The sequence below is a fragment of the Ursus arctos genome, unplaced genomic scaffold (genome assembly GCF_023065955.2).
Source record: "Ursus arctos isolate Adak ecotype North America unplaced genomic scaffold, UrsArc2.0 scaffold_39, whole genome shotgun sequence".
Taxonomy (NCBI): Eukaryota; Metazoa; Chordata; class Mammalia; order Carnivora; family Ursidae; genus Ursus; species Ursus arctos.
The window spans coordinates 903,340-1,047,518 of record NW_026623055.1 but is presented as its reverse complement, the minus strand read 5'-3'; positions in this window follow the sequence as shown (position 1 = coordinate 1,047,518).

Here is a 144,179-nt window from a genome sequence, read left to right as displayed (position 1 = left end):
TTATCTGTAGCATCATTTGCAAATATATTCTCCCATTCCATGGGCTGCCTCTTAGTTTTTTTGATTGTTTCCTTGGCTGTGCAGAAGCTTTTTATCTTGATGAAGTCCCACATGTTCATTTTATCTTTTGTTTCTCTTGCCTTTGGAGATGTGTCATGAAAAAGGTTGCTTTGGCCGATGTCGTAGAGGTTGCTGCCTATGTTCTCCTCTAGGATTTTGATGGATTCTTGTCTCACATCGAGGTCTTTCATCCATTTGGAGTTTATCTTTGTGTATGGTGTGAGATAGTGGTCAAGTTTCATTCTTTTGCATGTAGCTGTCCAATCTTCCCAGCACCATTTATTGAAGAGACTGTCTTTTTCCCACCGGATGTTTTTTCCTGCTTTGTCAAAGATTAGTTGCCCAAAGAGCCAAGGGTCCATGTGGGGTTTTAACTCCCTCCCTCATTGCTGTGGTTCGATGAATGCCTGGTTTCTCTACTAGAAGCAGCCCCTCCAAGGGCTGTTTCCTACGGTGCTTGTCAGATCCGTGATGTGACAAGCTGAGTGAGTGAATGAAAGAGAGACTCCAGGGGAGACTCCACTTAGGGATGGGTGTTGTCCCCCTGGGAACCCAAAGCCACCCCAAAGCCATGGGGGGGTTAGGATCCTCGGCTAGCCCATGAGATCCCCATGGTCCCCACAATGCCCGTGAGGATCCCTGCCCAACTGTGTCTAGTTTCGTTCTGTGTGTGCTTGTTGGCACTAAATGGACAGAAAGCTCCTGACACTCAGCTCTCAGTTTTATTCATGTTTCACAATCATTTCCGTTTACCATATCCTAAATGATGAAAATCTGAAGCAGTATATTTAGGGACCTAGATTTCCCATAAACACTATTAGCATCTTTTTAAAGTCTATAATCCATAAAGGAAAAGAGTTTACGACTGCATACGAATGTTCCTGGCATCGTAGAATTCCTCCCCCCAATTAAGAATAATAGGAGATATCTCAATCTTCATCGAATATATTTCTGAAACATTACTTTGCATTCCTGTTTAACCAAATAAAGTGTTTTATTTTATTTTTTTTAAAGATTTTATTTATTTATTCGACAGAGAGAGAGACAGCCAGTGAGAGAGGGAACACAAGCAGGGGGAGTGGGAGAGGAAGAAGCAGGCTCATAGCGGAGGAGCCTGATGTGGGGCTTGATCCCAGAACGCCGGGATCACGCCCTGAGCTGAAGGCAGACGCTTAACCGCTGTGCCACCCAGGCGCCCCCTAAATAAAGTGTTTTAAAGTAACTTACCTTTCCTTGATTTTACAAGATCTTCTAGAAACCAAAAGGAACGATCAAAATTCTATGCTCTCTACTGTTGTTTTCTTTCATATGATAATGAAATGGTTGCATGCAGGAGACTTTTTAATTTTTAAAAATTTTTTTTGAATTTCTTTTTTTTTTAAGATCTTATTTATTTATTTGAGAGAGAGAGTGAGAGAGAGAGAGCATGCAAGGGGGGTGAGGGGCACAGGGAAGAGCAGACTCCCACTGAACAGGGAGCCTACTTCGGGGCTCAATCCTAGGCCCCTGGGATCATGACCTGAGCTGAAGGCAGATGCTTAACTGACTGAGCCACTCAGGCGCCCACAGGAGACTTTCCCTAAAAAAGGTTTTACTGTGGACATTTTCAAACATATGCACAAGTAGACAGAAGAGTATAATGAGTCCTTCGTAAAATAATCGACAATATTGCTTCATGTCATAAAACGTGCAGTCATGGTCAGTGTGGGAGAAGGTTCTTGACACTGGGCCTCCAGTTTCAGAGTTCCCATGCTCTAGTTCCAAGATCCTGATGGATAGCCATCCTCTCACCAAGCCCCAGCTGTGAACGATTGCTGCAGGATTAGTGGTGAAGTATCGCGAGATGAAAAACGTGATTTTCCTGGCTGCTGATGTTATTTGATCGGGTATATTGGACCAGAAATTAAAAACACATCCTATACTTACAGATACACACCCCCAACTCCAGGCACAATTCCTACACTCGAGTAGGAAAGTGACAAGAGTCTTTACTGATCCCATGTTGATTGTATGCTAGGAATGTGGTCATTTCTTTGTCATCCCCCCCTTTTCCTTTAACAGCTGAATTTAGAAAAGTACATGTTACAGTATCTATAAAAAGTATGTAAAGAAAAGTTTGATTCCTTTGAATCTAATGGATCATGTTTTTATTACACATGCAAATAATCAAGTCATTGCCTGTTCCCCAGAGCTGGCTGGAGCCTGAGAGCCATTTGTTTAGGCCTCATCACCATGCTTTCAGCCCTCAGAGCTCAGCGATGACGGTTTCAACCTAATGCAGTCTGTGTGATTTGATCCTTTTGCATAAAGAAAAGTTACTGCTCTTGCTTACTTTCTCAACTCCGCTAAGAAGGAACCCTTGAGCCTCTGGAAAGACAGTTGCATCTGTCCAAGAACATGAGACCACCCCCGCCCCCCCCAACGTTTAATCTTTCCTGGTGAGTTGGGAGCATGAAAGTCCTGAAAAGTCTTGCAGTGCAAACCTCCCACAGCGTGGCACAGATGAGTCAAGGAGAAATAAGTACCACTTCTTCACTGCGAATTCTCTGCCAGCTCCTTACCTTCTCACCTGCCTGATACTTGGATTTTGTTTGTGTGGACCGTATCACTGATCTCCCCAAGTATTTATTGAGTGCTGATGACATGCCAGGTGTCTCAAGGAGTGAGGGACTCACACACTGGCGAGCTGTGGGTTCTGTTAAGGGTTCTATTCTTTATCCCAAGGACAGCGGAAGTCACTGAGCTGTCAGAGCAGGGCGGCAACAGGCTAAGTTTGATCTCAAAAGAATTAAAATATGTGGAGAACGGATTACAGGGAGGACAAAACCAGAATCAGGTGGCAGTTAGCAGGTAGTGTGCTTTCTCCGGGACAGAGGTGACGGGAGCAGTTTTGCAGAACCGACGGGTGTGTGACTTGACCAGGACTGTGCAGAATGACATGTGCACACAAGTCTTGGGGCTTGGATTTCTTTAGCACAGAAAAGATATTCCCAGAAGAGAAGAAAGAGAACATACAGATGAGGGGATGGGACCTGCTGCTGGTTTCACTTCAATTCCAGAATGCTGCTGGGTGTCCAGGTTAGCACCACCTGGGCCTCATGCTAGTTTTCCAATTAACAGAACACCAACTTGGGTGGCAGCCCACCAGGTAATCAGTATTGATTCCGAGGGTCCCTGGTACACAGGTGGCAGATTTCAAGAAACCTGTACCCGGGGTTCTCGGTGCTTTCCTGTTCGACAGCACCACCTGGCGGCTGGGTCTAGGAATAACCCAACCGTGAGCACAGAACTTCAGCACCTGTCTCACTTTTCAAGTGCCTGCCGGACTGCCAGGCACTACCTACTTTTCCTTCTCAGCAGGACGGTGCATAGTTTCATCTCTTTCCTCCCATGTTTGCTATTTCTCAGGTGTCAGTTAATCAAAGCTCAGAAAATGGCTATTTCAAAAATACAGAGTCTCCGTTATTCATTCCTTCTTCCCCTTCTCTCTTCCTAATATTGTTGTTTCCCTCTTCCCAAATGTCCCCGTACTTCTGCTTACGTTATTGCTGTTAGCTGTTAAATTATTGTGTCCGTTATCAGTTATTGGGTTCTGCTGACTTAACACTGACATTGATAAAAAACAGCGATCCAAAGTGTATTGACATCTTAATTTGTTTTGAAAATTCCATATATTCCCCCTAAACTTGAAAACATTGGTAAAGGTTCATATTTAGAAACTTGAAATTAAGACTCTTGATATTGCTAATGTACACTGCAATTGAAATTTTAACAATAGAGGCTAAAATTGACATTATTCACTATTGAGCAGATATCCCGTGGGCCAGCACATAAAGAGCAGCGTTGTGGGGCACCTGGGTGGCTAGGTCGGTCGAGCAGTGGAGTCTTGGTTTCAGCTCAGGTCATGATCTCAGAATCGTGGGATCAAGCCCCCTACCAGCTCCATGATCAGTGCGGACTCTGCTTAAGATTCTCTCCCTCTGCCCCTTCACCCCCTCTAAGATAAATACATAAATCTTAAAAAAAAAAAAAGTGCAGGGTTGCATGTGGTTAACCACATCAAAAGGCTCTGATGTGCAGAATATTTAAGGAATGACTATAATGCAACAATCGGAAGACAAATAACCTAATTAAAAATGAACAAAGGATTTGAATTTAGACATTTCTCTAAAGAAGACACAAACTATTGCTGTGCCTGGGTGGCTCAGTCGGTTGAGTGTCGGACTCTTGATTTTGGCTCCTGTCATGATCTCAGGGTCGTGAGATAGAGCCCAGCAGCAGGCTCCACACTTAGCCTGGAATCTGTTTGTTCCTCTCCCTCTGCTCCTCCCCCTGCGCACACGCGCTCTCTCTAATAAATTAATAAAATCTTTAAAAAAAAAGACACAAGTTGTCAATTAGCACATGAAGAGATGTTCAACACTGTTAGTCGTTAGGAAAACAATAATCGAAAGCACAGAGAAAACAATTTCACACCCACTAGGATGGCAAAATCTGAAAGACAGACAATAATAAGTTTTGGTGAGATGTGGAAAAACTGGAGCCTGTACCTGTTGCTCGTGGAAATGTAAAACAATTCAGCTGCCTTGGAAACTGTTTTACACTTTGTCAAAAAGTTAGATTTCCCATACGACCCAGCAACTCTGCTCCTAGATATCTACCTAAGAGAAATGAAAACATATGTGTAGACCGTAACTTGTACATGCCAGCATTCTTCATAAGGGCTAACAAGGGAAATAACCCAGATGCCCGTCACCTGAATGAATGAACAAATAATGCGGCACATCGGTGCAGTGGACCATTATCAGGCCATGAAAAGAAATAACGTGTGCATGTTACACATGGAGGAGATCATGCTAAGCAGAAGAAGCTAACAGCAGAGAACACGTATTGTATAATTACATATATGACATGCCCAGAATAGACCATTCCATAAAGACAGAAAATAGACAAGAGTTTGCCAGGGGCTGGGAGGGGGTGGAAAATAGGTAGGGGATTTCTTTCGGGGGGAGGGTGAACGTGTTTTGGAACTAGACAGTGGTGATGACTCCACAACCTTGTGAATAAACAAAAAGCCACCGACTTGTACAATTTTAAAAACAATGAATTTCATGGTATGGGAATTATATTTCAATTAAGAAAGAAAAAGAAAATTATATTTCAAGTAAGAAAAAAAAGATGACAGTCTTTCTGGATTGAAAAGAAAATGCATGGTGGGATGTCCATGTTCTCATTTCTGTTTTGTCAACGGTTATTTCTGATTTATTTTGTGCCAGATTCTTCCAGATTGTATAGAGGCCACAGAAATGAACCAGAATGGACATGGCTCCCATAGACTATAGAATCTGATAACAGATTTAAGCTATGTTTAGAAATATCTATAATATAAGGTAAAGGGTGTTATAAGGGAAGTACATATAACATGAACAGAGACTTCCAACAGAAGGGATCAGGTGGGTTTCAAAGAGGAGGTAACACTTGAGATGGCCTTTAAAATATGGGGAGGATCTAGGTAATATAGGGCGCAGGAAAGGAATTCCAGGGGCAAAGGACAGGGTAAAGCTGAGGAACCAGCAAGCAGAGGGCACGAAGAGGTCCAGTCTGGTGGGTTCACACTGCAGATGAAAGGGGGAAGTGGTTCATGAGAAATGGGGGAGTTTGCACCTTTAGGCTTCCTACTATAAAATAAATAAGTCTTGGGGATGTAATACATAGCATGGTGACCCCAGTTAATAATACCGCATTGTATATTTGGAAGTTGCTAAGAGAGTAGATCTTAAAAGTTCTCATCACAAGAAAAACAATTTTTTGGTAACTACGTGTGGTGACATATGTTAACTAAATTCGTTGCGGTGATCATTTGGCAAAATATACAAATGTTGAATCATCATGTACACCTGAAACTAATCTGTTACAGGTCAATTATGCCTCAAAAAACATTAAAACAATGTAACCTTACAATAAAGTTTGCCATCTTCACTCCGCACTCGTGATCTAACAGCATCATGGCCCATACCAACCACCTGCTGGGGTGCAACAGGAAAGGATGGGCGCCCCCCAGCATTTACTCGTGGTGCTGAGGGTCCTCCTTGCTTGTTACCACTCTGGTCTTCTTCTGACATTCATTTATTTATTAAAGCAGTCATCATGAAAGACACTGGAGACCAAGTAGGAGACAGGAAGGATGAGGTCCCTGGTCCTAGGAGCTTTTTGCTGTCAGACACTAAGCAAACGCATGAATGAAAATATAATTGTGAAATGTGGTCAGTTATGTGAAGAAAAGAGACAGTTACCCTGGGGAAGAATAAAATGGGCAGCCAGGAAGGCCCCTCTGAAGAGGAGGTGATCACTGGGCTCAGATGTGAAGGATAAGATGGAGTTCATACAGGTGAATTGAAAAAAAAAAAAAAAAAGACCAGTTTCCCAGGGGTGGAAACTGCAAGCGTGAAGAGGTACCAAAAAGAGGGACAAAGGGACCGAGAGAGTCAGCTGTAAAGTATTCCTGAAATGGCAGGTACTGGTGGTATTTCACACACACACACACACACACACACACACACACACACACACGGCAGGGGTGGGGAGTGATAAGCAATGTAGTTGGGTCATGAAAAAAATGTCCCATGTCTGTGTGTTAGATGATGCGACGGCCAACGATCTATGAACCTTCTTCGATCCCACAAACATCACATTCTGAATGTCATTCCCATGGTTTTAGAAAAATGGCTTACATGTCTTGTCTGCTTCCAAATACAAGTACAGAGACCAAATACCAAATACCAAATACCAAATATGATACCAGAGGTATTTCCCTCCCAATGGTTCTGACGTTTCTTGGTGAGACTTTATATGCTGAATGGTCCACACACACCAATGTGTTTAAACTCTCAGAACTTTAATGATGCTTATGATTTCTCCCCAGAGAGGAAGCAGTCCTTCATCAGTAGGCTCCCAAGGAAACAATTTGCCTTCAAAATGCATAAGTGTTTTTAGCTCGCGATATTGATTGGTATTATAAAACTCACTGTCTAAGACAGGAATCTAGGAACGTTTTTCTTTCCTTACAGTGATGTAGCAAATATCTATGTTTCTGTTCATTTCATCACCGTGAGGAAATAAAAATATGAAGAAATCGATAGGTCTTTTATCAAAGATTAATGGTGAAACTAAAGTCAGAAATAATTTTAGAAAATATTAAGTGAATTTATCTTAAAAAGCAACTTGGTACGGTGACAGATGGTAACTAGCCTTAGTGTGGTGGTCATTTTATAATGCATATAATGTTGAATCCCTGTCGTACACCTGTGACTAGTAGAGTACTGTATGTTAACTAGAATTCAGTTTTTTTTTTTAAAGCAATCCTGAGGTTTGGGACAAGAATGACACTTAGAAACAATTCTAAACTCTCATTTGAGCTGTTCAGCCCAGACTCGTGGGGCTTCTTTTCCCTGGGTTCTTGAGACTCTGTGATGGCGGGGTCACTGGTAGCGTAGCTGAAATAGCAGCCGGAACATGGTAGAATCGAGACCTGGAAGGGACGGAGCGTGGATGACACTGGCTGCCGGGACACATGCTACTCCCTGCCTCTAACTTATATGAGCTCGAGTTGGAATTCTATCACTTATGATAGAAAGAGTCTGGCTTAAAACAAACCATGTGCAATTTCTCTACACAACTGGCCCAGTGAATGGCTTCTTATCAGGCTTTCTGCCTTTGAGTTTCAGGTTTATAACTTCAATTTGCTGTCCTGGTGTAGAGAGAAGACAGAGGGGCACAGAACATAAAAGGAGTAAAGTGGTAGGGGGTCCAATAAGAAAGTAGTTCACGGTCCCAGGAAGCCCGCCATTACGTAGGAGTCCAGTAAGTGTCCAAAGAGGCAGTTAGTTTGGACACAAAACTCCTCTTCCAATCCCGACCACGCGACAGAGAGTAGTGACATCACCCTTGCCCCCCCCCCCCCCATACCAAAGACCCACTTCGGAGTTTGGTGTTGAATCTTTGGGATCATTAGAACACATTCCAACAAATGGTAATTATCTTCTTTCTGTATTAAACATGTTAAATTTAGGTCTGATGTAGCAAGCCTAATTTATTGTCTCATTATATAATTAGAATCATCCTTGTTGAATTGTAACATATCTATGCTTTTAAAAAATCCTTTTTAAAATTGCAAACATTTATTAACCTTTTACTATGTACGTGCCAGGCAGTACTTTTAAGGGCTTCATAAAAAAAAAAGATTTACAGTGAAATACATAGATCTAAAGTGTATAGTTTGATAAGTTTTTGGCTATCTTGAATAAAGTTGATATAAACATTCTGTACAAATCTTTACGTAAACACATGCTTCATTTCTCTTGGGTAAATTCCTAGGAGCGGTATTATTGAGTCTTAGGATAGGTATATGTTTAACTTCTCAAAAAATTACCGACTAATTCTTTGAAGTAATTGTACAATTTTACTTGTACTGCCAACGAAGAGTGAGATTTTCGGTTCTAGATCAGGGCTCAGTAAACTTCAGTTTGCCACCTGTTTGTCTGTAATCCATGAGCTAAGAAGCGTTTAAATGGTTGTGAAACAAAATCAAAAGAAAAATAATATTTCATGACACTTAAAAACTCTATGAAATTCAAATTAAGTGTTTATAAACAAAGCTTTATTGGAACACAATCACATTCACGTGTTTCTGTGTGGTCCGTGGCTCCTTTCTTGGTACCATGTAGGCTGAGTAACTGCCACAGAGATCCTATGGCCTGCAAAACAGTCTATTTACCACCTACCCTTTAGAGAGAACATTTGCGGAACCCTGTTCTGCATCCTGGTCAACATTTGGTATTTGCTAGATTTTAAGCCATTCTAGTGGGTGTGAATTGCTCCCTGTGATCTCAATTTGCGTTTCCTTGATGAGCAGTGATGTTGGCAGCTTACTGGCTCTTCATAGCTCCTCTTTTGTGAAATGTCTGCTTCTAGTCTTTTGCCCATTTTAATTGGCCATCTTTTTATGTCAGTCTGTAGGATTCCTTTTTATGTTCTGGAAATAAGCACTTTGCACCTGTGCTCTGAGGACATTTCCTTCCAGCACTCAGCCTCCGCCCTGCACAGGGGTCTCTTCGAGGCTGGCCACAGTGCATGCATTTTCCAGGAATTCCCATGAGGTCTGCTGGCCTCCGCCTTCTGCACAGCTTGCTTCTGGTCTGCCTGCAGCCTGCTCTCCAAACCCCAGCACCTTAGCAATTCCAGACCACACTCAGCTCCCTTGCCCCACTGCACCACCAAGCTCCACCTCCCTGCATACGGTGGAAGAAATCCTGCCGGGTACCATGACCCTATTTTACAGATAAGAAATTAACTCGATTTTCTTTGCTTAAAGGGAATAAGAACGCTTCCTGGCTGTTCTTGTCTAAGCCCTGGTTGTTCTGAAGGCACGTTGCCTTTACATCCTTCAGTAGGCAAATGGGTAAACAATACGTCCAAACAATGGCACGGTCTTCAGTGATAAAAAGCAATGAGCTATCAAGCCATGAAAGGGCACGGAGGAACCTTAAATGAACGTCGCTAAGTGAAAGACGCCCATCTGAAAAGAGTGCCTACTGTAGGATTCTGACTATGTGACATTCTGGAAAAGGCAAACCTCTGCTGTATTAGTCCGCTAGGGCTGCTGTAAGAAATGACCACTGGTGGAAGGTTCTCTTTCAGAAAAATTTCAATCTCAGCTCGCAAATTCACAAGAAAACTTGACCACTGCTAAGCCACCTACCTGCCGTGCGTGATTTCTCAGTGGTTCGGTTCTCCTCGGGCTCTAAGAATAAGCCTAACATGCAAAGTAGTACTATTTGTACTGGGAGGCTCCTACAGGCTCCCAGAGGCCTTGGATTCTGGCCTCCACACGCATCCAACCACCTGAGGCCCTTTCTTCTTAATAGTGGCCCTGGTGTCTCAGCTTAAACTGTGAGGAGACTTTTATCCAGCAATCACACAATTCAGATACAACAGCCTGGCGTATTTGGTTACAGAGCTCTGTGTCGAGAGTTAGAAGTACATAGTATACACAGGAGACACTCAATAAATTGTAGCCTCCCCCCTCCCCCAGCGATAACACTCCTCCTGGAGTCCTCCCCTTCTCTCCCACCCGCATCCAATTCATCAGCAAACTGTTCATCTGGCTTCAAAATCTAGCTAGAAACTGACCACTTCTGCTCACTCCATTGCTACCACCCTGTCCCAAGCTTCCACTGGCTATTTGATTTATTACGAATAGCAGCCAGAGAAAAACCCAGGGTCTTTTTTGTGCCTTATATGTTCCTAAGTGGTTGGCCAACAGCCAGGCTTATTCCTTGAACGCACTAGGTTCGTGCAAACCTCAGGGCCTTTGCACTTGCCTCTCCCTATCCTGAGATGCTGTTCTCCATGTAGTTACCTGGTCCCGTCTTTTATCCCCTTCAGGCCTTGGTACAAATATCCATCTTCTCAACGCAAGCTTCCTGACCAAGTTATTTAAAATTGCAACCCCAAGCCCATTCAGCAGTCCCTGTGCTCATTAGTTGTCCATTAGCTGGAAGCAATGACAGAGTGCAGCAGAGGCGCCTCATAGGCGGGTCTCCGGACAGAGAAGTGGTTATGGAAACGAGGGGTGGAACTAAAATCCTAGCATCAACTTCCTTTTGTGGTTCTGTTTAGCTGCTGGCACTGGAGGTGCCCTTAGAAAATCCCATGATTCTGAGCTGTTTCTTTAGATCAAACTTGGGCTTTGTCCCCTGTAAGGTGTAGATATTCCGGGGAAAGGGAACACATCAGACCCTGCCCTTACAGTGTGAACTGAGGGAGATGGGAAGGTGGGGGCAGGAAAGTGAGGTCACCACACTCTGCTCTGTGTCCTGGTGCGTCACCTCAATTTTCATAAGGATCCTTCTGGAATGTATTCTCATCTTCATGTTATACTGAAGGAAAGGGAGCTCAGAAATGCTAAGTAACCTTCCAGGGGAGAGAGGGCCAGAATTCCGGACAGGTCCGGGCCCTGGGGGGCCAGCGGGGGGACTCCCTGCTAGCTCACACAGCTGCTTTCTCTATGGGTACAAGCAGAAGACAAAATAAGAAAGGACAATGGCTCCTCCATATGTAAAGATCAAACTCTGACCCACAGCCTGCAGCACCCAGCCCAGGAGGCCAACCCGCGCTCTGTAGTAACCAGCCCAGGAAGTGCAACCGTTATCCCAATCCTACCTGCCCAGGAAGGCAAACAATAACCCTGTAACAACTGGCCCCAAATGGCCAGGACCTGATTAATAACTGACTGCTTCCTTAATTCCGCCCCCCCCTCCCAATTCAGGACCAACTGGAGGAAGACAAGTATGTAGTCTTAACCAATCAGGATGCCCTATTTCTAGTGAGCCCGCCTACAGCTTGCCCTCACTCCCAGCCTCTGTTTCTCTTTTTCCACGAAAAAGCCTCCTGGTTCCGCTGCCTGCCTTTGAGCCCGTCAGGACAAGTTCCGGTGCCTGACCGTGCTGCTGTCACAAGCCCTGAGCGAACAGCCCCTGCTCGCTCTGCTTTGGGTGCTCTTCATTTCCTCGCAGTGTGCTCGCAGAAGCCGCTGAGTGCTGGTGCGCACGGCTTGTGGATGCTTTGGGTTGATGGAATCATTCCTGGTTAGTGCGAAGGACCATCAGCGTCTCACAGCGTTTTGCGAGAAGCGGTGTTCTGTCAGGGTTCCACGGTGCCCACGGCTGGGAACTTCAGAGAGGATGCTCCCAGCACCCTGGGATGGGGGTCCTTCGCTCTCCTCTCTGTCGCCCCTGCCCGGGGAGGGGGCGCAGGGAACAGACTACTCAGTGGACAACACAGGGAGTGGGGTCTCTAAGAGGCGGCTAGTTCAGACTAGTGTGGAAAAGTCTGTTCACCCCCGCAGCTGCGCTCCTTTGGAGCCTGACCCGGTGCTGTTGCGTCCTCCCTTCCCTTAAGAGGGAGCACTGGGGAGCAGAGCCCACGCTGGCTGCGGAGGGCCCAGGGAGGGAGACCAGACATTTCCAGTCAGACTGGAAACTCTCCAGAAAAAATGACAAATGTTCTGGTACCATCCTTTGGCCCCCATTGAATGACAAGTCTCTCATAATAAAATGTTGCTTTTGGTAATGGACGTAATCTTTACCTCATTTTATTAAGTGATAGGAATGACTGAAATGCCCCACTTAAGGGCAAGGTGCTGTAAGGAGAAACTGAAAGAAAAGACTGATATCAAGAAAGAGGAGGAGAGGGGCGCCTGGGTGGCGTAGTCGTTAAGAGTCTGCCTTCGGCTCAGGGTGTGATCCCGGCGTTATGGGATCGAGCCCCACATCAGGCTCCTCCGCTGGGAGCCTGCTTCTTCCTCTCCCACTCCCCCTGCTTGTGTTCCCTCTCTCGCTGGCTGTCTCTCTGTCACATAAATAAATAAAATCTTTTTTTAAAAAAAAAAAGCAAGAGGAGGAGAGACAGAAACACGGGAGTGGAGCCCAAAGACCCCACCGCAGGCCACCTGGCAGGTTCTCGGGCTGGGGGAGGGCACAAGTACGCGGGCTAGGCAGCTGGGGCCGGCCCTCAGCATCTTGGACTAGCCAGAGCAGAGGCACATTCACGTGGCGTAACCTGTCCTCGCCAGTCGATCACTGGCCGTCCCTGGCCCATTCCTCACTGCTCCTACCCTCTGTCCTAAGTCCCTGGGCCCAAAGTAGGTCCTGGGCTCCTACTGAGGGTCAGGGCACAGAGGGCCATGCCGAGAGTTCCTGTGGAAAGCCAGTGTCTTCCACCATGCTGTCTGACGAGTTCTCTTTAGCACATTGAACTTCTTTGTACAGAGAAAACCTATATATAGTAAAAAAAAAAAAAAAAAAAAAAAAAAAAAAGAGTAGCTCCCGATATACTGTGTGCTCCAGGCTGTGACCCACGGTGGGACCAATTGCAATCCACGGTGTTTAGGCTCTTTTGAAGAATGGCTATGCTGCTTTTCCCTTTTTTTCCATTTTGGCTTGAGTAACAGGACTTTTAAAACCCACCATCTATTTTCCTAAGTGAACCTTCAGCTACACTTGATTTAAATCAGGGACTACTTGCGCTTAGGAATTTTAGGTCCCGGGAGAGGCTGAGGCAGAAACAAAAGGCCTTCCTTGGGCCGCAGCAGCGTCTGAGGAAGCATGCCTCTCCGGGTCACTTGGGAGGCTGGCTGACACCAGATCACCCCTCTCCCTCCATCCACAGGTGACCGCAGAACTCCGGCGTCTGTACCCGAGCGAGACCATTGGCCCTGACCCCCTGCGTCCTCTTACGAGCTGATCATTGCACCCAAACCCAAATGGCAGAGGTTGCTTCTGAGAAAATGCCATTAGATCAGAAGAGGGCAGTGGATCTGAATATTAAATAAACATTGGCCATTAGGCACAGCAGAGTGCGTCAGACCTCCTGCCTCTCTGCCTGCTTCTTGGTTCCACGCGGCACTGAGAAACAGTTATGTTCAGCACGCTACAACATTAAAACATCATTCTACGATAAAGTGCCCGTTAAAAGAACTTCAGAGATAAAGAATTATGTAACTGTCCCTTATTGGTCCAGAAAGGAAAGTGATTCAGTAGCTGGCCCACCCCACCCCCACCCCACGGCGTCTGATTGGCTTCCTTTAGCACTTTGAACTTCTTTGTACGACAAAAACCTATAATAACCAAAGAACGAGGACACTCCCTCATGTTCCAAGAAGGTCACATAAGTCGATTACATCGTATCAGAACTGGACTTCGAAATCCGCGGCGGAAGCAGAGTTTTAATGCAACCATGGAAAATGTGCTGTTTTTGGCTTTTCATTTGTTCTGAGAGGAACCTTAATGTTCTGTATTCCAACAAACCACTCAAAATGGAAAAAAAAAAAAAAAAACCCCAACCCCTTAACTTTATAAACAGAAATATATTCAACAGGGGCGCCTGGGTGGCACAGCGGTTAAGCGTCTGCCTTCGGCTCAGGGCGTGATCCCAGCGTTATGGGATCGAGCCCCACATCAGGCTCCTCTGCTAGGAGCCTGCTTCTTCCTCTCCGACTCCCCCTGCTTGTGTTCCCTCTCTCGTTGGCTGTCTCTATCTCTGTTGAATAAATAAAAAAATCTTAAAAAAAAAAAAGAAATATATTCAACAAGTGTATTTTCACTCCTTGATGAGAAAGTGGTCTGGAAGTGGGACTTGGGGACCTCCCCCTGGCAGCTCCGTTGTGCCGCCTTGTCCCTCCATCCTCAGTGCCCCCTGGTTCCGGGCTGTGCTGTGTCGTATGGGTGCTTAATGTCCTTGTCTCCTGCACGAGGCCATGAGCTCCTGAGGACAATCTCGTGTGCTGACCCCCAGAAGAACATGGCATGGCACAGGGGCCATTAACTGCGATAGATTTAGTGAGCGAAGAGCCCACAGTACAGCACTGACATCTTCTGGAACATACTACTTGCTCCACCGTCAAACAGCCGATCGATCTGCAGCCTACACTCCTCTGGGACAAGCCGGCTTTTGTCTTGTCCTAGGTTTCCTTCTCGGGGAGCTGTGGGCTTACAGTTTGTCTACACTGGCCTCTGAGGCTGACCAGCCCTTGCGGGCTCAGGTAGGGTGAGGCCCAAGCACTGCCGGGGATCAGCAACCCCCTTCTCATTCTGTCTTGCTCCATCCTATGGGCCCTAATCCGCTCTCTGTGTCTTGCTCTGCTCATCCAGAATGGTGATCTGTGCTGCAGGGCCGCCGATTTCGGTAGCTGGCCTACCTCTGATTAATTGTCTTTCCCCTAAAGAAGAAATACAATGTGGGGCTAAGTTCATCTGATGATTCTGACTCAACCTGAGGCCTCTTACCGAGAAGCCACTCATGGGGAAGGAAGAATCAGAAATTCAGGGCTTGGCCTCCCAGCTGGAACGTGCACGGAGTTGCAAAATTGTACTCTCTCGATGCTCCTAGAAGCTCCGGCAAAACACAGTCGCTTCTCTGCAGTTAAGTTAAAGGCTCCACACTGTGGCTTGGCATTTATTCTTACAACCATGCTCTTTCAAACTATTAAACAACAGTTCATCAGAATTATACCATCAAAAATTCCTCGCCCATACTGGGCAGGGAAGAGTTGCTGATGCCTGGACCCTGGGTAAGCTTTTCCTCTCACCCCGACCTGTTTTAAAACCACTCTGATGAAAACTTAAAACAAAATCTGATGCTGTCCTTACGACACTAGTAAATAAACAGAGTGCCCCTTGCTTTAATGTGGACAGGTTTTGAGCGTCACATGACAGCTCCTGCATTTGACGATGAATATAATCCATAAAAAAACGAGATAAACTTTTGTTTTCTTCATGTCTCTTCACAGTCAGTCTCCCCTGATGGCGTAATTCATAAAAGGCAGCTTCTAGTATTGATTTCCGAGGCACTCTGATGGCCGGAGGTAAAAGGAGCACTGTCCTTCCCATTCCACACGGCTGTATCCTGCCACTCAAACTTCCTTCATGCTCTCAAACCGTCAGTGCTATTTGGTCAGCACCCCAGGTCTCTGTGACATCCTGGGAGCTGTGTGTACTTCTGGGTTCTTTCTGTAGCTCTATGATTAATAGGAAAATCAGGCTGCCAGGCGCGAGCTCCCGGCAGGTTTCGGCAGGTTTCAGGATGCTTCTGCTGGGGTGTGCATGCAGGATGGAGAGAAGCATTACGCACTTACGTGCAAACTCCAACATTGCCCTAAGCCACTGAGTTCCTACCTTCCTTGTGCTCGCCTGTGAATAACACACCCGAAGGAAGGAGGGTACCTATCATATTGTTAGCCTTCTACGTAACCCTAATGATGGTATTATTAACCCGTGCTGTGTCCATTCACCACACAGCACGTGCACGCTCACACTGCTGTTTCTTTTGTGGCCTTCTGTCCTTTTCCTTTGACCACGCTGTGGATTTCTCCTGGGCTGAGACTGTGTTCTCTACCCCTTGGAATCTCCGTATTACCCAGAGAAGCCCCTGCCACATAGTAGGCTCTCAAAGAAATGTTGATGGTTGCTGAGCAGTAGAAACGATGCAATGAATAAAGCAACATTTTCCCTTGTAACTCAAGTTATGGATAGAATCGCTCCTTGTTTTCCTCTTACGCCAAGTATCCTTCTCCTGAGTTTTTCCTGGAAGACTCTTAGGTCGTGTTTCACTTCCTGGGAGAGAAAACTCGCTTCTCAGCTGCAGAAAAAATATGCTTAGTGAATGCCAGTCCAAGGCATAGGGATGCAGGCCTTCCCTAGGTCTCTTCCGTTAGGGTTAAAGAGGAGTTGACCCGGTGGGATGTTTTCACACGTCCGTGTCCTCTATCAGCCAGCAGCTGTACCTGTAGCCTACACTGGCCTTCTGACGGCTTGCATCTTCTCTGCCCTGAACACGGCAAGTGAAGCGTTGATGGGGGGTCAGGGGGAGCAGATAACATCCTGTTTCTCTTCAGTGGCATCAAGTATGGCCCCTTTTGACAGGAGCAGCGTAACGATGCTGTGACTGCTTCTGACCAAGACGCAGAGATCAGGCAGCCTTACAGAGCAGATGGAAGGGCAGCCTGGAGGGACAGGGCACGGCGTGCGGCTCCCCAGCACTGGGGAGGGGCTGAATTGTGGTGTGAGTGTAAAATCCTTCTTGGGAGGGAAAAATTTACCCCTGGTGCTGCAGATGGAAATGTCTTCAAGTGGTGCTTCTTTATTCATAAACCACAGCTTTCAATAACAGGACACGATCTTTCCTACTTTGGTCAACTTTTTGGACTTTTTAAGAGAAGGGTCTGATGCTCATGGCCCTGAGCTCTTCCTCTTGGGATCCTAATTCAAGGATAAGAATCTTTCTATTTCTCTACTAAGGGAATTAAAAAAAAAGTACTTTTTTATTTTTTAATTTTTATTTATTTCTTTTAAAAGATTTTATTTATTTATTTGTCAGAGAGAGAGAGAGAGCACAAGCAGAGGGAGCAGGAGAGGAAGAAACAGGTTATCTGCTGAGCAGGGAGCCCGATGCAGGATTCGATCTCAGGACCCTGGGATCATGACCTGAGCTGAAGGCAAATGCTTAACCAGCTAAGCCCCCCAGGCCTCCCAAGATTTAATTTTTTAGAGCAGTTTTCGAATCACAGCAGAGGTGGCTGGGGAGTACAGAGATTTCCCATGTACCCCCTGCCTTCCTGCAGCCTACCCCTCTACCAACATCCCGCACTCCGTATCAACAGAGCTATACATTTGTTACAGTGGATGACCCATCAATGATGCATCTTTAGGGGCGCCTGGGTGGCGCAGTCGTTAAGAGTCTGCCTTCGGCTCAGGGCGTGATCCCGGCGTTATGGGATCGAGCCCCATCGTCAGGCTCCTCCGCTGGGAGCCTGCTTCTTCCTCTCCCACTCCCCCTGCCTGTGCTCCCTCTCTTGCTGGCTGTCTCTCTATGTCAAATTAATAAATAAAATCTTAAAAAAAATGATGCATCTTTATCCCCCGATGTCCGTAGTTTATCTTAGGGCTTTCCCTTGGTGATGTGTAGTCCATGGGTTTGGACAAATGGATAAGGGTGTGTACCCACCATTACAGTATCATACAGATAGTTTAACTGCCTTAACATTCCTCTGTGCTCTGCCTGTTCATACTTAGCGAGGGAATTTTTAAACTCTAGGGGGCAGTTTTCACCAGATCCCTAAACACAATTAGCGTCACTTCTTCAGCTGACAGTCTGATTCTCCTCTCTTTTTCAGTTAAAGAGTTTGTTTTGGTTTGAAACCAACTAGACAAAATAACTAAGTATTAATACATTTAGACATGAAGTACATTATTCTGGGTGCTGTGGGGGTAAGGAACAATCATTCAGGGTTGTTCGTTTATTCTGGTTGCCTTATTTATGTCCCGGGGTTTTGACAGTCTCCTGGTTATCTTTCAAGATCATGAGCGGATTTTAGGTCTTAGTAGTTTGGTCTTACTTTTGAAAATGCTTATGCTTGGAAACTTTTCATAGGCTTAATTAGCTAGAGAATTTGCTAGATCTCTTGGTTTCAACTCAACTGAACAATCTGCTTGGTGCTGAAGAATTTCAGGCTAAACTGCAAATGTGTCTGACAGTGTCAAGAGGACAGTGATGGGTGGTAGAGGGAGGGAGGCTGGCCCACATACCTGAATGCCAGACGGCAGACTCGTGGCCAACGCCAAGCCAGCCAGGGCTCACTCATGAACCTTTGTGAGTGGAAAGATCTGATAATTCTTCTCCTGTCCTCTCTCTCTTCACCTGCAGGTGGCAACCACCTGTAAACTTTCTGTGGTTTCATCTGGATCCTTCCGAACTGTTTCCTTAAGGCCAGCTTTGAAAGCTGTGGTCACCACTCTTGTGCACACAGCCTCCCCCCGCCCGCCCCCTGCCGAATGGGCTCTGGGACGGCTTCACCATTCCCACGTCCAGAGGTCTTCAGCCTCCTGTACCACCTTTGCATAAAGGGCAAACCTAGTGGATTTCTTTTCAGTCTTTATTCTTGAACTTCCAGCTGAAACTCCTGGCTACTCCCTTCTTCCCGAACCTCTGTCTTTCTTGGCTTCTCCCAGCGGTCTTTGTTATTCTTTATACCTTTCCTTCTGCAGCACTCTTCTGAAAGATGGGAGCTCTGTGTTCTGTCTTGGGCTCTCTTCTCTTCTTACTGTGCACATTGTCCCGGGGTGGCCTGTCCCTGCCCCCCGGGCCCGTCGCCAGTGGGTTACTCCTTAATGTCTGTCTCCAGCTCAGGAGGCCCCATGGGGTCCAGACCCTCCGTGAATGCCTGTCTGCTTCCCCGACGATGCCCACTGGCCTCTCATGGGGGCTCACCTTCAACACATCCAAAGTGGAGCTCATTGTTCTCCTTCCTCTCCACCTGCCCCTTCCTCTTAAATCCTTTATGGTGGGGCATGTCATTGCCATTTTGCCTAAGAGAGAAAACTAAGAGTTCAGAGACTCCTCTCCACTTCTACTTTCCGTCATCTCCTCAGTCACCAGATTCAGTGGGTTCCATTTTGCCTCCGTCCCAATCCTTTCTGGCCCTTCTTCTTTGTCGTTACTATGTCAGCTTGTGTTCACCTCTTCACATCTCTTGACTGGATCATTGCAATGGTCTCAAGCTGGCTCTTTGCCAGTTTGGTGCAGTGAAGCCAGACCGCCTGGGTTTGAGTCCTGGCTCCATCCCAGAGTAACTGGGTGAGCCTGGAATGGGGTTAACTGTTTTAGGTTGTGTGATCTCATGTGACCATTTAGTTTATAATTTAGAGTGTGGGTATCACAGAGAGAAGTGGTTGAGCTCCATATAGAATTCAGAGACTGTGCCAACTTATGGAGCGTTCACCGTGTGCTAAGCTCTATGCCAAGCACGTTTACGTACAACTTTCTCAGCTAATTTCACTGAATCCTCTCAGTTACCGTGTGGCATCAGGATTATGATTGATATGGAAACCGAAGTCCTAAGCTAAGGTCACAAAGCTGGAAAATGGGCACGCTGCAATTTCAGACAAAGTCTGTCTGACACCAATGCCTTGCTCTTAACCACCCTGCATCTCTTTGTGGATCATAAGTATATCCTCAAGTTTTGAGAGTATTCATAAAAATAGTTATAGATTCCACTGACACCCTTAACCACAGTAGAGGACATTCACTTTGAGTCCTTTTCAGGGCCAGTACTAATCATCTGTTTTAACAGGAATGGGCTTGCAAGTTGTTATGGACTGAACTGTGTCCCCTCAAAAGCGAATATCGAAGCCATGATCCCCAGTGTGACTATTGGAGATAGGTAATTAAGGTTAAATAAGGCCATAAAGGAGGAGCCCTAATCCAATAGGGTTTGTGACCTGGTAAGGAGAGGAAGGGAGACTGTGCCCTGTTCTGCTGTGAAAGGACCCACAAGAAGCTGGCCACTGTAAGCCAGGAAGAGAGCCTTCAACTGACACCGAACCCTCCTGGACCTCGATCCTGGCCTTTCCAGCCTCTGTAAAGTGTGAGGAAATCAATTTCTGTGGCTCGAGCCACCCCGTCTGTGGTATTATCACAGCCAAAGCTGACTAAGACCCAAGTCAAAGAGAGCAGCTTTGAAGGAGTGCTCTGACCTTCCGGTGCTGGGACACCGGTCAAAGAACAGCTTGAATTCTGGGGATGGAATCTGGCTTCACATAAACAATGGCCGCATCGAGCCTACACTATTGTAGTGAATAGATTGTACAATAAAATGATACAGAAGTTGTGCCTAAAATGCCACAATGGCACAGGATCCCCTTCCAAGGCGGTAAGGAAGTGTGACGCTTTTGTGTCTTCAGGAGAGTGAAGGCATAGCCAGAGTAGCTGGGATTTCCACTGACTTTAAAAGCCCCGGTGCTATAGGGGGCTGGGGCAAAAGGAGAGCAGCGACCGGATGAGGATGTGGCACAGGTGTCCATGCAGCTTGAGTGCACCGCACAACCCAAAAGCTGCTGTCTTGGCCACTGTACGCGTTATCGCAGATGAAGAAAAAAACAACGGTGACATTTATTTGAAAAACAAGTGATCAACACCCCACAGCGGAGAATATTCCATGCTTTTGTCACCGCACCAAGCACTTCCTCTTGCCGCAGCTACAGACACAGACGGAGGGCGTTCTGGTTTATACTAATAGCCAAATGCAGAGGAAAAGCAGCACATGTCCCAAAGCGACTGCTCTTGAGGGATGTTTTCCTGGCAGGGAAATAGCAATCACGCAAAAATGTGACAGGAGGTAGTTGAATAAAGAACATGAAGAACTGGTGGCCTGTGGATGCATCGGGCACATAGAGTGTGTTTTATTAATTTGAGCCGACGCTTAAAAATAAGTAGTATCCGATGAAAATGGGCATTTCCATCTTTTTCTGGAAATTTAGAAGACCTGGCAACACTGGGCTTGCATTCTCACAGAGCAACAATGCGTTGAAGCTAGGACTGTCCCTTTTAGACGGGGCACGTTTTCTTTCTCTGAAACCTCCTTCTGAATTGTGTCCCCCCACCCCCATTCATAAGTTGAAGCCCCTAACCCCCAAAGTGACTGTACTTGGAGACGGGTCCTCTAAGGGGCTATCAAGGTTAAATGAGATCCTAAGTGTGGGTTCCTAGTCTGATTTTTCCCTCTTCCCTTGTGCACAGGCATACAAAGGAAAGGCTGTGTGAGGACACGGCAAGAACGTGGCCATCGGCAAGCCAGGAAAAGAGGTCTAAGGGAAACCAGTTCTGCTGGACCTCAAACTTGGACTTCCAGCCTCCGGAACCATAGGGAAAAAATGGCTGTTTTTTCCACCGCTCAGTCTGTGGCACCTTGTGATAGCAGTTCAAGCCTACTAATATACAGCTCACGCTCTGGAGAAGAGAGTTCTCTGAGAATTCCTCCCTGTGGCCCACTCTACACGCCTATCATCTGACCACCTCTCGAGACCATTCCCTCCCCATTCCTACTATACTGCTCTAGCTCTGACTCCAGGATCCCTTCAGGTGGCCTTTTAACTGGAACTTCCATCTTGTCTGCACCCCACCCCTGTTTCCCCTTAAAATCTAGCCACCCCATGCCTGAAAGAATGCTCCATCTAAGAGTTAAAACAGAACCACATCAGTCTTGCTGTTAAGCCCTCATGGTCACAGTGGCTCCCAGACTCCTGTGTTCCTAGCACCACGTGGGGTACTAAGTCCTGTGCAGGAAACAAAGCTCAGGTCATCGGGATGGACCCATGTGTGTGTTGGCATGCATCAAAGCACCCATGAAGCGTGTGGGCTATAACAAAGTGCCAAACAAGAGGTGCAAAGAGAATTCAATATGGGCATGAGGGAGTTACACATTTATTCCCACTGGAGGACTCTGGGCGTGTCTCCTGGAGGAGATGTCATCATGGAAGACGGGACAGCCTCCGACTAGCGAGCATGGAGTAAGGAAGGGCCCTAAAGTGCATGCGTCCTTTCTGAGCCTGTGAGTTCTCCAATGCACATTCCAGAATAAGTGAATGGGGTCAGTGAGCAAGATGAATGCCTACTTAACTTAACGGCAGCAGAAGCAAACATTTGAGGACATAAATGGTCAGTAAATCGTACTTTTGATTCAAAGATTTCCAGCTAAATCCACTATCAATCCTAACAAAACCAAGAACCTTTCTCAGTTTAATTAAAATCTATACAAAATCCAATTAACAATGTCATCCTGGGGCACCTGGGTGGCACAGTCGTTGGGCGTCTGCCTTCCGCTCAGGGCGTGATCCCCGCGTTATGGGATCGAGCCCCACATCAGGCTCCTCCGCTATGAGCCTGCTTCTTTCTCTCCCACTCCCCCTGCTTGTGTTCCCTCTCTCGCTGGCTGTCTCTATCTCTTCAAATAAATAAAAATAAAATCTTAAAAAAAAAAACAACAATGTCATCCTGACACAACAGTATGTGTTTTCCTGTTGACATTATCAGATGGAAGATACAATATACTTTAAGTCATTCAACATATGTACCAGAAGTTGGCTCTTTGGAGCCCACCATTCCCTTCTGTAGATATTCTCTCCCAGTTCCTTTTCATAGAATCATAAACTTATTAATTTTTACATATATGAAGCATGTTCTGCCTCACATATCCTTTTATTTAAAAAAATTTCTGTTCAACTGCACAATCACATGAAAACTACATTACATCGCCCCAACTCTAGACCTTATTTATTTTATTCTTCTTTCATTTCTTGAGACCACAATCCTCTCCTTTTTGAGTTATTTTAATATGAGGCACTTAAACTTTTTGGCTTGAGTAATTGCAAATTAGTTTCTTTCCAGAAAAATAAGTGGGTAGGAGCCTACTTTGAGCACTTGCATTTCTGAAGATCTTAGAAACAAGTAATGGTTTAATGAGGTATGAAATTCTAAGATTACATCTCGGTATTCTCAGACCTCTGGAAACATTGTTCCGTCATAGCGTAGAAGTTAGTACTGTAGATGAAAACTGTTTCTGATCTGGTCCTCTTCCCTTTTCAGGTAAAATGCTTGCTTATTTATTTATTTTTCTTCTCTCCCCCCCACCCCCCACCTCCCCGCCCTCGGCAAATTTTCCTTTACCTTAGAATTCAGCAGCTAGGTTTGTGTTGTTTTAATTATTCATTCTTGCACTAAGTGAGCTCTTTCAGACTAAAAACTTATTTGGTTCTCTAAATGTTAAATAAAAGCCCCTTCATTTATAACCAGGGATCTTACTCAAGTCATGGAATGGGTTCCTTTCCTATGCATAGCAGAATACAGAGGTAAACAGTTATTTTTTCCTTATATCTCACAAAATTGGGGTCAAAGCCCACATGTTAAATTTTCGTTGTTGTTTTTTGCCTTAACATTTAAAAGGCAACAAGCAGCCTCAGAAATTCATGATTTTTTTTTTTTTTTGATTCTACAGTAGAGTGCATAGAAAATGCTTTCTGGTGTTAACTTGGAGAAGCACTGCTATGCTTGCTACAGCTAAAGCTCTGAGAAAACCCTAGCAAACCGTGTAGTAGTTTGTTCCCTTGAAAACGCTGCTGATTCGGTGCCCACTTTCTTGCAGGCCGTCAGCACCATGCGCAGCTCCTGGGGAGCCTGCCGCGCTACTCTGCTTCTGGTTCTGAAAGAGAAGCATATGTTCTGGGAGCACTGGGGTTGAAATTACTCAATGAAATAAAAGTGCCATATCTTCAGCTGTTGAAGTTACTTCTCCAAAGGGAACGAGCCACACCTACCGACAACTCTGCCCTAATTCTGTGATTGGAATGAAAGCTTTGCGGTCACGCTAAAAGGTCTTACAGTCTCCTGCCATTTGCGTTCTTAAAACAAAGTGCAGAATGACTGCACCGTTGCAGGAAATGAGATGCTAGCGTTAGCCATCCCTGCGGATTACAGACTGGGGAAGTAAATCAATTGAGGGGGGCGGGGTGGAAATTCCCAGAGAAGCTCATTAATTAGTAATAAATGGGCAATTGGCCAAAATCACCCGGCAACGTGTTCTCGGCCGAATCACGAAAGTAAATATTGTCGGTGTAAAAATCAATGTAGCGACGATTTTAGCCTGCCCCAGCTCCCCGCACACTTCTGCGACCGTAGCCCACCCGGCGCGGAACGAGAGGGGCCCTGCGCCCGGGGCGGGGCGCGCGCCGACGACACCTACCCAGCAGCAGGAGCCGGTGCGTCTGCTGCAGGTCGCGCTTCTGCTCGCGGAGCATGCGGTCGATGCTTCTGCTGACCTTCCTCGCCTCCCGCTCTGCCTCGCGCTCCTCAGCCCGCGGCTGCTCAGGACGCCGCCGCCACTCCTTCTTCGGGGCGGCTTTGGGCCGCGCGCACGCCAGACTCCCGCCGGCGCCCGGAGGGAGAGGGGCCGGGGCCGCGCCGCCCCCCACCGCCGCCCGGGGCAGGGCGGGGGTCGGGGCCGGGACCGGGGCCGGGCCGGGCCGCGCGTCCTCTGCAGGCGCTTCCGAGGAGGCGCGGGGGACGTCCTCCGGATCCCCGAAGAGCAACGGCCGCAGACTGTAGCACAGACCCATGTGGACGCGGGGGTGCCGGGTGCGGGGGGCTCAGGCCGGGGCCCCGGCGGAGGGGCGGGAGGGGGCTGCACCCGGACCCGGCGCGACGCTGCCGTGCGGACTGGGGGTGTGGCCGGCCCGGGCCGGGGGCCACGGCCCCTCACTGTCCCAGAGGGCCATTTTGCATTTTCCGCTGGGTGCAGGGGGTGGCGGCCGCCTGGACTGGAGATCACCTGATAACGCGGCGAGCGGGCCGAGCCTACAGGCCTCCGCGAGCCCGGCCCCCGTTACCGTAAATACCGCCTCCCGGGCCGTCCCTCGTTACCGTAAAAACCGCCGCCAGAACCGGCCCCCTTTTACCGTAAATACCGCCGCTAGGGCCGGCCCTCGTTACCGTAAATACTGAAGCTTTGGTGCTTCCGTTGTTGTACATACCACCGCCGGGTCCACTCTGGTTACGGTAAATACAGCCGCCTGCCCCGGCCCCCGAGACGGTAGGCACCGCCTCGCGTTCTGGTCTTCGGTACCGTAAATACGGTTGCCCGAGCCTAGCGTGCAGCTGCGGACAGTGCCGCAGTGGCGGTGGTGGTGCTGTCACCACCCGGAGCTGCCATTGCAGCACTTAAAAAACCACCGAAGCTTCGATCCGGGACAGTGGTAAATAAGAACGGGAAGAGATGGGGATGCTAGCTTTCAGATCTTGAACTGCCGGATGTATTACCTGGCAGAGATCACCGCACCTTGCCTCTCCTTTTTCACTTACATCGTACACACAAGCAGACATGTCTGCACGCTTTTGATCCTTACCTTAATTCTGTTATGCCTTTGATCTCGACAAAATCTCCAGGTCAGGAGGTCCATGACATCATTTTTAACAATTACACTTATTAAAACATTGAAAAGGAGAACATGTAATTGTCATACACTATTTTTGTTAAAGCGAATATATGTAATTGCACTTTCTATCCTATTTTTTAATCCACAGTACAGGGGAGAGAGAAGCGAGAGGCATATTCAGACCGGGTGCCGTTTCTCCAGGCCTCTTACGGATACAGCCCCACCAGACATCCCCATTGTCTATTATTTCCCACTTAATATCCATCATCCTATCGAACAACTGTTGAAAATTTCGATAACTTTTAAGAACTCTGCTATAACACGTGTTCTTTAATTTCTACCAAATGACATGAAATACTATAACTGGTAAATATATCTAATGTAAATTCCATTAATAGCAGCAGATTGGTCTCTTTAATACAACGCCCCACTCACAAAGATACATTGCACCAATTGGCACTCGGTGTAAATATTACATTTGATTTTTTATTATTTTTTTATATTTTGAAAGAGAACTTTTTATTACTTTTATGTACAGAAAATTCAACAGTATCCACTCATTCCAGTTTGGTGCCCAGTTCTTTAGCCTTTGTCTTTTCCAGCTTGGCGATGTGAGCCACTGACTTTGGACCCAGGACGTGGCCTCCCCAGTGACGGTGGATCTCCTCGTATCTGCTATTGTAATTGGTCCTGATGGCTTCCACCAGCTTAGCCAGAGCTCGTCTTCCTGGGTGAAGGCCACATTGGTACAGATCTTCCTGTGGACCAGACACCCCAGCCTGGCCTTCCCCTTGATAATGCAGTAGGGAAACCCCATCCTATAACACAGAACAGGCGGGAAGACAGCCAGCTCAATGGGACCCACATCGTGTGCAATCGCTACCAGCTGAGCCTTCTTGTTTCCCACTGAGGTGGTGACAGTATTAACCCCAGCTCGAAGGACAGGCGGCGTCTTAGTGAGCACATCCCCTTTGCCGGCAGCTTTCTTCATGGCCCAGGCCAACAATCTCTGCTTCTTCTCTTGCTCTGTCTCTGGTCTATATCTGTGGGCCAGCTTAAGCAGTTGCTGTTTGGCGGTCCCAGGCCTGGACGAACTGGTTAATCACAGGAGGCACTTTCAGACGTTTATAGAGAATAGCCCTTTGCCCCTGCAGCCGGATGTAACAGGGCCATTCCACAAAGCGAGTGAGGTTCCTTTTGGGCTGGGTGTCCCGTCCATTGCCAAAATTATTGGGCCTTTTTCAAACAGGGGATTGACCACGTTCTTGGCCTCCTGTTTCTTCACAACAGCAGGAGACGGGGCCCCCTTCTTCGCCTTAGCGTCCTCTCTGATGGCTGGAGGAGAGAGCTACATTTTGATGACATTTTAAAAGAAGGAAATTAGAGATCTAGATTCACATTTATTTTAGGGCCCTGTTAATAACAAATGTATATACCATGTAATGTTTTGGACCTAATATTATCCCCCAAATCTGCCAAAATTAGCTGCACTTTTAGGTTTTTGAAGAGTAGAAGGAGGACTATAGAAAATCTAACTTGAGAAAACAGAAACCGCTATTATCAGCATGATTTTCACTATTCATTCACCTGCCCATCCACCGTTTCCCATTCATTTATTTAGTATTTATCAAGCGCCAACAATATCCTAGGCATTCTGGCTGGTATCAGGTGAAGCAAAAGACACTGATCTTTGTGGTGTTTATACACTAATGGGGTAGAAATACGTTCAATCATATACACACAAGTTAATAAACTTATTATATATTTCAAATTATACAAATGCTGTGAAGGGAAGGAAGAGCGTTCTCCAAGAAGTAATAAGGGAAGGCCCAATTTAAATTTGGAAGGGAGGCAAAGAAAAGGAAAACACTGATTCAAAGGGATACATGCATCCCTATGGTTATAGCAGTATTATTTACAACAGACAAGATATGGAAGCAACCCAAGTGTCCATCGATAGAAATGGATAAAGAAGCTGTTTTATATATATATATATAAAGAAGCTGTTTTATATATATATATAAATATATATATATTTAATAATACATATTATATATTGTATATATTATATAATTTTATATGTAATATATATGTAATAATATACATAATATATGTTGCATATAAAATTATATTTATATTGCATATATATTATAGTATTATATATACATATACACAATGAAATATTAGCCATAAAAAAGAATGAGATCTTGCCATTTGCAACAAGGATGCACCTAGAGGTTATTATGCCAAGTGAAATAAACCAGAAAAAGACAAATACCATATGATTTCACTCATATGTGGAATTTAAGAAACAAATGAACAAAGAAGAGAGACAAGCAAAACCCCGACTCTTAAATACAGAGAACAACCTGGTGGTTGCCAGAGGAGAGGTGGCTGGGGGAGGGGATGGGTGAAATAGGCAATGGAAATTCAAGAGGGCACTTATCATGATGAGCAATGAGTCCTGTACAGAATTGTTAAGTCATTATATTGTACACCTGAAACTAATATGACACTGTATGTTAATTCTACTTCAGTAAAAAACTGGTAGGGGAAGAAGTTTGTGTGTGGTACAGGGAAGGCCTTTCAGAGGAAGAGATATTTGACCCGAGAAGAAGATATATACCAATTCCTTTCCTGGTGTAACTTATTAAACTGTATCAACTAGTATCACAAGAGATGGATAACATTTTATATATTAAAGCCAGTGGAAAACACAAATATAGATTTTATTTATTTTTATTTTAGAGAGTGAGTGAACGAGCATGAGCAGAGGGAGGGGTAGAAGGGGAGGGAGAGGAAGGGAGGGAGAGAAAAAGAATCTTTCAAGAAGATTCCACATTGAGTGCGGAGCCTGACTTGGGGCTCGATCTCACAACCCTGAGATTATGACTTGAGCTGAAACCAAGAGTTGGACGCTTAACTGACTGAGCCACCCAGGTGTCCCTAGTATAGATTTTTAAAGTACATAAAGTAATTTGTATCTAGATTGGAATTCATTCACATTTAAGGACTTACTTAAGAGATAGAAGACAATGTTTTCTATTTGTACCCAATATCATAAACTGAAAATACGTCTTAAAATCCTGTTAAAACAAAGAATACTAGGAAAGAATTGTTGGGGGCCCATTTTGCCCACATTTCAATTACTTTCAACACTTTTAATTACATACCAAATATACAAAATTGGATTATGTGTTCTCTGCATAGGATAAATTAGAATAAAATATTTAATATTTATATATCACCTTCATTAAATTTAATGTTTTCTCTTTAATCTGAGGTTGATTTTTTTTAGGAGGCATTCTTTATTTCCTTATTTGTTGAAAATTAATTTGAATTTTAAATTATAACTTTAAATTCATGTTCAGAAATTTGATGGACCATTTACAGAATTTGTTTTTGGAAAACTTGAGCCACAGACAATTAAAAAGTACTATAGTGATTATCAGAGAGGATAATGGAACTGAGGTAAGAATAGAAAAAGCTGTAGTATGGATTATAAGAATGGATATTCGTTTTTTTGTTTTGTTTTGTTTTGTTTTTCCGAGGTTGATTTTTAATTCTTGAATAATTGGGCCATACAAGCAAGCAATTTCTAATGTCGAAGAACGATTATGAAGCTGAAAATAGAAATTATGAGGGGACTCTAAAGTAAATGTAAAATTATAGCATGTAAGGTGTCATTTTATATTTAATCTTAACTGATGTCAATAGGATTATTTCAGTCGAAATTCATTTTCCTTTGAACCCCCTAAGAGCAATCAGAATTAGATATAGTGAAAGGATTCCGTCTAAGGTCTTTGTATGGAAATCAAGTTCAGGTGACGAAAGTGGCATTTTATCATTACTCATTTTTGCACCTTTTCACACTGTTTACTTGGACACTTGAGTAAAATTGTAGAAATGAGTTAAGACCAATTTGGCTTCTTTCTCCCCAGTTGGAGCTATATTCGAATAGTATGATGTGTAGTTATGGAGGATTGATTAAACAATGATACATTCTCAAGAAGGCAATAATAATGTATCCATTAAAAATGAAAGAGGGCTAATTTCCTATAATGCAGGAATTCTCAGCCTTGGCACTATTGACTTTTGTGGCCAGATAATTTGTTGTGGCGGGGAGCCGCCCTGTGTATTGCAGGGCGTTTAGCAACATCCTTGGCCTCAACCCAGTAGACGCCAGTAGCACTCTTCCTCAATCATGACAATAACAAAATGTCTCCAGGTATGCCAAATATGGCCTCGGGCAAAGTTACCCCTAGTTCAAAACCATGGTTGCAATAGATTGGCAGAGTAGCTCAGTTGGACTGATCAATTAAGAAATATATTTATAGCTCCCATTTTAATGTACTAGAGAGTAACCATAGCAAGTCTACCCTTGAAAGATAAGTACAATGGGTAAGATTTGTGATTTTAAGGCTTTTTGCTTAAGGACACTCCCCGGTTCACCATTAGTGGGCAGCAGAAAGCCACAATATTACTGACAAGATTGGCTACGTGATTTGTGGGGCCCAGGGCGAAATAAGAATCCAATGTCTCTTGTTGAAAATTTAAGAATTTCGAGACAGTGATAACAGAGTAGTAAATCAGGCATGAAGTCCTATATGACTTTGCAGATAACATGCCCAGGAAGCTGGGCCGACTTATTGGCTTAAGATATCAGAGAATAGAATCTGGAGGTGGGGAAACAGCCAGAAAATTAGCAGTGAAATCCTAGAAGGAAGGGAACGTTAGAAATGTGAGCCCCACAAATCTGTGTATAAAAACCATTCAAATCTTTGGCTGACTACTCACAACAATGCAGGAGGAGGCCCTGGGAGCCTGACAAAACACCTGAAAACGTAAAGGGACAGAGCAAAGATTTCATGCTCTTCTTTCTTCAGGACAGACAGATTTTGAGTCCAGCCCTGTTAACTGGCTTATAGAACAAAACAGAGAAAAACAAAAATCACTCATTAAAGAGACAGAACAGAAAACGAAGTCTCTACAAGATAACATTTATGCTTCCCAGCGTCCAATAAATGGCATTAGACAAACACAAAGACAGAAAAATGTGACTCATAGTTAAGGAAAGGAAAAAAGCAATAAATTGAAGCCTAGATGAACCAGATGGAACAACTAACAGACAAGGACTTTAACGTAGTGATCACAAACATATTCAAAGAGTTAACAGAAGACATACACATAAGGAATGAACCCATGGATAATCTAAAGAGAGAAATCGAAACTGTAAAAGAGGAGCAATGGAAATACTAAAAGTCCGAAGTACAAGAACTGAAATTAAAAAACAAACATCACTGGATGTGCTTACCAGCAAGGTGAAGATAGAAAAAGAACAAATTGACGAAATTAAAAATAGATCAAGAGAAATGATCCAATGTGAAGAACAGAGAGGAAAAAAATAAGAAGAAAAATGAACAGCTTCTCTGAGGCCTGTTGATCAATATTATGTGGTCTAAACAAAGTGCAATTAGAGTCCTAGAAATAGATGAGAAAGAAATCGGGATAGAAGCAATATTTGAAGAAGTAGTGGCCCCAAACTTCTGATATGTGATGAGACGTTGACTTACAAATCCAAGAAACCCAGTGAACCACGGGCAGGATTAATGAAAAGAAGAGCACATGTAAGTGTGTATGATAAAAGCACTGAACTTCGAATATGAAGAGAGAAGTGTCAAAGCAGCCAAAGAAAACAGAGGCTTGATGTATAGGAAGGAGCATATGAAAAATGCTGGCTTTTCATCGGGAACAGCAGATGCCAGAAGGCATCTGCATAGTTGGAAGTGCTGAAATACAGAAAAATATTACCAACCTAGAATTTTATATCTTGCCAAGCTATACTTCAAGAATAAAAGTGAAAAAAAAAAGTAAGATTAAAGAAAATATGAGACAACAGGCATCAGCTGACCTGTTCTATGAAAAATGCTAAATGGAAGTCTTTGGGCTAAAAGGATAGGACACCAGATGGCAACTCAGATCCAGAGGAAAAATAAAGGTCAGCACAAATGGTAAATATGTGGGTAAGTCTGAAGACTATATGTATTCTTTTTTTTTTAAGATTTCTTTTAAAAACATATGCCTATTTAGGGAAAAATATTAATATAGTGTATTGTGGGTTTGTAGTGTATGCAGATGAAATCTATGGAAATGTTACAAAGGGTGGGGCAGGCAAAGGGACAATACTCTCACAAAGTTCCAATGTTTTATGGAAAGTAGTATAATATTAACCATAAGTAGATCGTGAGAAGTTACCAATAGAATTTTCTACAGTGATGAAAATGTTCTACATCTTCATTGTTCTCTAAAATAGCCACTACTTACATATACTTATGGCACATTTGGAATGTGGGTATTGTCACTGGAGAACTAAACTTTAATTTTAATCGCTTAAAAAAACCCAGACTCTTAAATACAGAGAACTGGTGGTTGCCAGAGGGGAAGTGGGTGAGGAGATGGGCAAACTAGGTGAAGGGGATTAAGAGGTACAAACTTCCGACTATAAAATGAATAAGTCGTGGGAATGAAAGGTACAGCATGGGGAATATAGTCAGTGATATTGTAAGAGCATCGTATGGTGACAGATGGTGGCTGCACTTACTGCGGTGAGCACTGAGTAGTATACAGAATTGTCGAATCACTGTATCATACACCTGAAACTAATGTAACATTGTATTCAGTACTTCAATAATTTATAAAAATTAATGTAATTGGCCACATGTGGCTAGGGGCTACCATGTTGCACAATGTAGTCCTCGAGAAACCACTAAAAAAGAGTGAAAAGTAGGATACCTAAAAAGCTAGTTGGGGAAAAAACTGAAATACCAAAATGTATTCAAGTAAGCCCGAAGAAAGAAGAAACAGGAAACAGAGGGAAACAAACAAATGAACCAAGTAGAAAACAAATAGGAAAATGGCCAACCCAAATCCAACTATTTTAATAATTAAATGTAAGAGGACTAACCCTTTTTTTTATAATAATATTTTTTTATTATATTATGTTGGTCACCACACAGTACATTCCTGGTTTTTGATGTAAAGTTCCATGATTCATTGGTTGTGTATAACACCCAGTGCGCCATGCAATACGTGCCCTCCTTACTACCCATCACCAGCCTATCCCATTCCCCCACCCCCCTCCCCTCTGAAGCCCTCAGTTTGTTTCTCAGAGTCCATAGTCTCTCATGCTTCATTCCCCCTTCTGATTACCCCCCTTTCTTTATCCCTTTCTTCTCCTACCGATCTTCCTACTTCTTACGTTCCATAGATGAGAGAAACCATATGATAATTGTCTTTCTCTGCTTGACTTATTTCACTTAGCATTATCTCCTCCAGTGCCGTCTATGTTGCAGCCAATGTTGAGAAATTGTATACAATGGAATATTACTCAGCTATCATAGAGGACTAAACCTTTTAATTAAAAGACAGAGAATGTCAGAGTGGATAAAAAAGAAAAGACCTAACTTTCTGCTGTTTATAAGGAACATACTTTAAATACAGACACAGATGGGCTGATAGTAAAAAGAGGGAAAAAGGTGTATGATGGTGTATTGGTTTCCTAGTACTGCAGCAACAGATAACCACAAACTGAGAAGTTTAAAACAACAGATACTCATTCCTTCACAGTCCCGAAGGCCAGCAGTCAAAATGAAGGTGTTGGCAGGGCCAGGTTCTCTGCAAGCTGTAGGGGAAAATCCTTCCTGGTCTCCTCCAGCTTCTGGTGGCTCCTGGTGCCTATTGACTGTGACGGCCTCACTGCCGTCTCTGTGCTCGTGTTCCTTTGCCTTCTTCCTTGTGTCTCTGTGTGTCCTTTTCTGTCTCTTATAAACACAGTCTCATTGGATTTAGCGCCCACCCTAATCTAATAGGACTCATCTTTACCCTTATCTTAATTATAATCTGCAAAGATTTTATTTCCAAATAAGGTCACATTTTGGATTTTTTTTTGGGGGGGGGACAAATTTTTGAGAGATACTGTTTCATTCACTACATATGGAAATATTAATCCTGAGAAACCTGGAATGGCTACATTAATATCTGGCAACATAGAATTCACTATAAGGAGATTTACTGAAAACAAAGAGCCCTACTTCATTGTGATGAAAGGGTCAATACATCAGGAAGACATAACAAATATAAACACTATAGCCAACAATTGCAAAATGCTCCTCCCAAGTTCAAGTGAAATGTTCACCCACATAGACCAGAACTGGGCTAAAAAAACATATCAGCAAATTGTAAAACACTAAAAGTCTTCTAGAGCATGCTTTCTGACCACGATGGAATTAAGTCAGCAGGACAGTAAGGTATCTAGAAAATCCCCACGTATCTGGAGATTAAACAATCAACTTCTAAATGATCCATGGTTCTTAGAAATTTTAATAAAATTAATAGATTCCTAGCAAGAAGTAGAGAAAACGCAAATTCTCAATACCAGGTATAAAAGAGGGAACGCTGTTACAGCAACTACAGAAGTCAAAATGACAAATAGGAGTATTATTGGCAAACTTTATGCATTTGATGATTTAGGTGGAATGGACAAATTCTTTTTAAAATACAATTTAACGAAACTAATACAAGAAGAAACAAAAAAAATCTGAATAGTGGTGTACCTAGCAAATAAATGGAAATTGTTACTGAACATGTCCCCACAAAGAAAACTCCAGGTATTACTTTACTGGTGAATTCTAGAAAACATTTAAGGAAGATAATAATACCAATATTAAGTAAACTCAGAATAAAGAGGAAGAAAAAAATTTTTTAAACTCTGTGTCTTGTTTGAAGCCAGCGCAATCTCGATACAAAGACTTGACTGATACAACATAGAACAGGGACATTTCAGGCCAGTATTGCTCATGAATGTGGTTGCGAAAAAGCTTTAAAAATATTAGCCAGCAATGTATAAAAATACGTCACAATCAAGTGGGATTGATCCCCATGATGCAAGGTTGATTTAACATATTCTCTGGATTTCCAAATGACATAACTGTTAATATACAAAATACTAGGGATACCTGGGTGGCTCAGTCCATTAAGTGTCTGCCTTCAGATCAGGTCATGATCCCAGGACCGGTCCTGGGATCAAGTCCCGCATCAGGGTCCTTGCTCAGTGGAAAGCCTGCTTCTCCTTCTTCCTGAAAATACTAAGGAATAATCTTTAAAGCATTCTAGAATTAATGGGTGAGTTGAGCCAGGTCTCAGGATACCAGGTCAGTATACAAAAATAAATTATATTACTATATATTAACAAAATACCACCACCACCACAATTGGAACATGAAATTTAAGAATTCCATCTACAGTTGAACCCCAAACTACAGAATAGGAATAAATGTGATAATATGTGAAAAACCTCTACACAGAGCTACAAAACATTGCTGAGAGAAATTAAAGACCTAAATAAATGGAGAGGTATAACACGAAAGACCCAGTATTGTTCTTTCTCCCAAATTAATTTATAGGTTCAACGCAATATCAATTACAATCCAGAAGCCATTTTCATAGGTGTTGATAAGCTGATTATAAAATTGTTATGGAGATGCAAATGACCAGAATATCCACAGGAACCTTGGTAAAGAGGACCGGAGCTGGAGGATTCACACTATTTTTACTCGCTGTAAAAGGACAGTAATCGAGATACTGTGGGACACAAAGACAGGCAAATATGTCAACGAAATAGAATGCTCAGAGCACTGATGGTGCACTGGGTGTTATACGCAAGTAATGAATCATGGAACTTTACATCAAAAAGTAAGGATGTACTGTATGGTGACTAACATAATAAAAAATATTATTAAAAAAAAAAGAATGCTCAGAGCAAAAGTAGACCCAGGCTAACATGGTCTATTGGGTTTCAACAAAAGTGCCAATGTAATTTAGTAAGAGAAAGGTTTTTCAACAAATTGTGACGGAACAACCAGATGTCCACCTTAGAACAAAATGGGCTTGTCCCCTACCTCACAACATACACACAAAAGAAATGGGGATTGAACATAGTCTTAACTATGAAATCTAAAACTATAAAGCTTTCAGAAGAAGACATAAGTGGATAACTTTGTGACATGGGGATAGACAGATTTCATGTGTCGGATGCAGAAGAATTAACCATAAAAGAAAAATTGGACTTCATAAAATTAACTGTTTAGCTAAGAGATGCCATTAACATGAGTAGACTGAAAGTATTTGCAATACATGTATTGACAATGAGCTCCCACAAACCAACAAAAATAAGACAACCCAAAAATGTGAAATACTTCAATGCTCTATGAAGGAAGATACGATTGGCCAACAAGCAAATCAAAAAGTGATGAACATCTTTAGTCATCAGCAAAATGCAAATTTAGATTACATCAACTAAAATGGCTAAAATTGAGAAGACACTCAAAACCAAGTGTTGGTGAAGATGTGGAGAAGCCAGAACACTAATGTTTTCTAGTGGGAAAGTACAATGGACCCATCACTTTAGAAAAACAGTTTTGCAGCTTTACTTTATAAACTTACACATTTATCCTTTAAGCAAGTAATTCCACTCCTAGGTATTTATCCAAAATTAGTTTAAATATGTGACCACAGAAAGACCTATAGAAAGAAAACCTAGCAGGCTTATCGACAAAAGCCCCAAACTGGAAACAACACAAATATCCATCTTCAGGACAATGACTAAACAAATTATGGTATATTCATACAATGGAATATTACTCCTGAATAGAAAGAAACTACTAATGAATTTTACAACATGGATTAATCTCATTGGCATTTGGCTGAGTGAAAAAAGCCAACACAAAAGACTACATACTCTGCTTACTTGAAGTTCTGGGACATAACTAATTCAAGTTGAAAAAAATTGTAACAGTGGTTCTCTTGTGGAGAACATTGAATGAATTTTCAGGGAGATAAAGAAGGTTCAATAGGATAGGGATGTGGGTTATCCATTTTTCAAAATCGTACGACTAAGATGTGGGAGTACATTATATGTTATATTACTTATTCATTATATGTTATATATTACTTAAAAAAACCTGAAATCTGGTGCAGTGTGGGAAGAGGGTTGAGTTCCCGATGACATAAGAATGGCAGAATGTTTATAATTGTTCAAGCTGGGTGATTAATACATTTCAGTTCATTATACCCTTCTGTTTATTTTGTATGTATTTGAAATTTCTATGATAAAATGTTTTTAAAAACCATGAACTAATAAAAATTAAATATATCATGCAACATTATGATAATGAAAAAGGTCGACAAATTTAAGGACATACAAAATATTCATAAATGAAAAAAAGGAACTTCTACAACAGCACATTTTGAAAAGAAACATCTCAATGCATAGAAAGTCACTGAAAAACTGCATTCTAAAGTGTAAGCAATGTTGACTCTTAGTTGAATTACAAGTAATTTTTCTTGTTCGTGCTTTTTCCCATTTTTCCCCCCAATGAACACGTATAGCTTCATCATTCTATTGACATCTTTCTTGCAATTTGTGCAGGTAGTTGTTATCTAGTTCAATCCAAACTTGGTCTGGGCATTTGGTTATTTTGTATCTCCGTCAGTGCAGAAAAGGACCCTAAGACCCAGGAGGGATGTATTTGCTTCTCCTAACCAGATTCCAGGTAGCTGAGAAATTCAGAGTACAGGTAGACCTCGCAGATACTGCAGGTCGTTTCCAGACCACCACAGCAAAGCGAATACAGCAAAAATTTGAGTTAAAGAAATGTTTTGGTTTCCAGTGCATGTAAAAGTTATGTTTACACTATATTGTAGTCAGTCAGTGTGCACCAGCATTATGTCTAAAAGAATAATGTATATACCTTAATTTAAAAAATTATTTCTAAAAAACGTTAACCATCACCTGAGCTTTTAGTGAGTGGTAATCACTGCTCACAGATCACCATAACAAATATAACAATAATGGAAAAGTCTGAAATATTGAGAGAATTACCAAAATATGACACAGAGACATGAAGTCAGCAAACGCTGTTGGAAAAACAGTGCTGATAGACTTGCTCAACACAGGGTTGCCACAAACCTTCAATTTGTAAAAAAAACCCAAAAAAACAAAAAAAACCCCCAATATCTGCAAAGCACAATTAAATGAAGGACAATAAAACAAGGTATGTCTATAGTGGGCTAATACACCCATGGGGTGCGCACAGTGGTTTGCTGGAATTCCAGTAGCAAATAAAAAGACATCTTGAAAAACTTGCATTTTCTTTTTTTTTTTAAAGATTTTATTTATTCATTTGAGAGAGAGAGACAGCCAGCAAGAGAGTGAACACAAGCAGGGGGAGTGGGAGAGGAAGAAGCAGGCTCCCAGCAGAGGGGCCTGATGTGGGGCTCGATCCCAGAACGCTGGGATAACGCCCTGAGCTGAAGGCAGACTCTTAACGACTGTGCCACCCAGGCACCCGAAAAACTTGCAGTTTCTATCTAGATTCTTTTCGTATCTGTTCTGTGTGTTTCATCACAATCATGATATAGTAGTATGCCTGGGGATATGCACATGTTGTTTTGAGCTGAAATGTTTATTCACTGACCAGGCGAACAAAACTATTGGAAGACACTGATTTAGAGTATAATTGGACAGCTACTCCACTTGGGTATCTCTGCGGAAGGCATGCTGGGAGGCCTGGGTGGGAACTTCCTGGACTGTTGGAATGGGTTTCTGGTGGGGAACTGGAATGGCATGTCATTCTCATTGCCGGTCTCGGAGCAGAGACTAGCTTGCTGCTCACAGCCACAGTCAAATTGATGTCATCAGGATGGTCCCCAACGTGATGGAGGTAAAACAGAAATCAGGGCAGATTTACCCTCAACTCACCTAAATCCACATGTCCGATAGCATGTATCTTTTTTGTTGTCGTTTCATTTTTATTTAAATTCTAGTTAGTTAACATATAGTGTAATGTTGATTTCAGGAGTAGAATTTATTGATTCATCACTTACATATAATACCCAGTGTTCATCACCATAAATGCCCTCCTTAATGCCCATCACCCATTTAGTCCATCCCTCACCTACCTCCCCTCCAGCATCCTCAGTTTGTTCTCTACAGTGAAGAGTCTTTTATGGTATGGTATGCCTCCCTCTTTTTCCTTCCCCTTCCCCTATGTTCATCTGTTTTGTTTCTTAGATTCCACGTATAAGCACCCCAGTGTTTATAGCAGCATTATCAACAATAGCAAAAGTATGGAAAGAGCCCAAGGGTGCCTTGGTGACGCATTCAGTTAAGCATCTGACTCTTGGTTTCAGCTCAGGTTGTGATCTTGGGGTCATGAGATCGAGCCCCATGTCATACTCTGCTCAGTGTAAAGTCTGCTTGATATTCTCTCTCTCTCTCCCTCTAAGCCTCCTGCTTATGCTCTCTCTCTCTAAACTAAATAAGTAACTCTTTAAATAAATATGGAAAGAGTCCAAGTGCCCATTGATTGGTTGGATACAGAAAATGTGGTGCATACACACACACACACACACACACACACACACACACACACACAATGTAGTATTACTCAGCCATAAGAATGAAGTCTTGCCATTTACAATGATGTGGTTGGAGCTAGAGTGTATTAGGCTAAGCAAAATAGCTTGTATCTTACAAGCACTTTTGATGCCACCTTAAAAAACCTGCATGTAGCCAATTTAATTTCGCATTATAAAGCCAGTAATATTTCCTACACCAAATAGCTTTTTGTTCTAAAGTAATACCCGGGATGGTCCAACAATCTCTGCAGTTGGGGAATGAATGGATAAAGTGAAGCACAAAGAAGTGAAACCACGAACATCAAGGACACCCGCGGAAATGGACTTCTAGATATTCTTCGCGGTCAGACTCCGCCGAGAAAGCAACACTTAGCAAACTGAGAATGACCAAACTCTAGAGCTCCAAGAAGGAGGAAATGAGGAAATAAAGGGAGAACACAGTTACCGTACTTTAACGATCGATGGAATATTATAATGATACAATCCAAGATTAGATGTTTTCCTGCAATTTCGTCTGCCTATTCCAAAGACATCAGGTGGAATTGCGCATGAAGACGCTGCTCAAAAATGAGGTATTAGATGATTACCAGTCTTCATCTGCAACCACATCAACATGAAGCTGTGAATATCCTGGGTATGATGAAAATAATCCTTTAACAATGAAACACACAGGGAGCATCCTGACAGCCTAATGAAACCTGGAATGCCACACAACTTTCAAACCTCTTAGCTTTCACAAACCGGGCTAGTCATCTTGCCTCTCAGACTCTGTTTCTATTGTCAGCCAGCAAGGTAACAGGACCCAGTTAACCACGGGCTCATCACCCACGGCGTGAACGTGTTGGATACTCTGCTTCTGTGTATGTGTGGTGGAAAGGTGTGTGTGTAAGTGTCTGGTTGCTTCCTGCATTTGAGCCCCGCCTGGCACATAGCGAGCACTCAGGAAGCATCTGTTGCTTATCAGCCACAGTGCCATCTGTGTGTGACACATCGTCTCTCAGAAACTTCTCTTTTTGTTTAGTTGTATTTTTATCAAAGTCATACACACATACTTTAGAGGCAAATTGTTCTCTCATTTACGAAAACGGCTTTCCTTTGCCAATCTTCCCACCCATTTCTGGCTCTCAGGAGCCAGCCAATTTCAACTTTCTTAGCTCTTTTTTTTTTTTTAATGTTTATCTTACTCATTAATTTACATGTTTCCACTGCTACTGCTTGATTGTTCAATTTCAGGCACAATCTATGGGCTTCCCATTAGGGACGCTGGGACTTCAGCTCTCATTAACAACCCCTGCTTGCTCCTTCTTCCTCTCACGTTGACTCTTTTTTTTTTAAAAAATTGAGGTGTAATTGACATGTGACATTCATTATGTGTAAAACATAAGGATTTGAAATTTGTATGCATTATGGAATCATCACCACAATAAGTCTGGTTAATACCTGTCACCATACACAGTTACAAAATTTTTCCTAGTAATGAGAACTTTTAAGATTTATTCTCTTAGCAACTTTCAAATATGCAATACAGTATTATTAATGACAGTCATCACGCTGTACATTACATCTCCAGGACTTCTGTACCTTTTGACCCTTCACGCGTTTTGCCCACCCCTCAAATCCCACCTCTGGCAACCACCAATCTGTTCCCTGTATCTATGAATTGCATTTCTTTTTTTTTTTTAGATTCCACGTGTAAGTGAGGTCATACAATAGGTTTCTCTGTCTGACTTCTTTTATTTAGCGTAAGGCCTTCAAGATCCACCCATATCGTTGCAAATCGTAGGATTTCCTTTTATTTTATGGTGGAATTATATTCCATTTTATATATGTTTTCTTGATCCACTCATCCATCCATGGACACTTGGGCTGCTTCCATGTCTTGGCTATTGTCAATAATGCTGCAACAAACATGGGGGTGCAAATATATTTTCACCACTCTTCACGGCCTCTCAAAAATCCCATAGTGTTTTGTTTTATTTTATTTTTTAAAAGATTTTATTTATTTATTTGAGAGAGAGAGAGAGTGAGAGAGAGAGCACAAGAGTAGGGAGCCCGATGCAGGTTTTGATCTAGGGACTCCAGGATCATGACCTGAGCTGAAGGCAGACACCTATCTAATCGACTGAGCCACGCAAATGCCCCGGTAAATTCTCTTTACAGTTGGGCCGCTTAGCTGTATTAGAATCCCTTTTCTGGGGCGCCTGGGTGGCACAGTGGTTAAGCGTCTGCCTTCGGCTCAGGGCGTGATCCCGGTGTTCTGGGATCAAGCCCCACATCGGGCTCCTCTGCTGTGAGCCTGCTTCTTCCTCTCCCACTCCCCCTGCTTGTGTTCCCTCTCTCGCTGGCTGTCTCTATCTCTGTCAAATAAATAAACAAAATCTTTAACAACAAAAAAAAAGAATCCCTTTTCTATTTCGTCTACTCTGGTTTTCTACATCCTCACCACTAATTCAAATCTATATTCCAACCTCCTCTTCCTACCATTGTAGGAATCACCTCTCAACACATTCACACTTGAGCATTATCAGTTCCACTGTCTGCTTTCATCTGGATTGGTTGCTCTCTCTCTCAGCTTGGTACGTGGATATTGCTGGCGCTCTCCCCCTTCACTAGGATATTCCTCATCCTAGGTGTTATTTTCACCTCTTTTCTTTTGGTCTTCCCCTCCCCCCCCATTTTATTACATTGTGTTTAAAAATAAAAATTAGGCTGTTATTAACATTTCATTATTTAGACAAAATACGTTATTTTTCTTAATCGTTCGCATTTTTTCCATAAGAAATGCTAGAAGCAGTATTACTGGCTGAAATGAATTAACTTATAACTTTTCTTGTAAAGACTATTTTTTAGAGCAGTTTTGGGTGCAAAACAAAATTGAGCAGAAAGTACAGTGATTTCTCATACATTCCCTGCTGCCAGGCATGCGTAGCCTCCCCCATTACTGATATCTTTTTTAAAAATTTTTTTATTTTTATTTTTATTTATTTATTTATTTATTTATTATATTTTATTTTATTTTTTGATGTAAAGTTCGATGATTCATTAGTTTATTTATTTTTTATTCTATTTTATTTTATTTTTTGATGTAAAGTTCGATGATTCATTAGTTTATTTATTTTTTTATTCTATTTTATTTTATTTTATTTTATTTTTTGATGTAAAGTTCGATGATAGTTGCATATAACACCCATTACTGATATCTTAACTAGATTGATGTGTTTGTTACAACTGGCACACCTACTTTGATGCATTACTATCACCTAATTTCATAGTTTATGAATTATGGCTCATTTTCGTGGTGCGCTTTCTGTGGACTTTGACAGATATAGAACACATGTATCCACCCTTAAATACCATACAGAATAGTTTCACTGTCGTAAACATTCTCTGTGCTTTGCCCATTCATTTCTTCTTTCCCTGAATTGCTGGCAACCACTCTCCTTTTGTTGACCGTTGTTTTGCCTCTATCGAAATGTCCTATGGATGGAATCATACAGCGTGTAGTCTTTTCAGATTGTCTTCTTCACTTAGCAGTACACATTTAAGTTTCCTCCATGTCTTTTCATGACTTGATAGCAATTTTTTTTTTTTAGCACTGAATAATATTCCATGGTCTGGATGTACCACAGTTTATCTGTTCACCTACTTGTTTCCAAATTTTGGCCATTATGAATAAAACTGCCATAAACATCTGTGTGCAGGTTTTTGTGTGGATATCAGTTTTCAACTTCTTTGGGTAAAAATACCAAGGAGCATGATAGCTGAATTATATGTTATCACCTCACTTGTATGTAAGATTCTCTACTTTCTGGCTGCTATGAATTTCTCTTTCTTGCTTTACTCCCTCTGTTTTATAGAAAACATCTGCTAAAAGCTTTTTTAGAAAGGTACATTGTAGGGGCGCCTGGGTGGCACAGCGGTTAAGCGTCTGCCTTTGGCTCAGGGCGTGATCCCGGCGTTATGGGATCGAGCCCCACATCAGGCTCCTCCACTATAAGCCTGCTTCTTCCTCTCTCACTCCCCCTGCTTGTGTTCCCTCTCTCGCTGGCTGTCTCTATCTCTGTCGAATAAATAAAAAATAAAATCTTTAAAAAAAAAAAAAAGAAAGGTACTTTGTAAGTAAACTTGCAGAGAACTTGCATATCTAAAGATGCCTCCCTCAACATGCTTACTTGCTAGTTTGGCTGGATATGGAATTCTGTATTCAAAATATTTTTCTCTTACAATATTTAAGGGGTGCAGTTGATTTTTAGTTTCCAGGGTTGCTTTCAAAAATTTCATTGCTTGAATCATGGAACATTACATCAGAAACTAAGGATATACTGTATGGTGACTAACATAACATAATAAAAAATTATTATAAAAAAATGTCATTGCTGCTCTGATTCTTAATCCTTCATATGGAACCTGTTTTTAGTTTTCCCCTTGGAAGTTTACGGGCTTTTTTCTTGTTTTCAGGGTTCTGAAATTTCACAGTGTTAGTCGTCATGCTCTGGGTCTAATTGTATCTATGTGCTAAGTTGTTGTTGTTCTTTTCTTTCATTTTTTTAAGGTATTACCTATTAGATTCTTTCAATGCAGACACTTGATGTTTCAATCTTGAGAAAATTTATTTCTTGATTTTTTATTCCTTTCTTTTGTCTGGTCTTTCTAAGAAATCTAGCTGGTGATGGGTATTAAGGAGGGCATATATTGCATGGAGCACTGGGTGTTATACGCAAACAATGAATCATGCAACACTACATCAAAAACTAAGGATGTATTGTATGGTGACTAACATAACATAATAACAACTTATTATTATTTTTTTAAAAATTTTTAAAAAGATTTCATTTATTTATTTGACAGAGAGAGAGACAGCCAGCGAGAGAGGGAAGACAAGCAGGGGGAGTGGGAGAGGAAGAAGCAGGCTCCCAGAGGAGCAGGGAGCCCAATGCGGGGCTCGATCCCAAGACCCTGGGATCACGCCCTGAGCTGAAGGCAGAAGCTTAACGACTGAGCCACCCAGGCACCCCAACATAATAACAAATTATTATTAAAAAAAAAAAGAAGTCTAGATACATTCAGGTACTAGACTTCATGATTTTATTTTTCTTCTCTTATTTTTCCAGTTGTCTTTTGTTTTACTCTTTGCGTGATTTTTCTTTTTTTTTTTTTTAAGATTTTATTTATTTGACAGAGAGAGAGACAGCCAGCGAGAGAGGGAACACAAGCAGGGGGAGTGGGAGAGGAAGAAGCAGGCTCATAGCAGAAGAGCCTGATGTGGGGCTCGATCCCATAACGCCGGGATCCCGCCCCGAGCCGAAGGCAGACGCTTAACCGCTGTGCCACCCAGGTGCCCCTGCGTGATTTTTCTTAACTTTATATCCCAAGCATTCACTGCTTAAAAAAAACCCCACAATACGTATTTTTTTAAAGATTTTATTTATTTGACAGAGAGAGAGACAGCCAGCAAGAGAGGGAACGCAGGCAGGGGGAGTGGGAGAGGAAGAAGCAGGCTCCCAGCGGAAGAGCCTAATGCGGGGCTCGATCCCAGAGCTCTGGGATCATACCCTGAGCCAAAGGCAGATGCTTAACAACTGAGCCACCCAGGTGTCCCACAATATGTATTTTGAGATATAACTCACAGCCATACAATTTACCCTTTTAAATTATACAATTCAGGGTTTTTTTTCCTTAGTATATTCACAAAATTGTAAAACCATCACCTCTTTCTAATTCCCAAACATTTTCATCACCCCCAAAAGAAGCCCTGTATCCATTAAAAGTCGGCTCCTCTCTCCTCCCAGCTTCTGGCAATAATTACTAATCTTTTTGTCTTTCTGGACTTGCCTATTTTAGACATTTCATATGAATAGAATCATATAATACATGGCCTTTTATGTCAGTTTCTTTTACTTAGCATAACGTTTTCGAGGTCCATCCATGTATCAGTACTTCATTCCTTCTGTTGTCTACTGTATTTTATTTATCCATTCATCAGTTATGGACACTTGGATTATTTTCCCTTTTTGGCTATTGTGAGTAACACTGCCGTGAATATTCTGTACACATTTGTGCAGACACATGTTTTCATTTCTCTTGGGAATTGCTGGGTCATATGGTGACTCTATGTTTAACTATTTGAGGAACTGCAGTGGCTGCACCATTTTGCATTCTTTTTTTTTTTTTTAAGATTTTATTTATTTATTTGACAGAGATAGAGACAGCCAGCGAGAGAGGGAACACAAGCAGGAGGAGTGGAAGAGGAAGAAGCAGGCTCCAAGCGGAGGAGCCTGATGTGGGGCTCGACCCCAAAGCACGGGAATCACGCCCTGAGCTGAAGGCAGACGCCTAACAACTGCGCCACCCAGGTGCCCCACCATTTTGCATTCTTATCAGCAATATATGAAAGTCCCAATTTCTCCACATTCGCACCCACACTTGTTATTTTGTCTTTTTGATTATAACCATCCTAGTGTGTGTGTAATGGTATCTCATTGTGGTTTTGATTTGCATTTCCCTAATGACTGATGATATTGAGTCAAATTAATGATGTTTATTGATCTTTAAAATAAGATTATTTATTTGAGAGAGAGAGAGCACGAGCTGGGGGAGGGGCAGAGGGAGAGGGAGAAACAGATTCCCGGCTGAGCAGGGAACGCAATGCGGGGCTCAACCCCAGGCCCCTGGGATCGTGACCTGAGCTGAAGGCAGACACTTAACTGACTGAGGCACCCAAGCGCCCTTGATGTTGATAGATTTTTAAAGTCTGCTGTCAAACTCTTAATTTCCTACAGCTTTTTTCTTTGGTTGTCCTTTAGATAGGTATATAAAATATGAAACCATCCCACCTCTGTTTATTGGAGACCTATCTTTCCTTGCCTCTGTGAGCATACTAATGAGTATATTTTGTATTTTCTTATTCTTGCATTTATTTTTTCTAAGTTTCTTTTTATATGTTTGTTTTAGTGTCTTTCATTCTATTACATTTTCCTTCAAATTGTCCAGTCATCCTTTGAACTTAAAAGTGTATTGGAAGCTCTGTGCACATGGGCATTACTGCTCAACTGCGTGGTCTTTCCTGTAGGGTGATGTGGCTGGAATATTTCATGGCAGGGGAGGGGGATTCTTAATTAAGTATCTTTAGGTCTTTCCTTCTATATGATTAGATTCTCTGGAAGTTTCCTTCATGTTTTTGCCCAGAGAGTCTAAGCTTGAGCTTGGCCCCTAGCATTGTGACCGCTGAGTGGGGAATCTCATCATTCAGTGTGTCATCTTTCAATTAATCTTCCTATTTTCAGTTCCATAATCCCTCCTTCAGCTGTGCCCAGTTCAGACATCCTGACTTATCCTCTGCAAAGAGCAAGGTTTGGGGCCTCTGCCGGGACTGGTGAGGGGCAGTAGTTCAGCTATAGAGTGGGGGAGGGGATGTAGGGGCTTAACTGCTTTAAAAAAATTTTTTTAGCACTAAGGTTACCTTCATTTCTAGATTTATGTTCACGTCTGTTATGTTCCTGAGTCTTTGGCATTTGGGAGTCTAATGGCGTAAGTCAGGTGTTTTTCTGATTTGCCCACTGTTGCCTTACGATGCAGCTTTCTCTGAGTTGTTACATCAACTACAATTGAGCTGTCTGTTCTGGCTTCCAAAATTTTTCTTCACTCCTACTATCTTTTTCTTTTTAGTTTTATTTTAGTCTAGTGGGGTTTAGGGAGGCAGCAGAAGTTAAGCACTCTCGGTCAGTTTCGAAATATAGATAAGAATGAACAAGTATCAAATTCTCTGTGTACCTTGGGATCATAAAAGACATAGAATGCTTTGATATTAAATGAAGCCTTCCTGTGGCTCTATTTTTTAAAAAAAGACTTTCTCGTCTGGCGATATCGGTCGGATCCGGCCTGCTCTTTTTGGACACCAAAACTCATGATGTGGAGAACTCAGTCAAGGATAGCTCTTGTCTTGACCCCAAAATCATGGCTACAGGGACAGTTTGGTTCATCCAGAAATAGTACAATAATTTGTGTGTAAATGGTATTCAGATTTATGAAACAGTGATCTCAGGCCCTCCTAAAGCTATATATTCTTTGGATTAACACAGATGCAGTGTCTTCAATAAACATCTGTTGACTGCTCTGTGTGAGGTCTTGAATTAGGCGCCAGTGGTGGTGGGGAAGTAGGGAAGGGAGAAATACTTTTCTACTGTGAAGATAGTCCTTAATAGTCCTTCTTTGTGTAAGGATGATTAAGTCTGAGATCTTGCTTCATCTCACCAAGAAACTAGAAGAAAATCACTGAAGCCTTGTCTTCTCATGGCAAAGATGGAAACCAATGTTCATTTATACCTCTGTTCTCTGTCTTCCTGTTGGGAGGGGTCTCTGCTTCTATTGAAGGCTGTCCCTCTGCATCTGCTGGGGGATCATCCCTTCTCACTACCTCTAGCATTTGTTTTCCCCAATTACCACTTCTCTTTCCTGCACCACACATTTCTTACTTTCTAGTCAATCATTCCCAGTAGGAATTAGTGTCCCATTCATTCTTTGACCCCACTCTTTTAGGCACCTGTGCCCACGGTCCCCTGGAACCAGCTCTGGTCAAAGTCAGCAGGGACCTGCTTGCTGCCATAGCCATCCGGCACTTCTGTGTCGACATCGAGCTCAGCTACTTTTGATACAGCTCTTGGAATTGGTCTCTCTCATCTTTTGTGACCACTCTCTCTTGGTTGTTCTTCTCTGGCTGCTCCATTTCACTCTCCTTTGTTATCCCCACTTCTTTTACTTAGTTTCTAAGTGGTGTGAGTGCTCAGACTCAGCCCTTTCTCTCTTCCGAGGTCATGGTTAAAATCCGGCCCATGGTTTGAACCCTTCCTCCGTGTTGGTGACCCCAGTTTTCTACCTCTTCCCGAGTTCCAGGTTCCAATACTTATAAACTAATTGAAAATTCCGTTTGCATGTCTAATGGCCATCTCATTTTAACATGTGCAAAATGGAACTCATCCTCTTTCCACCACATGGATTCCTTTTTTTGTCTTCCCCAGCTCAGATAAGTGGACCACAGACCATCCATTGCTCAAGGCAGAAACTTAGGAGGCCTCCCCTGTTCCTCAGCTTCATGCTCACATAAGTCTGTGATCAAGTCCTGTCACTTCTACCTTCATATGTACCTCAAATATTCTGTCTCCACTGACTGCCCCCGGGGTCAAATGATTGCCTTCTTTTAGTTGGTTTTCTGCAGGAGCCTAATCTAGGTGATTTCCTGGCTTCCACCACAAAGTGGCTGCAGTAAACTTTTATTTTTTATTTTTATTTTTTTTATTTTTATTTTTTTAAAGATTTTATTTATTTATTCGACAGAGATAGAGACAGCCAGTGAGAGAGGGAACACAAGCAGGGGGAGTGGGAGAGGAAGAAGCAGGCTCATAGCAGAAGAGCCTGATGTGGGGCTCGATCCCACAACGCTGGGTTCACGCCCTGAGCCGAAGGCAGACGCCCAACCGCTGTGCCACCCAGGCGCCCCATGCAGTAAACTTTTAACAACATAAATCCAGTTAGGTCATTCTGTTTCTTAAAAGCCTTCAGGGATTTACCTTTGCATTGGGAATAAGTCCCACCTCCTTGCTCTGACTTACGTGCTCTGAACGACCTGTTTTTTTTATAATCAATTTCTTAATAATATTTATTTTGTTATATTAGTCACCATACAGTACATCTCTAGTTCTTGATGCAATGTTCCATGATTCATTACTTGCATATAATACCCAGTGCACCATGCAATATGTGCCCTCCTTAAATACCGATAGGCCAGTGATGGGTATTATGCATGATCTGGTTTCTACCTACTTCTCTGAGTCTTCTTCTGTTACTTCCCCATAACATGGACCACTGTCTCTGGCTTTCTGTTACTCAAACACCAAGTTCATTCCTGCCCCAGGGCCTTTGCAACTGCCCTTTCCTCTGCCTAGACAGCATTCCCAGGCAGCTAGAAACTAACATGACTGAATGGCTAAGAATAAGGAACAGGAATTGAATGGAGGCTCTGTGGGAGAAGGAAGCCAATTTTTCAAATTCCCTGTATCCCCTGTGTCTAGCTCAGTGAATGAATGAGCTAAAGTTGTTTTAAACACAGTGTCCAAAAGAAAGAAGAGATGGGGCAAAGCACTGAAAAGCATTTGGAAAGAAAGTGGGGTACCCTTCCTCCCACCCCATCTCACTTCCCATCCCCAGGGTAGATTCTCCATGTGTGGGGAAGGAGACACAGAAGAGTAAGGAGCAGTGTCCTGCTTCCTGGCTGCAACTCTGGGACTTCAGCAAAACCCAGAGGGAGATAATTATGAGGTCATGCTGCGGTTTGAAAACAGGGCCACAGACAGCCTTGTATGTCAGGAAAGTTGCAGAGTCAGCAGACCTGAGGAACGAGGAAGCCATGCATGAGAAAAGTCTCTGAGGGGACTTGGGAGTAGATAGTCACCACCCCTGAAGTCACAGCATCACATTTGTTCCCAGTAACATGGACAAAACCCCAAGAGTGGGGGTTAGGGATTGGAAGGTGGCATAAGGCTGGCTTTCCTGGGTTATGAGAGCACTGTGCTACCTCTTTCCAGCCCCCATTCAGTGACATCATGTTGGGAGTTTGAGATTGGTTATGGTGGGAGTATTTATATCATGGAAAATAGCAAATGCTGGAAATCAGGACTTTTTCTTTCCCAGGAACATCCTGGTTTACCAGTATACCACGGGGAACAAACCAGTAATTGACTCAGGAATTCACTCAATCTGGGTGAAATGAGGTCTCCAAATAGAAATTTGGTTGGATTATAGGAAAATTCCTATTATTCTCTGCATGCATGAGATAGCAATTTATTTTTCATTTTTTCATGCTGAGAATTGTCTTAGGTGGGGTCCCCAGGAGCAGACCCTGAGGGAGAGATTTGGATGCAAGTGATTTGTTAAGGCAGTTCTCCTATGAGAAGCGAGTTAGAGAGTAGGGGAAGTAAGGCAGGAAGGAGCCAAGCCAGGTGGGATTTTAGGTGACGTTCCGGCTTTGGCCTGATCCCAAGGGAAGCCCTGGAGCCTACGCTATACTTGAGTTTTGATCCTGCCTCGAGGCATGGGGGGCTCTCCTGCACCTTGGTGATCAGCCACTGACCACAGGCTGCTCAAGGGACCACAAACTCCCAGTTACTTCCAGCAATCAGCACATCTAGTTGAAGCCATTCCAGTACCCCAAAGTCATCTTCTGAAGAAGGTCGCAGAAGTAGAAGCTGGGGACAGGTTTGTGTCCTGAGGACACATAGCAGTGAGCACCTCCTCCAGGTAGCAGCCAGAAGATGCGACTGATTTATTCATACTCCTTGGTTCTTGGCCCATTATCATCACCAGTCTGTGCAAGGTCCCTATCTCATTTTATTTTTCCTGCTTTATTCCCAATCCCCACTTAATGTGACCCCATAGGTACCCACATTCATGTGTTGGGTGAAGATTGATACCAATTACAACACATGGACATATAGGCATGTTTGAAGATTACAGGTTTACCCAAAGCACCTGTGTGTGTATGCTGGGGGGTGGGGGAAGTTATAGTAGTTCAAGTAGGTTTTGGTTTTAGGAAGAGACCACGCAGGGCCAGAGAGGAGAAGGACCAAGGCAGAGACCTACTCCCTAGGGATATAGGAAATATGTTCTCCTTCAAAGGTTGGCCCGGGTGACTCCAGGAGGAGCCTGGGCAGTCTGCATCATGGTGGGTCTGCAGGGTATGGCATACTTTGGCAGAATTCTGGCAGCTGTCAAGAGCAGGGTACCCAGCTGATGTGGGTATGGGAGAGGAAAATTCATGGCAGTGCTCTCTGTGGAAGCCAGGATGGCTCTGATTCGTTAGAGTTGCTCTTCATAGTGGCGACACCCTTAGCTTACAGCAGCCAACTGTATGGAAGCAGGGTTGGAAAGTCATTGGGAAGGTTCCCAGTCCTGGGCCCCATAGAACTACTGCCTGAGTGACTACACAGTCCTAGGAATGAAATCAAACTCCCAGAAGGAAATCAGGAAGAACTGGGCCCCAGGAACCAAACAGATATCCAGCTCACTCTTAGCAGAGTGGTCCCAGGATGACTGGTGGCAAAGAACACTCAAGAGCGAGAGGGGGAGCCGCATGTGGGAGCTTAATTCTATTCCTTAAAAGATAGTTTATCGTGTTAGCAAGAAAACTCAATTCAAAACCTGCTTAGTGGTAGCTCTGGTCTACCATCCACCTCTGATGGGTGGGCTTGGTTTCCTGTTTGCCTTGCTCATGGGCCATGGTGCCCCTTCCAGCTGGGGTGCTCGGACTGGCACATCCCTATTGCGTGACTCCTTCCCTCTCCAATGCCTAATTGTGTTGGATGGAGCCTTAAATTTGGATGAACCAATGACAAAGTCGAGAACTAGTATCAAGCAAGTTAGTCATTTTCTGTTTTGATATGTAAGGTGCTGAGTCAGGGCAGCCAAGAGGACCCGTAATTGGAGAAGTCAGCCTGCAGAGAAGTCAGCCTGCAAAGAACATAACAGATGTTCAGGGAGGACCACAGGTAAGACAAGAGAATGTTGAGGGCTTCTCAGAGGTTGTTCCCAGGACGGTCGGAGGCCCAGCTGTGATTTTGGCTTGGGGTCTAGCAGACAGACCATCAGCAATGAAAGCCCTCATTCTTGCCTCTCCCATTTTCTCTATTTGGGGACTTCCTCCCCGTTCTTTCGAACAGCCTCCCTAGACCTTTCTACGTTGGGCCTGGTGCTCTACTTCTGTATTCCCAAAAAACAGTCTGTCTTTTCCACCAGACTCAGAACTCCTTAAAGGGGCCTAAATTCATCTTTTTAAGCCCAACTGTGTATTTTTGAGGTTGGCAATATGAAGAGCTCAAACAGAGTTTTAAAACAGAGTTCTCAGAATAAGTGGCCCCAGGGATGTGCCAGGGTGAGGACAAAACATATCCATCATTTTTGACAATGAGCAGCTCACTGTCTTTGACTGAAGACAGTGTTGGCCACGTGGTAAGGGAAGCCAGAATGCAGTGATTAAAGAGTGGTCAGGAGGGCAAGGGAAGGGGGAACAAACTGAGCAAAACTTTCAAGAAATTTGGTTGTGTGGGGAAGAGAAGGTCATACCTGGGTGAGGGTGGAGGATAAATGGCACGGAGATGGGCCAGAGGTGAGCCTGGCTGGGGAGAACGTGGGCCTCCAGGGCAGAGCTCAGTTGCCCAGCAGCCCCAGTTCTGACTGTGCAAGATTTGAAGTGATAGATTTCTGGACACGGGGTCCAGATGTCACAACCTTGGCATTGAGGCAGAAGGGAATGGCAGACCCAGGACTGGACTTCAGACAAATCTTATGGGTGGTCAACCTAACCAAAACAACACTCCACAGTTTTTTTTAAGAAATAGTTTCTGTGTGATCCTGTGACTTTGACAAAGTATTTAAGTGTGTCTTCCAAAGGCTTGAGGCTCTGAGGGAGACCGTCACCAATGCTTAGCACTGTTGGGAATCTCTCAGAAAGGGAGTTAGCTCTGGGGGGAGAGAGAGCTGGCTAAGAAGCCAAGCAAAGCCGGTGGAGGAGGTGAGCAGCTGGTCCTGTGTGGGGGGCAGGGACCGGGAGGCAATTCCGTTAGTGGCAGTTGCTTGGAATCGGTTGATGGGCGGGGCAGCAGTTGGAACCCCAAAGGCAGTTGGAAGAGTTGGGTTCCACAGCAGTCTGTGCCTCATAGGTGCTGTGGGCCACCGGCCGGGCACGAAGTCAGAGGGACTGTCACCCACACAGCGGAGTGCTGACTTCCCGCTCTGCGCTTTACAGTCTTTGGGCCACAATTTGGGGTTGCAAGGGCCTGAGAAGGAGCAGAACTTGGTGGGGGGGGGGGCAGAGTGCTCCTGCCGCAGTCGCAGGCTTGGGAGGAAGTTTGTCCTAGTGGGGCAGCGAGCAGGGCAAGGGTGGGGCGAAGGCCTGGGAAGACAAGTTTCCCCTTTTCTTCCCCCTCTATGGTCAGGCTGGCCCTCTGTGCCTAGAGCACCACCGGCCAGTGGAGCGAATGGGCAGACAAGCCAGTTCTAGAGAGATCCTTGGCTCGGGCAGCAGCATCTGTTGGGTGTGTTGGACTATAGCATTGGTCTCTATTCCCTAGGAGGCTGGCCGAAAGGGCAAAGAATGAAAGGGGTTGGGATTCAGACCCACTGTTCCCCAATTCCCACATCACTGTGTTCTCGGCATTTCTCAACGAGGGCATAGCTACTGCCTTCCGTGGTTGTTTTCCTGACTCCAATCTACTCTCCACAAAGCAATTTTAAAACTTAAAAAAAAAAAAAAAACCAACAAAATTTAAACTTAAAAAACAAGAAGCAGTCCTGGCATTCCTTAATATCAAATCTCTGGAATGCTCTCTTAGGCTTATGGGGCCCTGTCCCCAGCTGCGGTATGTTGCCCTGTGGTCTGGGGCTGTCATCCGCTGATGGAGCCACCCCCTTGCTCCTGCCTCAGACCTCACCGTCTGCTGCCTCATCCTGGAAACTTTCCTACCTTTGTCTGGGGTCCTCCCCTTTATCTGGGTACCGCAAAACCACCGCTTCCTTACAGGTTTTCCTCCCTGGCGGGCAGTGCCCACCTGGGAGGCTCTGTCCCTGTATCCTGTTCATTCACTCACAGGCCCTCTCACACAGGGCTGAACGGATGTGCTCAGCGTTGGTCTCGCCAGAGGCGGTGGCCGTCACGGCAGTTTCTCACCCAGCACCCAGCACCCAGCACCCAGCACGTAGAATGCAGGGTGGCTCTCTGATGAGTGAGCACATGGACTGTCTGGTTTCACTCCGCCAGGAGGAGGGGCTCCACTGCTGTGTTAGTCTGTCTTTACACATTTTGGTAGCTTTGATTTTTACAGTCTGAATCTGCAACCTCTCCCATCAGGCTTTCAAGGGTCTGGGTGTTTCTTCCCACTCTGGCCCAGGTGGGTGGCATCTTCCCCATCCTCTGAACAAGCTAGCTTTTCTGGATCATGTCTTCTGGCTGTGCCTTTTCCATATCGCACCCCCCCCCCACTTCTCTTGACAAGCCTGTTGCTTCCAAAATTTTCTCTCTGATATTTTCTTCTCTGAATTATTTTCAGGATTCGTTTCGAGACCATTCACTTTTGTCAGTCCATCATGTATCATGTGTTGATAACTGTTTCTTTGTGTGCCTTGTCTGTCTCCCTCAAGTACTTTGTTTTTAAAAGGCAATGACTATAAATTTGTACTTTTCACAGTGCCTTGAAAGCACATATGTGCTTTGTACTAGAATGTAAGAGCATGTGGTTTCATGAAAGCAGTGATTTTTAACATCGTTTTGACCACTCTTGCATCTTTGGGGTCTTGAGTCATGCCTGGGGCACTAATAAATATTAGTTGAGTTAAAGTGTGGTGGGGAGAATATCCTTATTCCATAAAATGTTCATATTTTGTAATAATAAAAAATCAACATGGAAGTAACACTCCATACTTGAGTTATTTTGAATGTTATTTCAATGTGTTGGCTAATTTCTGCTGTGTTGAATCCAACCAAATAATCTCACAGGGTTAATTTGCCACTTCCCATCAAAGAGGGCAATGAAAAAGTTAGCATTTTGATTATAGAAATTTGCTTTACGGTCTAACATTTTAGGGACACAACGCTTGTGCTGGATAGTATATAGTGAACAGAATTTGGAAGAGCGAGAGGGAGTGGGATCCATGAGGAAGGAAGTGCTCTGGTGTGTAAGTCAGGACACATGTCCCAGACTGAATTTCATGATTGACCAGCTGTATGACTTTGGACCAAGAACTTAACTTCTCTGGGTGTGCCTGGGTGGTGCAGCCGTTAAGCGTCTGCCTTCGGCTCAGGGCGTGATCCCGGCGTTCTGGGATCGAGCCCCACATCAGGCTCCTCCGCTGGGAGCCTGCTTCTTCCTCTCCCACTCCCCCTGCTTGTGTTCCCTCTCTTGGTGGCTGGCTCTCTCTCTGTCAAATAAGATCTTAAAAAAAAAAAAAACTTCTCTGGCACTCGCTTGTCTCATAAAGATGAGGGGGTTACATTAGGTTCTGTCTCATTTTAATACGGGGGGATTTATTTCTGGATCATATAAGCTGCTTCTGAAGGTCACCCTGATGCAGTAGAAAAAGTTCTGGACAGGGATCCAAGACCCCTGAGGCCCTGGGGTGACAATATGACATACCAGGACCTTAAGTAAGAGTAACCTCAGGTACTTAGAGGTACATCATGCAGATAAGACATGAAGTTAGCCCTTGCTCACCTTAAAATTGAGTTTCTGTGCCTATAAAGTCAATGAGCAGGGAACTTCGGCCTTGAGATCTAAATAGGGGGTAGCAAAAATGTGGCCTCCAAAGATTTCAAGGAGATAATCCATGTACAGAAAGGCATAGGGTTAATTTAAACAATCTACAAAAGAAGGGCAGCAGAAAATATGAAGAATATGGTATTTTACATTTAATTCTTTATGCTGTGACAGGCTACATCCCATTTTCACCATTAAGTATATGGTATTGGAGTAGTTACTTGCCCAGTTCACTCAGACACGATACCCTGGACCTCACTTTCTGTAGAATTAAGGGAGTTGGAATTAAGGGAGTCCTTGGGCTCCCTTTCAACTCTACTGATCTATGATTTAATTTTGCATCCCTGAAATCATAGGTAGCAGATACATTTTGACCCGATCCTCCCCTCTGTGGTGTGGGGACTTGATACTCTCTGTTGGTGGGTCTGCAGAGCATGAAAGGCCACGACCACTACAAAGCTACGGGTTGCATGAACGCTGCTGGGTAGAGGAGCTCTGTCACCTCTCAGCTTGGGGCTTCCTTTATCAGTGACAGTTCAGAGAGAGATCTTTGTACATCCAGTGTACCTGTCTTGTTACCGGGAGGACACACTGGCAGATGTGATGCCCAAGAGGTTCCCAAGCTTGCTCGGCCCACAAATTCCCCTTTCACTCCCCCTGAAAGTGTCCTCATATAATATCTGTCATTTCCACTGAAGGACTGACTCCAGGTTCTGCCCCTGTTCCTTCCCTCCTCTGATGAGATTAAAGAATGCCACAACAGTGTGAGCTTTTTCTTTTTCTTTGCACAGCCAAGATTGAGGCATGATTTTCGTAACCATGCTCACCTAAATTACTATTAGCAATTCTATTAATAGTAGCGATTAAGGCCATTTATAATAACCATAACATGGGGGTGAGGGGGTGGGGGTCGCTCATCCACTCCAGGGCTGGAGTGAGGGGGGAGGGCTCAGCTGCTTCCAAAGGCACAAGGATTATAATTGGGAAAAGGGCGGGTTCCCAAATAGGGGTTGGGCAAAGTGGTTACGTCCTTAGTTATGGAATGAGTGAAGCTGTTGCCTCTTCCCAAGCCCCCCGCCCTTCTGAGGAATGGGGGATGCTCTTGGAGAGGCTACATTGCTGTAGGTTGTAGCTGCTCTGATGTTTACTGAGGCAGCGGTGCTCGGTGCTCGAGGTTTCAGGCAGGGATGCTTAACATCCCGTGGGCCCTTATGGATTTTCCCATGAGTTCCTCCAGGGGCTGGCTTTGTTTTCGCAGCTCCCAAAGTGTTTTCCAAGATGCAAAAAACCATGTGACAGAACACTGTTTGCAACTGGGGTCACTGTATTTTCTTGTGAATGTTCAAAAACAGATTTGGTGCCATTTTGTGTCCCAAAGACTGCCCAGTGAAGTCAGAGACCCAGGGTTTAAATCTCTGGCTTTTGACCCCCTCACTCATTGCCGGGGTCTCCCCGAAGTGAGTATACCACTTCTAAAGAGAGACGTGTATTCCAGAAACCTCAGTCAACTTCTTCACTTTGAGTGACTATTTTAAAAAGTTGTTTTCTAGAAGCAAAAAATTAACAGTTCATCTTGGTAAGGAACTCTAAAGGATCCCACAGCACCAGTCTGACACGAGGTGGGCTGGTGGTTGGATAAGTCAGAGGTTGTGACTCTGTGAGCTTCCCTGGGATGGGGGCAGTTCTGGGACACAGACTCCTGGGGCCTGTGCTAGTAAGAGCAGAGTCAATATTCCTTGAACTGAACTGAAAAGGACAGTTTTAAAAAATCTTATCTTTCATCCTTCATCTTACAATTATATTAGAGGAGTTTTGTGGTCAAAGTACCTATATTTTGGGAGCTGTAATTTAGAAATAAAGCCTATCTACCCTTTTGCCCACCTTGCTCCCCATCCTTCTAAAACACAAAGGGAGAAATTCTTAACTTTCTAAGGGAAACATTACTTAAAACATTAGTCTGAATGATAATCAGATCCATAGCCAATCTCAGGAAAATCCTTTAATGTTTCCTAACAGAGAGACAGAATATATCCCTGTTTCAAGTGCATATTTCTGTGCAAATGAACTCCCGTAATGCCTGCTGTAGGAAAGTCACTCTCCCCCTTGGGGTGGAGAAGTGTGTAAGCTGGTACCTCGTTCGTCCACCCCGACCAGCAGAGATGATTTGGTTGGTTCACACAGTATTTCCAAGAAAGTTTGAATTGGTTAAAGACATTTCAACATTGGGGCATTCCACACAAAAACTGGTGTTTCCAGCTTCCCTAGAAAAATCCAGAAGACGGGGCAGCCTTGGGCACGTACGTGCACAGGGCAGAAAGGGGCCTTTGCGGGGTGATGGATGCCATGGGGCGCTGCCGATGGGGGTAGGTTGGACTCCTCCACGCCTCCCAGCTGGCCCTGCAGTTACTTGAACCTGTGACTCTTGCGGCTAGGGTCTTCACAGGAAGAAGGGAGGGGCGGTAAACCCAGGGCAAGTCATTAAAGGTTTTCAATGAACTTTTTGGTGGAGAGTTGAAGCAAGAAGCAATAATGAACTATGACAGGGCAGGAAACCTAAACTTTGTACCCTTGGCTTTTCTTTGTTGAGTTTCCACATTTACTCGTGTTATTAAAGTCCTTTAGGAGATCTCAGCCTTTGCAGATAGGCTGAGGGTGAAAAAAAAAAAAAAGTGTGTCCTGAGCCGGAGAGAAGGAAAGCTGTCTTTCATTGTGGACATCCAGGCCTGGCATGCTTGGCTCAGGGAGGAGCCAAGAGCCAGAGAGGCAGTGCCACGCACGGCCTCCTTGCTGCCTGCCGCCCGGAGACGGGAGGCTGCTCTTCACTTATTTTTTAGGGTCAGTTTTGCTTTATTCTCATTTGTCAGAGAGAAAAGCTGGTTGGTGGAGACGGGGTCAGAGAGGAGGATAAAAGAAAACCCTACGGAGGAAAGGAAAGCTCATATGCGCAGAGACAAAAAGTTCCCTTTTTCTTATTCTTAGGAAGATTTTGAGTGTTTTCTCTGGGCGGGGGGGTGATGCTGGATTGGAAGCACCAAGAGGGTTATTCATAACTTTTTAGGAGAGACGGGATTCACAATATGGCTTGGGAATTCACTTCTCACTTATTCGGGGCGTAACAGTTCAATTTTGCTCTTCAGGATGAAGCTTGAAATAATTTTATAGGTCGTGATTTGGCTGAGGCCCACGTGGGCATTTAGTGGGTGCTCCTGTATCCTCCCTCAGCGCTTGCGTCAGTTAATGGGTTACTAGTGCCCATCCCAGGCACACGCCACCCGTGTGCTGGCTCGGTCCTCTCACTCAGGCACAGTTCCCGTCAGGGAAGCCCAAGGCCTCACCCTCTGTCACCTCCACCCTGCACCCACCCTCAGGTCAGACCTGGTATGTTCTTGCTTCTGAAGAACAAACATCTATTGAGCTCTGCAAGGACAAACAATCTGGCCCTTCCTGAGGTTCTGAGGAGGTAGGAAGGGACTCCACCCTTTTCTCTGTCTTGCACTTTCTTGAATCCCTGTCACACCTCTTTCTTCTAGGTCTTCTTCTCTCCGAATGTTTTCTCCAAAGTCCCTTCAAGCCTACTCCCTTTTCTTTCCTGTCTGACTTCGGAAAATCCCCTTAGCTTGCCTTCTTGTCAGGAGAAACAATAGAAAAATTTAGTAAACCCGACTGCCTGTTCTCTTCAGCAGACCCCTTGGGTTTGGAATTGGAAGGGCTTAGTTCCTCCTAGTGAGGAGAAGCAACAGTTAGTTATTACTTGTTAAGTGATTATCTGACTGCTAGCTTTCGAGTGTCCTCCTCTAGGCATGGACCCCAATGGGGAGACTTGTTTTTTGAGCAAAAATAAAGCCCAAACCCCGTATTTCTGTGTATAACCAGAAGTAAAAATAGAATAATAATAAAAAAGTAAAGCCTTATTTTTAACGTAAGACCACAACTGCCTTGTGTGGAGGGGACCCTGGTGCGTCTTGCATGGACGGTGGGGTTTGCGCGTGCGGCCCTGGGCTGAGGGAATGGGAAGGCTGGAAAGCTCTGCTTTAGGGGTGGGAAGGGGAGACTCTGGAGCCCATCAGGCTGGATACCGAGGGGATGGGAAGGGACCTAGAACAAAGGTCATACCTATTGTGGACTCTCAGATTTCCTGTCAGGATTGGGACAGACACTCGTATTCCATGTTCGCAGCTGAATAATTTGTAGAATCCATATTGCTCACCAATGCTTTTGTGCAAGTTGGTTCTTTTGGGGAAACTTGGAGAAAATGTGAAGTTTCATGACTTGTGTTGGTGGGGTGTGGGAGGCGTGGGGCCGACCCTGGAGTGTGGGGACCACAGGGGACGGAGAGCTTGAGCACCCATGAAGTAGGGACTTGTCTGGGGTCTCCACAGTGGTTAGGAGGCTTAGGTTTCCCATGGCTGCTTTGAGGGGGTGGCAGGAGTTGGGGTGGGGTTCCAGGTCCTTCTGTGGGGTCCAGGCCTTAGGGCTCTGCAGACATAAGAAATCACCTTAGTGCTTCTCACAGTTGCTCTAGATTTTCAGGGTGTGAAAGAATAAGGATGTCTGGGCTGTTGTCAGGGAGGCAGTTGGGGAAGGGGGTTGAAGGGAGTCCAGTGTCCACGCCGCCACCAACGTCTTGGTGTCTGAAACACTTTGGCAACCCTAGCATTTTCTAGAGGCTTCTTTTCCCCCTAGCTTAAAAGTTTCATTTAGTTTCAGTCTCACCAACTGCAATTCTGCCTGCCTTTCCCTTTTCGGAGGGTGGTTAAAATGTGTTTTAGCTGCCCAGCAGGCCCGGGCCCGGTTCTGCCCCCCCCCCCCCGGGGGCCCTGCTGCCTGGGCCTCGTCCAGTGCCTGCAAACCAGAAGTAAGGACGGGGTTTCTCTACCCCACAGGGTTGCTGTGAACAGCAAAGGAGACAGTAAGCACAAGGTGCTGCTTTAAAAAGAGTCCCAAGGGGCTATGCAAAGGGCACCAGCTGTGTCTGGGACCCAGGTGAAGAGAGTAGTGTGACACTGAGGTGGTTTAGGGCGCGATGCACTTCCTACTTTGTGAGTCTCGAGCTCAGAGCTCCTAGACGGTACTCTGGCTCACGGCGACGCCTCCCGCCTCGCGGAGAGCCCCGCTGATTCCACCCTGTCGCAGTCGGCCCTCTCCCGTCGGGGCTGGCCAGAAGCATATGTGAACACTCACACCTCACCCCTTACACCCAGGCGGATAGCATTTCGGTGGAAACCTGGCGGTGAACTCCAGGTAGTGCATTCACCTCTCCGGTTCTCCCCCACCCCCGCCCCCACCCTGAACAGGGCCCCAGAGCTGAGTGCCTTTGCACTTGCCCTCCTCACCTTTTGGAAGGCTGTTCCTCTTCTTCCCAAAGGAGCAATCTCTCCCGTGTGCTACCACCTCTAACAAAAAGTGAAAATAATTATTCTGCCTGTATATTTAGCTCCTGTATGCAAAATTGACTCGGGATCATAAAAAGCTGCCTTTCTCTGCCGAGGCCTGTAATAAACACGTGTTGTACATTTCAGAAATCAGACGGGCCTGCGCTTTACTTCTGACACTTTTGGCTCTGCTCCCTTGGGCAGGAATCTCGGCCCCCTCACCAGTTTCTTTCACCTCCACGCAGTCCCTCCCCTGGACGTGGCATGAGTCTTTGTGGCAGTATATATGCCGATTCCTATTCAGTCAGCTTTGTGCCTGGAAGGTCAGAGGACGCCCTTCCCCTACACCAAATCCCAATTCCCCACCTGGGCTTAAGGGCTCTGCGTGGTCTGCTTTGTGCCTGACTTTTTGAGCTCAATTCGGACTCTTCTTCTCCTGGGTTACCTGCTCCTTTGGCCTTCGTCCTGTATGTGGGGCATGTCAACCTGTGCCTCCTTGTCCCTCTGCTTGGGAAGGCTCTTCCTTTGGACCATTTCCCTTGTGGTTACGAGATGCATCAACTCACACATCACACCTCAGAGAAGAGATGGTATCCAGCCCCCCGCCCCCCAGTCTTTGAGAGTGGTGCAGACACTGTCCACCACACCACCCTTCATGAGCTCCGCTTTGACTCCTCTTACTTACTTGTCTGCTTTTTGCCCTGTCTCCCCCATTGGGTGGGAAGCTCAGTGAGGTCTAGTTTAGTTCACGCCAGTGGTGCCTGGCACATGGCCACTCAGTAAACTCTAGTGGACAAATGTCTTGTTTCTCCAACTAGATTGTAAGCTCTTGAGCAGTGGGACAGCTTGTCCTTCCTTTGACTCCTTCTCCATAGTGCCTGGCACATAGGAAGTGCCCGGTGAGCGCTGCTTCATAGCTTGTTGAATGTGGTTGACTGTCATTTAGGGGACAGCGACTGAAGAGGAAGGCATCTAGAGTCACAAGTTTCCAAGTGCCGCTGTAAATGTGCTCTCACATGCTATGTAAACATGGGGAGCCCGTGACATGGGACAAGCTTTGATCTGGATTCTAGTTCCACTGCTACCACTAACCAGCGGGCATCCTTGGGCAAGTTTTTTTTACGTATTCTTCAAGGGAGCAAGTCCCCTAGACCCCCTCAGCTCTCACCCCTGTGAGTATGGGAGTAAAGTGAGGGGCCACCTAAGTCTTCCTCTCAGCTCTAAATTCTGACCGCCATCCTTTGAGGCCAGGACCATCCCCAGCATCAGGTGGTTTCCGCTTGGTTTTTTGAACATTTACTAATATCCATAGCTTAATCCTATGCAATAAGAGGCGTCGTTCTTTCCAGGACAGAGAACAGGTGCAAAGGTCAGCGGCATAGAGATGTCACTGAGAAGTTGGGTCGGAGGTGTAGGCAAGAGGAGGGCCCCGTAGCTGGAGAACGGAGGTGGAAGGCTGGGTCCTGCCCTGCGGTTTCTTGCGGGTTGCTCCCGTGAATGCTTGAAACGCGAAATGTGCGTGGTTCATTTGTGAGAACTGGCCTTGAAAAGCAATCTGGTGACGGAGGTGAGGAGGGCAATGAGTGGGCAAAAGTTGAATTTTGCAATCAAGTTAAATTCCAGGCCTCGTCGTGTACAGCTTCAACACACCCTCCACAGAGGGAAAGGAAAAGCTGATTCGCGAAATTGTTCCAGTGAGCGCTTGGGCTGATGCCCGCCGCCCCCGCCTCCCCTCGCTGCGCACGAATTGTGGGGGCTTTCTAGATGGCTTTAGGACATATCCCTTGTGAATGGCAAATGTGTATATGAATAAAAAATGAGTCGGGCACATGCCCAAAGCTCGTGGGGGGACGGCGGTGCCTGTGCACCTTCCTCAGCTGCTCGCACTGGCGCCTCTGCTGGGTCCCACCTACACATTTCTCTTCCCTGGGCTCCGGGGCTAATCTGAGCCGGGGCCCCGCCGGGGACCGTGGTCGCAGGCCACAGTGGGGGGCTCTGAAAGGGTTCTTGTGAGCCTTCTATCCAGGGTGCTGGGTGCCCCGTGTGTCCACCGAAGGCACCGAGGCGCGCATTGCCCCCCCCCTTTCTTTTTCCCTGTCAAGTCACTGCAGCTCTTTTGAGTGCTGTGCGCCTCGCCTTCCCCACGGAGCACCCCAGGCCCCCGCACTGGCACTGGAGCTTGTGTGCCGAGGGTCCCGACCCCCGGCCTAACTTCTTGGTCCCCTTGGCAGGAATGTGCTGGCCCTTCTTCCGGCTGTGGTCAGAGTCCGGTCACGCCTAGATGGTTTCTGTGAATCCTGGGCGGCCGCCTACACCGCCTCCCAAAGCCGGGTTCCTCCCCCGACCGCTGCAGCGGACGACTTCCACGTTCACAAGCCCCGAGTGGCCAGAACGGCTGCGCCTCTTTTTGTAGACTTACCGGGGGGATGCGTGTGCTCGCCTGGGCCGGCAGCTTTGGTCGCTGCCAGGGCGCCATCAGGACTGGCTTCCTTTCCCTTCCTCGACACGTTCAAGGTGCTGAAGCCACGTGGCATTTTTGCTGGCGTCCACACTGTGCTTAGTGAAGCGTCCCTGAGAAGGGAAGTTACCTCCCGTTTGAAAACCATCCCAAACTATAGCTTGAGAGTATGGGAGGTTGATATGAACTTTATCTAAGAATGTTCGGAGCTTTTAAACAAATTAACTTAAAAATAAAATTGACTTTCTTTAGAATTGTTAAGTTGAGAAAAAAGTTTAAGCGTGTTACTACGTGTCAGCCAATGAGATCTTCAAGATCAAATTTTTTAGATGGATTGTGCCTGCTCATTATGCCAGGTATGAATGTTTGGGGAGTTATCTGTGTTTCTCATCATTTTTAAGCCTTGATCTTTTGGCCATTATACCTTTATTTGGGCACATGACGAGCCAGAACTTTTGTGGAAAAGAGCTCTCTGGAGAAGGTTTCTGAACCAAAGAGCCGTTTACCCACGTGTCAATTGCTTTCTCTATTCACAATAGTACTTGAGATTGGTTACCTTTCCCCCAAGAGGGCGCCTGGGAGCCTCAGGCAGAAAGGTGGTTAGAAGTCTGCTGAGGTGGGTCTGGTCCGGACGCACCTTCATGGTGTTCTGTTTGACAGTGTATAGCCTCTATGCCCACACTTCTGATGACAGGGAACTCATGACCTCTGAAGAGGGACAAGCACGTACTTGGTGCTGGCAGGTGTTTTCCTGAGCCCAAGTGCGTCTTCTCATACTTACTCTCTCCCACTCTCCAGATTTACTTCTTCCCTTTGGGGCCCCGTGGAAGTCAGTCCTGGTTTTTAGCCTGGGTTCTCTAGAAATCAAGGCTGGAGGCAGAAGGAAGAGGGAGCAGGGATAAAAAGGAGGGCGGCAGGGGAGTCCATAGCAGGGAACTTGCCGCTGTTAATCACGACTGATGTCCCAGTCCACGGGACCGTGCCTCTGAGGGGCCGCCCCAGCCAAACCCTGAGATGTCCCCTCGGCAGTGAGAAAGGGGAAGAATCCAGGTATTGGGTCTGGTCTCACGCTGGGGGTCCAGCTCCCTTACACGCCAGGCTCCACCCACTCATGTGACCTCCCCAGGGTTGGGGACAAGAGGCACGTGGGCAGCACCACTCTTAAAGTTCAAACCAGGACCCCTTTGAGAGTGAAAGGGACACGTGAATTATGTCTAAACAACAGGCGTAAACTGGGGCTGGTCTGGGCAAACTGGGATGCATGACCATCATCCTCAGAGCCCATGAAGAGCAGGATCCGGGACTCATGAGGCCTCGAGGCTCTGCAAAGGTGCCTAAGGGGCTCTGCTACAACTCTCATCCACATGGCAGTCTGAGTTGAGGGTTCATTCATTCCACAAATATTTATTGAGTGTCTGCTAATACCAGCACTGCCCTGGGCCCTAGGGAGGCAGCGGCAGTGTGCAAAGCCAGGCACAGGTTTCTGCTTTCTGGGAATCTATAGTTTAGGAGAGCAGATATCCACTTAACAATAACTAAACAACTCTTTAATTACCAGTGTGGTGCTGTGGAGAAATGCTGTAAATACACAGAAGGGTATAACCTCTTCTGGGGCAGGTGGCAATCAGCAAAATGTCCCCGTGGGAGTAAAGTGAAAGGTGAGATTCTAAAGTGTGAGCGGAATTAGCCAGGCTGGGCTGGGCAGAGGAGGAAAGCCTGAGGGAGGGAGAAGGGGAGAGGCAGGGGAGGAGAGAAGATTGTCTCAGTCAGGGGGGATCTCATGGCAGAAGATTCCTGGCCGGGAGGACTTTGGTGCCCAAGATGGTATGAAATGCCCCCATGGGTCTGGGACCCAGGATCCAGGGGGAAGACTGGGTGGTGGTGAGACCACATGGGAGGGCCATGTTGCTCCAGCCTGACACCAGGCTAAGGATCACATCTTCAGTGATTTAAGTTGAAGCTGTGTCCTCACTACCAAGTGCGGTGTGGCAGCATGTGCAAAGGGGAAAATCTTTAACATGCTTTTGGGAGTGTCCTACAGTGAAAGTTACAGGTGCTTTGGGTAGGACGGAGGGAGTGGAGATGGAGAAAAGTAGATGGGTTGGGGATATACTTAGGAGACAGGATAGGCAGAGCTCAACAACCCATTGGGTGCAAGTGGGGAGGTACAGGGAAGCAGGGAAGGGTCAAGGATGAGCTCTGGTTTTAGCACGAAGAGCTTCAGCATGGAGGTGCCCTTTCACGAGGGGAGAGGGATGGAGAGGGAGGGAGGAGCTGTTTGTGTGGGAGGAAGAGACCCAGCCATTCCTTTTGGATTTGTAGAGGCTGGGGGCAAGTGAGACCTCCCCATGGAGATGGGAAGTAGGTAGCTGGGGTGGAGGTCTGCCACCTGGAGCAGATATTTGGCCTGGAGTTAGGGACTGGGGCTTTATGAATCTGTGAAGCCACGGGAGAGGTTAGACCTGCGAGGGAGAACTAGAAAGGAGTGTCCAGGATGGAGTCTTGGTTTAACTCTACTGTTTAAAGATCTGGAGGCGAAGAGAGAGCTCTCAAAGCAAATTTAGAAAAAGGGGCCAATCAGAAGGTGAACAGAGAGAGCGGTCACTTGGGAAGCTGAGGGAAGAGTGTTTCAAGAAGGAACAAAATAGTTAACTGCGCTCAAGGCTTCTGAAAGGTCCAAAAGATTTAAACCAAGAGGCTGCAGGTTTATCAACGTGCAGAGCCATTGCTGACCGGAAGGAAAAAAGAGAGTTTTAGCAGAGGGCAGTTCGATCGGAGGGGCTTGAGGAGTACGGGAGCCAAAGAAAAGCAAACAGTGGAGTGTGGATGAATTGGAGCGAGGCTGGGACAAGAAGAGATGAGGCGCGTTTGGTGGGGGCCACCGGGGAGGGCTCACTTCGGGAAGGTGAGAGAAGGTCCAAAGGCTGCTGGCAAGGAAGCTTGTAAGGAGAGGCTGAGGTTATATGGGAAAGAGGGGAAAGTGAAGTCAAGTGCCTGAGAGGACGGGGCAGGGAGGGGACTATGAAGCAGCCAGAGATGTGAAGGCCGAGTGAATGCGAAAGGGCTGCCCATAGGTTCAGATAAGATGGTGGCAGGATAGGACAGAATTCCTGGCTGTAGGCTTCGTATTTTCTTTGAAACTTTGAGAGAAGTTCACCTGCTACATGGTAGCAAGAAAAGCTGGAGGTTGGAGGGAACAGTTGAAGTATTAAGTTCCATGATGCGAAGACGAACCAGACGGGTTCACCGGCTTCTCGATACCGGCTGGCCGGGACGCTGGCCGGCCGAACTGGCCGCACAGGTGGTGGCCACTTTCTTGAGAGTTTGAGGCACGATGTTCCTGCCTTCTCATTAAAAGGCGTTCTGGACTCAGTCTATTAATGAGCATCTGAGATGCTGTTCTCACTTTTTTAGCTTCTCCATTCATTTCACAAACTACTATTCTCTGCTACCTGTCTCAAGATCTGAAATTTGGCTTAAAAAAAAATCACTTTCTGGGAATGGCTTTGACATCATAGCTGAAGCGACAAAGCCTTTAGAACAGAGTACATTTTGTTCTTGCTTTTGCAGTTGTTCATTGGGATGGGGGTCATTTCATCAGGACAGGAAGGCCCCAAATGCACACAGATCAGAGGTGGCAACGGTCCTCATCTCTCGTCTGTGCTCCTTTGTTGTAGAAACGATGGTCCTGTTTGAGGGCCACATCTGGAGGCTTGAGTTTGCTAAATGTGCTCTACACCTGGACAAGTCACAGAGACTTTTTTTCCCTCCAAATTTTTATTTAAATCAGTTAACATACAGTGTAATATTGGTTTTAGGTGTAAAATTTAGGGATTCAACATTCCATACGTCACCCGGTGCCGCTCATAGCAAGGGCACTCCTTAATCGCCGTCACCTGTTTCACCCACCCCCTCTCACCCGCCTCCCCTCCAGTAACCATCAGTTTGGTCTCTATAGTCAGGAGTCAGTTTCTTGGTTTGTCTCTCTCTTCCCCCCTCCCCCACCATGTTCATTTGTTTCTTCGATTCGAAGGTCAGGTGGCAAATACATATACACTGGAATATTACTCAGCCATAAATATGAAGCCTTGCCACTCACAGACAATTTTTATGAGAAGCTGTTTAAGGGACACTATCCCTCCTGGGAATGCCAGAGATCCAGGGGATTTAAAAGTCTGGAATAAAATCTGTTGCAAACCACTATATTGGTGAGTGGCCTAATTCTAAGTTCTGTTCGGCTAAGATGCCCCAATAATGGGCCTATGCCCCTTGTGGGAGAGAGCAGTGTTGATCTGAAAGCTGTGGTTTAGTGCTATGGGACTTCCGGTGAATTCCTTTAGGAGGAGTATAAACTTTGTGCCCTGGAGTTAAGATTATGGTGTAGAAGAATAACAGGCCTTCATAAACGTGAACACTGCTGCATGCCCTCTCTTGACTTCTGACTCATAACCTGGCCAGGCTAACCTCTGATTCCTGGCAGGAACCTTCCACTCTAGCTATGCAGATTAGATGAGGTTGAATCCGCTCGAACTGCCCGCAGAGCACTCGGGGCTCTGTACCTTCTTTCACCTCGGCACCCTCAGTTCCTTGAAGACCAGGACGATGCCTCCTACGTGTTTGTATTCCTAGAGTTTCGCACTCCTCCTTTCTTGATGTACTTACCTTCTCGAGTTTTCAGAAGAGTTGCTCGGTTGTAACGACTAGACTTTGAAGTTGCTAATTCTAAAGCTGGGCCTTTTCCCTTTTGTTGTGATATCAGCAAATTCTATTTTCTCTCTGCTTTTAGTAGACAAATAGCAGCATTCTCATGATGCTCCCATTGTCTGGACCCAGCTCTCCCATTCTCCTCCTCTCCCCTCCTATACCTCTCTACTGCTGAATTAATAAGAGATGAGCCAAGAAGTGTGAGCCACTTGTGTGGTTAAAGGTGACTGATGCCACGTGAATTTCAGCCCTAAAATAACAGGCACAGGCAATGTAATGCATGGTGGTGTAGACTGCCCTCTGCTGGTATCATTCAGAACTGCAGAAAGCCTTGTTCTAACCCACTCTGTGTCACATTAACGGAAGAAGAAACAGCTTTTCACAAGTCAAGAAGCTTAGCCCCTTGGAAATCCGAAGACATGGAATGTTAATGTCCCTTGGATCCCCTCGGATCCCCTCTCCAGAGCCATACACTTGATTTTAGTAAATCACTTAGCATCACTGGGAGAGGTTGTATTGCTTTAGAAACCGAATGGTCTTTCTACTTTACAATTTTACCAAGTCCTGGCACTGGGTAAAGCCGTCCTTTGAAAAGTCACACTTACCCTAGAAGCCAAAGCGGTGGCTGTGTGCACTGAGGGAGACAGGGGTGGCCCGTGCTGGAGAAAGGGTGCTGGGCTAAGCTGGGGAAGGACAGCCTTGGATTCCTGGCTCCTTCCCCAACCTGAGTTTTAACTTGTGAAAAATAGGGTGGTTTGACTAGATGATTTCTAAGGACCCTTCTAGCTTTGTGTCTACTGTAGACAGCACCATCCCGGCCCTCCAGGAGTGTATAATCCAGGTAGCATGTTTCCCGGAGCCCCCAGGGGTCACTGTGGTAAAGCACGTGCGTGGCCTGCAGTGGCTGGTTGCATGAAGTGATCTGACATGACAGATGGCTGGCCATCTCTGTGACTGGACCTGAGTGTTGGCACGTGCGCGCGCGCACACACACACACACAAAATCACACTCATGCTTCCCTCCGGCTTGCTGCCCCTATCGAGTCATGTTTGCTGAAGTCATGTGGGCATCCAGCACTCCATGGCAATTCCTGTGTACGTTCCCACATGGCTTTCCCTTCCATTGAGCACAAAAGCTCTTTCAAAGCTTCCCTCCCCCAGTCCTTTGGTCCTGCCACCTGTCACCAAACTCCTAGTGGGTGATTTTGCCTCCCTCCCGCTTCACAGAGGAAGACGGAAGCTATTGGTAAAGAGCTCCCCTGCCCTGCCAGCCTCTCTCTCACGGCTGGCCGACTCCTGTCAGTATTTAACTCACTCATGCTGCCCCGTCCAAAAAACCAAAACACAAAACACAAAGCCAGCCTCTCCGAGGATGCCACATCCCCATCCTGTATCTTCTGTCTCCTCCCTTTCACAGCCAAATTTCTTGAAAGCAGTGTCTACATTCACTGTCTCCCTCTCCTTCCCCCCACTCATCCCTTGCGCCACTCCGTCAGGCTTCCTCGCTCCTCTCCACTCCCCTGAAACTCTCACCACTGACCTCCATGTTGCTAAAGGCAGTGGACACTTGGGCATTTCCTGTCTTCTCATGCCTAGGTGGTTCCCCTCTCCCTCTGTGAGCCTCTCTCTTCCCATGACTACTGTTACCCTAGATGCTTCTGGTTTCTCTCCTCCCTCTTTGGCTGCTTATTTCCAATGTGTGGGGTCCTGCCACCCTTGTTTTTCCTTTTGGGTTCTGTCCTAGATACTTTTCTGTTTTGCTCCACACACTCTCTTGTCAAAAGGAGATGGAAACAGAGTGGTGGGGGTGGGATCAAGAACAGAGAGGGAGGTGTCTTGGATAGGTTGGTTATAAAAAGCAAAAGGGGAGGGAACTTGGTCCTGTTTCCAGTTCAGAACTGTTGGTGGGGCAGTGGTGGTGGTGATCAGGTTGGATGGAACAGTGTAGGAAAAGAGAACAGCACCAGGTGGCAGGCCTGAGCCCCATCAGCCCCTGTGGGACATTGGGGGCTGGGGCCCGGACATGCGTGCACATCCTCAGGGGCCAGCAGGCCGAACCCTCTAGATGGCTGCCAAGGTGGGGGTGGTGATGGGACCCCGTAGATGAACGTGGCTAGGGTGAGCTGCCTGGAGAAGGAATGGGGTGGAGACTGTATTGTAATTGTGACAAGGGGACCCCAAGGGGCCCATAGCACCAGCAAGGGCTGAGCTGGGGTGTATCAGCCAGAGCAGGTCGACAGGCCCTTTGGGAGAAATGCCAAAGGAGAAGCCTCATTTTCCAGCTGGATACAAGGGGCAGGACCAGACCACCTCGCTAAGTGAAACCAGCTTATGCATTCCTAGTGCCCAGTCCAAGGTGGAGGTCAGCAGAAGGCAAGGCCTCCATGCCCTCTAGGGGTGCTTGCATGTTTTCATGGCATGGTCATTGGTTTCCCCCAGAATGAGTGATCCAGGAGAGCTCAAGGGAAATCCCAAATGTCTTTGATGGCCTAGTCTTGGAAGGAATACGCTGTGATTTCTATTGGTTACACACACAGGCCCTGCTCGCTGTGAAATAGGAATACACCAGGGCACCAGCACCTCTAAGCCCTGACGACCTCGTGGATAGGGGCATGGGAGTGAGAGAACATAGGACATCTTATCCACCCCCAGAAGTCATCCAAAAGAACTCCTTTAATTATTTGGGCAGAGACTGTAGCAACATAAACTGTCAAGTTGAAAGTTTACTGGTCCTTATTCTTAAGGAGGTGTGGGATCATGAGAATATCCAAGTAGTTAACAGAGGATAAAGAACCCATGTTTTCTTTGCACACTTGGGTATGAAGTGAGAAATTTATAAATTTTACAAGAAATTTGAAGGGGCCTTAAAATGCTTGAAAATATACTAGGAAGATCGGTAGGGGAAGAAAGGGATAAAGAAAGGGGGGGTAATCAGAAGGGGGAATGAAGCATGAGAGACTATGGACTCTGAGAAACAAACTGAGGGCTTCAGAGGGGAGGCGGGTGGGGGAATGGGATAGGCTGGTGATGGGTAGTAAGGAGGGCACGTATTGCATGGTGCACTGGGTGTTATACGCAACCAATGAATCATCGAACTTTACATCAAAAACCAGGGATGTACTGTATGATGACTAACATAATAAAAAAAAACATTAAAAAAATAAAGGTTTATAATTTTTTCCACAGGGAAAAAAAAATACACTCGTAATAATGATAAACATAGTCTATGGGTCAACACAAAAACCCCTGTAAGACAATGTAATGTTAAGTGAGCAAAGAATACACCTTGTGTGTTTGCTTTTAACCACTGAAAACTATATGCAGTTGGGTAGAAACTAGGAAAAAAGCACAGGGAGCTGAAACTATCTCTTTGACAGGCACCTGGATAGATTTTTACAAAGTTTGTATTAATAAAATGAAAGTATTATAAATTCATTTTATTAATTATGGTTTGTTTTAAAGTGATGAGTAAAAATAATATTTTTGCTTTGTTTTCTGGTGGGGCAGCCCACTGCACACTTCTTTTTTCTTTCACTGGAATGAGTGTTTCCATTTGAAAACCACCCAGAATATAATTTTCACTGGCCATTGCTTTAAAAATCTTTCTTAAAAAACATACAACTGACATACCATTTCCTTCTGCTCTGAAACATTGTAGAAGTTTTAGGGTGCACCACAGACTACAGAATAGAAAGTATAGGATGATCTCATTTGTGCACAATAGTCAGATGTTTCCACCCCACCTGCCCCCTCTGTGTTACTGATTCCTGACTATGGTCTACGCTTCCCTTGAGTTTCAGTAAATTTATTTCTTTTGTGAAATATATTTACTATGAAATGTATTATTTATCTATTGCTGCATAAAAAATTACCCCAATGCTCAGTGGCTTTAAACAGTGGGCATGTATGTATTGTCTGACATTGATTTGGGGGGGTCAGGGATTTGGGAGTGGCTTAGCTTGAAATTGCTCACGAGGTTGTATTCAAGGCCTGGTCTAGCCCTGTAGTTGTCAGAAAGCTTGTGCAGGGGGTGGAGGACCCAGCTTCTGCCCACTGCTAAATCTACAGCTTCTCCCACATTTTAGATTTTGGTTATAGTAGCATCCCATTACCAAGTTCCCAAGTCTATTAGTTATCTCTGGCTGCATGACTGCATAACAAGTGACCCCAAAACTTAGATGCTTGAAACAACAATTTCAAGGTCTCTTTTGAATGGCCAGTAAGTGAGGGCTGACTGTTGCTTGCTGTGTGGACCTTCTTCAAAGTACAGCTGCCTGTATTTTTCCATGGCATGGTCATTGGCTTTCGGCTGAGTGAGTGATCCAGAAGAGCTCAAAGGAAGTCCCAAACGTCTTTGATGACCTAGTCTTGGAAGTCATATGCTGTGATTTCTATTGGTTACACACACAGGCCCTGCTCGCTGTGAAATAGAAGTACACTAGGGCATAAATACCAGGAGGTGAGGAGCATTGGGGGCCATCTTGGAGACTGGCCACCATAGTTCACCCTCTGGCCTCCAATGACTCATGTCCTTCCCACATCCAAAATATACTCATCTCTTCTCAAGGTCCCTTGTTAAGGGTTTCATCCCATTAAAGTATCTCCTCAAAAAGAAAGAAAGAAAGAAAGAAAGAAAGAAAGAAAGAAAGAAAGAAAGAAAGAAAGAAAGAAAGAAAGAAAACCAAACCTAGGATCTCATTATTTACATTAGGGCCAACTGTGGGGCTACTCAGGCCCAGTTGCTCACAGTCTGAAGATCTGTGAGTTAAAGAGACAAGTTATTTGCCTCTCACACACCCAATATTCAATGGTGGGGCAGCGGGCACGGGATAACTGTTATAGACATTCCTGCCAAAAAGCAGGGAGAAGGGGGCCACATAGGAGTCACTGGTCCATAGCAATTCTGAAATCCATTGGGATACATTTAAAAAATCACTTTAAAAGGACTCAGTCCTACTGCTGCCTTGGAATGAGTCTCTTTGCCTTTTGGCTTTGCCATCTGGCTCTTATTTCTACCCTAATCATCTTTCCTTTCCCATGAGAGGCAGCCTATGCTTGCAACCAAGTAGTTTCCCAGTCTTCCTGTCTGTAGATGTTTGAGGTCCAAAGTCTACTTTTCATTTTGAACTGTCTCTGCCCTTTCAGTCCAAGCTGGTGGTGTTTCTGCCACAGTGATTCTCTTATTAAAGTTTTTGTGGGTCTCCTGCCATAGTGTGTTTTATTCCTTGGACGAAAGCCACACCCACAAATCTCTTCCAGATAAGACTTTATCTCTACCTTAGGCTGCTACTGACTGAGACATCGAAAGGCAATGCCTTCAAAGTCCTTAGAAGTCCCAGACAGTATGGGGCTGAACAGTTCTTTGAGGTCATAACAAAGGATTTTTCAGTTCCACTCTCAGCTTCACCTTTAGACCACGTTTTCTTGAGAGGGCCCTGGATTTGTTCTTTGCCCAGAAGCCATTTCTTAATTTTAGCATCCTTTCCATTTGGGGAGACTGGGGGTTTTCAAATGCAACCATTCCTGGATCCTTCCTGTGTAATTGTCCCTCCTCTGGCTTATCTCTGCCCTGTTGCATTTTGGTCTGAGCAGTAAGACAAACACCAGCACACCTTCAGAATTCAGTTCCGTCACCAGCTCGGGAGGTACATTATATGCTCCTCGTTCTGTAGATGACAGTGTTGATCATCAACTTTCTGCCACTACACAACCTCTTGTTTCCAATAATAGTCTCCTCTGCTTCCTTGAAGCCCTCACAGGCAGCCTCCTCAAATGCCACCAGCTTTTGCTAACAGTTTGTTCCAATTCCTCTAGGCTCTCGTTAGCCCTCTTCAAAGTACCCTCCCCCCGCTGCTGCCCGCTGCCAAGCACACAGCTTCTCCCACCTTGTAGGTTTGTGTTTTAGTAGCACTTTACTTCCATGGTCCCCGATTTATTAGTTACCCACTGCTGCATAACAAACCACCCCAATACTTAGATGTTTAAGGCAATAATGACCATTGATTATCTCTACCCATTTTCTGTGGGTTGGGAACTAGGGGACGACTCAGCTGGTGGTCCTGCTTCAGGGTGTCTCATCTCCTGGAGTAGCAGTTCAAATGTCAGCTGGAGCTGCGGTCATTTGAAGGCTTTCCCAGGACCAGCAGATCCAGTTGCAAGATGTCTCACTCACCTGGCTGGCCAGTTATTGCTGGCTGTACACAGGAGGCCTCAATTCCTTACTGCGTGGATCCCGGGCTATTTGAGATTCCTCACAACATGACCGCTGGCTTCTCTCAGAATGGGTGAGAATTTACTTTTTGTGACCAAAACTTGGAAACCACACACTGTCATTTCTGTAGTGACAGCCAGGTGTTCTTACTGTGGGAGGGGACATGCAGGGGGGCACTGATGCCAGATAGCAAGACCAGGATGGGGGGGCTGAGGAGGGATCTTGGACACGGGCTGCCACTTGAACTATGTGAACAAAACAATGTAGACACACACATACATTTATTGAGGTGGAGAAAAAAAACACCCCCAAGGAAAGAGTACACATGTGTGTGCACACACACGTACATGTGCACACACACACACCCACACACAAATGTGTCTAGAATAAAAGAATAATAAAATGAGAAATAGGTACTCTCAGACAAGTACAAGAAATAAAACATTATCAATAACTTTAACTTTCAAGCCTTTGTTCCCCACATCTCATTCCTTTCCCAAAATGGGAAGGTATTGAACATTGTGGTTACATGACCTCTGCTTTCTTCATAGATTTTTGGAGGGGTAATGTTCTAAATATTTAACAACCAGTATGATGTGGGCCTGGTGACTGGGATGAGGCCCTAAGTGTTCAGCACAGCTGTGCCAGTGCATACTGGCTAATACCAAGCTTGGTGGTGGTATCTCTAACCAACAGGTTTCATTGAGAATGTTTTTAGAGTTTGCTTTTTTCATTTACTGTTTTATTTCTGGGATTCATTCATGTGGAAACATGCAGCTATAGTTCACTGCTGTGTAGTGTTCCACCGTGTGACCATCCCTTACTTTGTTTAGTCTCTCTCCGAATGATGGCCATTAGGTTCTTTCCAGTTTTGTTTTCTTTCCTCCTATTAAGACAATGCTGGTATGAGATTATCTATACATTTCTTCCAATATACTTGTGTAAGAATTGCTCTAGGTATATAGCTAGCAGTGCAGTTCCTGGATCTCGGAATATATATGTGTTCAACTTTAGAAGGTAATGTCAAACTGTTTTTCCAAATGGATGTAGGAATTTGTATCCTGATTACCATTTAAAGAGTTTTCTTTGCTTGACACTTTGGAATCGTTAATTTTATTATTATTACTTTTTTGTCTGATGGATGTTAAATGGTAAGTTAGGTTTCCTTTAGTTTCTGTTTCTTGATTAGTAATGAAGATGATGATCTTTTCGTATTCTGGGTTTTTAATCATTCCTGTTTCTCCTTTTTTGGATGTCAGTTCCTGCCTTTTGTCTACTTTTCTACTGGGTTATTTCTGTTTCCCACTCCCCCCCCCCACAAGTCCCACACTTTATATGTTTTATTGAATCAGATAATTGATATTCAAATTCAGTGACTTAGTCATGTCATTAAAGACATCAAGGGCTGTTCTGGCCTGTCCTGCCTGCCTTCTGGGCCTCCCTTAGGGTGAGTGGTTGCAGCAATCCTGAGCCTCACGTTCTCTGCACTGCACCTCCAGAGGCAGCAGAATATAATTGACCATGGACATGTCAGAGAGCTCAGGGATTGAGGCCAGGGATTATCCCCTGTCTGGTCAAAGATGTGTTTCCTATACTTAACATTCCTGGTACTTTGTGGGCTCCCACAAAGTATGTGTTGCAGGAATGAGCAGAAATTGCTTCCTTCCTAGGAGATCCTGCCAATCCTCTCCACCTGCCTCACTGACCACAGGTGGGTCCTGTGCAGCTTCCTGAGCAGTCTCGAGCCAGGAAACACCTTGCATGGACAGGTGCGGGCTTGATGAGTTGGGCGGATATAATTTCGCCTTAGAGCTATTGGGATTTTCAGTCTCCAGATTCCACAAAAGAAGGAGACGGGTCACTGTGGAATCTGTTCCACGGAAAGGGCCATAATATCCTCTGGGAGCGGTCTTGCATTCCATTTACAACAGGAAATACGATGAGAACTTCTCCAAGGGGACCTCACCTACCCCATCTTCTTCTCTTTGTACTGATGGGTCTACAGCTCTCTGACTGTTGGTAGGAGCCAATGCTGATGCTGGGTGCGGTCAATGGCAGCAGAGCAGAAGGAGGATGGAGTGGTGGGAGGTTTTGCTTGATACCCTATACAGCTCTCTGGACTGATCAGTGTTTTCAGCAGAATGTTTTCCTGCTCTATCTAGTAGTTTCCATTTTTCAGCTCTTTTCTCTTTGTGAGGATCCACTTCCTTTCCAATTGTGGAAGTCAAATATCTTTTCACCAGATCCACAGTTTGCCTCAATCTATCTCCAGTACTTCCCTTCACACTAGAGAGGATTGCAAGCTCTAAGTGTCGTGAGTAGCAAGTCCTCCCCACACACAAGATGAGTCTCAGGGCCAAGACAATGGAAGTTCCTGTCTTACACAAAGAGATCCTTCAAGTGTGCCTGTTTGGATAGTCTCTGTTTTTGGCTTTTGTCACTTCTGAAGATGGATAAAAATTTCATTGAAAAACATGGAGAAGGAATTGGAAAAAGGAACATTTTCCCTGAAGGAAACACACATTTCTTCTGAATGTGACCTGACATGATCAATGAAATAGTTTATGGTGATGGCACACCTACTTAGAGATGACCTATCGTCTTTTATGCTCATTTTCCAGAGTTTTACTGAGATGCAATTATATAAAATAAATGGCATCTACCTTAAGTGTATAGTTTTATGAGTTTTAACATATGGATATACCCATGATACCATCACCACAATCAGAATAAGGAACATATTTGTCACCACCAAAAGTTTCTTCATATCTCTTTGTAATCCATTCTCAGGTAACCAGTGAACTGGTTTCTGTCACTATAGATTACTTTGCATTGTCCAGAATTTTATATAAATGGAATTGTACAGTAGGACTTTATTTTTGTCTTCCTTCTTTCACTCAGCATAATTATTTTGAGATTCATCCACCATTGCATGTATCAATAGTTTATTTTTTATCACTGAGTAGTAATCCTTCTCATGAATATACCATAATTTATTGATTCACCTGGTAATGGACATTTCGTTATTTTCCAGACTTTGGCAATTGCAAAGAAAGCTGCCATAGTTTTACTGTATGGTGACTAACATAATATAATAAAAAATATTATTATTAAAAAAAAGAAGGCTGCCATAAATATTCATGTCCTACTCTTTATTTGGATACACACTTTGATTTTTCTTGGTTAAATACTTAGGAGTGGAATAGCTGGGTCATAGGGTAGATGTTATGTTTAACCTTTTAAGAAACTGCCCAACTGTTTTCCAAACTGGTTGTGCTATTTTGCACTCCCACAAGCAGTGGAAGAGTGTTGCAACTGATCCAAATTCTTGGCATCATTTAATGTCTTCCGTCTTCTTAATTTTAACCATGCTAGTAGGTACGTCATGGTATCTCGTTGGAGTTTTAGTTTCTATTTCCTTAATGACTAATAATGTTGAGAGTTTTCCCATGTGCTGTTATGTTATTCATATATTTTCTTTGGGAAAGTGTCTGTTGAAATATTTTGGCAGTTTAAAAATTAAGCTATTTGTCTTTGAGCTGTAAGTGTTTTTTATATGTTCTAGATACAAGTCCTTTGTTGCATTTATATTTTGGAAATACTTTCTCCCAGTCCTTGGTTTGTCTTTTCATTTTCTTAACATTGTATTTTGAAGGTCAAAAGGTTGGAATTCTGATGAAGTCCATTTTATAAATTTTCCTGTGTTACAGTTTCTGCTTATGATGCTCTGTTTAAGAAATATATGTTAAGGGGCGCCTGGGTGGCACAGCGGTTAAGCGTCTGCCTTCAGCTCAGGGCGTGATCCCAGTGTTCTGGGATCAAGTCCCACATCAGGCTCCTCCGTTATGAGCCTGCTTCTTCCTCTCCCACTCCCGCTGCTTGTGTTCCCTCTCTCGCTGGCTGTCTCTATCTCTGTCGAATAAATAAATAAAATCTTTAAAAAAAAAAAAAAGAAATATATGTTAAGCACAGTTTACTAGGTATTTCTTTTCTGTTTTCTCCTGAAAGTTCTACTTTTATAGTTAGGTCTTTGATCGATTTTGAGGTTAAATTTTGTGTATGGTGTTAAGGGTCAAGATTTATTTATTTATTTATTTATTTATTTTATATTTTAATAATATTTTTTATTATGTTAGTCACCATACAGTACATCCTTGGTTTTTGATGTAAAGTTCGATGATTCATTAGTTGCGTATAACACCCAGTGCGCCATGCAATACGTGCCCTCCTTACTACCCATCACCGGCCTATCCCATTCCCCCACCCCCTCCCCTCTGAAGCCCTTAGTTTGTTACTCATTTTATTTATTTTTGTACGTGACTTTCCTATCAGTTCAGCATTTTTTAGAAAGATTGTTGTTTCTCCCATTGCCATGTCCCACAGTTCTGTTTCTGGAGTCTCCGTTATGTTTGATTGATCTATGTGTTTATCTTCATGCCAATAGTACTCTATCTTTTCACGGATTTCTGCCCTTTATTATTTTTCTCTTGATCGTTCGGATTTAATTTGCTCTTATTTCTTCTGATGGATGCTTAGCCCATTGACTTGATATCTTTATTTTTTTTCCCTAATAGGGGTGTTTAGTGCTGTTCATTTCCCACTGAGCACTGCTTTAGCTGAATTACAAAATTTTTCATATGTTGCATTTTTATTTTCATGCAGCTCAGAGTACTTTTAAAATTTCCTTTTGATTTCTTCTTTAGTCCAAGGGTTATAAAGAGTGTGTTTATTTTTTTTAAATATTTGGGGATTTTCCACATACCTTTCTGTTACAGATTTTCAGTTAATTTCACTGTAGTTAGAAAACATTCTTTGCTTGATTTGATTTCTTCAAAATTGACACTTATTGTATGGCCCAAAATATGATTTTTCTTGGTAAATGTTCCCTACACTCTTGAAAAAAAGATATTTCTTTTTCTATAGTCTCCATTATGTTTAATTGATCTTTATGTTTATCTTCATGCTATTACTATGCTGTCTTTTCATTGATTTCCACTGTTGTCTTTATTATTGATTTTCTTACTATGTTTGGATCTAATTTGCTCTTGATTCTTCTGATTTAGTTTGCTCTTATTTCTACAGTTGTTTGATGGATTGTTCTACAAATGTCAATTAGTTCAAATTGTTTGAGAGTGTTCAGTCTTTATGTACTTATTTTCTTCCTACTTGTCCTTTTCAGTTATTGAGAATAGAATGGTAAGTCTCCAACTGTAATAGTGGATTTGTCTATTTCTCTTTTTCAAGGCTCCATGTATTTGGAAACTTATTGCATTTAGAATTATTCCATCCTTCTGATGAACTGATACATTTATCGTTATGAAACATCGCTCTTTCTCCTTGGTAATAGTCTCTGATATAAAATCTACTTGTCTGATAGTAATAAAGCCTTTACAGCTTTCTTTTCATTAACATAAGCAGAGTAGTACATATTTTTTATCCTTTTACTTTTAACTTATTTATATTTTATATTTAAATCGAGTTTCTTGTAGATAGCACATAGTTAGATCATGCTTCCCTCCCCCATTTTGACAATATGTGAATTTAATTGGGGTGTTGAGACCTTCTGCATTTAATGTGATGAAAGACTTAATTGAGTTGAAATCTTTTGTTTTTTTTTCTGTTTGTCCCATCTATTCATCATCTCCTTTCTTCTCATTTCTTGTCTTCTTTTGGTTTACCTGAGTAATTTTTTTTTGTGATTCTGTTTCATTTCCAATATTGTCTTATTAATAATACCCTGTATAGTGTTTGCTTAGGGTTTAATGTGTACATCTTTAACACAGTCTCCCTTCAAATAATATAAAAATAATTATTATGTATGGAATGTTTGAGTCTCGCCCCAGATTCATATGTTGAAGCCCTAATACCCAGAGTAATGGGAAGTAACCAGGGTTAGATGATGATCTTAGTGCCCTTATAAGCAGAGGCACCAGGACCTCTCTACATGCACACACATGTACACGCACCAAGGAAAGGCCATGTGAGCACATAGTGAGAAGGCGGCCATCTGTAAGCCAGAAAGAGTCCTCACCAGAACTCAACCACTCTGGCACCCTGATCTCAGACTTCCAGTCTCCAAGACTGTGAGAAAATAAATCCTGTTTTGTTTAAGCCACCCAGTATGCAATATTTTCTTAGGGTAGCTCAAGCAGATTAAGGCAATGATCTTACAATTGTATATCTTCATTTCCCTCTCCTAGTCTTTGTACTAGTGTATATAATTTTACTTCCAGATATGTTATAAGCTCCACAATGCATTATGTTTTCCTTGAAGCATTCAATTATTTAAGGAAATTTAAAAACCTAAAACGACATCCTATTTGCTCACGTTTTTGTAGTGTAGTGTGGTCTTCATTCTCTGTGTAGATTCAGGTTTCCATCTGGTATCATTTCCCTCCTGCCTGAGGGGAAGTGATATTGTTGTTTTCCTATAATGTTGTTCTGGTGATGGTGAATTCTTTTAGTTTTTATATGTATGAAAAAATATTAAATTTTCTTTGGTTTTGAAAGGCTTTTTCCTTAGAGTGGAATTCTAGGTGAATAATTTTGTCCCTATCATGTTTTAAGGATGTTGCTCTATTACATTCTGGCTTACATATTTTCTGCTGAGAAGTCTTCTGTCATTCAAATTTTTATTCCCCTATACAGTTTTTGGTCTGGCTGGTTTTAATATTTTCTCTTTATTATTGATTTTAAACAATTTGATTTTGATGTGTTATGGCGCATGGGGAAGTCAGGGTTTATTGAGCTTATTGGAACTGTGGGCTAGTGAAAATTTATAGCCATTAGTTCCTAACATACTGTTTTCTGTCCTCAATAATTTCTGTTCTTTTTTGGGGACCACAATTATGTTCCTTAAAGTTGATCTATAGATAACTGTTACTCTGTTTAATTGTTTAAAGTCTTTTTTCTTTCTGTTTTCCATTTTGGATAGTTTCTAATTGTTGGCATATTCAAATTCACTAACCTTATTTTCTGTAGTGCTTTATCTTCTGTTATTCCCAGGCTGTGTATACTTTTTGTTGAAAATTTTATTGAGCTAATTGTTGATTCATATGCAGTTGTATATTTGCCTATTTTTCACCAAAGTTTGCACTTTGCAGAATTATAGTACAATATCACAACCAGAATATTGACATAGATACAATCTACCAGTATTATTTAGATATCCCCAGTCTTACTGATATGTGTGTGTGTATCAATGTGTAATGTCTTTCAATAAAGCTTTAAAATCTTCCCCATAAAGTGATTGCATATTTTTATTAGATTTATTTGTAATTACCTTATACTTTTGGTTGCTAATATAAAATTAGGTTTTCTAATTGTTTCTTTCACAAAGTAATTTTTAATTGAGTTTTAATCTGCTCACTTGCAGATAAAAATCTATTCTAATAATTGCTTTGTAGACTTTTTGATATTATATGCAGACAATCGTCTCAGTGAGAAATGATTTTGTTCCTACATTTCTAGTTCTTTCATTTTAGATTTATTTACGTCATTTTAATTTATTTTCCTGGTTTTATTATTTTGGCTATGACTTCCAGTAAATGGATGTGGTGATAGCAGGCATCCTTGTGTTATTTCTAATCTTTGAAAACAACTTTATTGAGGCATATTTTACATACCATAATATTGCCCAATTGTCAATTTGATGATTTCCATACATTTACAGGGTTGTGCTGATTTGCAATTAATCCCCACTTCCACCCTCTGTCTTAGGCAACCACTGATCTATTTTGTCTTATAAATATAGAGATGCTCAAAATCAATGGTTATAAGAGAAATTCAGATTAAGGGGAAATCACAATTTAACCATTAGATTGGCAAAAGCTAGAGAACTGCAAATGCTAAGAATTGGTGGGGATATGTGGACAGAGGAGTCCTTGCAGGCTGCTGGATGGACTGTTGATTGATGTAGTCATTTTAGAAAGCAATCTGCTAGTACGTCGTCAAGTACTCACATACTCTATGACTCAGTTCAACTGCTTCTGGTATTCATCCCAGGGTAATTTCTGCACAGATCTATAAGAGGTCATCCTTTGGAATGTTTATTGCAGCATTTTTATGGGAGCGGGGAGTTAAAAGCTACTTCAGTGTCTGTGCTAACAAAGTGGATAGGTAATGTGTGGTGTCTGCATTAGACACAACAAACGAGAGGTACATGTTATATGTGTGTATCTTAAAATGTTATAGCTTAGTGGAAAAAGTAGGAAAAAATGAGATGCAATGCAAAAATGCAATATAATACCTTTTATGTAAATAAAGATATATGTTCTCAAGTTAAAAAAACATTAAAATACAAACAAAAATAATAATATGCTATTAATGAAGGAGTATAGCTGACTCACCCTGCTGAAGTACTTGAGATATGAAACAAAGCCCAGAAATCTAGCTTGTTAGCAAGCTTTGTAGGGATAACTGGGTAACTGACTCTGGTGGGCCAGGAGGGTGCAATCCAGAGAGTCTGAAGTGACCTGCCCTCAGAAGGTTTCACCACAGTTCTCTATGTCCTGGTCATGTGATCTGAAAACTTTTATCCTCCTGTCTTCATTTGTTCCTAATGCTTTTTAAAAAATAGTTTCTGCTTGTAGACTGTCTTCTCTGTCTTCCTTCTTTTATTTAGGTGAGAAAATTCTGTTTGACTTAACTGATGTGGTGTCTGCTACTGTACTTTCTGACAATCTAATCCTGTTATTCACAATTGTCGGAGTAATGATTGCGAGCACTGTAGAGTCCCATTTCTTGGTTTACTTTTTCATTTTTCTGATGCATATCCTGTAGTAGTCCTCTCAAAGAAGGGTACATGGAAAGTAAATTGAGACTTTACATAGTTGAATTCATTTGTATTCTGGTGTAGTTTATAATTCTAAGACAGAAGTCACTTTCCAACAGAATTTTGAAAGCACCACTGAGTTCTAGTAGCCAGTGTTGTTTTTGAGAAGGTTGGGTACCATTATGGTTCCCGTGTGTGTGTGTGTGTGTGTGTGTGTGTGTGTGTGTGTGTGTGTTTTAATCCTTATTCTGAAATCATTTTAGACTGACATAAAATTTGAAAAGGTAGTACAGTTTCGGTATATCCTCTACCCAGTTTTCCTCATTGTTAACATCTTACATTACTGTGATACATTTCCCAAAAGGAAGAAGCTGATATTAATACTATTACCTCCAGGCTTTATCCAGATTTCACCAGTTTTCTATTAATGTCCTTTTTATGTTCCAGGATCCAATCCATGGTAGCACATTGCATTTTAGTTGTCAGATATCTCCAGTCTCCTTTGGACTTTGGCAGTTTCTCATGACATTGGCAGTCTTGAGGAGTACTAGCCAGGCATCCTGTAGATGATTTCCCAGTCTAGGTCTTTCTCACAATTAAAATGTGGTTGTGGATTTTTGGAAAGAATACGATAGAGGTGAAGTGCTTTTTTTTGGTTACATCATATCAGAGGTACATGCTATTTATGTCTGCCTGCACTAAGTATGTTAACCCTGACTTGGTTAAGGATTTATTTACCAAGTTTTTCTTGTCTGTCAGATGATGGACATTTGGGTTGTTTCTGGTTTTGGCTATTGTGAATAATGCTGCTATTTGTATACAAGCTTTCATGTGGAGAATGTTTTTTTTATTTCTCTTGGGTCTATACCTAAGAATGGTATTGCTGGGTCATACGGTAACTCTATCATTTTGAGGAATTGCCAAACTGTTTTCTGCAGCACTCGTACCACTTTACATTCCCACCCTTCAATGTATGAGGATTCCAATTTCTCCACTTTCTTGATAACACTTGTGTTTCCCTCTATTATTTTGATCATAGCCATCTGAGCGGGTGTGACAATGGAATCATTTTGTGGTTTTATTTCCCTGATTGCTAATGATGTTGAGCATCGTTTCATGTGCTTATTGACCATTTGCTTTATTTGACCATATCCTCTTTGGGGAATGAAATGTCTATTCAGATCCTTTACCCATTTTTAAACTGGGTTAATTATCTTTTTACTATCAAGTTGTATAAATTCTTTATGTATTCAGGATACAAGTACCTTATTTGACATAAAATTTCTCCCTTACTTTCTGGGTTATCTTTTTACTTTCTTGAGGGTGTCCTTTTATGCACAATGGTTTTTAATTTTGATGAAAACCAATTTATCTTTTTTGTCACTTGTGCTTTGGATATTGTATCCAATAAGGCTTTGCCTAACCCAAGTTCACAAAGATTTACTCCTATGTTTTCTTTAAAGAGTTTAATACTTTTGACTGTTACATTTAGGTGGATTTTTTTTTGTTATGTCCATTTTATGTTAGTTTTCTGTGTATTATGTGAAGCAGGGGTTCAAATAAATTTTTTTAGTGTGTATGTATGTAATTGTCTCAGTACATTTTGTTGAAAAGTTTATTTCTTTTTCATTGGATTTTCTGGATGTCTTTGTCAAAAATCAATTGATTATAAATATAAGACTTTATTTCTGGATTCTGGATTCCATTCCATTGATTTATATGCTTATCCTTATGCCATTACCACACTGTCTTGATTCTTGTGGCTCTGTAATAAGTGTTGAACTCAGAAAGTGTGAATTTTTCAATTTTGTCCTTAATTTTCAAGATTGTTTTTTCTGTGTTGGGTCCTTTGAAGTTCCATGCAGATTTTAGAATCAGGTTGTCCAAAAAGTCTGTTGGGATTTTGATGGGGATTACACTGAATCCATAAATAAACTTAGGAAAGATTGCTTTCCAAATAATATTCAGTCTTGCATTCCATTAGTTTATATCGGATGTCTTTCCAATTATTTTGATCTTTTATTTATTCAACAATGCTTTATATTTTTCAGTGTACTTATACTTCTTTTGTCAAATTTCACTGTATTCTTTTCGAAGTATTTTATTTTGTTGCAAACGTCATTGTTAAAGTCATTTTCTTGCCTTGTCTAGCTAGAACTTCAAGTACAATATTCAGTAGAAGTGGTCGGAATGGGCTTCTTAGTCTTGTTTCTGATTTTAGGAGGAAGGCCCCCAGTCTTTCACCACTGAGTATGACATTAGTTGTGAATTTTTAGTTAATGCCTTCATTAGGTTGAAGAAATTCCTTTTTAGTCCTAGTTTGTTGAGTGTCCTAATCATGAAAGGGTGTTTGGATTTTTTCAAATGGTTTTTCTGTATCTAATGACGTGATCAGGAGTCTTTTCTTTATATTAATATGGTGTATTACATTGATTTTTGTGTGTTGAACCAACTTTACATTCCTGGGATAAATACCACTTGTTCATGGTGTATAATCCTTTCTATAAGTTACTGGATTTGGTTTGATAATATTTAGCTGAGGATTTTTATATCTGTATTCATAAGGAACATTGGTCTGTAGTTTTCTTCTTTTTTCTCTTTTTAAAAAATGATTTATTGCTGGTGATGGGTATTAAGGAGGGCACATATTGCATGGAGCACTGGGTGTTATATGCAAACAATGAATTATGGAACATTACATCAAAAATTAAGGATGTACTGTATGGTGTCTAACATAGCATAATAAAAAATTTTTTAAAAAAGAAAAAAGATTTATTTATTTATTTTAGAGAGGGGGAGGGGCAGATGGAGAAAGATAGAGACCCCCAAGCAGACTCCATGCTGAGCACAAAGCCCGACATGGGGCTTGATCCCATGAGCCTGAGATCATGACCTGAGCTGAAACCAAGAGTTGGTTGCCTAACCAACTGCACCATCCAGGCATCCCTGTAGTTTTTCCTTATGATGCTTTTATCAGGTCTTTCAGGATGATACTGGCATTATCTAGGTTATGCAATTTGTTGGCATTCCCTTATAAACCTCTTCATTCCTGTAAGGACTATAGTAATGTCTCCTCTTCTGTTGCTGAGTTTAGTAATTTGAGGGTTTTTGTTGTTGTTGTTGTCATTCATTCTGCTAAAGATTTGTTAAATGTTTATCATTTCAAAAAAGTACTTTAGGTTCCATTGATTTTTCTCTATTGTTTTCTATTTTCTGTTTCGTTTATTTCTCTTTTAATCTTTATTATTTTTTTTCCTTCTCCTTACTTGGGTTTAGTTTGGGTTTTAGTTTCTTTTTCTACTTTCTTAAGGTGACAGGTCAAGTTATTGATTTGGGTCCTTCTTTTTTATATAGGCATTTACAACTATACATTTTCCTCTGAGCTCTAATTTTATTGTATCCCACAAGTTTTGGTATGTTGTGTTTTCCTTTCATTCATATCAAACATTTTCTAATTTCTTCGGTAATTTTTTGACTCATTGGTTAGAATGTTTAATTCCCACATATCTGTAAAGTCTCCAATTTCCTCTTATCATTGATTTATTATTTCATTATCATCAGAGAATATACTTTGTGTGATTTTGATTTTAAAAAAAAATTGGAGATTTGTTTTGTGGATAACCTGGCATATAGTTTATTCTTCAGAATGTTCCATGGGAACTTGAGAAGAATGTGTATTTTGCTCTTGATGGGTGGAGTGTTTTGTAGAGGTCTGTTAAATCTGATTGGTTTGTTGTGTTGTTCATGTCTTCTATTTCTTTACTAACCTTCTGCCTAGTTGTTCTACCCATTACTGAAAGTGGAATATGGAAGTCTCCAACTATTATGTTGAATTGCCATTTCTCCCTCTATCCTTTCAGTTTTGCCAAAATATGTATTTTGGGCTCAGCTGTTAGCTGTATATATGTTTATAATAGTCATATCTTCCTAGTGGAATTGACCCTTGTATCATAAAATATCTTTCTGGTAATATTTTTTTACTTAATTTTTTCCTTGATATTAATTTAGCCACTCCAGTTCTCTTTTGGTTGACATTTGCATGGTATATCTTTACCCATTCTTTTATTTTCCCCCATGCCTTTGGATTTAAAGTGAATCTCTTATAGACAGCATATAGTTGGATCATTAAAAAAAAAACCATTCTATCAATCTCTGCCTTTTAATTGGAGAGTTTAATACATTTATACTTAATGTAATAAGTATTAAAATAGGATTTATGTGACCATTTTGCTATTTATTTTCTTTTTTTTCTAAAGATTTTATTTATTTATTCGACAGAGATAGAGACAGCCAGCGAGAGAGGGAACACAAGCAGAGGGAGTGGGAGAGGAAGAAGCAGGCTCCCAGTGGAGGAGCCCGATGTGGGACTCAATCCCAGAACGCCGGGATCACGCCCTGAGCTGAAGGCAGACACTTAACCGCTGCGCTACCCAGGTGCCCCTGCTATTTATTTTCTATATGTCTTTTTTGTTCGTTAGTTCTTCCATTATTGCCTTCTTTTGTATCAAATAGAAATTTCCTAGTATATCTTTTAAATTCATTTTTAATTTCTTTAAAAATATTTTTTAAAATATCTTATTGATTGCCCTGGGAGTTACTGTTAGTGTCTTAATTTATAACAATACAATTTAGATTAATACCAACTGAATTTCAATAGTATGCAAAAACTACTCTTATATAGCTGTTTCTCCCTCCTTTATACTATTATTGTCACAAATTACATTTTTAAACATTGTGTGCTCATTAACATAAATTTTAATTACTTATTTTTGCAGTTGCCTTTTTAAAATCAAATAGGAAAAGGAGCTGCATATAATAGCTACATTTATACTATTCTAAAATGTTATATTTACCTTTAGTGGTGCAGTTTCTTTGTGATTTTGTATTACTGTCCAATGACTTTTTTTTTTTTTGCAACCTGAAATATTTTCTTTAGTATTGTTGGACAGCTTTGCTAGTAATGAATAACTCTCCCAGTTTTTTTTCTTTTGTTTATAGAAGAATGTTTTAATTTCTTTTTCACTTTTGAATGAGAGCTTTGCTGGATATAGAATTCTTAGTTGGCAGTTTTTTCTCATTGCTTAGAGATCTTCATGTTAATTGATTTCTTTTTTTTTTTTTTTTTGAGTTTTATACTTCTTTTTTTTTTTTTTTTTTTTTAATGATTTTTTATTATATTATGTTAGTCCCCATACAGTACATCCCCGGTTTCCGATGTAAGGCTCGATGATTCATTAGTTGTGTATAACACCCAGTGCACCATGCAATACGTGCCCTCCTTACTACCCATCACCGGTCTATCCCATTCCCCCACCCCCCTCCCCTCTGAAGTCCTCAGTTTGTTTCTCATAGTCCATAGTCTCTCATGTTTCATTCCCCCTTCTGATTACCCCCCCTTTCTTTATCCCTTTCTTCCCCTACCGATCATCCTAGTTCTTATGTTCCATAGATGAGAGAAATCATATGATAGTTGTCTTTCTCTGCTTGACTTATTTCACTTAGCCTTATCTCCTCCAGTGCTGTCCATGTTGTAGCAAATGTTGAGAACTCGTTCTTTCTGATAGCTGAGTAATATTCCATTGTATATATGGACCACAACTTCTTAATCCAGTCATCTGTTGAAGGGCATCTCGGCTCCTTCCACGATTTAGCTATTGTGGACATTGCTGCTATGAACATTGGGGTGCATATGGCCCTTCTCTTCACTACGTCTGTATCTTTGGGGTAAATACCCAGTAGTGCAATGGCTGGATCATAGGGTAGCTCAATTTTTAACTTTTTAAGGGACCTCCACACTGTTTTCCAGAGTGGCTGTACCAACTTGCATTCCCACCAACAATGTAGGAGGGATCCCCTTTCTCCACATCCTCTCCAACAATTGTTGTTTCTTGCCTTGTCTATTTTTGCCATTCTAACTGGCGTAAGGTGGTATCTCAGTGTGGTTTTGATTTGAATTTCCTTGATGGCTAATGATTTTGAACATTTTTTCATGTGTCTGTTAGCCATTTGTATGTCTTCATTGGAAAAGTGTCTGTTCATATCTTCTGCCCATTTTTTGATTTGTTTATTTGTTTCTCGTGTACTGAGTTTGAGAAGTTCTTTGTAGATCTTGGATACCAGTCTTTTATCTGTAGCATCATTTGCAAGTATATTCTCCCATTCCGTGGGCTGCCTCTTAGTTTTTCTGACTGTTTCCTTGGCTGTGCAGAAACTTTTAATCTTGATGAAGTCCCATAAATTCATTTTATCTTTTGTTTCTCTTGCCTTTGGGGATGTATCATGAAAAAGGTTGCTTTGGCCGATGTCGTAGAGGTTGCTGCCTATGTTCCCCTCTAGAATTTTGATGGATTCCTGTCTCACATCGAGGTCTTTCATCCATTTGGAGTTTATTTTTGTGTATGGTGTGAGAGAGTGGTCAAGTTTCATTCTTTTGCATGTAGCTGTCCAATTTTCCCAGCACCATTTATTGAAGAGACTGTCTTTCTCCCACCGGATGTTTTTTCCTGCTTTATCAAATATTAGTTGCCCAAAGAGCCGAGGGTCCATTTCTGGGCTCTCTATTCTGTTCCATTGGTCTATGTGTCTGTTTTTATGCCAGTACCATGCTGTCTTTGTGATCACAGCTTTGTAGTACAGCTCGAAATCCGGCATTGTGATGCCCCCAGCTTTGTTTTTCCTTTTCAACAGTTCCTTGGAGATTCGGGGCCTTTTCTGGTTCCATACAAATTTAAGGACTGTTTGTTCCAGTTCTTTGAAAAATGTCCTTGGTATTTTGATCGGGATAGCATTGAAAGTGTAGATTGCTCTGGGTAGCATGGACATTTTGACTATGTTAATTCTTCCGATCCATGAGCATGGAATATCTTTCCATCTTTTTATGTCTTCCTCAATGTCTTTTAAGAGTGATTTATAGTTTCTAGAATATAGGTCCTTTACGTCTCTGGTTAAGTTAATTCCAAGGTAACGTATGGTTTTTGGTGCTATTGTAAATGGGATGGATTCCCTAATTTCTCTTTCTTCGGTCTCGTTATTCGTGTATAGAAATGCAACTGATTTCTGAGCATTTATTTTGTATCCTGCCACGTTACTGAATTGCTCTATAACTTCTAATAGTTTGGGAGTGGCTTCTTTTGGGTTTTCCATATAGAGTATCATGTCATCTGCAAAGAGAGACATTTTGACTTCTTCTTTGCCAATTTGAATACCTTTGATCCCTTTTTGTCGTCTGATTGCTGTTGCAAGGACTTCTAGTACTATGTTGAATAATAGTGGCGAGAGTGGGCATCCTTGTCGAGTTCCTGATCTTAAGGGAAAGGCTTCCAGCTTTTCCCCATTGAGAATAATATTTGCAGTAGGCTTTTCATAGATGGCTTTTATGAGATTGAGAAATGTGCCTTCTATTCCTACACTCTGAAGGGTTTTAATCAGGAAAGGATGCTGTATTTTGTCAAATGCTTTTTCGGCATCGATTGAGAGGATCATATGGTTCCTGAGTCTTTTCTTGTTGATATGATGTATCACGCTGATTGATTTGCGAATATTGAACCACGCTTGCATCCCAGGTATGAATCCCACTTGATCGTGATGGATAATCCTTTTAATGTACTGTTGGATTCTATTAGCAAGGATCTTGTTGAGGATTTTGGCGTCCATATTCATTAGGGAAATCGGTCTGTAATTCTCCTTTTTGATGGGGTCTTTGCCTGGTTTGGGGATCAAGGTAATATTGGCCTCATAGAATGAGTTTGGTAGCTTTCCTTCTGTTTCTATTTTTTGAAATAGCTTTAGGAGAATAGGTATTATTTCTTCTTTGAATGTTTGGTAGAATTCCCCAGGAAAACCGTCCGGGCCTGGAGTTTTGTTATTTGGAAGGTTGTTTATCACTGACTCAATTTCTTCATAATTAATTGGCCTGTTTAAGGAATCAATTTCTTCCGGTTTCAATCTTGGTAGTTTATAGGTTTCCAGGAAGGATTCCATCTCTTCCAGATTGCTTAGTTTATTGGCATATAGCTGTTGATAAAAATTTCTAATAATCCTTCCAATTTCAATGGTGCTCGTCGTGACCTCTCCTTTTTCATTCATAATTTTAATAATCTGGGTCCTTTCTCTTTTCTTTTGGATAAGTCTTGCCAGTGGTCTGTCAATTTTATTGATTCTCTCAAAGAACCAGCTTCTAGTCCTGTTGATCTGCTCTACTGTACTTCTGGTTTCTGCTTGATTGATTTCAGCTCTAATTTTGGTCAACTGCTTCCTCGTGCGTGGATTAGGCCTGTCCCTCTGTTGCTGTTCCAGCTTCTTGAGGTGAGAATATAAAAACTGCATTTTAGATTTTTCTATTCTTTTGAGTGAGGCTTGGATGGCTATGTATTTCCCCCTTAGGACTGCCTTTGCAGTATCCCATAGGTTTTGGACTGTTGTATTTTCATTCTCATTGGTCTCCATAAATTGTTTTATTTGATTTTTGATTTCCTGGTTTATCGAGTCATTCCTGAGCAGGATGGTTCTTAGTCTCCAAGTGTTTGAGCTTCTTCCAAATTTTTCCTTGTGGTTGAGTTCCAATTTCAGAGCGTTGTGGTCTGAGAATATGCAGGGGATAATTTCAATCTTTTGGTATCGGCTGAGACCTGTTTTGTGTCCCAGAACATGGTCTATTCTTGAGAATGTTCCATGGGCATTAGAATAGAATGAGTATTCTTTGGTTCTGGGGTGTCGTGTTCTATATATATCTATGAGGTCCAACTCGTCGAGTATGGCATTCAAAGCCTTTGATTCTTTGCTTAGTTTTTGCCAGGGTGTTCTGTCTATTTCTGATAGTGGAGTGTTGAGGTCCCCTACTATTAATGTATTTTTATTTATATGTCTCTTTATTCTGGTTAAGAGTTGGCATGTGTATCTTGCTGCTCCCCTGTTGGGGGCATATATATTTATAATTGTCATATCCACTTGTTGAATACTTCCCTTAAGAATAATATAGTGCCCTTCTGCATCTCTAACTATAGTCTGTAGTTTAAAATCCAATTTATCTGATATGAGAATTGCTACCCCAGCTTTCTTTTGAGGTCCATTTGCATGAAAGATGGTACTCCATCCCCTTACTCTCAGTCTGAATGCATCTTTGGGTTTGAAATGAGTCTCTTGTAGACAGCAAATGGAAGGGTCATTTCTTTTTATCCAATCTGCAACCCTGTGGAGCTTTATGGGATGGTTCAAACCATTTACATTAAGACTGATTACTGAGAGATATGATTTTAATGTTGCCATGTTGCCAGTAAAGTCTTTGTTTGTATTGGCTGTGACTTTCTGTTCTGTATCACTCTTGGGGCCTTTTTACTTTTATAGAACCCCCCGTAATATCTCCTGTAGGGCTGGTTTCGTGGTTACAAAATTGGTTAGTGACTGGCGATTCTGAAATGTCTTTATTTCTCCATCAATTCTGAATGAGAGCCTTGCTGGATAAAGGATCCTTGGCTGCATGTTTTTCTCTGAAAGAGCTTTAAATATGCTCCCCCAACCCTTTCTCTCATTCCAGGTCTGTGTAGACAGGTCTGACGTAATTCTGATGCTTTTGCCTTGGTACGTGAGAAATTTCTTTGCCCTGGCCGCTTTCAATACTGTATCCTTGCATCTAATATTTGCGAAATGCACTATGACGTGACGTGGCGTAGGTTTGTCATGGTTGAGCTTGGGAGGGGTCCTCTCTGCCTCTTGGACATGAATGTTTGTTTCCCTTGCTAGATTAGGGAAGTTTTCAGCTACAATTTGTTCAAATATCTCTTCTAGACCTCTGTTTTTCTCCACCCCCTCGGGGATGCCGATGATTCTAACATTGGATCGTTTCATGGAGTCAGTAATCTCCCGTAACCTACATTCGTGGGTGTGGATTTTTTTAAGACCATCTTCTATTTTCATTTTTTCCTCTATTAACCCATCCTCCAATTCACTAACCCGTTCCTCTGCTTCTGCGACCCTGGCCGTCAGAGCCTCTAGTTTTGCCTGCATTTGGCTCATAGAATTTTTAATTTCTGTCAGATTCGCTCTCATTTCTGTCCTTAGGGATTCTATATTCTCAGTAACCTTTTCGTTAATAGTTTTTTCAATTCTACTCATCATTTTGACCATCGTTACTCTGAATTCCATTTCTGATAATTTGGTTACATCCATATCCATTATTTCTGTGGCAGAGGCCCCAGAATCACTGTCTTTTCTTTGCTGGGGGGGGGTTCTCCTTCTTGTCATTCTGATGAAGAGAGGTTGCGGGGTTTCCAGAGCCCAAATTATTGACTGGGTCCCAGGCCGTGCCCCTTGTTTTATAGGGATCTTGGGGATGTGGGCTTCTTCTTTAAAGATTTTATTTATTTATTTATGTGGCAGCCAACCAGCGAGAGAGGGAATAGAAGCAGGGGAGTGGGAGAGGAAGAAGCAGGCTCCCAGCGGAGGAGCCCGATGAGGGACTCCTTTCCGGAACGCCGGGATCACGCCCTAAGCCGAAGGCAGGCGCTCAATGACTGTGCCACCCAGGCACCCGGGTTGTGGGCTTCTTGATTTTTCAGCCTGCCTTCTGTGTTCTGGGGGAGGGGCCTGCCGCGCCGATACTCAGGCAGCCATGTTTGGGTAGAGTCTCGGCGTCCCCTGCGAGGGGGGTTGGGGATGGGCACTCCCTGAGCCGGTTTTTCCAGGCTTTTGTTCTCTGGCGGCTTTCCCTGGCGGTTTGCTGTGCCTCTTCTGAGAGTCAGAGCAGCAGCGGCCAAATTTCAGCCTCTGTCACAGAACAGAGGGATTGCGGCCTGTTCTCTACTAATGTTCTGGCCACTTTAACTCTGTTTCTGTTGGTGCTGCTCAACCCTGCAGCGTCCGGGATGTGCGCCCCACACCCGGCGTCCAAGCCCTCACTTCCAGGGCCGGCGCGTCTCTGTCCTTTGTGTTTCTAATGCCGCCAGCCGCCAGCCGCCCCGCGCGCGCTCCCGGATCTCCCGGTCTCAGTCTGGATCCAGTGAGCGCACCGGGATTCCGGATTCCGGTGTTCCGCGAGATGCCTGGTGGCGCGCGCACCCGGCTCACGGTCTCAGTCTGCTGTTTTGCGGGTGCCGTCCGCGAGCCCCGCCCACTCTCCCGTGCAAGTGGCTACCGCTTCCCGGCGCCCGAACGCGGCGGCTCCCTCCCCCTTCCGTTTATCTTCCGATATCTGTGCACAGTTTCATGGCTCCCCGCTTCGTACCTCAATACTCAGCGCTGGAGATGTTCATTTATAGAGATCCAGATGCGTCTTCCTGCGTCTCAGGCTGGTTCCGTGGTTGTTTAGGCTGGTCTGGTACCTATCCAGCTCGACTCGGGGGACCGGCTGAAAACGGTGTCTCCTACTCCTCCGCCATCTTAACTCCTCCCCCTGAGTTTTATACTTCTATAAGACTTATTTTTTAATTGAAATTCTTGTGGAGATAGTTGTAGATTCGAATGCAGTTCTAAAGCAGTTCACATGGAGTTTTTTTCAGTTTTACCTCCAGAAGCTCCACCAGGGTCCCACAGTGAACAGCTGTGAAAAATCCCCTCATACTTCTGGCAGAGAGAGAGGAAAAGAAACCATTTTGAAAGACACCAGAACACTCTTCTTAACAAGGCCTGCCCTCAGGGAGGACTCCATGTTAATTGATTTCTAATTTGCTTCCATGGTAGTTGGATAATGCATTTTGTATGACTTGTGTACTTTTTTTTTTTTAAAGATTTTATTTATTTATTTGACAGAGATAGAGACAGCCAGCGAGAGAGGGAAAACAAGCAGGGGGAGTGGGAGAGGAAGAAGCAGGCTCATAGCGGAGGAGCCTGATGTGGGGCTCGATCCCATATCGCCGGGATCACGCCCTGAGCCAAAGGCAGACGCTTAACCGCTGTGCCACACAGGCGCCCCATGACTTGTGTACTTTTAAATTTATGTAGACTTGTTTCATAGTCTTGAATATGGTCCATCTTAGTATATGCTCTGTATGCATTTGAATGAAAAATTTATTCTACTCTTGTTGGGTGGATATCTATAAATGTTAATTAACTCAAGTTGGTAGGTAGGGTTATGCAACTTTTCTATATCCCCACTTACTTTTTGTCCCCTTGTTTTTGTCAATTACTGAGGATTGTTGAAATCTCTGACTATAATGGTGGATTTATATGTTTCACCTTATTTTTAACAAGTTTTGCTGCTGTGTTTTGAACCTCTGTTATTAGGTACATAAACCTTTGATATTTGTACATCTTCTTAGTGAACTGATTCATTATTATGAAAATATCCTCTTTATCCTGGCTAATAGTCTTTGCTCTAAAATATGTCTTGTCTGAAATTAATATAGCTACTCCACCTTTCTTATGATCTGTGGGAGCATTACATCTCATTTTTCGTCCTTTCATTTTGATTTAATTGTCTGTATATTTAAAGTGTTTTTTTGGTAAGCTGCATGCACTTGTGTCTTGCTATGTTTAAATCCCATTTGACATCCTCTGCCTTTTCTTATATTTCAGTGTACTTTATATATTAATATGTGAATATTATTATGATTGAATATAAATCTATCATTTTGCTATTTGCATCATCTTGGTATTTGTGTCATCTACTTCTTTTATTTTATTTTATTTTTTTGTTGTTATTGTTTTTATTTTTTTTTTTAATGATTTTTTTATTATATTATGTTAGTCACCATACAGTACATCCCCGGTTTCCGATGTAAGGCTCGATGATTCATTAGTTGTGTATAACACCCAGTGCACCATGCAATACATGCCCTCCTTACTACCCATCACCAGCCTATCCCATTCCCCCACCCCTCTCCCCTCTGAGGCCCTCAGTTTGTTTCTCATAGTCCATAGTCTCTCATGTTTCATTCCCCCTTCTGATTACCCCCCCTTTCTTTTTTTTTTTTTAAAGATTTTATTTATTTATTTGACAGAGACAGCCAGTGAGAGAGGGAACACAAGCAGGGGGAGTGGGAGAGGAAGAAGCAGGCTCCCAGCGGAGGAGCCCGATGTGGGACTCAATCCCGGAACGCCAGGATCACGCCCTGAGCCGAAGGCAGACGCTTTAACGACTGCACTACCCAGGCGCCCCTACCCCCCCTTTCTTTATCCCTTTCTTCCCCTACCGATCATCCTAGTTCTTATGTTCCATAGATGAGAGAAATCATATGATAGTTGTCTTTCTCTGCTTGACTTATTTCACTTAGCATTATCTCCTCCAGTGCCATCCTTGTTGTAGCAAATGTTGAGAACTCGTTCTTTCGGATAGCTGAGTAATATTCCATTGTATATATGGACCACAACTTTTTTTTTTTTTTAAAGATTTTATTTATTTATTCGGCAGAGATAGAGACAGCCAGCGAGAGAGGGAACACAAGCAGGGGGAGTGGGAGAGGAAGAAGCAGGCTCCTAGCGGAGGAGCCTGATGTGGGGCTCGATCCCATAACGCCGGGATCACGCCCTGAGCCGAAGGCAGACGCTTAACCGCTGTGCCACCCAGGCGCCCCTGGACCACAACTTCTTAATCCAGTCATCTGTTGAAGGGCGTCTCGGCTCCTTCCACGATTTAGCTATTGTGGACAATGCTGCTATGAACATTGGGGTGCATATGGCCCTTCTGTTCACTACATCTGTATCTTTGGGGTAAACACCCAGTAGTGCAATTGCTGGATCATAGGGTAGCTCAATTTTTAACTTTTTAAGGGACCTCCACACTGTTTTCCAGAGTGGCTGTACCAACTTGCATTCCCACCAACAATGTAGGAGGGATCCCCTTTCTCCACATCCTCTCCAACAATTGTTGTTTCTTGCCTTGTCAAATTTTGCCATTCTAACTGGCGTAAGGTGGTATCTCAGTGTGGTTTTGATTTGAATTTCTCTGATGGCTAATGATTTTGAACATTTTTTCATGTGTCTGTTAGCCACTTGTATGTCTTCATTAGAAAAGTGTCTGTTCATATCTTTTGCCGATTTTATGATTTGTTTGTTTATCATGTATTGAGTTTGAGAAGTTCTTTGTAGATCTTGGATACCAGTCTTTTATCTGTAATGTCATTTGCAAATATCTTCTCCCATTCCGTGGGCTGCCTCTTAGTTTTTTTTGACTGTTTCCTTGGCTGTGCAGAAGCTTTTTATCTTGATGAAGTCCCATAAGTTCATTTTTTCTTTTGTTTCTCTTGAATTGGAGATGTGTCATGAAAAAGGTTGCTGTGGCCAATGTCGTAGAAGTTGCTGCTTATGTTCTCCTCTAGGATTTTGATGGATTCCTGTCTTACACCAAGGTCTTTCATCCAGTTGGAGTTTATCGTTGTGTATAGTGTGAGAGAGTGGTCAAGTTTCATTCTTTTGCATGTAGCTATCCAATTTTCCCAGCACCATTTATTGAAGAGACTGTCTTTTTTCCACTGGATGTTTTTTCCTGCTTTGTCAAAGATTAGTTGCCCAAAGAGCCGAGGGTCCATTTCTGGGTTCTCTATTCTGTTCCATTGGTCTATGTGTCTGTTTTTGTGCCAGTACCATGCAGTCTTGGTGATCACAGCTTTGTAGTATAGCTTGAAATGTGGCAACATGATGCCCCCAGCTTTGTTTTTCCTTTTCAACAATTCCTTGGCGATTTGGGGCCTTTTCTGGTTCTGCACAAATTTAAGGGCTGTTTGTTCCTGTTCTTTGAAAAATGTCATTGGTATTTTGATCAGGATGGCATTGAAAGTGTAGGTTGCTCTGGATAGCATAGACATTTTAACTATGTTAATTCTTCCGATCCATGAGCATGAAATATTTTTCCATCTTTTTGTGTCTTCCTCAATGTCTTTCAAGAGTGATTTGTAGTTTCTAGAATATACATCCTTTACTTCTCTGGTTAAGTTAATTCCAAGATAACGTATGATTTTTGGTGCTATTGTAAATGGAATGGATTCCCTAATTTCTCTTTCTTCAATCTCATTGTTCATGTATAGAAATACAACTGATTTCTGAGCATTGATTTTGTACCCCGCCACATTACTGAATTGCTCTATAACTTCTAGTAGGGATGTACTGTATGGTGACTAACAATGCAATAAAAAATATTTAAAAAAAGAATAGAGTTATGAAAGAAGGAAGGAAGACTGACAGAGTCACTCACGTAGAGTGGAAAAGACATGGAGGAGGTAGGGTTTATGCACGTCTCCTGTTTCAGTTCCATATAATCGAAGATCCAGTGGTCGATGAATGAGAACACATTTCAAATGTGAAAGATTACTCCAGGAGGAGTAAGCATTGCTAAGACAGTCCTGCAAAATGCAGTTGAAATAGGGTTGATGCACATCTTCTGTTTTGGTTCTGGGAGCTGTACGAACTTTGGACTTTTGTCAGTGTTGCAAATGATCACTGACCTCTGGGCCACCTCCAGGACCACATCCTCCTGCTTTGGTCTGAAATAGACATCAGGGAACACCTGGTAGCCAAACCGCCAACCATGTATTAGTTTAAGGTCTGCTAGCAGCAATCCTAATTCTTTCACAGCTTGTGTGACCTGGTGGTTTTGGCCTCTTTGAGCCTGCACTCCCTGCTGGCAGTGCAGAGCACACTTTCAGTTTGGGGGTGACTCTGTGTCTCCCAGAGTGCCATCCCTAAGACCCCCAACTCAATGCTGTACTTGTTTTACAGATGGTTCTTCTCGGCTCACATTCCTTGGCCTCGTGGGTAGGATGCAACACGTCTGACCTCCGCGTCTTCACAGCAGATTCCAGTGCGATACGTACAAGAGTGGTACACCCTGTCATCTCCCCGGTGGTTCTGCATCACAGTGGTTAAGTTGTCTTGGTTCTGAACCTCCCAAATAAGTTCACGCTGACTTGTCCTCAGGGCCACTACCGAAGCTGTATATAGATCCCCAGTGCCATGCTGGCTCACTTTCTCAGAGCAGCTTTGGAGAACCTGGGGCATCTGTCTTGTTATGCAGCTGTGGGAAACAGCGGGGGGAGTTGTATGAGATCATGAGAGGCGCGTGGTTTTCCGCAGCTCTTACAAGAGGTCTACAGGTTAGTGTTGGGTGTGTCTTCTGAGGTCTTGAGGTGATTTCCCTGCAGGACCCATGTGTGTCCTGAAGAATGTGAAGCTCCCCACAGACCCCCTGGGGCAGAGTGAAGGCTACATTCTGAGGGTCAGACAGCCCCTCCCCTGACTGTCCTCCTCTGGGACTGCTGGGTCCCCGTCCTGCTTGCCTGTCCCATTCCCAGCCTCTCTGAGAGCCCTCAGCATGCCCTTCTCTGTGGAGGAGCCTTTGCACTCGTGAGTGTTGCAGGTGGCATGGCAGAGACTATGTGTTCCTGTGGAGACAGGAGGGGAAGTGACTTTGCACAGTCCACACTGTGGGTGGGGCATGAGCGAGTTGGGAGCAGACAGGGTGGCCTTCCCGCCCTGCTCTTGCCCATAGACTGAGCAGAATTGATAGAACCTCAAACTCACATGGAGAAATGGGGCCATGAGGTGACCCCCTACCTCCTACAAGGCTTTTTGGAGGTTCAGGGGACCCAAGGAGTTGGGCAGCTCCCAACTGACTGGCAATCATCCATATCTCAGCTTGATACCTGGACCTACTAGTGTCCACAGGGGTCCACCGCTGGGCGAGGGGAGCTATGTTGCTTGCACGAGACCAGGGGACTGTCCTGTTCGCTCCTTTCTCAGCTCCCTGAGGGGAGAGATAAGGCCACTCCATCAATATCTCATGCCTACTAGCGATGTTCTGGACGAAGCTCTCTGCTGACTTCTGCAGGTTGGGAGGGCAGGACTGGGTCCTGCAAAGTGAGGGGTCAACAGCTCCTGGGGCCCTTTTCCAGAAGAGCCCAGTGCACTCACCTTCTGGGGTCCAGTCCCTAGAGGTACCCACTGCCCTCCGTCCCAGTTCAGCAGCTGCTGGAGGACACAGCCCGACCACCACGGGGAGTTGTACGGCTCAGGCGGAGGTTCCTCGTGGGATGTGCTCGGGGCACCCAAGTGCCTGCAGGGACTAGTCTGACCTTCCTCTCGTCTCCTGTTTGTGCTCAGGCACCGGGGCAGCACCCCAGGTTTTGTGTGCCTTCCTGAGGTGCTAACAAGTAAGTCAGGGAAGCGACGGAGAACATATGTGCAAGTTTGCCTTCCCCCTTTCCTGCCCAAATCATCACTTTCCTAAGTCCTTCTCTTCTGAAGGACAGACTGCTTCTCTTGTTTTAGCTCTCAAGTCTGTGGAAGGAGAGATTCTCGAGAGCTGAAAGGAAGAAAAGAATCAGGCATGTCCACAGACTCCCAGACTCCCTCCCTTCCTGAGGCCCCTCAGCAGGGTGAGCTCTGCCCTGCTGCTGTCAGGGCTGCTCCCCAGGCTCAGTGGTGAGGGGTCAGGCTGATGCGAAGAAAGGGGTGGGGACGGCTGCAGAGTGATTTCATGAACAATGCAGACGCAAAGCCTCAGTGCCTGCAGGAGACCAGGTCCACCAGGGTGGGCCCTCGTGAAACCAGGGAACAAGGAAGAGCTAGGAAGAGGTGCTTATGGACAGACAGCAGTGAGAGGAAGTGCAAGAGATGGAGGAGGAATTGAATTATAGGCACAATGTTGTTCCTTCCCTGGGAATCCTCTTCATCCTTGAAGTTATCTGTCAGTGCACAGTGGATCGAGGATGCTGTGTGTCCTTGGGAGAGGACAGAGGACAGGAGGTGAGAACCTCTGGCTCCTGCTCTTAGCATGATGGGCTCTGGCCTCAGTTTGATGGGTCCTCAGCTCTGAGTCCTCCCTGGCCTTGGTCCCTTTATCTCCATAGGGTGGAAGTGGGTCTCTGGTCTCTCACTTGCTTTTCCCACCTCGGCTTCTCTCCTTGACCAGGAATGAAGTCTGTTTCATCCTGTCCCCCCGTAAGCCATCACTGTCCCCATGACTGTCTATGCAGGACTTTGCCTTCCTCCCGCCTTGCTCCTCTCCTCCCTGCTCCCCTTCCTCCTCCTCTCCTCATGATGCCCCATTCCCTTCCCCCTGCCAAGCTCTACCAATCATATTGTTCTCAAATAGGGGACAACCAAGGAAGGAGAGGAGATATGCTGGCTCCCACAGAATCAATTCCCTGATCCCTCTGTGTCGGGAGCAGCTGTCCTGGGTCTGGGATTGCTGGGGAACTCGAGGGAGAGAGTGCCAACCGCCTCCACATATCCAGTGTCTCAGTGACTGAGATGACCTTCCCAGGGAAATGCTTCAGGCTGAAACAATGTCACCTGTTTGCACAAGTGGTACAGAGGTTGAATGCAAAGGAGAGCACAGTAACTTGTCCATTTCCCCTGAATGTTTGAGTGCCGCACTGGAAAATGGCTACAGTGTGTCCACTGAAACACATGGTGCCTGCCGGTGCTCTGCTGAGCCTTACAGGGCAAGGACCTCGGCAGGGCGGGCAGAGCCCTGGGCAGGCCTGAGGAAAGTTCCCAGGGTGGGCATCACTGGAGAGTGGGGAGCATGGCCAGTGCTGTGAGCCCGGACTGGCGGTTGTGAGATGAGTAGTGACTCCCTGGCCCTGCTGCCAAGAGGCTCTGTCCTATGCCTAGACGACCCCTGGTGACAGGTCAGTGGGGCTGTGACAGCAAGTGTGTGGAACAGGCCCAGCTGCACGTTCGCACAGGCCTCTAGAACTCCGGCCCGCCCCAGAGGGTCTCCGGGGTGGTAGCTGCACAGGGGCCTCTCTCCCCTGGAAGCACATTCAGGGGTCAGACTCGGGTGGGGTGTGAAGGCTGCCATAAGCTAAGGGACATGGGAGCCTAGGTAGTGATGCCGGAGGAAATATTCTTTAGCCCCCCCCAGCTCTGGGAGTCCTCTTGAAGGTGCAGCAAACAGGACAGAACCACAAAGGTTTGGTCCAAGTCCTGGCAGTTTTGAGGGAGAGGGTTTACTCTCTTCCACCTCCTGGCTCACAGCAGAACTTAGCGTCCAGGTTCTCGTGTGTGGGAGAGGGTTGTTGTGGCCCACAAGTCATGCCATTGTAGGTCAATGGCAAGAACGACATAGAATGTCTCGTGCACAATTCCCGAGAGGCACTGACCAGAGAAACCAGGCTTCGACATCTGGCAGAGGCAGAGGGAGGAAGTGCAGGTGTTATGGGAAAGATCATGAAAATAGCAAACCAAGGAGTGCTGATGACAGAGCAGAGCACACCAAAGACCCATGGACACAATTTCTGCTCTTTTCAGTTAGAAAATATGAAATGAACAAATCATACCTGTCTCCAATGTTTCCCTTTTCCTTTCTGATTTCTTACCCACCTTCTTCATTCTCCCGAGTGGCAGGTGCAACCCCATGTTCCCAGAGCCCTCTCCCCCACTGTTCTCTACGTCAGTGCTGTTCCCTACCTGAAAAGTCTTCCTCTTCCTCACTGCTGGAGTCGTGTACACTTTCCACTTCCAAATCTGTAGGAACAGAAACAGGAGAAATCCTGTTATTAGAAAGAAAGGCTCACCCGTTCATCCCACTTTAGCTGAGAGGTCTACGGGTCATGCAGCACTACCTGACCTTTCTCGTACATTGTCAGATGTTCACGGGGCTGCTGGAGACAGAGCCCTTCAACGAGACTAGGATCCCAGTTGCAAACCTTCTGGTGAGACCAAGATGCTGTAGGAATATCCTCAGAGTGTCAGGTCTACACGCCCCTTCTAGCTCTCCCCTCCAAATGTCAGAATCTGAAATTCCAACAGCTATGGGCTGCTTGGCATGTGGCTGGTGTGAGGGAGCAATTGGAGGTTTTATTTTATGATTTGAGTGTAGTTCATTGAGTTAATGAATAATTGTGTGAAATGGATTGCAGACAGACTCCTTCAGGGATAGCACAGCACTAGAATCCAACGATGAGCTAGATAAAACCCCCGCTCCCCTGCTTGCTTCTCTCCTATGAATTGCTGGCCTGATTCGACCACTTACATGGAGGTAGTTCCTGGGCTAACCCACACCTGCCAGGCACTACTGGAGGCCTGTCGACACTAAGAGACCAAGGGGAACACCCAGTTCCTGGAATAAATGCACGGATTCAATGCAGCAGCTACCAAGATGACAATGTCATGGTATAAAAATAGAAAAACTGCTAAAATATCTATGGCACCGCCAAGGAACACAGACAGCCAAAACATTCCTGAGAATGAAGAACAAGGTGGTGGCTCCAAAGACGCCGACTCTAAAAGACAGTGGACAGCGTCACTATGCAGACAGGATGGTGCCATCACAAGAATAGGCAGGGACACGTTGGAGCAAAATAGAGAGCCCCCAAACAAAAGCACTCATTCGTGGCATAAGGAACCTTGACAAGACTACACGTTAGGAAAAGCATACTCTCTGAAACAACTAATGAGAAGGAGAATGAGAAGCCAACCTACATGTTGGAGAAAATATTTGTAATTCTTTTATCAGAAAAGGATGCTCATTTAAAAAATGGGAAAAAAATAAGAATGGCATTTAACCCAATTAGGGAATAGGGAAGAGACTTAAATAGACTTTGCTGCAAAGGAAACAAATGAGTGGTCAACAGACATATAAAAAGATATTCAACATAACGCATCACGAAGGCAGTGGAAATCGAAAGGACGATATCCGTTCATCTGTTAGGGTAGCGGGGATCCAAACCAGAAATTCAACCCCGGAACGGATGTTGGAAGGATGCAGAGAACGAGAGCCTTTGTATGCTACTAGTGGAATGCAGAATGGTGCAACTATCCTGGAAAAGTGTGTCGAGGGTCCTCCAACTGTTGTTGCAAAAGGAACTCGCATAGATCCAGCACTGACAGGGTTCGGCGGGTGGGAGAGAGGGGAAGGGGCACACAGGTAGGTGGAGAGGATGATGGGAAGCTGCTCTGTCCAGGTGCTGAAGAAGATGTCTGCACAGGGGCACCCCAGCAAGGTGGCCACATGCTTTCTCGTCCCCCACGAAGGAGCTCCTATTAGGCTAAGTGTGGCCATGTGGGCGCAGGTAAGACTGCTGCTCCTGAACTTGAATCTTTGCAGTCAAGCTCCAGCAATGAGAAACTATGATGTGCAGATGGAGGATTTCTAGGACAACCTTCTTTCGATGGGACGGTTTTTGGAGCCAATGAATGACATTTTAAAACCAAGCAGTCTGTTTGTCCTTGTTTCTTTGAGGAAAATAGGTGTATGATAATCACATTCTATTAAAATACATGTTTCTCACAAGATTTAGGCACCAAAGGAAAACGGAAACCCAAATTTGGCTCTGTGTACATTCATAGTGACTGAAAATAATTTGTTTACCTGCAAAATCCTTCAGAATAAAACAAGCCCCTCTTTCACGGGCACATGGACAGGGAAGCAAGTGGTGATGCTCCCATCGCACTGTCAAGGTTTGAGGTTCTCTTTCCCCGCCTTCCAATGCACAAAGCGCCCTTCCTTCCTCCTTGGAAGAGGCCCAGGTACCCACAATGACGCTCAGTCCCTGAGGCAGACCTCATCTCTCCTTTCCTATTACACTTGCTTTGCCCACCTCAGAGAGCCACGCCTAGGATCAGTGGTGGGCGTGTGATTTTCCACGTGAGAATGACAGTTTTATTCTTAGACCCAGTACCTGAAGGTAAATGGTCGATCTCAATGGAGAAAGACAGAGGGAACTGGCCCCAACTAGTCCTGGCAGCTGGTCCTTTCTCAGGTTCCTCCCAGAACTGAGTGTGGCACGAGGCGGCCACAGAAGCCACGTGCAGAAGGAAGGAGTCTGTCCCAGCACGGAGTGCTTCGGATTGAGGCTTGGGAGGGCCTCATTGCGGGGCCTCTGATGAAGAGAGTTGTGTGTGAGTGAAGGGGCAAGAGCGGCGTACCGTGCCACGAGACCTACCACGAGGGAAGAGTCATAGCGTCACTGACTCAGTAACAGGGATTATGAAACGCGAATTTGTGTCTTCTGTGCACAATTATCCTCTTCCTAGGGAGTGATGAGATTTGCTTTCCAGGTTCCCTGATGTGTATTTGCAAGTAATGAACACATATTTAAACTGTACCTGTTGAAGAGATTTCATATGCATAGATGTACATGATGTGATGGTGATGGGGAATGTCACTGAGAAGGTTGACAACATGAGGGGCAATGTTTAAGGGAACATGAACCTACAGGAACACACCCTTCACCAAACTAACACACACACAAATCCTAAGGATCACAGCACATGCACTCAAACGCAGACGCACTTCCTGCCCCGCACACAAACCCACACCACCTACGGACAGCACACTAGCTTCCAGGGACAGTGCCATTGGGCCACAGGTCTACACTCGGAAAACCCCTTTCTATTTCAACTTCCCCTATGCTCACGCCAGCAGGACCTGGCATCAGGGTGGCTCTCAATATTGACCCTGCAACAAAGCCCCACCTTTCCCATTTTCTAGATGGTTGCAAACAAGTGAGTGACTCTAGAATAGAGGATACGTACCACCCTCATTTTTCATCAGGACCACCTGCAATTTCAGAGAAGAAAACGTTATGAGGATCAGATCATGCTTGTCCTGTTTGCACAGCACTTTTGTTATCTTGGTGATGGGAGAAAACCGGATGGGAAAGGGTGATAGAGCCCAGCGAACCCCAAAACATGAACAGAACAAAGTCAGCTGTGGACGAAGGTGTCAAATCTTCATGCAGGATGCATGTCCCGGGTCCATTTGACAAAATCACTGGCAAGGAGGAATAGCTGCTACCTGGGAAAAAGCTCCCTACCCTGCAGACTCTTGCTGATCCTGCTGTTTTTTACATGTCTTTGGAATCAGGTAACAGTTGGTACCTGATTCATCTCAGTGAACATTCTCCCCACCTCAGTGAACATTCTCCCTACCAAGGAAAGTGTAGATAGCAAGCGGGATGTTCATGCTGAGATTTGTGTGTCTGACTTCGATTGCTAGAGGAAAAAAGAATGTTGTAGCTCACACGAAGAAGGGCCTGCTTACCTCGTTGGTGGAACACTGGGCGTCTTTCCCCCTGCTGTCCTTGGAAAGGTCATCCATGAGGCCATCTGGGGAATCTAGGTAGATATGCACAGAGACTGTCAGGACACTGTTGGGGCTGCTCAGGAATTGCTTGGGGAGTTTTCCTTGGTGTGGACATGCACATGAGTGTACAGAGATGGCTGGTTAGTCCGTATGGCCTGATCTGCTGCTGGATCAGGAAAGGTCAGGGAGAGGAGCAGGAAAGTAAAGAGAAACATGGCCTCTGAATCTGAGCTACAGGGAACTGAATCAGGGTGAAATCGTCAATTTGAAAAGGGGGCAATCAGTAATATGCATGCTACGCTTTCCTGACAGTCCTATGAACCCCACTGACTCTTTGAAGTTTAGCAAAACTGCAAATGTGTGGTGCACATTTTCAAGACAGTTTCTTTGCAGGATAAATATACCCTGCTCCTACCTATATCTCATCTCTTCTAGAAGGTTGTAATTTATTAAAAGAACCCTGTGTTGCAGGGCTGCATCCAACCCTAGGAAAACTACCCTACAATTTTATATTTTTTCCCTAATCATTTATCATAAGGAAAATCAAAGATCCAACATTTCAACATACATTCCTGCATTTCAACGTAGCCACCATAGACAAGGTGCTGTTTCATTCCAGTCTTCCTTTTCTGTGCAATGTGTGTGTGTGTCCTTTGAGTCAGTGGGACCCATTCTCCCCGGAGCCCACCAGCAAGTGGCAAGTTTGTTACAGAGGGGAGGCCTGGCGAGAGCAGAGACACGGTGTAACCTGGCCGTGCAGGGGATTTGCAGCAAGTTGGGTCGGGCACCAAGCTAATGATGAAGCTTCACTGAGAGTTCCCATTTGCCACTGACCCTTCCGTTTAAGCGCTTTCAAGATGTAAGCGTTTTTGAAGGCTAATGATGATTTTCTGATAGGCTAAAATATCTTCCCGAATCTTCTCTGCTTTGACCATGTATGAGAAATGTCCCCTACTACGACAGATGTTGGCCCCTTCATTTCTGCCCCATCCCCATCTGAGGAAAGGGAATCCTAAGCAAACCTCCAGGTGTAGCTGTGGTCAGGGAGGCATGTGGTGTCCTAGGCAGTGTGCACAGTGGGGATGAGGTTTACCTTAGGAAATCTGATGCTTGCGTCAGTGAGAAATGTCTTCTGATGAAACACACACACTCAACACTCCCACTGGCACAATCCTGTCGCATCGACTCACACAGAAACAACCCCCAACCCTCATACACACCAGCCACACCCCCTAAAGGACCTACTTGTGTCCGGGGACTGTACAACAGGGTCCTAGGTTTTTACAGGGCAATCCGTTTTTCTCACTCAGTCCCCGCCTCCATTCCCAGTGGGATCCCAGAATCAGGGAAGCTCTCCGGAAAAAAGAAGAGAAAGCCCTACCTGATTCATCAACCAGATGTGTCCTCACGAAAAGACGGATCTTAGAAGATGTACCTTGACCCTGTCCGGTTGCCTCCTCCTGCAGTTAGAAAAAAGGAAACACCATGAGGATCACACCCTCGTCTGCACACCATTTGCACACATCTTTTGTTCTCTGGGTGACGTAAGCAAGCTGGATGGGATACAGTCACTGAGTGCATGATCACAAAAATGATAACTTCACCTGCCAAAAAGGCTCCAGCGTTGAATGTCAGATCTCACGGGTCCATTCTGGCCAGCAAACACAAAGTCATTTTCCAGATCAGGAAATGATCTGGAAAATGCTCGCAACCATGCATCGTGTAACTAATTGGTGGTGACGTTTTTAACGCCCCTCTAAATACAGTGTCCATGAGTGATAGAGACTCGCTACGACCTCTCAGCACCAAGGAAGTTGTATATGCCCTCTGGGACGTACGTGCTCGCATGTTCATGGAAACAGAAGCAGAACGATGGTCGTATCTGAGGCACAAGACATGAGTTTACCTGAGGGAGAGTTGGAGTTTCTTCCTCGGCCTTTGAACCGGGTAGCTCTTCCACCAGGTCCTCTTCCACCAGGTCCTCGGGGGGAGCTGGGAGGATACAGAGCCGCTGTGAGGACCGGTGTCGGCTGTTCAGGGACTGCACGGGGAGTCTGGGTGGATGAGGACAGGAGGCGAGTGCGTGTGTGTGGTTGGTGAACATGTAGGGACTGCACGGCTGCTGGGCACCCTCCTTGGTGGACAGAGGAAGGGACGGGAGAGGAGCAGGAAGGAAATGAGAAAAGGGATTTTGGTGTTTCTAGCGAGGCGGGCCTGATCAACACGAAATAGTCCATCAAATACGGGTAAACCCTACAGTGCCTTCTGCGTGAGGACCGAGTCCCAGAACCTCTCTCGACTGAAGTGCCACTAAGCTGTCAGTCTCTTCTTCTTTGGAAATCAGTTCTTGCCCCAGGATCTGCCTATGCTGCTCCTGTATTCATCATGTCCTTGTAAGATTTTGCCCTGGATGAAAAGCAGCCTTTATTGCGGGGCAGCATTTGGTCCTAGGGAAGGTACCTCAGTAGTTTCCTTCACTCATCATTTGTCCTAAGGACACTCCGATGTGTAGCATTGGAAAATATGGACACCCTACGTTGTAAAACATAGCCAAGTCAATGAGTTTGATGTATTCCTTCTACTTTCCTTGGGCTGTACCATGTGGGTGTGTCTATCAAGACAGTGGTGGTCCCAACCGGCCCAGGCCATCGGACAAATGGGAAGTTCCTTACACAGAGGAGGCCTGGAATGAGCACTGGCACTCTAACCCTGCTGTGCAGGAGATGTGGAAAAGCGGTATTGGGCACAAAGCGTACAACCAAGTTTGACCTTGAGTTCCTATTTGCCCATGGCCCTTGGGTGTGTGCATACAGACCTGCCACCCTGCTAAGGCTTCTGGAAATCTGATGAAGCACACTAAATTACCTCCCTGGTTCTTATCTGCCAGTGGTCCTGTATACGCAATAACCCCAGCATGACGGATGTTGCCCTGTGCTGTCCCTCCATGGGGCCTCCCATTTGCAGCATCTATGGGCTCGACCAGGATGATGTGGCCTTTCTATGTCTGCTCCACACCAGTGGCCAGGCCACAGCCAGTGCTTTGTGCCCCTAGAGTTTCCCTGCTTTATGTGACCATGGAGGCCACTGTGTCATGTTGGGCAGTGTAGGGGGCCTTTGTAGAATCTAGGACGTGAGCTAAGTAAGCAATGCTGGTGCTCCTTTGCTGGCCAGCTCCCTTGCAAGCTCCTGACCCCGTGGCTGAAAGATAAGTGCAGGTCAATAGTCCCAAGCAACGTGCCGACCGACACCTGGGTTCACACCTTGGCTCTTCACGTAGGGAGTCAAGGGTTTTGATCATTCATCTCTGTGCCAACCCCGTCTCAGGAAAGGAAATGGAAACATCCTCCATGTATAGCTGTGGTGGTGGGGGGGGGATGAGTATGTAAAGTGTGCCATGGTGATGGGAGTGTTTCAGAAGGGTGACACTTTTATTGCGATGGAAGTGTGAGAAGTACGTCCTGAAAAATGCACACACTCACGTTCACAATCCTAACACACAGACTCACACACACAGGCCCTTCACCCCACGTGCACACAAGTCACACCTTCTGCACGCCATAGTTCCGCCAGGCCCTGTAACACACGGTCACAGTGCCTTACTGGACAATCTCTCTCAATTTACCCCCACCTCATTCGCAGGAGGAACCCATAATCAGGGGGCAAACTTCTTTTTACCCTAGATTTCATCACCAAGTATGATACTCTTAAATACGTACACTGTTCGTTTCTCCCAGCATCTACCTGTGATTGGAGAAAATAAAACACAATGAGGATCACACCATCCTGTCCACTGTTTGCACAGCTCTTCTGTTTGGTGAGGACTTCAGGAAATTGGTGGGGTACAGCGGTTGAGTCAATGTCCCCCCACCCACGTTAAAGAGGACACATTTAGTGATGCTTGAGCTTTGCACGGCAGATCTCTAAGATCCACTGTGATCAACAGATAGAACATTCTTTTTCCAGGAGAAACATGTTCTGCTGAAGAAGGTGTTCGATCCCATACAGTTTGTCACTGAGGCTGTCCTGTTTCGTCGCCCTTTTTTGTGTCCCCTGTCAGTGGGTAACAGACTTCCGCTCGGCATTCCTCCAACAAAGGAGACTGCCTATCTCATGTCTGAGGTATCGTGCCAGATTTCCATCCTGCAGTGATTGAAGAAGAAGGAAGGAACATCGCTATCTCAGAGGAAGAGAGGCGCACTTACCTGAGGGACAGATGGGGCCCCCTCCTCTGTCCCGTCCGTGGGCAGACCCTCGGCCTGGCCCTCCACAGGATCTAGGAGAACACAGAGTAGCTGTCAGGATATTGGTTGTGCTACTCAGGAATGACTCAGGGAATTTTGCTTGATGTGGACATGGGGCCACAGGGGATGTATGTGATCGGTGAACGAGGAAGGCCTGACCTGCTGCCGGGCCAACCTCCTTGGTGTACAAAGAAATACAGAGGCAAGGAGCAGGAAGGAAAAGAGAAAGGGGGCCTTTGCTTTCAAGCCAAGGGGATCCCATCAGCGGGAAATCATCCATCTCAAACAGGGAAACACTCAAGGCACACTGTGTTTCATGACGCAGTCCCCTGAGCCCTCCCGCCCACTGTGAAGGCCAGCCACACTCCCACGTCTTCACCTCTCATGGGACCAGTTAGCTTTCATCCCTGCGAATCTGCTGCGACTGTATCTGTCCTCTATTGCCTCGGGGGACTCGGTGTTTATGTGATGGACTCTACGTGGTGTTTACGCTTTCAGTAATTACTAGGTGTGTGCTCAGTGACACCATTTGCATTCATAACGCTTTGTAGTCGACACTACCATCTGCATCCCAAACATTTGCATCCTGTCTTGAGGGACCTCTGTACGCATGCACCAATGACTGCACTTCCCCCTTCCTCCCTCCATCGTACTCTCTACTTTCTGGGTCTATCGATTTCCCTACTCTAGTTTCCTCAAAGGTGGGACCGTGTAATATACGTCTTTCTGTGTGTGCCTTGCTTCCAATAGCATATTAGTTTCTCATGGTGCATCCATTTCATAGCATATTGAAAACTTTAGTTTCTTCTTAGGGCTGAAGAGCACTCCATGATGTGTATGTATCCCATTGAATGTGTGCTTTCCCCACAGGACGGATTTTTTTTTTAATGATTTTTTATTATATTATGTTAGTCACCATACAGTACATCCCCAGTTTCCGATGTAAGGCTCGATGATTCATTAGTTGTGTATAACACCCAGTGCACCATGCAATACGTGCCCTCCTTACTACCCATCACCGTTCTATCCCATTCCCCCACCCCCTTCCCCTCTGAAGCCCTCAGTTTGTTTCTCATAGTCCATAGTCTCTCATGTTTCATTCCCCCTTCTGATTACCCCCCCCTTTCTTTATCCCTTTCTTCTCCTACCGATCGTTCTAGTTTTTATGTTCCATAGATGAGAGAAATCATGATAGTTGTCTTTCTCTGCTTGACTTATTTCACTTAGCCTTATCTCCTCCAGTGCTGTCCATGTTGTAGCAAATGTTGAGAACTCGTTCTTTCTGATAGCTGAGTAATATTCCATTGTACATATGGACCACAACTTCTTAATCCAGTCATCTGTTGAAGGGCATCTCGGCTCCTTCCACGATTTAGCTATTGTGGACAATGCTGCTATGAACATTGGGGTGCATATGGCCCTTCTCTTTACTACGTCTGTATCTTTGGGGTAGATACCCAGTAGTGCAATGGCTGGATCATAGGGTAGCTCAATTTTTAACTTTTTAAGGGACCTCCACACTGTTTTCCAGAGTGGCTGTACCAACTTGCATTCCCACCAACAATGTAGGAGGGATCCCCTTTCTCCACATCCTCTCCAACAATTGTTGTTTCTTGCCTTGTCTATTTTTGCCATTCTAACTGGCGTAAGGTGGTATCTCAGTGTGGTTTTGATTTGAATTTCCTTGATGGCTAATGATTTTGAACATTTTTTCATGTGTCTGTTAGCCATTTGTATGTCTTCATTGGAAAAGTGTCTGTTCATATCTTCTGCCCATTTTTTGATTTGTTTATTTGTTTCTCGTGTACTGAGTTTGAGAAGTTCTTTGTAGATCTTGGATACCAGTCTTTTATCTGTAGCATCATTTGCAAGTATATTCTCCCATTCCGTGGGCTGCCTCTTAGTTTTTCTGACTGTTTCCTTGGCTGTGCAGAAACTTTTAATCTTGATGAAGTCCCATAAATTCATTTTATCTTTTGTTTCTCTTGCCTTTGGGGATGTATCATGAAAAAGGTTGCTTTGGCCGATGTCGTAGAGGTTGCTGCCTATGTTCCCCTCTAGAATTTTGATGGATTCCTGTCTCACATCGAGGTCTTTCATCCATTTGGAGTTTATTTTTGTGTATGGTGTGAGAGAGTGGTCAAGTTTCATTCTTTTGCATGTAGCTGTCCAATTTTCCCAGCACCATTTATTGAAGAGACTGTCTTTCTCCCACCGGATGTTTTTTCCTGCTTTATCAAATATTAGTTGCCCAAAGAGCCGAGGGTCCATTTCTGGGCTCTCTATTCTGTTCCATTGGTCTATGTGTCTGTTTTTATGCCAGTACCATGCTGTCTTTGTGATCACAGCTTTGTAGTACAGCTCGAAATCCGGCATTGTGATGCCCCCAGCTTTGTTTTTCCTTTTCAACAGTTCCTTGGAGATTCGGGGCCTTTTCTGTTTCCATACAAATTTAAGGACTATTTGTTCCAGTTCTTTGAAAAATGTCCTTGGTATTTTGATCGGGATAGCATTGAAAGTGTAGATTGCTCTGGGTAGCATGGACATTTTAACTATGCTAATTCTTCCGATCCATGAGCATGGAATATCTTTCCATCTTTTTATGTCTTCCTCAATGTCTTTCAAGAGTGATTTATAGTTTCTAGAATATAAATCCTTTACGTCTCTGGTTAAGTTAATTCCAAGGTAACGTATGATTTTTGGTGCTATTGTAAATGGAATGGATTCCCTAATTTCTCTTTCTTTGGTCTCGTTATTCGTGTATAGAAATGCAACTGATTTCTGAGCACTGATTTTGTATCCCGCCACATTACTGAATTGCTCTATAACTTCTAATAGTTTGGGAGTGGATTCTTTTGGGTTTTCCATATAGAGTATCATGTCATCTGCAAAGAGAGACATTTTGACTTCTTCTTTGCTGATTTGGATACCTTTGATCCCTTTTTGTCGTCTGATTGCTGTTGCAAGGACTTCTAGTACTATGTTGAATAATAGTGGCGAAAGGGCATCCTTGTCGTGTTCCTGATCTTAAGGGAAAGGCTCCAGCTTTTCCTCATTGAGAATAATATTTGCAGTAGGCTTTTCATAGATGGCTTTTATAAGATTGAGAAATGTACCCTCTATTCCTACACTCTGAAGGGTTTTAATCAGGAAAGGATGCTGTATTTTGTCAAATGCTTTTTCGGCATCAATTGAGAGGATCATATGGTTCCTGAGTCTTTTCTTGTTGATATGATGTATCACGCTGATTGATTTGCGAATATTGAACCACGCTTGCATCCCAGGTATGAATCCCACTTGATCGTGATGGATAATCCTTTTAACGTACTGTTGGATTCTATTAGCAAGTATCTTGTTGAGGATTTTGGCGTCGATATTCATTAGGGAAATCGGTCTGTAATTCTCCTTTTTGAGGGGGTCTTGCCTGGTTTGGGGATCAAGGTAATATTGGCCTCATAGAATGAGTTTGGTAGCTTTCCTTCTGTTTCTATTTTTTGAAATAGCTTTAGGAGAATAGGTATTATTTCTTCTTTGAATGTGTGGTAGAATTCCCCAGGAATACCGTCCAGGCCTGGAGTTTTGTTATTTGGAAGGTTGTTTATCACTGACTCAATTTCTTCATAATTAATTGGCCTGTTTAAGGAATCAATTTCTTCCGGTTTCAATCTTGGTAGTTTATAGGTTTCCAGGAAGGATTCCATCTTTTCCAGATTGCTTAGTTTATTGGCATATAGCTGTTGATAAAAATTTCTAATAGTTCTTCCAATTTCAATGGTGTTGGTCGTGACCTCTCCTTTTTCATTCATAATTTTAATAATCTGGGTCCTTTCTCTTTTCTTTTGGATAAGTCTTGCCAGTGGTCTGTCAATTTTATTGATTCTCTCAAGGAACCAGCTTCTAGTCCTGTTGATCTGCTCTACTGTACTTCTGGTTTCTGATTGATTGATTTCTGCTCTAATTTTGGTCAACTGCTTCCTTGTGAGTGGATTAGGCCTGTCCCTCTGTTGCTGTTCCAGCTTCTTGAGGTGAGAATATAAAAACTGCATTTTAGATTTTTCTATTCTTTTGAGTGAGGCTTGGATGGCTATGTATTTCCCCCTTAGGACTGCCTTTGCAGTATCCCATAGGTTTTGGACCATTGTGTTTTCATTCTCGTTGGTCTCCATAAATCGTTTAAGTTGATTTTTGATTTCCTGGTTTACCGAGTCATTCCTGAGCAGGATGGTTCTTAGTCTCCAAGTGTTTGAGCTTCTTCCAAATTTTTCCTTGTGGTTGAGTTCCAATTTCAGAGCGTTGTGGTCTGAGAATATGCAGGGGATAATTTCAATCTTTTGGTATCGGTTGAGACCTGTTTTGTGTCCCAGAACATGGTCTATTCTTGAGAATGTTCCATGGGCATTAGAATAGAATGAGTATGCTTTGGTTCTGGGATGTAGTGTTCTATATATATCTATAAGGTCCAACTCGTCGAGTATGGCATTCAAAGCCTTTGATTCTTTGCTTAGTTTTTGCCAGGGTGTTCTGTCTATTTCTGATAGTGGAGTGTTGAGGTCCCCTACTATTAATGTATTTTTATGTATATGTCTCTTTATTCTGGTTAAGAGTTGGCTTGTGTATCTTGCTGCTCCCCTGTTGGGGGCATATATATTTATAATTGTCATATCCACTTGTTGAATACTTCCTTTAAGAATAATATAGTGTCCTTCTGCATCTCTAACTATAGTCTCTAGTTTAAAATCCAATCTATCTGATATGAGAATTGCTACCCCAGCTTTCTTTTGAGGTCCATTTGCGTGAAAGATGTTACTCCATCCCCTTACTCTCAGTCTGAATGCATCTTTGGGTTCGAAATGAGTCTCTTGTAGACAGCAAATGGATGGGTCATTTCTTTTTATCCAATCTGCAACCCTGTGGCTTAAGGGAGAATTTAAGCCATTCACATTGAGACTGAGTACTGAGAGATATGATTTTAATGATGCCATGTTGCCAGTAAAGTCTTTGTTTGTATTGGTTGTAACTTTATTTTCTGTATCATTCTTGGGGCCTTTTTACCTTTATAGAACCCCCCTTAATATCTCCTGTAGGGCTGGTTTCATGGTTACGAAATTGGCTAGTGACTGTCGATTCTGAAATGTCTTTATTTGTCCATCAATTCTGAATGACAGCCTTGCTGGATAAAGGATCCTTGGCTGCATGTTTTTCTCTGAAAGAGTTTTAAAAATACCCCCTCCCCATGCTTTCTCTCATTCCAGGTCTGTGTAGACAGGTCTGACGTAATTCTGATGCCTTTGCCTTGGTATGTGAGAAATTTCTTTGCCCTGGCCGCTTTCAATACTGTATCCTTGGATCTAACATTTGCGAAATGCACTATGACGTGACGTGGCGTAGGTTTGTCGTGGTTGAGCTTGGGAGGGGTCCTCTCTGCCTCTTGGACACGAATGTTTGTTTCCCTCGCTAGATTAGGGAAGTTTTCAGCTACAATTTGTTCAAATATCTCTTCTAGACCTCTGTTTTTCTCCACCCCCTCGGGGATGCCGATGATTCTAACATTGGATTGTTTCATTGAGTCAGTAATCTCCCGTAACCTACATTCGTGGGCGTGGATTTTTTTAAGACCAGCTTCTATTTTCATTTTTTCCTCTATTAACTCATCATCCAATTCACTAACACGTTCCTCTGTTTCGGTGACCCTGGCCATCAGAGCCTCTAGTTTTGCCTGCATTTGGCTCATAGAATTTTTAATTTCTGTCAGATTTGCTCTCATTTCTGTTCTTAGGGATTCTATATTCTCAGTAACCTTTTCGTTAATACTTATTTCAATTCTACTCATCATTTTGACCATTGTTACTCTGAATTCCATTTCTGATAATTTGGTTACATCCATATCCATTATTTCTGTGGCAGAGGCCACAGACTCACTGTCTTTTCTTTGCTGGGGGGGGGGCTTCTCCTTCTTGTCATTCTGATGAGGAGAGGTTGCGGGGTTGTCCAGAGCCCAAATTATTGACTGGGTCCCAGGCCGTGCCCCTTGTTTTATAGGGATCTTGGGGATGTGGGCTTCTTCTTTAAAGATTTTATTTATTTATCTGAGAGAGACAGACAGTCAGCAAGAACGGGAACAGAAGCAGGGGAGTGGGAGAGGAAGAAGCAGGCTCCCAGCAGAGGAGCCCGATGAGGGACTCCTTTCCGGAATGCCGGGATCACGCCCTAAGCCGAAGACAGGCGCTCAATGACTGCGCCACCCAGGTGCCCCGGGTTGTGGGCTTCTTGATTTTTCAGCCTGCCTTCTGTGTTCTGGGGGAGGGGCCTGCCGCGCCGATACTCAGGCAACCCTGTTTGGGTAGAGTCTCCATGTCCCCTGCGAGGGGGGATGGGGATGGGCACTCTCTGAGCCGGTATTTCCAGGCTTTTGTTCTATGGCGGCTTTCCCTGGCAGTTTGCTGTGCCTCTTCTGAGAGTCAGAGCAGCAGCGGCCGAATCTCAGCCTCTGTCACAGAACAGAGGCTACTAATTTATTTTTAAATAAATAAATACTAAATAAATAATACTACTAATGTTCTGGCCACTTTAACTCCGTTACTGTTGGTGCTGCTCAACCCTGCAGCGACCCGGGATGTGCGCCCCACACCCGGCATCCCAGCCCTCACTTCCAGGGCTGGCGCGTCTCTGTCCTTTGTGTTTCTAACGCCGCCAGCCGCCCCGCGCGCTCCGGAAGCTCCCGGTGTCAGTCTGGATCCCGTGAGCACACCGGGATTCCAGTGTTCCGCGAAATGCCTGGTGGCGTGCGCTCCCGGCTCACGGTCTCAGTCTGCTGTTTCGCGGGTGGGGTGCCATCCGTGAGTCCGCCCGCTCCCCCGTGCAGGTGGCTAATGCTTCCCGCTGTCCAAACTCGGCGGCTCCCTCCCCCTTCCATTTATCTTCCGATATCTGTGCGCGGTTTCACGGCTCCCCACTTCGTACCTCAATACTCAGCACTGGAGATGTTCATTTATAGAGATCCAGATGTATCTTCCTGTGTCTCAGGCTGATTCCGTGGTTGTTTAGGCTGGTCTGGTACCTATCCAGCTCGACTCAGGGGACCGGCTGGAAAAGGGGTCCCCTACTCCTCTGCCATCTTACCTCTCTCCTAATCTCCCAGTTCTAGATATGGTCTCTGCTTACTAAAAATCTGAAACCCGTGGTTCGTGGAGAGATGTATATTGACCTGTGTTCCAAAAATAGCTAAGATCCATACATTCAGCTAGTAGATACTTTCTTCCTATGACACATGGATCCACTTTCAGGGAGAAATGCATCTTGACTTTGACACTTAATGGCGATGGACTTAATAAATTTAAATGCATACATATGAAATCATAGAAAAATCTGTCTAGCATTTTTCTCTTCTTCTGTAATGTCTATGTCACTAAATGAAAGAATGATTCTGAAATCAACTTAATGAGTAAATTGCCACAGTACCGTCCTCGGTGTCCCTGATCAGGTACACACGGTGAATCAGGCAGAAACGGACTCTCTTCTGTGTTGGCCTGGCAGGGGCCGGCATGACTGTGAGGGGCTCCTCAAATTTAGGCTCCTCCTCCACACAAATTCCTGGGAAATGCATAGAAAGAGAGAGCAGTGTTGGCATCTTGTTGTCAGAAGACCATAGGAAAACAAGTCATAATTTACTCCCAGTTCAACCTTCGGCTCCCCCTACTCACCAGCTGCCTAGCAGACAGTCCTCCCTCAAAGTGGGACCTAGGACGATGTTGCAGTGTGGTGTGCACTGAAATCCCCCAACTGACAGGTTTTCTGGGCAACCACTGTTGTTTAGCAGAGATATTAGAGAAATGCAGCTACGCACAGAGACCACACCTGATGGCCTGGATTCACATTCCATTTAGCAGCCACACATACCTGAGAGAGTTCTTGAGAGCCCTCTGTGACTTAGTTTCCTGGTCTGAAATGTGGACATAGTCATACCTCCTATTCATTAGCGTGCTGTGAGGATGGGAAATGTGATTGACCTCAAATAAAGCCTCGGACGTAGTAAAGGACTGATCCTTCACCATTGCTCTGTAGGTGTTCAGGTTCTGAATGCCTCCAGAATGAGCTAGACACCCGGTAGTGGGTGAATCCAGACATGGGACTGGGATGACTGCACTGCATGGGGGGAAGGAAGCTCACTCTTTATCCTTCACATGGGAACGATGCCTTAGAGCTCACAGAGTATATGTGTCATCTACTCCTGTCATCCCCACAGCAGCACTGTTGGGAGGGGAAGCAGGGGCTGTGACCCATAATTTACAGTGGAGGGCGTTGAAATATAGGGAGTTGGAAGTGAGTGTCCAGAGGGGCCACGCTGGTGAGTGACGGATCCGGCAGATGAATGTAGTTGGTTCCCTGAGGGGAAGAGATCCTGAGCAACTGACACCAGCCCAGGGCCCCTGAGAAAACTTCCTGAACCTCTAAACCAATAGCTGCCCTCAATTTCCCAAATCCACTTATGCCAGTGTTTCTTTGGGAGAGAGTGGGCGCCTGCAGGAGGTGTCTGTGCCACGAGAACAATCTCAATCCTAACCCACCTCTCTGTTTGGGTCCCTGACATCAACTAATGATGCAGGTCCGTCCAAATTGAGCCCCAGTGAAGGACCAGGGAAGCGCAGCTCGGGCCACCTTCCCCCAGCTCTTTGCGATATCAGCTCAGTCAGCCAAGGCCTTCCTGAAGGCCAGTTGACCACCCACTGTGACTGGTGGACTGCTGGCTCCCAAGCTGATTCAAAATCCAGGCCATTACAAACCAACTGTCACGCTATGACCCTGCCAAGAATTCGCTTGCCTTCAACTGACCAATCCCGAGAAGCAGTTCATGGGAATTAGCATGACAGTGGCCATCTGGGCTGGGGATGGTTGCTTTCAGGAACGAAGTCTGTGATGCTGACCGTCCCTACTGTTGATCTCCGGAATGGTCTGAGGGGCCTGGACTAAAGTGAGGCTCCAATGTTTGGAGTGAACTAACTAACTAACTAACTAACTAACTAACTTCCTTAATGGCGATGGACTTAATAAATTTATTTTTTTATTTTTTTTAAAAGATTTTATTTATTTATCTGACAGAGAGATAGAGACAGCCAGCGAGAGAGGGAGCACAAGCAGGGGGAGTGGGAGAGGAAGAAGCAGGCTCATAGCAGAGGAGCCCGATGTGGGGCTCGATCCCATAACGCCGGGATCACGCCCTGAGCCGAAGGCAGACGCTTAACCACTGTGCCACCCAGGCGCCCCGGACTTAATAAATTTAAATGCATACATATGAAATCATAGAAAAATCTGTCTCAGCGTTTTTCTCTTCTTCTGTAATGTCTATGTCACTGAATGAAAGAATGATTCTGAAATCAACTTAATGAGTAAATTGCCACAGTACCATCCTTGGTGTCCCCGGTCGGGTACACGCGGTGATCCAGGCAGAAACAGACTCTCTTCTGTGTCAGCCTGGGAGGGGCCGGCATGACTGTGAGGGGCTCCTCAAATTCAGCCTCCTCCTCCACACAAATTCCTGGGAAATGCATAGAAAGAGAGAGCAGTGTTGGCATCTTGTTGTCAGATGCTTGCTTGCTTCCTTCCTTCCTTCCTCCCTCTTCCTTCCTTCCTCCTTCCTTCCTTCCTTCCTTCCTTCCTCCCTCCCTCCCACCCACCCTCCTTCCTTCCTTCTTTCCTTCCTTCCCTCCTTCTTTCCTTCCTTCCCTCCTTCCTTCCTTCCTTCCTTCCTTCCTTCCTTCCTTCCTTCCTTCCCCAATTCCACTCTCTATTCTCAGGTCTCTTCATCCTCTCTAGACACTGTAGGGTTAGGGGACAGTCTCCTGTCTCCTCTTAGGGAGTTCCCTCCATACATACACAGAGCCTTGAGAACCCACCCCAGGACTATCTCTGAAGATCTTCAGACAGTCCATTCCTCAGCTGTGAAATGTTCATCCCACCTACTCGATGGCATGGTCCCTTCTCATGCACTCGCAGGCATCATCCAGACAGACGGGGAAGCCCTCCACATCAACCCATGAAAATACCACAAGATATTCCAGTCTCTCTCCTTCTATAAAGCTCTGGATTTAGACTGTTCGCACTTGCTTTCAGATTTTGTCATCTACACTGAGAAGAGTTGACCTGGAATTCCTTTCTCTATCATGGGTTGCTGGGATGGCATCAAGATCCTCCCAATCCACCGACAGCAGTGTGCTGTATTCCCTGCGTGTGTTCTCTGGATGAGTGTGGACAAAATTGACATTCAGAAACAGTCCAGTTTTCTGAATTTAGAATTTCTGAATTTAAGGAAGCCAGCTTCATTGAAAAATCAAAATTAACTAATACGGAAAACCTAGAATTTTCATCTAAAACTGTGGACAAATTGGAGTGTGGAAATGAAAACAGAAATTTAAAAAAAGAAACAAATTTCTCTAAAAGTGAGGCAGCCAACGTGAGAGAAGAGAATTCAGAAAATCAGTACGAACATACCTTTAGAACAACAGTTCAGATTTCCCATCGTGGGAAGCTTCACACCTGCTAGCCAAAGTGCACGGGCTCGGCTCACAGAGTGACAGTTGAAATGGAAAGAGAGGTGTGCATCATAATCAGGTTGCCATGGCGATGGCTCATGCTAGAACTTTCAGAGCCCAAGGCAGCTCTGCACACTGTCGGTTGATGGAGGGAAGTGGGTCAGGGTTCGGTAGATGGGTGATGGGTATGAAAGAGGACACTTGTTGATATCAGCACTAAATGTTGTATGTAAGTGATGAATGACCAAATTCTACTCCAGAAACCAATACTGTACTGTATGTTAACTTAAAAAAAAAATAAAAGGATACCCCTGTCAGGGACACATAGGTGACTTAAATTTTCATTTTACATCTGCTATACTATAAAACTTTTATTAGTAAAACACTGTTTAAAAAAGTCTGAATTCGGTCAGTTTCGGTAGGAGAAGGAAGGGAAGAATGAAGGGGGAATGAACCATGAGAGACTATGGACTCTGGGAAACAAACTGAGGGCTTCAGAGGGGAGGGGGGGGGTCGGGGACTACGATAGGCAGGTGATGGGTAATAAGGAGGGCACGTATTGCATGGTGCACTGGGTGTTATATGCAAGTAATGAATCATGGAACATTACATCAAAAACTATGGATGAGAAGGGGAGGAGTTAAGATGGCGGAGGAGTAGGGGTCCCCTTTTTCAGCTGGTCCCCTGAGTCGAGCTGGATAGGTACCAGACCATCCTGAAAATCCACGGAATCAGCCTGAGACACAGGAAGATACATCTGGATCTCTACAAATGAACATCTCCAGCACTGAGTATTGAGGTACGAAGCAGGGAGCCATGAATCCGAGCACAGATATTGGAAGATAAACGGAAGGGGGAAGAGCCGCCACGCTCGGGCACCGGGAAGCGGTAGCCACCTGCACTGCAACTGGGCAGACTAGAGAGCAGACTGAGACTGTGAGCCTGGGAATGCGTGTGCAGCCAGACTGAAAACCGGAGCTCCGGAGCGCATGCGAACCCTACTGAAACAGGGAGCTCGGGAGTGCGCGGGGGCGCCAGACGGCTGGCGGTGTTAGAAAGACAAAGGACAGAGACGTGCCAGCCCTGGAAGTGAGGGCTGGGATGCCGGCTGTGGGGCACACAACCCAGGACGCTGCAGGGTTTTTAACAGCACCAACAGAAACAGAGGTAAAGTGGCCAGAAGAGCACTGTGGAGAGGGACTGTGATCTCTCTGTTCTGAGACAGAGGCAAGGATTCGGCCACTGCTGCTCTGACTCTCAGAAGAGGCACAGAAAACTGCCAGGGAAAGCCGCCAGAGAACAAAAGCCTGGAAATACCAGCTCACATTGTGCCCATCCCCATCCCCCCTCACAGGGGACAGGGAGTCTCTACCCAAACAGGGTTGCCTGAGTATCAGCGCGGCAGGCCCCTCCCCCAGAAGGCAGGCTGAAAAACCAAGAAGCCCACATCCCTAAGGTCCCTATAAAACAAGAGCACACTGCCTGAGTCCTGGTCAATAATTTGGGCTCTGGGCAACCCTGCAACCTCCCCTCATGAGCATGACGAGTAGGAAATCCCCCCCGGCAAAGAAAAGATAATGAGTCTGTGCCCTCTGCCACAGAACTGATGGATATGGATATAACCAAATTATCAGAAATGGAGTTCAGAGTAACAGTGGTCAAGATGATGTGTAGGCTTGAAAAAAATATTAATGAAAATATTAACGAGAATGTAGAATCTCTAAGGGCGGAAATGAGAGTGAATCTGGCAGAAATTAAAAATGCTATGAATCATATGCAGTCAAAACCAGATGCTCTGGCAGCCAGGGTAAATGAGGCAGAAGAACGAATTAGTGAATTGGAGGATGGGATGGTAGAAGAGAAAGTTAAAACGAAACTTGGCTCAAAAAAATCCATGTCAAGAATCAAGGTTACGGGAGATTACTGACTCAATGAAACGTTCCAATGTCAGAATCATCAGCATCTCCAAGGGGGTGGAGAAAGAGAGAGGTCTAGAAGAGATATTTGAACAAATTGTAGCTGAGAACATCCCTAATCTGGCAAAGGAAACAAGCATTCGTGTCCAAGAGGCAGAGAGGACCCCTCCCAAGGTAAGTGACCACACACCTATACCATGTCATGTCATAGTGCAACATGCAAATATTAGATCCAAGGATACGGTATTGAAAGCGGCCAGGGCAAAGAAATTTCTCACATACAAAGGCAAAAGTATCAGGATTACGTCAGACCTGTCTACACAGACCTGGAATGAGAGAAAGGGTTGGGGGGGCATTTTTAAAGCTCTTTCAGAGAAAAACATGCAGCCAAGGATCCTTTATCCAGTAAGGCTGTCATTCAGAATTGATGGACAGATAAGGACCTTCCAGAATCGCCAGATACTGACCAATTTCGTAACCACGAAACCAGCCCTACAGGAGATATTAAGGGGGGTTCTATAAAAGTAAAAAGGCCCCAAGAGTGATACAGAACAGAACGTTACAATCTATAGAAACAAAGACTTTACAGGCAACATGACATCATTAAAATAATATCTCTCAATAATTACTCCCAATGTGAATGCCCTAAATGCTCCCATAAAATGCCACAGGGTTGCAGATTGGATAAAAAGACATGACCCATCCATTTGCTGTCTCAAGAGACTCATTTTGAACCTAGAGATACATCCAAACTGAAAGTAAAGGGATGGAAAACCATTTTTCATGCCAATGGGCCTCAAAAGAAAGCTGGGGTAGCAATTCTCATTTCAGACAGACTGGATTTTAAACTGAAGACTGCAGTTAGAGATACAGAAGGACACTATATTATTCTTAAAGGATGTATCCAACACGTGGATATGACAATTATAAATATCTACGCCCCCAACAGGGGAGCAGCTAGATACACAAGCCAACTCTTAATCAGAATAAAGAGACATATAGATAAAAATACGTTAATAGTAGAGGACCTTAACACTCTACTATCAGCAACAGGTAGATCACCTAAGCAGAAAATCAACAAGGAAACAAGAGCTTTGAATGACATACTAGACCAGATGGACCTCATAGATATATACAGAACACTACACCCCAGAACAACAGAATACTCATTCTTTTCGAATGCACGTGGAACGTTCTCCAGAATAGACCATATACTGGGTCACAAAACAGGTCTCAACCGATACCAAAAGTCTGACACTATTCCCTGCATATTCTGAGACCACAATGCTTTGAAACTGGAACTCAATCACAAGGAAAAAGTTGGAAGAAACTCGAATACTTGGAAACTAAGAACCATCCTGCTCAAGAATGATTCAATAAACCAGGAAATCAAAAATCAATTTAAACAATTTATGGAGACCAACGAGAATGAAAACACAACGGTCCAAAACCTATGGGACACTGCAAAGGCAGTCCTGAGGGGAAAATACATAGCCATCCAAGCCTCACTCAAAAGAATAGAAAAATCCAAAATGCAGTTTTTATATTCTCACCTCAAGAAGCTGGAACAGCAACAGAGGGACAGGCCTAACCCACGCACAAGAAAGCAGCTGGTCAAGATTAGAGCAGAGATCAATGAATCAGAAACCAGGAGCCCAGTAGAGCAGATCAATAGAACTAGAAGCTGGTTCTTTGAAAGAATAAATAAGATCGATAAGCCACTGGCAAGACTTATCCAAAAGAATAGAGAAAGGACCCAAATTAATAAAATTATGAATGAAAAGGGAGAGGCCACAACCAACACCAATGAAATAGGAAGGATCATTAGAAACTTTTATCAACAGCTTTATGCCAATAAATTAAACAACCTGGCAGAAATGGATGCCTTCCTGGAAACCTATAAACTACCAAGACTGAAACTGGAAGAAATTGATTTCTTAAACAGAAGACCAATTAATTACAAAGAGATTGAAGCAGTGATCAAAAACCTCCCGAAAAACAAGACTCCAGGGCCTGATGGATTCCCCAGGGAATTCTACCAAACATTCAAAGAAGAAATAATACCTATTCTCCTGAAGCTGTTTCAAAAAATAGAAAGAGAAGGAAAACTATCAAACTCATTCTATGAGGCCAATATTACCTTGATCCCCAAACCAGGCAAAGACCCCATCAAAAAGGAGAATTACAGACTGATATTCCTGATTAATATGGACGCCAAAATACTCAACACGATCCTAGCCAATAGGATCCAACAGTACATTAAAAGTTTTATCCATCATGACCAAGTGGGATTCATCCCTGGGATGCAAGGGTGGTTCAACATTCGCAAATCTATCAGTGTGATAGATTATATCAACAAGAAAGGAGTCAAGAACCATATGATCCTCTCAATAGATGCAGAAAAAGCATTTGACAAAATACAGCATCCTTTCCTGATTAAAACAATTCAGAGTGTAGGGATAGAGGGCACACTCCTCAATTTCATAAAAACCATCTACGAAAAGCCTACAGCAAATATCATTCTCAATGGGGAAAAGCTGGAAGCCTTTCCCTTAAGATCAGGAACACGACAAGGATGCCCACTCTCGCCACTATTATTCAACATAGTACTAGAAGTCCTTGCAACAGCCATCAGACGACAAAAAGGGATAAAAGGTATCCAAATCAGCAAAGAAGAAGTCAAACTGTCTCTCTTCACAGATGACATGATACTCTATATATGGAAAACCCAAAAGAATTCACCCCCAAACTACTAGAAGTTATAGAGCAATTCAGTAATGTGGCGGGGTACAAAATCAATGCTCAGAAATCAGTTGTATTTCTATACACGAACAGTGAGACTGAAGAAAGAGAAATTAGGGAATCCATTCCATTTACAATAGCACCAAAAATCATACGTTATCTCGGAATTAACTTAACCAGAGAAGTAAAGGATGTATATTCTAGAAACTACAAATCACTCTTGAAAGACATTGAAGAAGACACAAAAAGATGGAAAAATATTCCATGCTCATGGATCGGAAGAATTAACATAGTTAAAATGTCTATGCTATCCAGAGCAATCTACACTTTCAATGCCATCCTGATCAAAATACCAATGACTTTTTTCAAAGAACTGGAACAAATAGTCCTCAAATTTGTGCGGAACCAGAAAAGGCCCCGAGTTGCCAAGGAATTGTTGAAAAGGAAAAATAAAGCTGGGGGCATCACGTTGCCAGATTTCAAGCTATACTACAAAGCTGTGATCACCAAGACAGCATGGTACTGGCACAAAAACAGACACATAGACCAATGGAACAGAATAGAGAACCCAGAAACAGACCCTCGGCTCTTTGGGCAACTAATGTCTGACAAAGCAGGAAAAAAACATCCAGTGGAAAAAAGACAGTCTCTTCAATAAATGGTGCTGGGAAAATTGGACAGCTACATGCAAAAGAATGAAAATTGACCACTCTCTCACACCATATACAATGATAAACGCCAAATGGATGAAAGACCTTGATGTGAGACAGGAATCCATCAAAATCCTAGAGGAGAACATAGGCAGCAACCTCTACGACATTGGCCACAGCAACTTTTTTCATGACACATCTCCAAAGGCAAGAGATACAAAAGAAAAAATGAAATTGTGGGACTTCATGAAAATAAAAAGCTTCTGCACAGCCAAGGAAACAGTCAAAAAAAACTAAGAGGCAGCCCACGGAATGGGAGAAGATATTTGCAAATGACATTACAGGTAAAAGACTGGTATCCAAGATCTACAAAGAACTTCTCAAACTCAATACACGAGAAACAAATAAATCAAAAAATGGGCAGAAGACATGAACAGACACTTTTCCAATGAAGACACACAAATGGCTAACAGACACATGAAAAAATGTTCAAAATCATTAGCCATCAGGGAAATTCAAATCAAAACCACACTGAGATACCACCTTACACCAGTGAGAATGGCAAAAATTGACAAGGCAGGAAACAACAAATGTTGGAGAGGATGTGGAGAAAGGGGATCCCTTTTACACTATTGGTGGGAATGCAAATTGGTACAGCCACTCTGGAAAACAGTGTGGAGGTCCCTTAAAAAGTTAAAAATTGAGCTACCCTATGATCCAGCAATTGCACTACTGGGTATTTACCCCAAAGATACAGACGTAGTAAAGAGAAGGGCCATATGCACCCCAATGCTCATAGCAGCATTGTCCACAATAGCTAAATCGTGGAAGAAGCCGAGATGCCCTTCAACAGATGACTGGATTAAGAAGATGTGGTCCATATATACAATGGAATATTACTCAGCTATCAAAAAGAACGATTTCTCAACATTTGCTGCAACATGGATGGGACTGGAGGAGATAATGCTATGCGAAATAAGTCAAGCAGAGAAAGACAATTATCATATGGTTTCACTCATTTATGGAACATAATAAGTAGGAAGATCGGTAGGAGAAGAATAGGCAGAAGAAAGGGGGGGGGGGTAAACAGAAGGGGGATTGAACCAGGAGAGACTATGGACTCTGGGAAACAAACTGAGGGCTTTAGAGGGGAGGGGGTGGGGGAATGGGATAGGCTGGTGATGGGTATTAAGGAGGCCACGTATTGCATGGTGCACTGGGTGTTATACGCAAGTGATGAATCATGGAACTTTACGTCAAAAACTAGGGATGTACTGTATGGTGACTAATATAATAAAAAATATTATTATAAAAAAATAAAGTATATTAGAAGGTATGGTCCTATCCAGATCAATTATGTACCTCTCCCATTTGTTCAGTCTTCTTTTACATCCTTTGGTGACATTTTAAATTTTCTCCATGAAAATCTTGATTATTTCTTGTTTAGTTACTTCTAGATATTTTAGTCTTTGTTGTCACTGTGATTTATTTCTTTCTGTTTTTTTTTATTTTATTTTTTAGAAGATTTTATTTATTTATTTGATAAAGAGAGACAGATAAAAAAGAGCGAGAGAGAGCACGAATGGATGGGAGAGGGAGAGGCAGGCTCCCCACTGAGCAGGGAGCCGGACACAGGGCTGGATCCCAGGACCCCGGGATCAAAACCTGAGATGATGGCAGATGCTTAACCAACTGAGCCACCCAGGTGCCCCTAGTCTGTTTTTTAAATGGCTAATGACAGTGGATAAGAATGTTCCTGTGTTTTTCTTTGTTGATTATCAGATTATTCTCTGCAATTTTTAAAGTACAAATTCTCTGCCTTTGTAATAGAATCAACCTGTTCGTTGTTCTTGCTCTTGTTGTTGTTGTTGTTACTGTTTGCTTTGGCCAGAACCTGAATCACAACATTGAATAAAATGAGCGATAATGAGAAAAAAAACCAACAACTATGGATGTACTGTATGGTGACTAACATGACATAATAAAAAATTATTATTAAAGAAAAAGACAGATGGGGCGCCTGGGTGGCACAGCAGTTAAGCATCTGCCTTCGGCTCAGGGCGTGATCCCGGGGTTCTGGGATCGAGCCCCACATCAGGCTCCTCCGCTGGGAGCCTGCTTCTTCCTCTCCCACTCCCCCTGCTTGTGTTCCCTCTCTCGCTGGCTGTCTATCTCTGTCAAATAAATAAATAAAATCTTTAAAAATAAATAAAAAATAAATAAATAATTTTTAAAAAGACAGAAATAACAAACCTTACCTAGGATGTGAAGGAAAGGGATCCCTGGCGCACTGTTGCTGGGTACCTAAGTAGGTGCACACGCTGTGGAAAACAGTATGCAGGCTCCGCAAACAAAAGAAAAATTAAAAAGAGAACTACCCCACCATACAGTAACTTCTCTTCTTAGCTTTTAGCCAAAGAAAATGAAAATACCTATTTGAAATATATTTAGACCTGCGTTTTCATTGCAACAGTATTGTTTAGTAATATAACATATAAAGCATAATATTTAAATAAACAACATATACAACATCTATAATGCAAAGTATAATACAAGACTGTATATACATAACGTAACATAGAGGAGCCAAGAGAGAAGGATAACCTACAAGTCCACGTCCGTGGAGAAATGGTTCCATAACGAAGATTTGTTGTGCCCTTGCCACCGCAAGTGCCCTCCCCGACTCCACTGCCCTGGCTGCTCTTGACACCCGGACACTCACCGACCTCTCCCTCCCCCCCATCCTCACCGCCAATGCTGCCCACCATGCCAACCCACTTGATGTCACTGGTGCATGGAAGGGCCTGCGCTGCTGCCTCCACGGCCCTTGAGGTCACTGATGCACCACCACCGCCAGAAACGCCAGGGACCTCACTGCCAGCGTCCTGGCTGCTAGAAATGCCAGGGACCTCATCACCAGAGCTGTGGCTGCCACCGCCGCAGAACTCCCTGCCCACACCACCACTCCCATAGACAGGATGCCACTCCCGCCCTTACCGCTGAGGTTGCCCCGGAACACACCATTTTCGCCCATGCCAGGGCTGCCATTGAGGCTGCATCCATCCACTCCACTGCCCTGGCAGAACTAACAACCCTGACCTCTGATGTCGTCCACACGGCCTACGCCACCCACAACATTGCCGCCCCTGATGTCACTGACACACCGCTGCCAGCAATGCCAGGGACCTCACCACCATCGCCACCACGCCGCCCTTGCCACCGCAGAACTCACCGCCCTCGCCACGCTGCGTTCCCCAACCTCACCACCCTTTCCAACGCAGCCCATCTCCCTGCCACCCGAGCCGCAGCCCTTGCTGCTGTGGCCACCGCTGAACATTCCACCCATGCCCTCTTCCATCTTCGCCTACGACCATACCACTGCTGCCCTTGCCACCCGGTGACAACTCATATCCCTCGCCCTCACCGCCGCCTGGGACTCAGAGCCCTAACCAAGCACGCCATCCTCTTCCCCGCCAGGAAACCCACGACATCATGGCCCTTGACCTCACTGCGTACCTACAATGCACGCGCCGCTGCCACCGGGGCCCCTGACCTCACTGACGCGCCGCCACCGCCGGCAACACCACGGACATCCACACCCGCGACACCATCACCACCCTCACTGCCGCTCACATCGCAGCCCATGCCGCCTGGGAACTCACCATCGCCCTTGCTGCCACTGCCTCCACCGCCGCCGCCTCCAGCGCTGAAGCCGAATCTGTTGACGCCGCCCTGGCCTCCAGTGATGCTGCCTTCAATGCCAGAGTCCGGGCACCACTGATGTCAGAGGGAGGCGCCGCCGATGCTGGGGCTGCCTCCAGCACCGAGGCGTCCTCAGTCAACGCCCCTCCAGGAACACCGCCACTGGCGCCGCCTCCAGCACGGCCTGCACGGCCTCCAACGCCTCCAGCAACGCCGCTGCTCCCGCTGACTCCCTTGAGGCCGAGGACGCCTTCAGCGCCACCGCTGCTGACTTCATCAACGCTGCTGAAGCCTCCAGCGCCGCCATCTGCATCCACGCTGGGGTCCCTGCCGCACTAAAGTGAGGAGGGCCGTCCAGCGCGCGGGGCTTCCACGGGTGCCCTTCGGCCTCCTGCGCACCGGGCCCCGCCTCCAGAAGGAGCGCGGTCCCAGAAGCCTTTGGCAGGGGCGCCGCATGCATGATTGCTCCTGCCGCCTCCAGTGAGGCGGGCGCTGCCTGCAAGAAAGGCACTGCTGCGGACGCCACCTCCAGCAAGGGGACCGCTGCCGCCGTCTCTGGCAGGGGTGCCGCTTCCGTGGACGCCCGCCGCCTCCTCCAGCTTGAGGCCCCGGGAGCGGCGGGCGCCGCCTGCGTCGTCTCTTGCAGGCCTGCAGTGCGCCGGTCGCGCTGGTGGTGCCTCCAGCAGGGCGCCGCGTCTGTGCACGTCCCTGCTTCCTTCACTGCTGCCGGTACCGCCTCCAGCAAGTCATCGCCGCCTCCTCGAAGGGCGCTGCTTCTGTGTGGGCTTCGGCCACCTCCAGCTCGGTGGGTGCCGCCTCCTGGAAGGGCACCGATGCCGGCGCCTCCGGTTGAGGCGCGGCTTCCGTGAACCCCGTGCGCCTTCACCGCGCCTGGTGCTGCCTCCAACAAGGGCGCCGCCGCCAGTGCTTCCCGCAGGGGCGCCGCTTCCCGTGGTCGCCCTTGCGGCCTCCAGCGCAGCGGGCCCCGCTTTCAAGGGTCACCCTTGCGGCCTCCAGCCTGGCAGGCGTTGCTTTTGTTGGAAGGTTGGATAGGCAAGTATTAACGAACATATTTTTTCAGACACTCCTCTTTACAAATTCTTTCTCCCCTTTCACATTCAGAGAAATTGGAGTGACGACAGAAGGAAACAAAACATTATGCAGTGTATAGAATAAATGATGGGTGGATGGATGAATGGATGATTTAATCTGGTTGTTTAAAATTATACACAAGTATTATGAATTCTTTCTTAAATGACTCAATTCTGTATATCTCCATTCAAAATACATAATATATAAAGACATATTTTCCATGATTTATTTATAACTATATATATGTAGATATATTTCATTCATATTAATGGCTTTCCATTATACACCATGTCAAATTTGAAGAGAAATTAAAATAAGATGGTTTTAACTCCTTATATAAATTATAAAGAAAATAATGATAATTTATATTAATATAAAAAAGCAGAACTGTATCTTGGAATTTAAAAATATCTTAAATATACATATTTGTAGTTTATGATTATTTACATTTTTTAAGCTATTGAGGGTGAATGGTTTAAGCAATAACCTTATTATATATTTTACCAGAATGTCACAGTATTGGATTAGACCGAGCACATTTCCTCTGAAATACAATAAATACTGAACAGTACTTTGCAAAATGAATAAATGGGCAAGTGCATGCTAACTCTACCTTTAGACAGTATTTTAGGCTAGTCCTCCAAGATAAATTAGATGAACTGTTTACAAGTGTATCATCAAGTAATCATATAAATGGGCTAGTGATTCATGCCTTTTAAACTGCATGGATAACTGCTAATTGAATCAGATATCAAACATGCAGTGAATGTTATGATAGATGAGCTAACCAGTTTGACATACAAACAATTAAACCAACAGCCACGTCATAACTATGTAATTATCTGTGTTCATAGCTATGTATTTATATGGTTTACAAAATGTTCACATCTATTATACCACTCTTTACAATTAGGAACCCAAAGTTGAGCAATTACGACTTGGGCTATTTCAGATACATAAGAATTAGCAGAATCAGAATTAGGAATTTAGGTTTGTGTCTTTAAATCTAATGCCCTTTTTACTACACGATAAATGATTAAATATAGTTATAGACATAGATAATAAAACCACACACGCATAAATATACAAACAGATATATATCAATATACTTACAGACACTATGATGATACTAAATTTGCCATATTTAAAATCATAATAATAAAAATTTTAAGTAAGTGTCAACACTACTATTTTCTACATTTTGCTTTTTACCTACGAAGTAATCTGGGTGGTCTGCTCTGAGAAATTTCCTAAGTTTTGGGTTGTCGGAATATAGTGCTAACAGCAAAGAGGAAACGACAAGTACAAGGAAAGTTAGAAAAAAAGTCATACTCTGCTTACAATGAAGGAAAATAGAAGAAACTGTGACAGCTGATCTCACACATTTTAAGAACATTCATGTGAAGAAAAGGAATTTGTTCTGTTACGGGATTGTGGCATCGAAATAAACAGACTTCGTGGAATACCATCGTTTTTGCCCGAGGAAAGGTTCATCTAGAGTTTCCGACATGGACGTGCTCCGGCCATGTAAGCAGATGCTGACGCCCTAAGGAAAGTTGAGTCTTCATTCCTGCACTCACGCTTGATGCACGTGCCGGCGCTGTACTTCGTTCTCTGTAGAGATTTGGACCAAGTGGGAAGATTTGATTTCTCAGATGAATTAATTTCCTAGGACAGCCTGTTCCCTGAAAATCTGAGAAGTCGTGTTGCAGACAGTGAGTTCGGAATGCGGAAGACTTGTCAGGGGTTACAGCTGTGAACGTTAAAGGGAGGAAACGTGATTCAGTTGGGGGAGTTACTAGACCAGGATGCTGCTCCGGCAGTGTCCACCAGCTCAGTGAGAAGCCCTGGAGCAAAGACTGCCCTTTTTAGAAGTATCTCATGTTGGACGAAAATGACTATGTCCCTGAATGACTTTCTCACGCCTTCTCCGGAAGTGGCACCATCACCTTCTTTAGCTCTTCTGCTGGATCTGTCCTGAAAAAAGCATGATGTTGGCTAGAGAGCTGAAGCAAACCCTGAAGGAGCTAGCAGTGAGCTGGCAGCGATCAGCTAGCCATTTTCTTCTGAGTTGGACAGATTTCCTCTCTTGAAGGGGTCCTGAGAGCATATCTGTATCCCTGCCACACCCTACCCTAACCTGCTTCTATGAAAACCTACTTTGCAGAAACTAGCAGTTACACAGGATAAAAAACTTGGAGTCATTACTCTCTCTTCTCTTTAATAACCCCTGTGTGATCTATCAGTCTTGTTGCTTCTCCTTTCAGACACTGTCCACGTCCCTGCCTCCATACCTGCTGCCCCAGTTCAACCCATCATAATCTTTTTTCTTGGATTACTGTGATAGTTTCCTCACTAGTCTTACTGATTTTAAGCTTGCCTCTATAGTCTATTCTCTGCACAGTATATTATATCTCCTTTGTGTTCTCAAATCTTGCTGTCCATATCCTTGGGTCCTATCATATCTTTCATTTACTCAGACTCTTCAGTGATTACCCTTCTTACTCTTGAGAAGAAAACCACATTATCTAGTCCTCTCATTGTTATTATTAATCTTTATTCTGACCTCTAATTCTCTACTTACTCTGTTCCAACCTTAGTATTCCTTAAATATGCTAGGCACCTTTTAGCCTCAGGGCCTTGAACTTGCTATTCCCACTCCTTTCATACATATTCAGGTCTTTGATAAAGTGTCATCTTTTCAGAAAGACTTTCCCTGACAACTCTATTAAAAGTGCAATTCAAACCATAACTCCAGGTTGAAAGATGGCACTGCCATTTCTCCATCTATTATTTTTTTTCATAACACTTAACAACAAGTGTCAATTACTGTATCTCCAGGACCTAGACAGATTTTGGCATTTGTTATGTTTTCGAATGAGTATTTGTCGAATGTGCGAACTCTCAAAAACTATCATTTTCCTACCTTCACTCCGTGATGGTAATAGGAACTGTGTATTTGCACATTTTGTGTGGTTATCAGTGAGAGACTCGGTTGGGCCTGATCCAAAAATAACCAGAAGATTATTAGGAACAAGGCAACAACATAAAAAGAGATCCATGATGGGGCGCCTGGGTAGCTCAGTCAGTTGAACCTCTGACTCTCAGTTTCAGCTCAGGTCATGATCTCAGGGTTGTGAGATGGAGCCCAACAACAGGCTCTGCCCTGGGTGTGGAGCCTACTTGGAATTCTTTCTCTCCCGGTCCCCCTGCTCTTCCCCCTTTCCCCCTCGCTCACACAGGCACTCTCTCTCTCTCTCTCTCTCTCAAACATAAATAAGCAAGTAAATAACAAAAGAGATCCATGACATAAGAAATGTAACGCCAAGTAACGTTAAATGCTTACTCTGTGACTGGCACATGCAAATTATGAATAATTATTTAATTTGTCCTTAAATAGGTATTAATATCATCTGGTCTACTGATAGAAACAGGTTTAGAGAAGTAAAGTACTTAACCAAGTCTCTGTTTATATGGAGAAGTAAAGATTATCTTCCCCATCCCTTTATCATTTCTACTGCATTCTGAGAATTAAGTACAATAACCATTTGTCAGGAATCATGCAATAACTTCCTAAATTTCACCAAAAAAATTCTGCATTTCCTAGTCTTTTATGGACCTCCCTCAAATGCACATTATTTTTTTTTATCCCAACCTTGATTTAAATATATAACTCAGTCTTTAGCATAGATTTGTAACTCTGTAAACTCAGATTTTTCACAAAGTAGCATTTACTCATTCATTGACAGTTCTGCCTATCCACCCACAATTGATTCAGTCACGCATCCGTTCACTTATTAGATTTTTCTTTAACTGTGCAATCTCCTGATGGTTTATTTGAAGATCACAAAGACAAAGTTTATACCTTCATGGGAATTAAATATATATAAGCATTTTGTATAAGCTAAGTGACACCGGTATTAAAAATAAGATTTTCTGTCAGTGGGTGCAGACATCATGAGGCTCTAATTTAGTTTAGAGATTAAAGCATTCACATAAACCCCACGTACACCAAGATGAAATAACAACATCTTAAGAATGTGGTCTTGATGGAGCCAAGTGAAGAATAGCTCAGGACTGTTCCAACCCAAAGGAATTGCCAAAGTCAAAAAATGGGGGCATATGTGAAGAAATGAATTATGCTTAGCTGAGCTTTCTAAGCTAAGTGTATCTTATCTTGAGAGAAATTGGAATCCGTGAAAGTATTTTATTTATTTATTTATTTTAAAAAGATTTTATTTATTTATTTGACATGGAGACAGCCAGTGAGAGAGAGACAAGCAGGGGGAGTGGGAGAGGAAGAAGCAGGCTCCTAGCAGAGGAGCCTGATGTGGGGCTCGATCCCATAACGCCAGGATCACGCCCTGAGCCGAAGGCAGACGCTTAACGACTCCGCCACCCAGGCGCCCCCCGTGAAAGTATTTTAACTGAAAGACTGAAGTTGCCAGAACTGTATAATTGAGGAATTACTCTTACAATAATAGGGAAAAAGGATTGAAAGCGAGCATCTGCTGATACCTGGTTTCCCATGCCCTAATAGTTGAATGAAACTATTTTCACTAAATTTAACAATGACTGCCTGTTGCTAAATATTGTTTATATATGTCTTATACCTTCATCTTGTTTGACGTCCCATTATCACTTAGTACTTACATAGTAATAGAAAGTAAGCAGCAGGACAGAAAGGTTAAAAACTCAGATGAGATACAGAATGAAAAATAGAAAAGACCCTAAATGGGGCATACTGGGATAGACTCAGAACCCAATTAGCAAGACTTATCTTTAATGCAAGTAGGAATGTGAGTGTCATGGGGGAAAACAGCTTGAAAAATGTAGACTTGATTTGAATTTGGTCATTTTGGAGAATGGCATTGGAAGTTGATTACTGAACCATATGTAGATAAACCTAATGGGATTACTGGGCCATAAATTATACGGACACAAATCTTGGCTTTCATGCCTTTGTCTCCTATAGATCTCAGCTAACAGGTGCAAGAACCAAGTCCTGACCCTTGGAGTCCATACCCTATTCTGGTTTTGACAGGCGCAAAGGAGGGAAGAAAAGGTAAGAGTTTGGGATGCGGGCAGCAGGGTGACTGAATTTGGGCCCCGACTTCTAGTAAAGTGAAGAGAGGTTAATTAGAGTTAAATGAATAATTATTAAATAAGTGTTGTTCTGAGTTGCCATGTACAATGAAGTAAAGGTGATATTTCGTCAATTATGTAAGTTTCAAATTTTTCTCTGAAAGCAAGGTTACTTAAATAAATTGCTGGACTTGTCCGGACCAAGCATGTGCTTAACCCATGTTATTCCAGAATTTTTCAGGCCTCATAAGCTGCATTTAAGTTGTTTTTGTTGAGCTACCAGAATGTTAAAAAAAAAAAAAAGTGTTCCAATATCTCTAGTTTTAGAGCTTCACCGCAACTATTGGTTTATAAGAACCTTTTTAATCTATAAATGAAAATTGCTTAACCTTTAATGGCATTTGAATATAAATCAAAAGAAAACAAGCATATATGTACAACATGAGATATAAAGGCAAACTATAAAGATAAGGTATTTTCAATAATTAAAAATCATTATTCGTAGAGCTTATATTCTTGTGAGATTTTCAGATCCACATAAAGTATCTTTAAGCATGTCATTTTTTTTTAAGATTTTATTTATTTATTCGACAGAGATAGAGACAGCCAGCGAGAGAGGGAACACAAGCAGGGGGAGTGGGAGAGGAAGAAGCAGGCTCCCAGCGGAGGAGCCTGATGTGGGGCTCGATCCCAGAACGCCGGGATCATGCCCTGAGCCGAAGGCAGACGCTTAACCGCTGTGTCACCCAGGCGCCCCTAAGCATGTCATTTTTAAAGAATTTTGGTATAAACTAAGAAATAATGCAAATGTAGCTAAGCTGTTCCTTAAGCAAATATAACCAATTCTTAGAGTGTGCTCTCAAAGATTTTAAGGTCTTTTAATGACAAAGAAGTGAGAAATTCAAATATCATAACTGCTTCGTTGTAAGTTTGCCTCCATGTTATAAATTTGTCTTCTCCACCCACTCCAAACTTCACACCTCATTTCACACAACCCTATATACTTGGAAGAGCATTCTGATTAGTGTTTACTCTTTTCCCTCTGTCTGAAATCATTTTTTTTTTCTCTTTCTTAAGCCCATCTGTTTTGTGGCAAACCCACCTGCTTCAATTGCTCCTTTGTCTTTTTCATTTTTCTTAGCACCGTCTATGGTTGCTGATAAAACCTCTCTTCGTGAGAATTGCGAACTCATTGAGTTAGAATTTGAATGTGCTTGACCTGTTTTCTTTCCTACACATTTCTGTATGAAAGCTAGGTACTGGGGCGCCTGGGTAGCGCAGTGGTTAAGCATCTGCCTTCGGCTCAGGGCGTGATCCCAGCGTTCTGGGTTCGAGCCCCACATCAGGCTCCTCCACCAGGAGCCTGCTTCTTCCTCTCCCACTCCCCCTGCTTGTGTTCCCTCTCTCTCTGGCTGTCTCTCTCTGTCAAATAAATAAATAAAATCTTAAAAAAAAAAAAGAAAGCCAGGTACTCATAAATAATATTAGGAGTAATAATATAATTAAAAATACTAAACAAAAGATTTATCCTCTCAAATCAGTAAAGATGCATAAAATTCTGAGATGTACATTTCTGATTTATAGTTAAGTGCTGAAAAATATTTGAAGACATAGCACTGAAATATATTAAGTACTGCTTTTATATAGCTCACTAAAGGATAGGATAAAATTTCCACTTTCCTGTAACAACAACTTTAAAAGTATTTGAGAGTATAATTTCAAAAATCATATTTACGGTATATGTTGCTGACATATATTTTATGCTATAAATGCCAGAGTATTGAATTACAGTATTTCCACCTTGTTTAATGCATGCTTTTTCTGTTAAAATTATGAAACATTGATCATTTTGAAGACTGTCCTTTTTTTTCTCTCAACATCATAGATAGGTTTGTTTTTTCTAAGATTTTATTTATTAGAGAGAGAAAGAGAGAGAGCGCAGGGGGAGGGGCAGAGGGGAAAGGAGAGGGAGAGAATCTCAAGCAAACTCTGTGCTGAGATCATGACCTGAGCCAAAACCAAGAGTCAGATACTTAACTGACTGAGCCACCCAGGCGCCCCTCTCAACATCATTTATACATTATTTTTTCCATAAAAAGCCAAAACAAAAAAAGGTTTGACGAGTACAGCTTCAACTTTTCAAAGACTAAGTCAGAATGTTTTTTTTTTTTTCATTTTTATTTATTTATTTTTTTTTTTTATTAATAATGATTTTTTATTATATTATGTTAGTCACCATACAGTACATCCCCGGTTTTCGATGTAAGGCTCGATGATTCATTAGTTGTGTATAACACCCAGTGCACCATGCAATATGTGCCCTCCTTACTACCCATCACCGGTCTATCCCATTCCCCCACCCCCCTCCCCTCTGTAGCCCTCAGTTTGTTTCTCATAGTCCATAGTCTCTCATGTTTCATTCCCCCTTCTGATTACCCCCCCTTTCTTTATCCCTTTCTTCCCCTACTGATCATTCTAGTTCTTATGTTCCATAGATGAGAGAAATCATATGATAGTTGTCTTTCTCTGCTTGACTTATTTCACTAAGCATTATCTCCTCCAGTGCCGTCCATGTTGTAGCAAATGTTGAGAACTCATTCTTTCTGATTGCTGAGTAATATTCCATTGTATATATGGACCACAACTTCTTAATCCAGTCATCTGTTGAAGGGCATCTCGGCTCCTTCCACGATTTAGCTATTGTGGACATTGCTGCTATGAACATTGGGGTGCATATGGCCCTTCTCTTCACTACGTCTGTATCTTTGGGGTAAACACCCAGTAGTGCAATGGCTGGATCATAGGGTAGCTCAATTTTTAACTTTTTAAGGGACCTCCACACGGTTTTCCAGAGTGGCTGTACCAACTTGCATTCCCACCAACAATGTAGGAGGGATCCCCTTTCTCCACATCCTCTCCAACAATTGTTGTTTCTTGCCTTGTCTATTTTTGCCATTCTAACTGGCGTAAGGTGGTATCTCAGTGTGGTTTTGATTTGAATTTCCTTGATGGCTAATGATTTTGAACATTTTTTCATGTGTCTGTGCCGAAAAAGCATTTGACAAAATACAGCATCCTTTCCTGATTAAAACCCTTCAGAGTGTAGGAATAGAAGGTACATTTCTCAATCTCATAAAAGCCATCTATGAAAAGCCTACTGCAAATATTATTCTCAATGGGGAAAAGCTGGAAGCCTTTCCCTTAAGATCAGGAACACGACAAGGATGCCCACTCTCGCCACTATTATTCAACATAGTACTAGAAGTCCTTGCAACAGCAATCAGACAACAAAAAGGGATCAAAGGTATTCAAATCGGCAAAGAAGAAGTCAAAATGTCTCTCTTCGCAGACGACATGATACTCTATATGGAAAACCCAAAAGAAGCCACTCCCAAACTATTAGAAGTTATAGAGCAATTCAGTAACGTGGCGGGATACAAAATCAATGCTCAGAAATCAGTTGCATTTCTGTACACGAATAACGAGAACGAAGAAAGAGAAATCAGGGAATCCATCCCATTTACAATAGCACCAAAAACCATACGTTACCTTGGAATTAACTTAACCAGAGACGTAAAGGACCTTTATTCTAGAAACTATAAATCACTCTTAAAAGACATTGAGGAAGACATAAAAAGATGGAAAGATATTCCATGCTCATGGATCGGAAGAATTAACATAGTTAAAATGTCCATGCTACCCAGAGCAATCTACACTTTCAATGCTATCCCGATCAAAATACCGAGAACGTTTTTCAAAGAACTGGAACAAATAGTCCTTAAATTTGTATGGAACCAGAAAAGACCCCGAATCTCCAAGGAACTGTTGAAAAGGAAAAACAAAGCTGGGGGCATCACAATGCCGGATTTCGAGCTGTACTACAAAGCTGTGATCACAAAGACAGCATGGTACTGGCACAAAAACAGACACATAGACCAATGGAACAGAATAGAGAGCCCAGAAATGGACCCTCAGCTCTTTGGGCAACTAATATTTGATAAAGCAGGAAAAAACATCCGGTGGGAAAAAGACAGTCTCTTCAGTAAATGGTGCTGGGAAAATTGGACAGCTACGTGCAAAAGAATGAAACTTGACCACTATCTCACACCATACACAAAAATAAACTCCAAATGGATGAAAGACCTCGATGTGAGACAGGAATCCATCAAAATTCTAGAGGAGAACATAGGCAGCAACCTCTACGACATCAGCCTAAGCAACCTTTTTCATGACACATCCCCAAAGGCAAAAGAAACAAAAGATAAAATGAATTTATGGGACTTCATCAAGATTAAAAGTTTCTGCACATCCAAGGAAACAGTCAGAAAAACTAAGAGGCAGCCCACGGAATGGGAGAATATATTTGCAAATGACACTACAGATAAAGGACTGGTATCCAAGATCTACAAAGAACTTCTCAAACTCAATACACGAGAAACAAATAAACAAATCAAAAAATGGGCAGAAGATATGAACAGACACTTTTCCAATGAAGACATACAAATGGCTAAGTCAGAATGTTTTTATTCGGAAGTACAGCTGGATTCATATATGACATAAATTTGCATAATAACTAAGCAAAGGCAAAACAGGGTTTATAAACCACTTTTTTGTTTGTTAAATAAATAAATAAATAAATAAATAAATAAATAAAAATTTCCCTCAACATCATTTATAAAAATTTTTATAAAATTTTTAAAAAGTAGTTCTACCTCGGGGGCGCCTGGGTGGCACAGCGGTTAAGCGTCTGCCTTCAGCTCAGGGCGTGATCCCGGCGTTATGGGATCGAGCCCCACATCAGGCTCCTCCACCATGAGCCTGCTTCTTCCTCTCCCACTCCCCCTGCTTGTGTTCCCTCTCTTGCTGGCTGTCTCTATCTCTGTCGAATAAATAAATAAAATCTTTAAAAAAAAAAAAGTAGTTCTACCTTCCTGAACACATAAACACACCACACCCACATTCTATTGAATACCAAAAAGAACGGTGTCCTAGGTTTTATTTTTAAGATATTAGTAAAATTACCAGGGCCATTGATTGTTGAGACCTACCACTTTAGAAGACTGACGGTTCTCAATAATGACTTTGTGATTGATTATAGGGTTGCAGTTCCATTTAAGAGTGATTGTCATACTGTCTTGTCAGTTTGTGTTTCTTATATAGTAGAAGTCTCGTGGATCCTCTGCAATTTCTGTCTCTTAACCGTCTGGAGAAATATGGTTTTGGTTTTGTTTTGTTATTCCCATACAACTGTGTTCTCAGCGTGACCAGATAGAAAACACGTATTAATGCACAAGAAACATCACATATAGGGCGCCTGGGTGGCACAGCGGTTAAGCGTCTGCCTTTGGCTCAGGGCGTGATCCCAGCGATCTGGGATCGAGCCCCACATCAGGCTCTTCTGCTATGAGCCTGTTTCTTTCTCTTCCACTCCCCCTGCTGTGTTCCCTCTCTCGCTGGCTGTCTCTCTCTCTGTTGAATAAATAAAAAAAAAAAAAGAAAGAAAGAAAGAAACATCACATATAGATAACTTCACATCTTTTTCATAGCAGCCTGTCAAAAGGGAGACTTGATGACAAGATCCATTCCACACAGATGTTATTTTTTCTATCCCCTGTGTTCAAATGGACTTTCGGGCTTCTATGACGGCGTTTATTCTATTTGTGTATTAGGGCTCTATGTGCATTGATCCCCATTTTAAAGTATATTTAAAGAACTTGCAGGTAAGGGATAATTTTATTTTTCATCTTTGCATATGCTGTAATACCGAACAAAAACTTTTTGCGCATCAATGCATATTTATTGAAGTAACTACTTAAGAATACATTAAGCATTCAGTTTTTTTTTAAACCTACCATGTGGATTTAAGAATTTAATTGTATTATATTTTATATTAAAGTGTTTTTTTCATATAGCAGTTGTAATAGTATGTATGGAACCTGTTGTTGTAACTCATTGCCTGGGTTCAAATGTTAGAATTCTTCAGTATAAGTGTGTTCTTCGAAGACAGGAAACTACTATTCACCTAGAATGTGAACAACAGGAAAATTGCAATGGCCATGTATTTTACTTAAGGTTCTGTGAGCCATTTGAAGTAGAAGCATACCAATAGAATGAATAGACCTGTAGTGAACACAGCCAAGAATCAAAGAAAAACAGGGGCGCCGGGGTGGCGCAGTCCGATTAAGTGATCGACTCTTAATTTCAGCTCAGGCCTTGATCTCTGGGTCCTGAACTCAAGCCCTGCGTTGTGCTCCGCACTGGGCCCGGAGCCTACTTAAAAACAAAATGAAACATAAATATGAAACTAAAAATACCAAAGGACATAGGACCACAGAATTAGAGGAGCAAATTTACATAAGATTATGCATATAGTTCTCACTTAATAAATTGTCAACATCACAAACAGAATTCACTGGGAAAATGTAAATGACCAAAACTGAGCCAAGAAATAGACAACCTCAGGCGGCCAAACAGCAGAGAAGACATCGAAAATGTCGTCAAAATACTACGTCTAAGAAACGTGGCAGGCCTAGCCATAAAGGCGAATGCTTTTTGTATATTCCAAGAAGAGATCCGTTGAGGATGTAATATAAACTCTTCCATAGGAAAAGATGGCATGCTTGCTGGCTTATCGTATGAAACAACATAACCCTGGCAGAAAAACCTGTTAAAATGTGGGAGGAAAAAAAATATACATTGATATTTGTGCAAATATAATACAAATACAGCTATAAATAGAGATTCGGAATGAAATATTAGTGCATCTCTTCAAGGATTCAGTATGGATAAGCCATCGTGGGTGGATAGACAAAAGGCATTTGGTTAAAATTAGCATTCGCTCGCAATCCAAACTCTTAGTAAACTAAGAATAAGACATTCATCCTCAACTTGATGAGGAGCGTGTCCTGGAAACTGGCACACGGCATCACACTTCAGCGCTGTCACGTATTCCCATTCGCCAGAAATAAGAAGTGAGGTCCGGTAACACCGTGGTTAGAGCAGTATTCAGGGTTGCTCTATCCAATGCAAGGAAATGCGAGACATGCATTTGAGACCAAATTGTTATTGTGTGCTGATTATATAACTGGCTAACAGAATCAACAACGAATACTTTCAAACAATCAGAATTTTATCATATATTTATTTTTTTTAAGAAAATACATTTTTATTAGATTCTTTTTCTTATAAGTTTTCTTTTTTTTGGTGTATTTTTTTATAATAATATTTTTTATTATATTGTGTTAGTCACCATACAGTACATCCCTGGTTTTTGATGTAAAGTTCCATGATTCATTAGTTGCGTATAACACCCAGTGCACCATGCAATACGTGCCCTCCTTACTACCCACCACCAGTCTATCCCATTCCCCCACCTCCCTCCCCTCTGAAGCCCTCAGTTTGTTTCCCAGAGTCCATAATCTCTCATGCTTCACTCCTCCTTCTGATTACTCCCACTTTCTTTATCCCTTTCTTCTCCTACCGATCTTCCTACTTCTTATGTTCCATAGATGAGAGAAACCATATGATAATTGTCTTTCTCTGCTTGACTTATTTCACTTAGCATTATCTCCTCCAGTGCCATCCATGTTGCAGCAAATGTTGAGAACTCGTTCTTTCTGATAGCTGAGTAATATTCCATTGTATATATGGACCACATCTTCTTTTTTTTTTTTTTAAGATTTTATTTATTTATTTGACAGAGATAGAGACTGCCAGCGAGAGAGGGAACACAAGCAGGGGGAGTGGGAGAGGAAGAAGCAGGCTCATATCAGGAGCCTGATGTGGGGCTCGATCTCATAATGCCAGGATCACGCCCTGAGCCAAAGGCAGACGCTTAACTGCTGTGCCACCCAGGCGCCCCATTGCCACCCAGGCGCCCCATGGACCACATCTTCTTAATCCAGTCATCTGTTGAAGGGCATCTTGGCTCCTTCCACGATTTAGCTATTGTGGACACTGCTGCTATGAACATTGGGGTGCATATGGCTCTTCTCTTCACTACGTCTGTATCTTTGGGGTAGATACCCAGTAGTGCAATGGCTGGATCATAGGGTAGCTCAATTTTTAACTTTTTAAGGGACCTCCACACTGTTTTCCAGAGTGGCTGTACCAACTTGCATTCCCACCAACAATGTAGGAGGGATCCCCTTTCTCCACATCCTCTCCAACAATTGTTGTTTCCTGCCTTGTCTATTTTTGCCATTCTAACTGGCGTAAGGTGGTATCTTAGTGTGGTTTTGATTTGAATTTACCTGGTGGCTAATGATTTTGAACATTTTTTCATGTGTCTGTTAGCCATTTGTATGTCTTCATTGGAAAAGTGTCTGTTCATATCTTCTGCCCATTTTTTGATTTGTTTATTTGTTTCTCGTGTACTGAGTTTGAGAAGTTCTTTGTAGATCTTGGATACCAGTTTTTTATCTGTAGTGTCATTTGCAAATATATTCTCCCTCTTTTCCCTTGTTTTGATGTACATGTATGGGGACTCCATAGGCAAAACAAAACAAAACAAAACAAAAAACCCAAAACAAAACCCACTGAGGCTCTTTCACCAAATTTACTACCATATGGTATGTGTGATATTTCAGTTTCTGCAAAGT